The following is a 144,179-nucleotide window of genomic DNA, read 5'->3' as shown; positions in this document are numbered from 1 at the left end:
ATAAAAGTATATAATTTTTTTTTTTTAGAAAATGAATGATCATTTCGCTAGACAAGAACTTTATTCCTCGTCTGGAATCATGTAGAGCTCTTTGAAGTTGCACTGAAACTGCAATTTGCACCTTCCACCCGTTGTACCCCACTGAAGTCCACTAAAAATCCTGGAATGTTTTCCTCAAAAACCTTAATTTCTTTTCGAATGAAGAAAGAAAGACATGAACATCTTGGATGACGTGGGGGTGAGTAAATTATCAAGAAATTTTAATTCTGAAGTGAGCTAATCCTTTAATATATTGTTGAAAATGTATTAATATGGTATACTGATGAAAATTTGACCTAGTTCACTACCTTTGAACCTGTTTCCAGAACAGGGCCTACTTCAGACAGCAGAATAATGGACTGCATTCCTGAAGACTACTGAGAGCAGGTAAGGACGCATGCTACATGCTACGTTCACTGCGCATTATATTTTTGGGTATAGGGTTTTATGTGCTCTGTATGAATATGTCTGCAAATACATGCATTCATACCTTTGTCCTTCATATAGCCGGTGCATCTACAAGCCCCAAATGTCAGTAGTATTATCAGGTGCCTGTTTTGGTCAAATTTGCATCTGGCAGCATCAGTGTGGGCCCATTTCTAAAGAGCAGAGGTTCAGAGCAGTCACAGCTTAGCATTCATATTGATAAGGGTGTACTCAAAGGAGGGCTAAGAAATGCATTTGCCATGTCAAAGCTGGACAAATTCCCTGCTGCCTGCTATGAGGTTGTGCTCCTCTGAGGTTCAAAGAGAGAATGACAAAGAGGAAGATTGTCAGGTGCAATGACTGAGAATAAAACCAGCGCAGATAGAGGGAGCTGGCACAGGTGCTGAGCTGTAATTATGACCAGGGTGACCATAGTCTCAGCCTCAGACAGACCGACCGACCGCCCACAGTCTGTTCACTGACCGGCTGATGCATATAGCACACAAAACACTGTGAAAAGCAACTAAGAGCACCCAGGGTTTTTATCAGTCAGCCTGAAACAAAGTTGTTTTTACAAGGAACCAGCACTGATACAAGTGTAGCAAGTTAACTAGATATGCATATGCAGAACTGTAGGCTTATATTCTTATATCTTCAGAATGACTTGAGCACCACGACAAACAAATAATATTTTACCTGAGTGAATGTGACTGAATGTGATGTTTATAGCAAAATAGTTTCACACACAAACCTTTTTTAATCATTCCAATGACACCTTCACTTAATGAACTAACCAAACCATTTACTGAATCAATATGTGACTTTAAGGCTTTTCACACTGCGCTTAACCCCGGGTTATCATCGTTCTAAACACCGCTTTTAACCCCGGGTAAAGAAACGTTTCACACGTTTCATGTATTTGAAAAACCCTTTATTAAACTGCAGGATTTTAAATATTTATTTACAGATAAAGTTTGCTAACACTTTACAATATGGTTTGATTAGCTGACTTTAGTTAACATAAATTAAGAATGAATAATACTCTACAGCATTTATTATTCTAAATTAATGTTAATTTCAACTAATACATTATTAAAATCAATAGTCGTGTTGTTAAAAGTTGGTAACATTAGTTAATGCACTGTGAACTAATAAGAACAAACAATGAACGACTTAATTTTTATTGACTAACATTAACAAAATGAATAAATACTGTAAAAAATGTTTTGTTCATTGTTAGTTCATGTTAATTAATACATTAACCAATGTTAACTAATGAAAACTTATTGTTTTGTTTTGTTGTTTTTTTAATTACAATATACATCACAGTTTTAATAATAAAACAATGAATTGCCATTGGTCTACGAATTATTTTGGAAATAATTTATTTCAGTTCTTATTTCATTTTTTTTTTTTTTTTAATCATTTTGATGTATATTGTTAGTGACCAAACGATAAAAATATTGTGATATAATTTTTCCAGATTCCTTTTATTATTATTATTAATTTGGCCTATATCATGATATATATTGCTACTGACCAAAACAATAAAGAATATTTGGATTTAATTTTGCTGACAAAAATGATACAGCGGACAATTCTTTATTCATAATTCCTTTACATTTACATTTATCAGACTCTTTTATCCAAGGTGACTTAAATGAGAAGAAAACAAGCATGAGTAATTATTCAAAGAGATAAACAATACAAGTTATGCTAGCAAAACCCTGACAGGCTATACTTTGACAAACATACCTAAATTTCTCAGTTGATGAATATACAATTGTCTTTCACAAAGCAGAAATACATTATATTGTCACTGTGATTAACTCCCCCGTTTTTTACATAGTGTTTGAATTTATTATGCATGCACATGGAGAATCATACAAGGCAGACCATAAATGTTCAATATGTAATGATGGAGGTAACAGCTATATGTTATAGAGTCCACAGCTGTGCATTGTTCCACACAGGCAGGGTGGCTGCAAACACACAGCATGTGAAGTAAAATGAACACACATTCTTATCAGATGCAGATTTTTCTGCTGCAGCATGTGGCAGTGTAGTTGGCTGGCAGTAGCGATGGAGGGGCCGCTGGCCTGCGCCGGGGGGCATGCTAAGGATAATTGGAGGGCCGGCATATTGAGAATGAGGCCAGGCAGCCCAGTCTACTCAGGGGGGTCAGCGCTCTGCACTCACAGCTGGTCATTAGTGACCCACGCAGAAAGGAATATGGAGCTATGCTAAAAAACCTATTAAAATTTTAGCTCAGTGGCTGTGACAACATTACAGGAGAAAGGTGAGGGAGGGAGATTAATCTTTATTGGGCGATTAGCGAATACGGCCTCTATCCGCTGAAACGGGACACACTGGGGGTTGCCAAGTACAGAGCTGACACACACAGACTAAGGCCGAAATCTAATCGAAAATAGATGTCGCACTCTGTCTGAAGGGCGGAACTCTTGTAGCGAGCATTCACATGTCTTTAAATTGTGTACTGTCTCTGTACTTACGGTTTTTCTCGATTGGTTAAACATATTTCTTGAAATTATGCCTCCTTTTCTCAAAACTCTAAACACAAATCCATAACTTCTCACTCAATTCCCCATACTTCCTATTTTCAGGTCAAAATGAAGCTTTGAAAATGAAGAAAAAACAAACTCATGCCCTCAAACATAACACACAAGCCCTTAAAAACACACACACTACAACATAGTCTTACACACATGGTGAGATAAATTCAAAACACCGTTACAAAATCAAGAAACATTTTACAGCTCAATGTCTATTACAGTATACAACAAAAATAGAGCAGATATATGTTAAATATAGCAGATACAGTGAAATTTAACAATAAGCTTTAAGAAAAGTTTTTTTTTCATTACACTAACTGTAAAGAGATCGTGCAGTAGATGAAATGCTCTAGAAAAGAAAAGTTGAAATACCAATGAATTGAACATGAACTTGGAATTGCAATACAATACTGTATACTGTCAATTAAAAATATAGTAAATAAATAGCATACTCGCCCAAATTGCATTGCAGTACTGATAATGACCATATTTGCCATAATAGAGAAGTTTTTTTTGTCTTCTGACAAAAGACTTTCTCTCCCTCCCTAGGCAGTTGTCTCTCAGTTCTGCAAAAATACAAAATGTAAGAAGTACTTGGCTGCAAATCAGTTTGACAATTAAGAGTTTGTGGGTGTACAAAATGTGCTACAGAATTTGCTGTACATAGAATAGTGAAAGTTCTCTCATCTAAAGTAATGCTACTGTGTATGTATATGTATGTGTAAGTAGTAAAAACCCTGTAGATGAGCCTGTAAACCAACTTCTCTCATGGTCAATCCTGCACAAGAACAGGGTCAACTATAGTGCTTTGTATTTCATCAGGAACAAATATCCTTTGACCCCATCCCCTTCTTTTTTCTTTTCCTCTCCTCTTCCTCTTTGTCTCCCACCACTAGGATTCAATTTCCAAAGCACATAATCACCTGTGGATTCTGATTGGTGTGTCATCAGTTTTGCTACTTAATGTTTACACATGGATAAATGTCTGCTATTTGAGTTCACAGTGTGACACTTGAATTATATTGTGTTATGTTTTCTGAATGAGAACAAGGTCAAACCTGTGCAAAATGATGGCATTTTTGTGTAGAGTTTTGTAGAAAACATTGAGAAAATTGCACCATGTGTGAAAACAGGTGAAATGTGTTAAATGTTTTGAGAAACGTGTCTTTGTTTCTAGAACTGAATGAATGGTTTGGGAAATTGGGCCAACTGAACCAGTTATAGTGTGTTAGCAATCGAGAAAAACTGTAATATTTGATTGTCTTTGGGTGCTTGATGGGTTTAAATACTAGGTAAGATGTCAAATAAATCATAATTTTTTGAAGTGACCATTGAACATACCTTTCACTATTAGCTTTAAGGAAGGACCCTTCATGAAGCGATTCAATTGTTTACTTCTATTTGGAACAACCCATTGAGTAGCACGCCCTTCAAAAATGCTGTTCGAAATTCACCTTAAAAGTGAACATTTGTGTCCTTCACATCAGTTTTGTAATGAGGTTCAGTCATTCTTACCATAGTCCCACAGGGTAAGCCAAAAGCTAGAGGCATGTTCAAAGGTTCAAAAGCTCCAAAAGTGACTTCAACTTGATTGTATCACATATAACTGAAGATGCTAGCTTAATATTCCAAACAAATGATATTATATTTCAAATCGGTAGCAGTGTCAGGGGTCAAAAAAACATGCGTTAATGAGATTTTGAATTATGTGGAAAACAAACACAGATTTCAGGATGCTCTCCAAAATAAAGGTACACCTTGAGGAAAAAAAGTGCTCGACAAAACACTGTAAAATGACCAACAACCTCGTCCAACCTCGAAACAAAAGAATCCAGGATCTGAAGGTAGATAATAAAGACAAAAAAAAAGAAGAAAAAACATGGCCTCAGCATCTCCTTTTATCACCCGCATTAATTTGTTCTCCCAGAACAACAAATGATTTTTCCAGCTCTTGTGAGGATTTTGTTTTTCTTTTATGTGCTTCTCAGACATTAATTATATATTTTTATATAGAATATGCAAAAAGAAATCTGAATGTTGGAAGGCAAGGTGATTAAATATTAAACAATGCAGAAATCATTCTGTTACCTAAAGGGATGCTATTTCTTTTTCTTCTTTTCCCCCTTCCTCTTTTTTGTCATCTTTGTGTGTCGAAAATTCCTTTAATGTATCGCATACTCTGAAGGCATGCACGGCAGAACCGGGCGAAGTTTGTTTCAGACCCCAGCTATTTATTATGGAGTGTGAGGCGGCCGGGTCACTTCACTAAACTAATGTGTCATTACTCGCCGGCTGCAGCACTGACCAAAGCGCTTGCAATATGCATTGAGTTTGAATTATTTCTTTGCCCTCTGGCAGCAACAGTGAGGAAGGAGGCAAACGAAAGAGAAAGACTAGAAGAGAGAGTGAGAGAGAGAGAGAAATGAGCAAAAAAAGGAGGAGAGAGGACATTCTGCGCAGTTTGGGTCTGATCCTAAGGGAAGCATTAGCAAACCTTTGAAGGGGGAAAAAGGCATCTGCACCATAACTGAGACTAACACTGGAGGGTGAGGGGGTCACAGTCCATTCCACCATGAAGCTATTTTTGGTAGCCGGGCCTGAGGAAGAGGAGGGGCCGAGGGAGACTCGCAGCATTCTGCACTCAGTCTGAAAGGAAACTTCACGGCAGGTCTTCGTCGGTGTTAAGCGGATGCTCTCATCCAGTAGTGGCGGTAAACAAACGCAATCGTTAGGGTGGGTTCAGGGCTTGTGGCCTCCTGGTGCAGTAGACCTGGGGCTGGGAAGATCAAGGAGACTCTGGCAAAGGAGGGCTGTTCTCTTTGTGCAGGCTGTAAGCCTGCAGGGCTCTGACTCACATACAGTACCTGAATCAATCCACTGCATCATCTCATACTCTCTCAGAGACTTTCAGCTCTGTTCAACATGTTTCACCCGAGGAATGGCTGGATACAGAAGCATCATGCCCATTCAAACTGCTCAGATTTTTGAGCCAAGTGGATTTTGAATGTATCTTCCAAAAATATATATATTTGTATTTTTGAAAAAGTAAGTGAAACCAGTGTTAGTAGAACCACTGAGCTGTTAAAGTTGTTCTTTTTCTTCAGGGAATCAAGTAAGCCAGGACTAGGGATGTTAAACTGGAAGAATTGACCAATTTCGGTGGATCTGAATCCTAGCAATACCAGTTCTGATTCCTTAATGGTTTCATAAGCAATTCTTTTAGTACTTTAAAGGAATAAATATTTGGGAGAAAAAAAAAACTGCAAACTAATTGCCAAATGATGAGATATTAAAAAATAAATAAATAAATAAATATATATATATATACTGTATATATATACAGTTAAACTCAAAAGTTTACATACCGCTTGCAGAATCTGTAAAAATGGTAATCATTTTAACAAAATAAGAAGGATTATGAAAATTGCGTGTTATTTTTTATTTAGTACTGTCCTGAATAAACTATTTCACATAACAGTTGTTTACATAAAGTCCACAAGACAAAAAAATAGCAGAATTTATAAAAATGACCCCATTCAAAAGTTTACATACCCTTGATTTTTAATACTGTGTGTCATTACCTGGATGATCCACGGCTGTTTTTTTGTTTTGTGATGGTTGTTCATGAGTCCCTTGTTTGTTCTGAGCAGTTAAACTGAGCTCTGTTCTTCAGAAAAATCCTTCAGGTCCTGTAGATTCTTCAGTTTTCCAGCATCTTCTGCATATTTGAACCCTTTCCAGCAGAGACTAAAAGATTTTGAGATCCATCTTTTCACACTGAGGACAACTGAGGGACTCAAACAAAACTATTAAAAAAGCTGCAAACATTCACTGATGCTCCAGAAGGAAACACGATGCGTTAAGAGTCAGGGGTGAAAACTTTTGAACAAGAAGTTGATGTGCAAGTTTTTTTTATTTTGTTTAAAGAACATATTTTTTCATTTAGTTCTGCCCTTTGGAAGCTACAAAAGATACTTACATGTTTCCCAGAAGACAAAAAAAGTACAATTTATATTTATATACATTTATATACATATATATATATGTGTGTGTGTGTGTGTTTGTGAATAAAAGCCTAAATTCAATCTGATTTCACCAACATTCCAATCAACCAATCAGGTTTGAGGGACAAGTTTACAGTTTATGTCAAGTTTAGGCTAACAACCGGAATAGGTGCATCTACATCAGAGTTATTCACCTATCATTTCCCTCTAATTTTAGGGAGAAGTTATGGGTAGGATTAGGTTTAGGGGTAGCCTTTCGGACAGGAATGTTGTTCCAGGATTAACAAAATATGTTGATCCAGAAACATGTCTTACTTGCAAAATAAGTGACCTGTACAGCACAGGCATTTAACTAACTGAAAAGAACCAACTTATTCTTGTTCAAGACTACATTGGTTAAGCTGTTTTGCCATGTTTTTGAGTTAGCAGTGACGTGACTCTGTGTTGAATAAGTATTACTGAAAACTTTCTGCGCTCCTCCATCAGTGGAAGAATGCATGTTTAAACAATGGAACCGGTCCGGTTCTGAATAATACCCGAGATACGCTAAAAACATTTTGTTTTTAATTTTGACCACTTCAGAAGTTGATCTGTTCTCTTCTTAATACTTAAAATGGATTCTGTTTGGAATAACTGAGATGGGCGGTCCAGCAGAGAAAGGGTTTTGGACACATTGGTTCCTTTGTCAGCTAGCTAATCTGTGAGAGCAGTCTTGCAAAACAAACCATCACCTCCACAAAGGACCTGCCACCTGGCTCTGATTTCCCTCAACAACCGTGTGCACCATCACTGAAAACACACACAGATTTTGTGGTCTCCGTAGGTCAATGCAGAGTCTAACAAAAACTTGCTGGAAAAGCAAATGATGACAAAACAACCTCATAAGTGGTAAATAAACAACTTTTAAAAGAAGTCTTCACCAAGCAGAATAGCCTCCATATCATATTAAAATGCATCAGTTTTCGTCAGACAGGAATAAACAAATCTGCGGAGGAGAGCCAAAGTGGTGTTGCTAATGCTTCCCCTTTGGAAAGGCCTGCGTTTGGCCCCGTGGGCAGAGGAATGATTGGCAGGCAGAGGAAAGTAGGAGCGAGACCCGGAGGGGAATGAGCGCGGCAGGGATTTGGCTTCACCAGCCCTCCCTCCATGTTTTGAAATCTAAGAATAAACAGCGATAAGGCTCCAAACTCTTCCCGCCGTTTAATCTTGCCCCCCTCCACCCTGTCTCACTGGGCAGCCTACCTCAAATGGACTGGGAGGGAAAGAGTGGGCATGCATGGCTGCTCTCACCTGCGCAGGCTGGCTGTGCGGGCAGGAAGAGCCCCCTGACTGCTGCGCTAATCGCCTTTAACAGGAAGCTCCAGTGTCTCTGCTTATGATTCTTCCCCATCTGTCTTTCTCTTCAGCGATGAAGGCATCCGTCGAGATTTCTTCCCCTTCTACTGTATCCCATTATGTTGTCTTTCATGCTGCTTTCTTAGTTTGTCTTTCAAAGCATCCATGGATGTCCTCTTTTAGCCAATGCCATATTGTAGATCGTTGATTCTCTAACTTTTCAGGTAAAGTATCACCTTTAATCAAATCAGACCTTCCAAGTACCACCCAAACACACTAGTTTCTGAAAATCTGTGAACATAATTCTATCAAAGCCGCATATAAAAAAAAAAACCACACACACATAACAATAGTAAGATTAATACAATTTTACAATTGCACATATTTATATACTGATTTTACATACAGTATATTATGGAATTTGGGTCAGTGTAGCCAATTCAAATTTTTTCATGTATGAGCAAGTAAACATATATATATATATATATATATATATATGTGTGTGTGTGTATATATATATATATATATATATATATATATATATATATATATATATATATATATATATATATATATATATATATGGTCACACTTTAGATTAGGATCCAATTATCACTAATAACTTACTTTTACCTCAATAAACTCTTAATTGCTTATTAATAGTTAGTAGGGTACTTGTTAAGTTTAGGTATTGGGTCATGGTCATGCAGAACAAGGCATTATATATGTGCTTTATAAGTACTAATAAACAGCCAATATTCTGGTATGCATGCTAATAAGCAACTAGTTAACAGTTGAGAAGCAAGAATTGGACCCTAAACTGAGGTGTTACCATATATAATAATATAACTTGAAATATATGTTCAATTTTTATTTTTTATTTTTTTTGAACAAAGTAAAAAAAAAAACAGCATTTATTTGAAATTTTTTGGAGGGTTGTGGTTGTTTCCTACACAAAGACGGCTACCAGTATATTTACACCCCAAAGAAAGATTCATATAGTGGCCTTGCTTACTCTGAGTGTTTTTGTAAGAGTGTGTATTTATCTATATTTTACTTCACACTGTGCAGATTACAGACCCCTGTGAACTGTGTCTTGATGACCAGGAAGCTGCAGCAACATTATTGCTATTATTCACTTACATTTGTCACACAGAAAGACAAATTATGAATGAAAAATGTGGCAGGGCGAGTGAGAGAAAGCTGATGAATAGAAAGTCAGAAACAGAGTGAAAGAGTGTGACAGAGAAAGAGAGAGCGAGAGAGAGAGAGAGAGAGAGAGAGAGAGAGAGAGAGAGAGAGAGAGAGAGAGAGCAGTCGGGGTGGCTCGGTGTCAGCTGACATATATAATTACAGGAATGGTTCTCTCTCCCTAAACCATTATTTATTTTAGCAGTTCTGACCCACTGCTGTGGCTCTACCACCCCCACTCCTGCCAAAAAGTGGCTTTTTTAACTGAAAGCTTTCCAAACAAGCCTCACTAGTACTTGGCTTCACTCCAAGAAACTGTGTATTTTGGTGAATCTGGCCTGTATTACTATGAGTCTGTGCTGGATCGGAACTACTCAAGTAGCTAATTTGTGTGTGTTTGTGTGTGTATTAGCTTGTAATGCTTTGTGTGTGTGCGCGTGTGTGTGTGTGACTGTACGCAAATGGTGTGAAAGTGAAAAGTTTTAGCCTCACTAAAAAGTGCTGTAAAAAAAAAAAAAGAAAAGCCAAAGAGAAGGACAGAAATTTAAACAATCATATTTTACAGTGTGATTGCAGATTAGAACAGGAGGTTGCAGTGGGTTTTTTTTTTCTTCTGTTTAAGCAATCTGGTCCAGTCCTCTCCACACCAAGAGTTTTAATATTGTAGATAGGTAGAAGAACCCCAGATAAGGACTCCGAATGAGAGGTTAAAATAACTAACTAAAGGTGTGAATGAGCTGAAGAGGCACTGTCAGAAGTACAGGAAAATGTCACTCATTGCATGATTAAAGTTCAGCCCTGTACTGGCTGCTTTCCTCTGTTCTGAAAAGAGTCGATTTGAATTTGACAGTATCTGTGCTTTTCTTGGTGATTACAAGAAGTGTTAGGAATGCTACTTTAAAGCTAGCTTGTCAAGATACAAGCCACACATGATTTAAGAGAGTTAAACCTTAGTCAAGCTACTCTTTTGAAATAAGTAGTTAGCTACATCACAGGCTACTAACAAAAAGAAGCTAACTACAAACTACTTAAGGGGACAATGAGTATGTTTACAAGCACACTTATTATGGATTATGGATTAAAACAAACAGCAATAATGTAAGTTGTAGATAAGAGGTGAGCACATTTATTGTAGAAAAGTCCATGTCTTTTTAAGATTTTATTAATTTCAATTACTTTTTAGATGCCTGGAAAGCACATTCTACCCCATTGCTTGCATATGGATGATAATAGAAGTGTTTTACATTATAGTACAGTGAAGCACTTTACTCTTTCACATTCCACTCTTTATTCTTTCCAAAGGTGATGAGTTGATTGTGACCTTTGGCCCCTGTTAGCTCTGACAGCTTGTTACCACAGAGGCATGTGAGACTGCTAAAACACACCCTGGTGGACAAATTCCTACACTACAGGCTCAGGATCAGAGAGGAACAGCACAGTAAGACTGTAAACAAAAAAGACATACAATAGAGTCATAATTTGCTGAGAAAGAGATTTACTTGTGTGTGTATATGTCCATGCGGTTTGTAGTTTATTGGTTTTAAAAGCTGGTAGCAGTATTGTTAGGCTTAAAAGAAGAGCTGAAACGCTTTAATAAAAGGGTATGTGTGTGAGAGTTTGTTTGAGGTGCATGTGTGTGTGTGATAAATGAGCCAAAACAATAAAAGGTGGCCCATAACTGAAAGATGCACACTGTCAAAGAAAATAAATAACTTCAAGCCTCATCACCTTCTTAGGGAAAAAAAGTTTCACCACATGAATATGCAAATATATCAGTGAGTTTACGTTTGTTTACAAAGCTGCTGCTTTTGTGTCGAGCAATTAAAAGCGCAAACAATTCTTTCTTCTCGCTCTCGTCCCATGAATACGCATATCTGTAGAGATGATATGTAAAAGCTGGCAAATGCATGCAGATTATTAATGCAAATGCAATGCAACTTTTTCATTTGTTGACATGAAAGGAATGAATGCCGGATTCAGCATTATCCTGTGGGCTGTGGGTTGCGGCCAGGCCGGGCCACATACTGTACTAACACTCGTGATTTTCTCTTACCCTGACCACATCATCTCAGCAGCAGTGGCAGAATCGAGCCGATCGGATCCAGGGCCGGACACAGGGGACAGGCATTGTCACAACGCATGATAAGAGTCGCTTGCATCAACGCACCCCCTCTGCCTCCATCTGAGATATTTATAATTCTAATTAGGATGATGATGACCAGGGCAAAGCGGCCTGCACAAGCAGCCCCATCCGCAGGCTTATCGGAATAACCTCCTGCTCCCTGCATCTTCCGTCCGAATACACATACACATACATTTGGACATAACCATGCAAATCAGTTTCGGATGCGCCCTGCGGAGAGGCAGCGGTCGATCCCCCACGGACAGAACGCTGTCCTTCTTCATGACCTGTGTCACCCGGAATCAGCAGTCGCTCCTCAGCCTTCCCCCTGACCCACGCATTAGCATCCATGTGCTGTGCATTGTTTGCTCGTTTTTTAATGCAGTGTTTTATATGCTGAATATGCAGTAAAAGGCCTTGGCGGAAGGAATGTCCTATGGGTAGGAAATGCTAATTGCTGTAATAGTATAACTCATTTGGGCATTTTTAAAGGAATAGTTCACCCAAAAATATAAAATTCTGTCATTTGTTACACACTCATGTCTTTTGAAATCTAAATGAGTTATTTATGTCCGATTGTTCAAGCCTCTTGTTTCCACTCAGTGAAAGTCAATGGTGGCAAAGGCTTCAAGCAAGATTTTTAATAAATAATGGGTTAAATTTCAGTCGGTTCCTACACAAAACTACCATATGGCTTCAGAAAACTACTACTACTTTTGTTATGCTTTTATGGTGCTTTTTTTCTTTATTGAGCTTGACATTCTGCTCACCATCTACTTTCATTGTATGGAAGAGAGCAGCTCGGACATTCTGTTATAGATTTCATTTTATGTTCAGAAGAAAGAAAGTCATACAGGTTAGGAACGACAGAAGGGTGAGTAAATGATGACAGAATTTTAATTTTTAGGTGAACTATCCCTTTAAGGGGTCTCTGTTGGCATCCTGTTGAATTTTTTGCATGGGTTAGAGACAAAGAGTTAATGTCATCTTGACTGTGTGTGTGTGTGTGTGCACAAGTCAATAGCTAGAAAAGTGCCATTGCTCATCCTGAGAGGAATTTCTCTCATCCTTTTAAGATGTTTTCATGTGACTCAAGATCAATGCCTTTTTATTTCTTTGAACAGCGTAGGATCAATAGTTGGCCACTGTGAAGAGTGTGACCACCGAAAGACGAGACATGTGAAGAATATGACCATCAACGCACCAGAGCCTGTCCTGTTTCCCTCTCTCCTGTTCTCTATACTCTTTCTTAAGATGTATTTTCTTGAGAAGCAAAATTGCATATATATATACACACACACACAGATCAGGCATACATTATGACCACTGACAGGTGAAGTGAATAAGACTGATTATCTCTTCATCACGGCACCTGTTAGTGGGTAGGATTAGAAGTTAATGCTGGTTCTGATAGAAAGGTGTCAGAATACACATCGCAGTTTGTTGCGTATGAATGCTGTCCACCGCCAAAAGCTGACCCTTGTCTACCGCCGAAAGCGCCAACAGTGGGCATGTGTGCATTAAAACTGGACCTTGGAGCAATGGAAGAAGGTGGCCTTGCCTGATGAATTACGTTTTCTTTAACAACACGTAGATGGCCAGGTGTGTGTGCGACGCTTATCTGGGGAACACATGGCACCAGGATGCACTATGGGAAGAAGGCAAGCCGGCGGAGGCAGTGCGATGCTTTGGGCAATGTTCTGCTGGACAACCTTGGGTCCTGCCATCCATGTGGATGTTACTTTGACACATACCACCTACCTAAGCATTGTTGCAGACCATGTATATCCTTTCATGGAAACGGTATTCCCTGGTGGCTGTGGCCTCTTTTAGCAGGATAATGCGCCCTGCCACAAAGCAAAAATTGGGTTAGGAATGGTTTGAGAAGCACAAGTTTGAGGTGTTGACATGGCCTCCAAATTCCCTAGATCTCAATCCAATCGAGCATCTGTGGGATGTGCTGAACAAACAAGTCCGATCCATGAAGGCCCCACCTCGCAACTTACAGGATTTAAAGGATCTGCTGCTAACATCTTGGTGCCAGATACCACAGCACACCTTCAGGGGTCTAGTGGAGTCCATGCTTCGACAGGTCAGGGCTGCAAAGTGGGACCAACACAATATTAGGAAGGTGGTCATAATGTTATGCCTGATCAGTGTGTATATATACAGTATATATGTGAAAGTCTTTAGTCACGTTTGATCAGTTTAATGTGTCCTTGTCCTTGATGAATAAAAGTATTCATTTCTTACAAAAAAAATCTAACTTTTGATTTTTTTTTTTTTTTTTAGCTGTTCCTGGTCTTTATTCACTTTCATTGTATGCAGCTTGAACATTTAGCTAAATATTTCCTTTAGCGGCCCACACAAGAAAGTGTCATATAGGTTTAGAACAGCATGTGGGTGAGTAAATGATGACAGAATTTTCATTCTTGAGTGAACTGTTCCTTTCAAGGGATGTTTCTCTCTCTCTCTCTCTCTCTCTCTCTCTCTCTCTCAAAGATTGGCTATGGAATAGATTAGTGCTCTGCAACATCACTTCAACTCCCAGGCCAGCCAGTGTGTGTGCCCCCACTCCACATTTGTGTTTAATCTTATTTAAATGAAAGGGACTTTGGCAAGAAGGCGGCAGGGAGTGCCAGCCTGCACTCCGGAGCTGGGGAGAAGGATAATGCCCAGCTCTGTGGCAGTGAGAGCAGGGTTGGGGGGAGGGAGGCCGGAGGGTGGAGAGTCCGATCCAGCCCAGCAGGAAGCTCCAGATGTGAGGCCACGGAGCTGACAGTGCTCGTTCCCTCCGGGAAAGAGTGTGGCTAACGTAGCTCAGAGAAAATGAAGAACAGAGAAAGAAAGACAAAGAGAGAGAGAGGAAAGACCGACAGGCTGCTGTAATTTATTCTTGTGAAATGGACACAGTTTGGAGTAAACTATAGGTGCAGAGGAACAGAGAGTCCTGTGAACTGTGAAAGTGTGAAGCCTATTCTTAATGTGCAGAGGAAGTGATGATAGTCTCTTTGCCCATTTTTGGCCCTATGTATGAATTTAATTAAAAATACATACCTCTTCTTTGGTGAGTATGTTTTCCATTTTTTTGTATTGAAATATTTTTACGCCTTTAGAGGGGGGTATGGATTAAAAATGAGATGCTGATGCAACTGTTCTGATTTCATAATCACAAAAAAAAAGCCTCATTAAAAATAATTTGGCATAGTAAAACACAACTGCTTCACTGCTTTTGATAACTGAAAAACGTTAGACAACTAAACAAAAGTCCAAAAAACTCATTCATTCATTCATTTATGAACTGTTGTACTATATCATAACATCCCATAAATATCAACTTCACGTAAATATCAACTTCCACCCAAAAATGAAAATTCAAACAACAGTTTCGGGTCGCATCGTATGGTCAAAATATATAATGGAAGTCAACGGGAACTGAAACAGTTTGGTTACCGACATTCTTCAAAATTTCCTTTTTGGTTTTCCTCACAAGAAAGGAGGTTTCGAATGACATGAAGGTAAGTAAATGGAACAGAATTTTTATTTTTTGGATGGCTATATCCCTTTAATGCAATTAACATCAAAATCCAGAGTACTAAAATGTTCTAGAAATAGTGTAAAGTAAAACAAAACTTTCTCTTTCACTCATACACTATCCGCATGTGGCCATAAACCACCAGACTTCTCATAACTCAACCAGAAAATCTGAAACTTGTCGTTTCAAATTTTTGTAACCTCATATGGTCTAAAATGAGTTTTATTTTTTCCCCGTGTTTTCCTCTGCCACTGAGCCAATCCAGTAAGTGTCTTAAAATGATCGAATATGTTTAAGCTCTCCATCCCTGAGTGTGTGTTTGTGAGCTGGGGGTCAGTTTGAGATATGTAGCTACAGTACGTGTCACATATCTTATCGTTCTGTTGTTACTTGTGAGTCAACAGTGCACACATACAAATACACACATTTGCACTCACACACACTCATGTAGTGCTGCGTCAATGTGGCCAGGGGCTAAGAGTGTGGTGGTGGGCCAGATAAGGGGCCGGTGGAGCAGGCGTAGTGTTCTGAGGACAGTCTGAGGACCGATAAGAGCAGATAAGATTCAGCCTGCGAGTGCTTATAGGAACATATAAGCTGAGAGACCCTGCCACCAGCCCCAAAGACTGTGTGTGACACTTCAGACGCCCGAGAGAAGAAACCTCACACACATTTACACACCACCCCAGTGCCTGAATGCTCAATTGCTTTTGCCTGAAGCCTTACAGCGAGGAATCTGACATTTACATACTGCCATAACAATAAATACATTTAATATTTATTTAATTAGGCACTTTAAATGCAATCAAACTCGTATAAGTGTTTTGCAATGCAAAGCGATTCAGTAAAACTCTGTGAAAGGTCTGAAATGACACTGTTCGCTTTAAGACCTTATCTGGAGGTTTATTTCCAGACCACGCATGAAATACGTCAATGTCAAAGGAGACATTTTGAAGTTCTAGAGGTGGATATTAAGGCCACGCATTTCTCATAAAACATGACCTTCATTTTCTAGGAGGAAGCCGCCACAAGGTTCAGGAACTGTTTTGCATTTGATACTGGCTGATGGGCCTGAGGTTTATTTTGAGACATTTATTGTAACACAGGTGTTCTCTTTTCTGAGAATCAGGAACTAGATGGGTCTGCACGGACCACCATGCTCAGCCAAGTGTCGAAAGGACAGCTTAAATGAAACTGGCCCCAGAGGAGGTGCTGGTAGTGGGGGATAGATCGAGAAGAAGAGCCAATATGACCGTGCAAGCTGCCCTGAAAGGGAAGGAAGGAAACAGGGGCCAGTGGTTCCATCAAACAGACAGCCTCTCGGCTAAAGTCTCTCATGGTTGTGACCACACCATCCCCCTCAGAGTGAGAGCAGTCTCCTGACTCTCTCACAGGCCCGAGAGTGAAAATAAACACCACATGCAGCGACCAGACTCTATAGTATTTAATGAGGGGAGAGTGTTTTAAGAGGCTGCTGAAAAGTATGGGGCATGAAAAAAGAAAATATAAGTCATTCTTTGTATTCCGCCAGTTCAATCATTTTTTTTTTTTTTTTCTATTGAGATGTCCTGAGGACATGCTTTACTTAGTGAACATTACTCTGTAAGTGAAACATCTCAAAAAAACCTATGTAGACAAATTATTTCAATGTATTTCAAGAAAATATACAGTGAAACTTTGAACAAGAATTACATTTTAACAATGCTTTGTTTTGTGTTTTGTTTTTTTTTTGTTTTTTTGTTTTGTTTTGTTTTGTGTTTTGCTCTTCTTTGCTTTGTTTTGGTTTTGTTGTTTTTTGTTATGTTATGTTATGTTATGTTATATGTTATGTTTTGTTTTACAATAACTTTACAATAAGGTTACATTTTTTAACAATAGTTAACTACATTAGTTAAGGTTAACAATGAAAAGTACCGATGAAAAGCATTTATTCATTTTAGTTCATGTTGTTTAACATATACTAATACATTATTAAATCAAAAAGTTAACTAATGTTACTAATGCTAAGAAACTAATGTTAAGAAAATAATAAATACTGTAACAAATGTAATGTTGTTAATATTCGTTAAAGCACTAACTGACATTAGCTAATGGGACCTTATTGTAAAGGACATGCTTATATTTTCTTTGTTTAAGGAATGAAAACTGTTACTACGACTTGGAAACAGTACTGTTGTTCTTATTTGTTTTAATCAAAACACTCTGTTGAAAGCCATCAATTGTTGCTTCTTCTACCTGGAAACCCCCCGACAGCTAGAGAGAAACCTTGTGCAAATCTCCATGCATCCAACCATGACTTTGAATCAACTGTGGGCAATAATGAATAGATATATTAATTTTTAATATCTGGGACCTTTGTAAGACTTGTCAAGCTGTCGCGAGGCTCTTTTGATATGTGAGTTTTAACATTCATAAAAGGGCTTGAAAGCCTGCCAATGAGCAGCATCTGCTCCCAGTGCAGTGAGACGGGGCTCCTCAATGAACTAACACGCATTCTGCTCCTCCCCACAATGAGACAAAGTCAAAGACAAGTTCCTTGTTGATGCCTGTCAATGGCAAAGGTGTCACCACTGCAATTAATCTCTTTAACAGAGAGCAGGGCACTGCTTTGTTTATTCTGCTGGCTTCTCTCCTCCCCGACTGTACTCCCCATGGCCTCCGCACACATACGTTTATCAGACCCCTTATTTCCTTATCGGTCTGTCATAGCTGACCATGGCCTCTTGAGTAACTACGCTGAAGGAAATGATGAAAAAAAGGGAAAGAAGCAACAAACGGCTAACCCCTTCAGATTTCCACGAACTGCCTTATCAGAGGAGACCGGCCGACCTCTCTCTACCAACCACATAACCAAAGAATGACCAGACCTTCCTCTATACTTTTCCCTCTTTAGTTTATTCTCACACATTTAAGTCTCTGAGCACTTTCTACCTTTACGGCACCCTTGTCACAACCATGTATTCATGAAGCCTCCACATTTTAACACATATTTTTTTACTAAAACTTACTTGCTGTCTTTCTTAAAGGGACAGTGTGTACACTTTTGTAGCATTTTTTCCCTAAAATCCAATTATAATTTTAGTAAAGAATACAGCAAGTCGTAATTTATTACGAGTATTTTCCACCCTCTTTGACACTTTTTGAGAATTAAATTAGTCAAAGGGAATATTAAATCCAAAAATTACTACGTATATATTGTCTTGAAGCACAAAAATATTTTGAAAAATGTTTTTTGTGTGGTTTTTTTTTTTTTTCATACAACAAAAGTCCCAACGTTGTGGGATATACAAACTCAAACATGGCAATATCCGAAATCCTCGCCCTTGTCGGGACAATTTTTGGTCCCCATGAGGATAACAGCTTATTAATCATAACTAAGTGATGTTTTTTTTTTGTTGTTGTTTTTTTAAATCTAAAAATGCAGAAAGATTTTTTTTAAGGTTGTGTTTAGGAGCTAGAATTTACAGTTTATACAGTATAAAAACCATTATGTCTATGGAAAGTCCCCATAAAACATGGAAACTGAAAATGTGAGTGTGTGTTCCTCAGAAGAAAGTCAGTCATACAGGTTTGGAACAACATGAGGGTGAGTACATGATGACAGAATTTTCATTTTTGCGTGAACTTTTGCTTTAAGTCTGCCCTTCAAAAAAGCAAAGCAGTCGCGTGGCTTAAGTCTGTCATGTGGAAATAAGACGTCATGTGCACTACTTTTATTATTTTCATGTAAGCATTGGCACCTGATGATGGCCTTTAATTATATGGAATGTAATTGTATGGAAAAGAGTACTGTCAAATCACAGGGGTTTTGAACAAAATGATTTTTACTGAATTTGCATATTTTTTGGTGATCTGTTCTTTTAAGACTATGCTATGATTGGCATAGTTTATAGTATTGTTCATTAAAATAAACCTAGTTTGGGGATATTGAATAGACATTTATGTGTAAGCATGGGTGGTTGTTTATTGTACTCATAAGGTACAATGAAATTTTCTGAATGAACCATTTTTGCAGCTTTGTTTTCATAAATGGGTTGGGCGGACATGATCTTTGCATGAACATTACACTATGTCTACATAGAACATCAGACTCTTTTATTTAAAAAAAAAAAAAAGCAATGAAAATGATGTTTCCAAGTCCCCTTTAAACCAACTCAACCGGACAGAGCTGTGTCTGCAAGCGCAGGTGACATTCACAGCTGTAGGATCAGTGTGAACAGTGAAAGAGCAGAATGTTCCAGAGACGGCAAGCGTTCTTCTTTCAGCTCTTGGATAAAGGTATGGAAATGAAGGGCAAGTTGACTGAGCTGTAAGTACAGCCAACCGAGCACAGATCAGGAGAAATCCCTCGCTTCAATTAGTCATTCTTTTCCTTTTCTTTCTTTCTTTCTCCTTCTTTTTTTCTGACATCTGATTAGAAATGTATTCCTGAATCTCACCAGCAAAATGAAAGAGAAAGAGAACCGGAGAGAAAGTGCAGGATAAAGATAATCCAACAGCTTAGGAGATACACCATAAAGTCAAACCAGGGCACAGAGGATGTTTAAAAAAAAAAAAAAAAGCATCAAGACAGTGGTTAAAGAACAGGCCGTCTTTAATGAGTCAGTGTCCAAAAAAAAGAGGAAAGAGGAGAAAGAAAAGCTGGCTTTAAAGTATCCCTCATTAGCTCCGCAACTGATGTCACATGCTGGCAATCTCACAGCCATGAAGACAATAAAGCAACAGCAGCCATGTAGCGATTACGACTACCCCGACTATAGACACTGTGGAGTAGTATGAAAAAGAGTACATACGAGTGTATTAATTAGCATGGTTTCCAATGAGAAAAATGTTGCGTACACATACAAGCTTACACAAGCATTGAACAATATCTATCCGCTTACTGCATGCTAACGCATGATAACAGACACACACAAGCAAGTTTAATTAAAGAGATGCTTGTATATAAATATATTGTAGCATCTCAGTATAACTAGATAGTTGTGCTGCTTAAAGGGTTAGTTCACCCAAAAATGAAACTTCTGTCATTAGTTACTCAGCCTCATGTCGTTCCACACCTGTAACCGTGCGTTCCCACCGGCGCCGGCGAGAGCGTCAAAATTCGCTCTGGCTGCCCTGCCGCCGATGCTGTACTGTGCATTCAGACCGCCGCCGGCGGGAGCGTCGAAGTAACGGTCAACCAAACGGATGTAAAAGTCCTCTGCTTGAGAGGATTCCAGAGAACGCAGAGAACAAATTGCTTAGCGGGAGAAATAATGATAAATGGCATTAGGCTTAAATATATAGTGCATACATATTTATATAGTAGCCTAATAATTAATATTTATATAGTAAATGTATAGCAGCTATGCAATTTCAGATATGGCATGCAAACAATGTCAGACACCTTGGTCAACGCATCATTTGTCTTATTTATGCCCCTGTATGCAAACAGGGACATAGGTCGTATATTATTGGGAAACCCACCACGGCAGTTATCCACCTCTTCTCCATTTTGCTTGGGAACTAATATTTGGTCGGAACCAAAGTTTACACGACTGCGTTCTCTGGAATCCTCTCAAGCGAAGGACCTCTACATTCCGATTGGTTGCCGCCGAACCGCGTCATAGCTCATTACCATAAAGTTGACCTGACTTCAACTCTCCTCGACACCCACACCGTCCAAAGGCTCACAATGAAAATTAATGACTTCCTGTCACTTTGACGCTTTTGCCGGCGGCGGTCTGAACGGTAAGACCTTCGTTCATCTTTGGAACACAAATTAAGATATTTTTGATGAAATCTGAGGTTTTTTTATCCTCCATTGAAAGCAATGAAATTACCACATTCAAGGTCCAGAATAGTAGTAAAAACATAGTTAAAATAGTCAACGTGACTACAGTGGTTTAAACTTCATGTTAAGAAGCGACGAGGATATTTTTTGTGCTCAAAAACAAAACAAAAATAACATTTTTTGTAAAAATAACAACTTTATTCAACAATTTCGTCTCTCCCGTGTCATTCTGCTACACTATTTATGTTGCAGCGCTTTCAGGTTCTACGTCAGAACTCAGTATTGGCCAGCTCCTGTGTCAGCATCACACGCATGCGTCGTGCTGCTCATGTGACCAGAGCCGACCAATACTGAGCCGGTGTTCTGACGTAAACACAGAAGCTCTGCAATGTAAATACAGTAGCAGAATGACACAAGAGAGACTAATTTGTTGAATAGCCGTTTTGTTTTTGCGCAAAAAAAGTATTCTCGTTGCTTCATAACATTAAGGTTGAACCGCTGTAGTCACATGGACTATTTTAATGATGTTTTTACTACTTTTCTGGACCTTGAATGTGGTAATTTCATTGCTTTCAATGGAGGATAAAAAAAAACTCTCAGATTTCATCAAAAATATCTTAATTTGTGTTCTGAAGATGAACGAAGGTCTTATGGGTGTGGAACGAAATGAGGGTGAGTAATAAATGACATAGTTTTCATTTTTGGGTGAACTAACCCTTTAAGGCTAACATATTCATACTAAAAGCTAAAAAACTTAAATTTTAAGACCAAAGAAATTTAACCCTTTAATGTTTTTGTGGAAACCATGATACACTTTTATTCAGGATTCTTTAATGAATAGAATGTACAAAGGAACAGCATTTATTTGAAATAGAAATCTTTTGTTACATTATAACTGTTTTTACTGTCACTTTTGATTAAATACATCATTACTGGAAAAAAAAAAAATCTTTCAAAAAAAGAAATCTTACCGCCCCCAAAGTTTTAAATGGTAGTGTACATATCTGGTTGTGTTGGTTTTTGTATATGAATTTGTAATATGTGCTTAATTTTGAAGAGGATCATACTTTTGTTGTGCAGGTGTGTAAATACATTCCAAAACATGCTACATCTGCCATCTTGGTTTTGTCCTTGGTAAAGGGTCTAAGGTCACAGGTTTCTCCCCCTCTCTTAGGTAGTGAGCCGGCCCTGGCCGTTTGCCGAAGACCCTGTCCTACAACGACAAGGCCACTCATTAGACTCCCAAAGAGCAGGAGGAAACTGGCTAGACAGGGTCTCACAAGGGGACAGATATTGATCAAGGATCAAACACACCCACACACACACACTCATACATTCTTACACACAAGCACACTCATACACAGCAACTCGAATCAAGGGTGTAAATTGGGGGATGCGAAGAGGAGAGCGAGGGGATGCTTGATGAAATAGAGGCCAATATGTGATCAATACAGCCTGAGATTTTCTCCTCTCTCCATTTCAATTGTCATGCTGCAAGCAATTAGACGAGGTGGAGATAGTGGGCCAGATTTACCCCCATTACCAGATAGGCCCTGGGAGAAAAAAAAAAAAGTTACTGTTATTATTTTTCTTAGTCGATATGCTTTGATTTTTTTAAATAAAACTGTGCATGGGGTGGAGAGACGTCCTTGAGTTGACAGCAGGCCAATAATGGCAGGTCACTTCTCAGAGAGAGAGAAAAAGAGAGAGAGGTGATGATAAAGAGGAGGACACATATATTTGTTCCCATAATGTTCCTATATGGTTTGGGAACCAAATAATAATGTTCACAGAAATGTTCATTCTCTTTCTTTTCTTTTTCAACCAAAAATTAACCTTCCTAAAGAGGTTTTTGTGAGAACCTAAAGAGACAACGTTCATTTACACTTAATTTCGATAGTCTACTTTAGACATTCTACATGTCAATTAATTAAAACTACATGTAAACTAACTCTCTTTAGAGTATTAGTAGACTGTTAGGTTATGGTTAGGGTTAGTAGAATAAGTTGACATGTACTTGACATGTCAGTAGAATGTTTGTAAGGGGACCATCAAATTAAAGTGTTAGCAGATATTAAGCAGACAGTCTACTAATGACTAGTTACTCATAGTTAGTAGTATGTCTAAAGTGGACTATAGAAATAAAGTGTTACCGAACGTTCTGTAATGGTTATTTTTAGGTTTTATTTTATAACTAAAAACTAAACTTCACTGAACACCGCAGGGAGGTTTTTGGAGACAACTTAAAGAGAACCTAAACAGAATGTTCTATAATGGATATTTTTAGGTTTTGTTTTTATAGCAATATTTTTATAACCATAAACGAATCTTCCTTATCTATTCTTGTGACATTTCTAATGGTTATTTTTAGGCTTTAATATATAGCCATAAACTAACCATCCCAGAATGTGCAGTCAGATGAAAGGAAACACATACACACTGTACCAGTTGACCAAGGTCAGTGGAATCTCGTGCATACTGTATAGTATGAAATAAAGTGTCAAAGACCCTTGTACCATATCAAGTACATACTGTACTACAGAGCACACCTGTGCAGACATGAATCAAGAACAAAGAAATACCAGCTGTCATGTATTTAACATATCATACATGTCATATACACTAGAATGTGCAAGACACGACCACAAGAATTATTTTATTATCTTATAATAACCCAGAGGAAACTGTATTTCTTTGGGTTGCTCTTATAGAGCTAAATTATACAAATAAAAATCACAAATGTCAAAATTGTTGACATAAAATAAGAGTATAGCACTATAAAAACGAATGTGGATGTCATCAGCTCAACTCATTTAGTGTTAGAAGATTTTGATGAGGACCTCATGAGTTGAAATTTCAGATGTTTGATTGTTGAGAACTTGTGAAATGCTCTAAGAAACATGAGATTACTGAGGTCTTTTTCTCAAGAGAAAAATCTAAGAGGCAATTCAGTAAAAGTATCTCCATTTCTTTTAATTGGTGTTTGGGAGACACAAATGAGACGTTCAAGAGATATCATTTGTTTCCTTTCCCATGAAAACTGTTCTACAGTTGGTCTTAAAGTCCCCCTGAAATCAAAATTTACGTTTTTTAGCTTTTAGTATGAATATGTTAGACTTAAGTTTATGTATAAGCTAGTGTGTTCCAAAGCAATGACAAAATTCACATTTAGGAGATATAAGCATTTAAAACTGGATCATGAATTTTCATGACATCACTGCACACTTCAGCTTCTCATCAAATCTTCTGTCCAATCAAATGCTCTATAGAATCTGAAGTCCCGCCCCCTCCTACACTATAAACAGACGCTGAAGCTGCGGCTGAAATTGGTCATTTGTTCACACATTTACTAGTTTCTATATATGGTGAATGGCACATAGTGCACTATATAGAGGAACGATTCAGACAGTGTAAATATGTTTTCCATTGACGTGAATGAAGTTCGTTTTCATATTAGTGTCACGTGAACCGCCGCAACGTGAACACAGTCTGCTCAAGTCCAGAGGGCACAGAGCGGATCATATGCGCGAGTCAGCACAGACCACAAAACGTACGGACACATTTGAATTATACAAACAATGCTATATTTTAAAGCAATATGGAGGAAAAAAAGAGCTAGAGATTATGAGGAAAATTGGGTTTTACAAACTCAACAGCTCTGGCCGAGCTGTGATCTAGGTGAAACGCTATTGGCTATTTTGAAAAAATGGGAGGAGCTTCTAGATATATCCCGCCCTGTCTTCCTGTTTCATTGAAAATTACGTAAACGCAGTGAATAAAGCTGCATGTTCCAAGGCATTTCAGTGGGTCTTTAATGGTTTTGCCCTTACTCGACTTTTGAATGGAACCATCATGACATTCACCAGCAATGACAATATAGATAACAGATAAAGAACAAAAGCAAAAAATGATATATATTCAATGACAAAGATGCAAAAAAATTACACTGTAAATGGTAAATAAAGTATTGCTTAGGTCAGAGCTAACAAGATGGTTCTTGGCGCTCATATGCATGCCATTGTTCCTAAGCGCTGATATGTGAGGAGAGAAAACCACGCAAGATCCTTCACATGACCTTCAGCGTCTGCGTCGTCTGAAGGAGCTTACCTCTTTTTCTAGGAGGGAATGTCACGCAGACCCAAGGCTTTATCTCCAACCCAGTTTTTCATGGGCATCTTAAAGGGCTGTTTGAGCTAGCTGAAGTGTTTGGACAATAGGTATTCATTAAGGGCCAGTGTACAGTGTACAGGGCTGTTTTGTCTGAGAGAGGAAGATAACAAAAGGACATGGCAACCCACTTCAGCATTTTCGAAATGAATGGCTGGGGCGGAGTGACAGTTTAGCATTCAGTGTCAGGTGTCGCCCGCGACGTACTTTTTCTCTTGTTTATTTTTCATGGGCCGGGGATGTCTTGAAACAAAGAGGGGTTCAAATTTGGCACCGTCTCTCTTGTGCGTCTTTGCTCTTGTTTGGTGTAATCCTTTAGCGTTGTCTGAAATGACACAAGTGTCAAAGCCAGTGATGTCAGAGAGCGCGGGCTGCATTCTTCGTCCTGCCTCTGAACTCGTCTTCACAGAGAAATTGATTAGCAAGGGTTCAGGCCCGGCAGCTCAGGCCTCAGCATGCAGAACACTCCCTGAACACAATAAAAAAGAGGGGGGAAAGAGGAGGGGATAAGAGAGATCCCTGGCAGAGTGAAACACACAACAGGACAGCGGGGACTAGCCAGTTCAAAGTCCACAGTCTGAAACCCTAGAGAACCCCCACCCCCCCTCTGAACCCTGCCCCCTGCCCCCTCCTTTCTTGGCCCTCGTCTGGTTTGAAAGGTCAGTGCGTGTCTGGGAAAGAAGTCTGGGGATCCCCTTCTTTATTAAAGGTCACTATTATTCAATAGCTCTTAACACACAGCCGCTCTTGCTTGGTCCAGCGAGCCTGGGCAGGAGGGGGTGCTGGAGGATGCAGGATGGGGTGCAGACAAGGCTTGGAGATGAGGTTTAGCAAGTTTTTTGGGGAGTCCCTGCACAGTCATCCTCTCTTAAAACGTATCTGTTTCGTAAACATGATGATTTCAGTCTGGATGTCATTTAACTTAATTTTATTTAACACATTTTTTTTTTTAATTAATACCTTTATTCAGCAAGGACACATTACATTTATCAAAAGTGACAGCAAACATATTTATAATGTTACAAAAGTATCCTGAAAAAAATGTATTAAGCAGCACAAAAATATTAAGCAGCACAAATATTTCTTAAGCACCAAATCATCATATCTGAATGATTTCTGAAGGATCATGTGACACTGAATACTGGAGTAATGGCTGCTGAAAATTCAGCTTTGCCATCACAGGAATAAATTACATTTTATAATATATAAAAACAGAAAACAGCTATTTTACATTGTAATAATATTTCACAATATTACTCTATAGTAATAATAATAAATTCTAAGAAGTTTAAGTTTTACTGCTAATGTGATAAACAAACTTGAGCTACAATGAAGCTTACAAAACAGTGTTGTGTTTTCATTATACTGCAGTCCAGTAGAGTTCAGGGTTAAAATGTGTGTTGAATTTGGTTATCTGAAGAAAGTGCGATGATGGGCAGTTGAATTTGGCGGTAAATTGAGTTGGGGGGAGGGGGTGTTCGGGAACGCTGCTAGTTCCCACATTGCATTTGGTTCACCCCAGCCAAACTACTTCCCGATTTCTTATGGAGAGAGGGAGAGAGGGAACTGACACACTCATTCTCATGTAAAACACTCTTCGCACAAGCATCCCCCAATCTGCGAGTCCTCATTAGGTATGCCTAGTTTAGCGCTGACTCTTTTTCATCAAGTGGCTCTATTATTACAATAATCATCACCACTACCTCAATCATGTTTGCAGTAATTTCATAAATCAAGGGCCCTTTAGGAGGCCACAGGAGCTCTGGATTCTCTCAGGCCATTTGTTCACAGTTACAGAGAAGAGGTGAGCCAACGGGGGGAGACTGATCAGTCTAGGCCTTTCACACAAGAGGGACAGTAATTACAACCCTGTGCAATGGGTGACAGGGGAGAATTATCACTCTGATTCAAGACTAAAAGCCGCTTTCTGGCTCCAATGCTAAATTCTCCATCAGTGAACATTGTTCTTGATTTTTTTTTTTTTGTGATATTTCAGGACCAGATGTTTAAGGTCTTGTATGGAGATGAACACAAACGGATATTTGAGCAGTGGGGGTTCCCACTGACTTTGAAACGAGATGATTTTCAACACCTGGTTTTGATAATGCTCCTTTGGACATGACCCTTAAAGCACAAGGCACGATTTCATATGTCATAAAGAGTATGTATTTGGTAACAGGATAGTAAACTTTATACGATCTGAAGTCTTTCAGATCGTATAATTTTTTTAAAATCACAAAAAAAAAAAAAAAAAAAAAAAGTCTACAGAGAAGGTTTGGCTTAGCATCAGACAGCCATGAAGAAAAAGTAAGCGAGTAAGCAGTATTTATTTTGATGCTGGTGTCCCTACCATGACTATACTGCCCCAGCATAAACGAGTCTGGACCACCACTGAAATTCATCTTTTTAGCAGGGAGTTGACTTGAATAAAAGAAATGAATGGTTTCGTGAACTTGTTTTCTTAGGTTTTCGATGTGCTTTTTTAAACAGTACTGATCATGCGTACAGTCCATTAGCTTCTGAGTCACAACTGAAGGACATTTCTACTTTCCCACTTGAGGATTCATCAGGGAACGGGTGATGGTTCTCTGTGTGGCTTTGCATGCCGGCAGTAGCAGATGGCTTCAAATTGAATTAGATTGCAGTGTTAATAAGAGTAACTTTTTGTTTCTGTCCTTGAGAAACAGAAGTTTTCATATCATCCTGGATTCCAGACTAAAACACTGAAGCAATGCAGACACATTCCACGAATATGGTTCTTTGGTTTACTGTTTTTCTAAGCATTGAATGCACAAATCAACTACTTAGATATGTTAGATGAGCTATTATCTAATGTTAAATTTACCTGTTAAAAGCATAACACGTTATGTATCAATGCAAAATGATAAAGTGAGTAGAACAGCTTTCTTCATAACAGCTTACATGACGCCATCTAACTTTGCATTGTTATATTATATGTCCTCAACTATTATTAGTATTATCTTTCTCTCAGTCTCTCTCTTCTCATTCTCTCTTTCACTCTTTACATTTAAACATACGAGTAAATGTTTATTAACATGGGTGTGGGGTTTGTCTGTAGCGTATGTGTGTCACATGTCTGTGTGTGCACGATTGCATGTGAGGGTGCGCCCTGGTGTGTGTCCATGTGATTGTATGGCGGGGTGTGTCTGGGTCTCACCCCGGGTCGTGATGAAGTGTCTGGTCTCTCAGGCACAGTGTCTGAATTTGGGGCTCCAGTTGGAGGGGGCCACTTCACAGAATGAACACTCAGCTCAACCAGGTCATCACGCACTTCTATAACATCTACAACTAATATGTCCACTATCCAGTGCCATCATGACCGTTACATTGCAGCCACAGAAAACTATATTCAGAGGAGACTGTTTGGACCTGGATGCTATGAAAGACATATTTATGTCTAATCCTCAAACACACACCCCTCCACCCCCCAACCAAAAAACAGCTTCCAGTCCCAACCGTCGCTTCAGCCCCCTTTCCCAATCCTGCTAAGGATTATTTTGTATAATGATGAATAATTTATGAAAATCTACCCCCTGGCCCTCAACAGTGTCTCTCAATTGGCCTTGGCATTAAGCCATTCATTCCTCTGTCTGGGGTGGGAGTCGCTCATAAGCAACCGCATAATAAAATCTCATTTTCCCTAAAAGCGAATGATGCCATGACTTAAAATCTTATGAATAATTTCTAAACCTAAATTTGGACACACTCTCCCCTTTGTGAGTGCTAAACAAGGATGGTGCCACTTTTTGGTATACCTTTTTACTTTGCATCACCCCGACAATGCACTTTTTCTTCATTCCTAGGTATAAAGGAATTACTTTCATTATTAGGAATGGGTTCTGATGATTTTCCGGTTTTGGTTTCTTCTTACCAATACCTTAAAAGTTTCGCTGAAAATTCTTTTAGTTTTTTTATGGAATAAATACCAAAAAAGATTGTCAATTGATCAAATTGTTAAATAATTAATAAGTGTTAAATACATTTAAATGATTTATCTCATTCTTTTTAGAAGCAGCATAAATCCAACACTGTTATTAGGCTCATATATTAAACAACAATTCTACAAAAAAATGTGGAAAGATATTTTATTTATTAATATTTATAAAATACTGCTGACAAAACTCATAATGTATATCTTTAGATACAAGTTGTCATTTGAATAACCATTAAGATAAGCTTATTCAACACTCTAGAAAAATGCTTTGTTAAAAACCACCCAAGTTGGGTTAAATATGGACAAACCCAGCGGTTGGGTTAAAGGGGACCTATTATGCCCCTTTTCACAAGATGTAATATAAGTCTCTGGTGTCCCCAGAATGTGTCTGTGAAGTTTCAGCTAAAAATACCCCACAAATTTACCCCTATTTAGGTGTGAGCAAAAACATGCCATTTTTGTGTGTGTCCCTTTAAATGCAAATGAGCTGCCACTCTCAGCGCGCTTTTCAAAAGAGGGTGGAGCTTTAACAGCTCGCGCTCCAGTTGCTCAACAACAACAAAGCTGGAGAATCTCACGCAGCCAAAATTTCCATCGTCAGTAAAGGTTTAACAATGTCAGCTTTACATTGTTCAAACCGGAGTCGGACACTGATGAAGAGACTCAGGAAGAAGTTAGAACTTTTAGAATGCATCTGGACTTTTCTGAACGGTTAGTGAATAAATTTATGTAGTTACTGTGGAGCTGATTCAACTCATCGACTAGCATGTGCCGTCATGTGCAAATTTTGTGCAGATCCAGCGTTGAACTTACCCTCATTTGTGAAGCAGTTTACTGATTAAAAATTACTATATGGCTGGCTTAAAATGAACCCAAAATTGGTTGGAAAAAAAATTACTGGGTGAAAACAACCCAATCACTGGGTTTGTCCATATTTAACCAAGCATTTTTTTTTATAGTGAAGACTTACAATTAGTGGCAAGGTATGTGTTCAATTCACTAAACAGAACTAGCTCATAAGACTCATCTTGCTTGCGGTCTTTTGTTGATTCACTAAAAAGAACCTGCTGATAAGAGTCAATTGTTTGGGAATCGAACTACTCTGGTTGTGCTGTATGTTGTTGATTCACTAAAAAGAACTCATAAGAGTCATTTGTTAGGGAATCAGACTGTATGACTACATCTGTATATGCAAACTTCCCAATATAGCAGACAAAAAAAAGAGTATGTCAGAATTCACAGTATTCATAAAAACAGTAGGTAAAAAGTATATGAATGACACTACTACCAGCAAGATTCTGAAGTGTGCACTTTACTATCCCATGAGGCCATGAGAGAAGATTTGTGAATGGCAGTGAAGTGATGCAACTGATGCTGTAGGTCATGATAATGACAATGTGGCAGACATAGTACATCCAGATTAAAACCTTTATATATTAAATAACAATAAACAAAAATATAGAGAAAAAAGATATTCCATTTATGTGATATGAACAACCAGTCAGACAATTCAAGCCCTACAATTAGTTGTAGGCCTGTATTTGATTATATGTATTTGATTCACTAAAAAAATGGCTCATAAAAGTAAGAAAAATGTTAGTAAAAAAAAAATCAGTAACTTGCATGTTCTTGATTCACTCAAAAGAATCAGCTAACAAGTATTATTTGTTCATGAATTGGACACCCCTGGTTATGCTGTTGTTGATTCACTAAAAAGAACTTGTTCATAAGAGTCATTGTCTGTTTCGTGTTGTAGATTCAGTAGAGTTGTTGCAGCGCCATTAAATAAGTATTGCGAATTCCATCTGCATTGATGGAAGAATGCACTAACGATAACTATTAACAGAAATGGACAGCGTTCAATAAAATGTTTAAGGTAGCAGCATGTTTTTCTCTTTTAAGGTTAACAGACTGGTCTTTCAATGTATAATTCACTTACAGCTATTAACAAACTTGCACTTGAGAAAAATGACTGTGTTAATGTGACCCCAGGGTGGCCAGTCCCTAAGGCCAAGCTAATAAAACTAAACACTGGACAAGACACATCATGTAAACTGAGAGAAGTTAGAGACAGAAATCTGAGGCAACTGTGACATGTTTTTTTTTCTGTGTGTGTGTGTGTGTGTGTGTGTGTGTGTGTGTGTGTGTGTGTGTGTGTGTGTGTGTGTGTGTGTGTGACAGAGAGAGAGATTTAAAGAAGAAAGACAGAGTGTTATCTGAAGCAGCAAAGCCGTCTCTGGCTGCAGGGATCTTTGATGGTGGAAATCAATAGATACTCACTGCATAGTGGCGTAACCTTGTCAGGCCAGAGCAAGGGTACTCTGGTTAAAAATGTGGGTGGAGGAAAGAGAGAAGGAGAAGGGGAGGGAGAGGAGGATGGTGAGAGTGTCATGTGGCTGCCCTCAGCGGATTAGTATGTGAGTGTCCGGTAATCAGGTCATGGCCTTGAAGGCCTTTTAAAAGCCTTCCGCTGAAGCAGATCATCTAAATGTGACCATGGCTGAGTGGACTGCACAGTGACACACATATACTACCTAACATAGTTACTATAGGGGTGAGAAACAAGCAAACATCCAATAAATCCTCAGCTTGTGCAGTCAGTGATGTTATACACAGGATTGATTCACACAGACATAGTCATTTCCAACGAACAGAGTTGGCGTAAAGGTTGTGCAGCGTACCAGTAATGAATGCCCTGTGTGGAGGCTGGTGGGGGGGTGATGAAGCGGGTGGTGGTTGGGTCAGGACAGGGTTAACTTGGCTAAAGCTACCAGTGTCACTCTGGCCTTGATGGTTTTACAGGCCACTGCAGGTAAACCAACAAAATCCTTGTGTCTGTTCTCACACTTAGGTGCTCAGTCATTTTTCCCTCATTGAAAATAGGAGTGCACAACAAATCAGTACTATATTAGTTATCGGCGAATATTAGAGATATTTTAATTTATCGGTATTCATCAAAATGTGATATTTTATTATACTCTTTATATTTATTTATTAAACTTTTTTAGTTAATACTTATTATATTTTTAACCTAATTCTTACTTAAAGGGTTAGTTCACCCAAAAATGAAAATTCTGTCATTAACGGGGTAGTTCATTGCAATTTCACTTTTTTAACTTTAGTTAGTGTGTAATGTTGCTGCTTGAGCATAAACAGTATCTGCAAAGTTACAGCGCTGAAAGTTCAATGCAAACAGAGATATTGTCTTTTAAAGTATTCTCTGTTTAAGGACTACAACAAACGACTGGTAGGGACTACAATGAGCTTCTTCCAGGGTTGGTGACATCACTAACCCTAGAATTTACATAAACCCCGCCCCCGAGAACACAAGGGGGTGAGGCCATGTTACTGCATTACAGTACGTAACACAAATGCAATAGCATGTCATAAAAGCAAGATGAAAAAATGACAAGTTATAACCGTAATTAAACTAAACTATACCTGTTCTATCTTCATGCAGCATATATTCTTTGGCTCTGTAAGCATGTTACAATGAGCCATCTATAGATTATCATGACAGAATATGCTAATCAATGACTTTAAGATAGTTAACTCCACATCAGCTACATAAATTCATCAACTAACCGTTCAGAAGTGTCCTGTTGCATTCAAAATGTTGTCACTTCTTCTTGAGTCTCTCCATCATTTTCACACTCCGTTTTGAACATAAAAGGCTGAACAGTTTCTTACATTTTCAGGGAGTCTGCGTGAGGTAATGTGAGGCACTGCTAAGTGCTAACACAAACTCCTGAAACTCCGCCCCCTTTTGAGAGCAGCAGCTCATTTGCATTTAAAGGGACACACATGAAAACGGAGCGTTTTTCCTCACCCTCAAAAAGTGATAAATTTAACATGCTATAAAAAATGATCTGTAGGGTATTTTGAGCTAAAACTTCACATACACACTCTGGAGTGTGTATGTGAGACTTATTTTACATCTTGTAAAAGTGGCATTAAACCACCCCTTTAATTACTCACGCTCATGTTGTTCCAAACCCGTAAGACCTTTGTTCATCTTCAAATTAAGATATTTTTGATGAAATCCGTGAGCTATCTGGCCTCCGATAGACTACAACACAACAACCACTTTCAAGGCCCAGAAAGGTAGTAAAGACATTGTTAAAGTAGCTGTTAAAAAGAAATTGTCGAATAAAGTCATTATTTTTGTTTGTTTTTTGCACACAAATGTATTCTCATCACTTCATAACATTAAGGTTGAGCCACTGTTGTCACATTATTAGTGGTATGGGACAGAATTAATACCAGTATATATATATTAATCAGACAAGATCAGAGTTGAATGCCCATGAACATGACATCTATACCTAAAAGCTTTTTTTTTTTTTTTCCATCTGCTTTTTCTAGGTGTTGGTTTTGGTAAGTCCAAGACGTGTGATAGCGGCCAGCACAACATAAAAAAAAAAAAGAGTGCACCTCAAAGAAACAGACAAAGAGCCCAGTGGCCACATCAATGGGCGAGAGTTTTGTATGCGTGTATGTGAGAGACAGACAGATTGAGAAAGATAAAGCCAGCTCTTTGAATGGGTAGGGGTACGGACAGGCCTACAAGCAGTGCCAGGGGGCACAGCCATTGTGCCAGTGTGGGCTCTGTCTTTGAATCCCAGCTGAAACAACAGCGCTGCAATTACACCTGCCCATCTCCCTGCTCCCTGAATCTCCCTCTGTTCGCTCGCTGTCTGTGGTGCCCCTGTTGTTTCTGTTTGTTTATATCATTTAGCTTTTTTACTTTCATTTGTTTTGCTTTCCTTTTTTTTTTTTTTTTTTGGTATCTCATGCTTTTTGTGACAGGGCATGGGGGCTGCCATTGCCTCCAGGAAATAGCAGACAATTTGCAGCAGCTGTGATGCGCAATAATACAACAAATTCACTTACTGAATGACAACGGCTTTGTTGACAAGCCAATTCAATTAGCCAGTGAAACCAACGGGAGTAGCAAGCGGGCAGCCAGTCAGACCCCGGGTCTCTCTCTCTTCCGTTCTCTCTCTCTCCTTAATTCCCTACATCTCTTTCTATCTGTCCAAATGAGAGGATGGCTGTGTGCCTGTGTTTGGCACTGAGAGAGAAGGCCAGAGTTCTGGCCGGTCTGTAGTCAATGAGAGCTGAATGAGTAGTGTGTGTGTGTGAAGCTGTGTAATGCTAATTAATGGTAGTTTTTCACACAGACTGCCTGGTAATGGCAGCAGAGCTATTATAGCATGGCTCTGACCTATGCCCAGACAAACTGGCCTGCCAGCTTGACCCAGCTAATGGCGGAAGAGGAGTGGGGCCTGCTATTATGCCTTGATCAATCATTTTCCCAGGGCCCCATGTAAAATGTATTGCGCTTGTCTAAGCTAATGTATCGATATCGGACCTTAGGAGACAGCTTAGTCAGACTTGCTCACTTGTTAGCTTAATTATTTCACCTCTTTAATATCCTGTTATTAACGTGTGTGTGTGTGTGTGTGTGTGTGTGTGTGTGTGTGTGTGTGTGTGTGTGTGTGTGTGTGTGTTAAGAGGTGGGGACTCTGCTACCACTCTTTTTCAGTTCTTCTTTCTTCCCTTATCTCTTTTTGGTCATTTTTCTTCTTGGGAAAAAATTGCAAATGTAGTCTTTAATGTGAAGTGGGCATTTTCTACGCTTCCTTCCGTTTAGAGTTATTAAAAACTCCCTCAATCAAAATATAGTAAAGTTTTTTTTTAATTATAAGGAGAGAGTGACAAAAGCCATTTGCAAATACTTCAAATTCATACTTTGTGCTAATAAATCTGTCAGACCTTTATACATTTTTCTCAAAAGACTAAAACCAGTCTTTAAATACATGTTCTATAAACTAGTTACCTCTGAATTGCTGCTCATACTTTTTTCTCTGCCGTCTTAATGCTATCTAAATAGTCAAAAGTGTAGCAGTCTACTGTGCATGTAAATAAAAAAGAACTTAAGTATAATTAAAATAGCTAAAATAGCTCATTTCTAAATTATCATTAGAAAGCAGAAACATTTGGTGAAAAATGTCTCAAATTGGCAAAACTGGCTTTTAGTGTTTGTTAGCTAGTCTATTTTATAATTAAGATGTGTTCAACCTATACTCTCACTCTATTCCCCACATTAGTCCTCTAATATAGTCCAGTTTAAGGAGTGAATGAAAACGAGTGAGCGAATTTGTACACTGAGTGCTGCCTTTGCATAGTTTGTGCTTGCTGTTCACTAATCATTTGAAACTTAGCAAAATGGCAGCTCTAGTAGTAATGAAAAGATTTATCTTGAACTCTCATGGAAACTTGCATGTATAGACCTTGATTAAATAATTTAATAATCAATTAAGAAGAAATATATATCTGTATGATATTACGTTTTACCGATATTCGTCAAGCGGTTTGAAAAATGGAAGGATGGACGATTCAGCCACGGGAGTCATCTTCTGGCGAGACGTGGGAATTCGGCACGAACCTCACAGTGAATTATGGGTATTCTCTAGGCGCTGAGTGAACATCGGTTGTACACTCGTTATTGCGAGGCATTATGGGATTAAATGAGTGCAATCGATAACATCCACTGTGGTTTCGGACACAACAACAAATGGCTGTCCCCTAAAATTGTGCCCTATTTAAGGGTATAGGGGGCGATTTCGGACACAGTCATAGTCCATTAGCATCTACTGCTAGCATATGACAATTGATAAAAACATATTTAAAATGTATCTCACAAGAGTTCTCAATGAACTTCCAACAGCCAGCAGCAGCAATACTCATTCATTAAGGGTGTTTTCAGTTTGCGTGTCTTGCACACCATCTTGGCTCAATATGGAACAGGTCCCTGGAGGTTGTCCACCCCCTCCCTGCAGCTACCACCCCCAATCACACCTCTGCCCTCCTACCGTGACCTTGGGCAGAGCACTTGACCCACCCTGTGGGTCATTGCTGGTGGTTGTAACTGGAGAGCAGAGCTGTTTCTGACAGAGCTGGCCGTGTTTAGTCCAGTGGAGAAATGCTAAGGGCCAAAGCTATCCAAAGAGGCCCTGAAAACTAGAGACCCACTGTTCCACTGAGTCCCAGAGGCTTCAGATGAGCACTAATGGATGCTAATAAAGCTGATGTGTCACCTGATACTTTTAATTTTAGAGAAGGAATACACAGCCACCACAATCACAGACCCCAATTATACAAGAGCAGTTAGTGCTGTAGGTGCTATGCTGATTGCATCACTGAACTGAATCTGCTCTGCATTTTCACACTGATTTTACAGGAAAGTCTGAGAAATTCTGCAAGATTTAAACGTGTTAAAGTCAGAATGTAACGGTAGTAGCAACAGCTCATTTCTTCAGTATTGAAACGTACATCCAAGTGAAACGGATTATCAAAAATTTAGGATGGGGACTTGGTTAAATCCATTGGTTGTTTATTAGATGGAGGTAGATCTGAATGTGAGCTCTTGGTTGACTGTAAGAAAGGGACGGTGTTTAAGTGGACTAAATTATTGGAGAAATCCACCATACGTCACCAGAGAAAAGTCTGTAGTTCTACCAGTAGATTGAGTTATGACATTTTAATTAAAAAGGTAAAAAATAAATAAATAAATAAATAAACCATAGCATGAATGAATCATTCACAATTAGATCATTAAGATGCATTAAAAATAGATAGGGTGAATTTACATTTAATGCCAACTTTAAAATGTTATGTTTTTAATATGTCTTAACACTCTTATTCATAGCTGAAAGCAATATTAAATTATCTGAAATACAATATGTCAAATTACATTATTGCATTTGTCAGACTGCATTGTGAAGCATTCAGAATTGATGAAAATTCTTTTTATATTCCAATTTAAATTTGAACAGAATTTTAAATTGAGGTAGCAAACATGATGCAGAACTGCAAATGGAATTTCAATACAAGTAGAATTAAATGAATAGATATTCAAAGAAATTCATGTTTTGTTTACTAGAAAATCTCAAGTTGTTGAGATTGATGGAGCCTTTTTGGTATGTTGGTGCCAGTTAGAAAGCCTGGAAAAAAACTGAGCCAAGCTAACAAAATATCAAAGAGGAAATCGATGGAAAATGGCCCGAAGTTGTTTATGACATATTTAGCTAAAGCAATTTTCAGCAAATAATATCACTGCATAATATCAGTATATATGCCAAAAGCTGTTACTTGTCCATGGTTGTGCAGCAACCACTGAAGCTCTGCAGACTCCGCGTGGGCCTAGCCGTGGCTGATTTGGTATTCACAGGATGTTCTTGCTTTTATTTTGCAGAGATTTAGTGGCAATGGTGTGAGTAGGAAGTCCTCTCTCAGGTGCTGTGGAAGTCAGAGAGAGGGTACAGAGAGAGGAGAGTGTAATAAAGCGCTGATGGTAATTTAAAAAGCAGGCATGCATATCTGAGACTGGCCATGACACCCCTCTGTCCTCCACCCCTCTCCCTCTCTTTGCTTACCGGCCTTCCATTTTTCTTTTTCTCTTCATTTCCTTTCCCCCTGCCAGACAATCAATTTCCGCCCCTGGCATAGCGTTCATCTCTCTTTTTCTCTCCCACTCTTTTTCCCTCACTCTCTCTCTCTCTCTCCATTCTCATGGTCAGATGACTGGAGCTGACCTTTTCACTATAACCCGTTATTAGAGAAACTGACATTCAATCCCTGAGCCCGGAGGACACGGAGAGCCAGCGTCAGTCACTCAGGCCCCCACTACTGCCCCTGGCTTGCCCCTGACCCTCCCCTTCACACCGCACAACCTGTCAATCAACCCGCTATCCTCAGGCATCCGCCATACCGCTACAGCCTCTGAGAGAAAGGTGCTCTCCGAGAAGGATGGTCTTCAGGGTCATGTGACCGTCACACCTGTGAGCTGGGCTGTTGTCAGTCGGGGTCACAATGGTAAAATAACGACTGAAAGGTGTGATGGAAAGAGAAGGTGAAGCTTCTCCTGAAAAAAGAGACTGAGAGTGTGAGGGTTATCTTCACACACATTACTACTACCAAGTTTACACCTGATATTAAAGGGTTAGTTCACCCAAAAATGAAAATTCTGTCATTAATTACTCACCCTCGTGCCGTTTTACACCCGTAAGACCTTCGTTGATCTTCGGAACACAAATTAAGATATTTTTGTTTAAATCCGATTGCTCCGTGAGGCCTACATAGGGAGCAATGACATTTCCTCTCTCAAGATCCATAAAGGTACTAAAAACATATTTAAATCAGTTCATGTGAGTACAATGGTTCAATATTAATATTATAAAGCGACGAGAATATTTTGGTGCGCCAAAAAAAACAAAATAACGAATTATTTAGTGATGGCCGATTTCAAAACACTACTTCAGGAAGATTCGGAGCATCAGGAATCAGTGTATCGAATCATGATTCGGATCGCGTGTCAAACCGCCAAACTGCTGAAATCACGTGACTTTGGCGCTCCGAACTGCGGATTCGACACGCTGATTCATAATGCTCCGAAGCTTCCTGAAGCAGTGTTTTGATACTAGAAAAGGCAGTATCATCACAGCTATGTTCCTTTTTAGAAAGAAATGGTATCTGTGAGGATTTCCAGTCAGGATTTAGACCGTACCATAGTACTGAGACTGCTCTCATTAGAGTTACTAATGATTTGCTCTTATCATCAGATCGTGGTTGTATCTCTAGTGGAATTGCATTGTCATGGTTCAAATCATACTTATCTGACCGTTATCAGTTTGTAGTAGTAAACGAAGACATGTCATATCGATCACAAGTTCAATATGGAGTACCACAAGGCTCAGTACTAGGACCGTTACTGTTCACTCTGTACATGCTACCCTTGGGAGATATCATTAGGAAGCATGGCGTTAGTTTTCACTGTTACGCTGATGATACTCAGCTCTATATTTCTTCGCGCCCTGACGAAACTTACCAATTCACAAAATTAAAGAGTGCATAGCTGATATAAAAAATTGGATGACCAGTAATTTCCTACTACTAAATTCAGAAAAAACAGAGATTCTAATTTTTGGACCAAAAACTTCTTCACGTAATAACCTAGAATACTGTCTAACACTTGATGGCTGCTCTGTTAAGTCTTCGTCGTCAGTTAGGAACCTGGGTGTGCTCTTTGATACCAATCTTTCATTTGAAGGCCATGTTACTAGCATCTGTAAAACCGCATTCTTCCATCTTAAAAATATATCTAAACTACGACATATGCTCTCAATGAAAAATGCAGAACAGTTAGTTCATGCGTTCATGACCTCAAGGCTAGATTACTGTAACGCTCTACTGGGTGGTTGTTCTGCTCGCCTGATAAATAAACTACAGCTCGTACAAAATGCAGCAGCTAGAGTTCTTACTAGAACCAGGAAGTATGACCATATTAGCCCAGTTCTGTCAACACTGCATTGGCTTCCTGTTAAACATCGTATAGATTTTAAAATCTTGCTAATTACTTACAAAGCACTAAATGGTTTAGCTCCCCAGTACCTGAGCGAGCTCCTAATTCATTATAGTCCTTCACGTCTATTGCGATCTCAGAATTCAGGCCAGCTGATAATATCTAGAATATCAAAATCAACTGCAGGTGGTAGATCCTTCTCCTATTTGGCACCTAAACTCTGGAACAATCTTCCTAGCATTGTTCGGGAAGCAGACACACTCTGTCAGTTTAAATCTAGACTAAAAACGCATCTCTTTAACCTGGCATACACATAACACATTACCAATTTATATTTCCAAATCCGTTAAAGGATTATTAGGCTGCATAAATTAGGTCAGCCGGAACAGGGAACACTTCCTATAACACCTGATGTACTCGTTACATCAGAAGAAGAATGGCATCTACGCTAATATTAGTCTTTCTGTTTATCCCGAGGTTCACCGTAGTCAACCGGATCCGGGCCGTATCCAGGTGAGACCAAGGACCTGCACCTTGACACGACCACAACGCAGCCCTGAAGTATCAGCAGAGATTGAGTCAACTAGATCATCCCCTGTGAGGGCCTCATCGACACGACAGCCACGACACAGTTCCTCAACAACCGTCCATACCGCCGTGATGAATACGATCCTCAATTGGATGGAACTGAAATAAATACTTTTAATGTTGCGATCCTATTGGACTTATGATAGCAACCTGAATTGTAACAAAGCATTGTTGGCCAGAGGAGAACTGGCACCCCGACTAAGCCTGGTTTCTCCCAAGGTTTTTTTCTCCATTTTAACACCAATTTGCCACTTGTCTGCCACCTGATGTCACCTGATGGAGTTTGGGTTCCTTGCCGCTGTCGCCTCTGGCTTGCTTAGTTGGGGACACTTGACTTGACATTTTGATATTCAACAGTGCTTTGATCTGCCTGCATTGACACTATTCTTTAAGAGCTGCTGTGCAGCCAAACAATGTACCAGTTATCAATGTAAAGCTGCTTTGACACAATCTACATTGTAAAAAGCGCTATATAAATAAAGGTGACTTGACTTGACTTGAAATCGGCCATCACTAAATAAGTCGTTATTTTGGGGTTTTTTTTGGTGCACCAAAAATATTCTCGTCGCTTTATAATATTAATATTGAACCACTGTACTCATATGAACTGATTTAAATATGTTTTTAGTACTTTTATGGATCTTGAGAGAGGAAATGTTATTGCTCCCTATGTAGGCCTCACGGAGCCATCGGATTTAAACAAAAAATATCTCAATTTGCGTTCCGAAGATTAACAAAGGTCTTACGGGTCTGGAATGGCATGATCGTGAGTAATAAATGACTGAATTTTCATTTTTGGGTGAACTAACCCTTTAAGATTCATTCTGGGTGACCATTTTTATTTTATTTTATTTTATTTTATTTTATTTTATTTTATTTTATTTTATTTTATTATTTTATTTTATTTTATTTTATTTTATTTTATTTTATATTTTATTTTATTTTATTTTATTTTATTTTATATTATATTTTATTTTATTTTATTTTATTTTTTATTTTATTTATTTTACTTTATTTCATTTTTATTTTATGTTATTATTTTAATTTATTTTATTTTAATTTATTTATTTTATTTTATTATTTTATTTATTTTATATTTTATATTATTTTATTTTTTATTTATTATTATTTTTATATTTTATTTAATTTTATGTTGTTTTATATTTTAGTAATATACTATTTACTTTTTATTTTTAGTATTTATTTTGTGCTTAATCACAATACATAATTTATGTAAAAATGTTTTTTTTTTTTTTTTTTTTTTTTAAAGAAATTAATACTTTTATTCAGCATGGACACATTATATTGATCAAAAGTGACAGTAAAGACATTTATAATGATTTTTCTATTCATCAAAGACTGAAAAAAAATATCATGATCATGATCCACAACAATATTAAGCAGCACAACTGTTTTCAATATTGATAATAATAAGAAATGTTTCTTGAGCACCAAATCAGCACATTAGAATGATTTCTGAAGGATCATGTGACACTGAAGACTGGAGTAATGATGCTGAAAATTACAATTTAAAATATATTAAAACAGAAAACAATTATTTTAAACTGTAATATATTTCACAACATTATAGTTTTTACTATAATGTAGACCTTGTTGAACATAAGACACTTCTTTCAAAAACATTTTTTTAAATCTTACCAAAAATCTGAGACCCTCCCATCGAAATTTGACACATCTAAGGTCAGTGTTACTATCAGCTGTAAACAATAATGTTCCTCGGCTGACTACTTGTGATTGGATCACCCGAGACAGATCTTAATACCAAGTTTAAATAGAGGCTAAAATGTTTAGAATCAAGGAAGGGAATAAAAATAAATAAAATCAGGTTTGCTTTAGGTTTAAAGAGTTCTCATTAAATCTTCATTACCATTGGAGTTTAATGAGCGTTTGAAGAAAAGATTAAATAGTAGGCGATGGTGGAAAATTTGATACGGAAAAACAGAGGCATAATTTGCTAGGGAAGCATTTCAGCCTCTCTTTTTTTTTTTTTTTACAGCAAAGTTTATTGACTGACCAGATGAGACACAGACACTGGCAATTTGGACCGACTGCATGTGTGCTTTACACAATGAAAACACACTTTCTCACACTAATTATTTGCCCTTTGCCTTGGCAGAGAGGGGCTCAGGTTATGATAATTTTGTTATTTTTAGGTAATTGTTTCCAGTGTGCAAGTTCATGAACATTAAAGGGCTTGCCGCGTTTTAATCTAGCGGATGAAGGTTTAACAGCAACGGCGATGTGCTCTAATGACAGAGGAGCCAATCATCGGCTCTTCTCACAAACACACGGCAGAGCAAATAAACGGCCACTGGGCTGGGCTGCCTGCTCTCTCAAACTTTCAGTTCCTGCAGAGGCTTGCATGCAGCTGCACATGTGTGCGTGTGTACTTACAAAAGTGTCACTCAGAACAGTGCAGGTGAGGAGCAGGTATGTAGGACGGGGTGTGGTCCAGGCCAGTCAAGCAGGTCAAGCATGTGACCATCGCCGGCGGGCAAAGGGTGCGGAGCAACCCGGAGAGATAAGCGGAAGAAGGGCCAATCGGGACCGATTCAGCTTCAGGTACAAAGTGTGCCTGCGGGAAGAGGAGGAGAACTAAAATTTCACACACACATACATAAGCCTTCGGGCATTTTCCACTGTTTCACAAACAAAAATTGATATAGATGAGTCAGTCTCTCATGTTCAGGTTAACCTTTTAGTGCCCACAAGAACCAGAGACAAAAGAACACTTGTACACTGTAAAAAAAGAATTGTTGGTTTAACTTAAAAAGGTAAGTTACCTGGTTGCCTTAAAATTTTGAGTTAATTGAAATTAAAAATTTGAGTTAGTACAATAAGGCGATTGATTTAATCAACAGAAACTCAAAATATTATGTAATCTGAACTACATTAATTATCTAAGTTGATTTGACAAAAGAAAACATGTTGTGATGACAAATCAGGAAAATATTTTTTTACAGTGTACAGTAAACACACAAAACACACATAAAATAGGCCTCAATATATGATACACATCTTCAGATGACCTTAGTATGACGGCTTTTATGAAAATGAAGTGTGCTAAAGTGTATTGAATGTACTTGCAGATAATATATTAATGAAATAAAAGGCACATGAAGTGTACTTAAGTATGTTAAGAAATCACATGGAGTATGTTAAGACAAGTACACAAAGTGTACTTACATTTCTTAACATACTTACAGTAAGTACACTTTTATAAAGTGCTCTTTGTAATATCTTTTGTAATAATCTTTTGTCGTGCTTTCAAGAAGTACACTTATTTTGATGTGTTGACTAACATACTAAAGCATGTGTAAAGTAGCTTCATCATTACAAATGTATAGTTACGAATATGTTTAAATACAGTATAACATACACGTTTCAATAGATTACAGTACATTTTAGTTTGACGTAAATGTTTGTCAGTATATCCGGCTGTACACTTTAACCATATTTCAAAAACAACAGAATTATGAAATTAGATGTAAAGTAAAATGTACTACAGTCTTACTTTAGTTGGTCCAAAAAGAACTCTAAAGTTCAGCTAATTGCATTTAATATAATTTTAAACTATAATACATTTTCATTGATTTAATGCAATTAACATGCAGTTCATTGTCTGAAAACATTACATGCAGTTCACAGTTATATTCTTTGAAACAATATTATTTCCATAATAAGTACCCTTTTTTAAAGTATGCTAAAATGTACTTTTGCACAAGGATGACCTTTCACTGAGCCATAAAATGTTACTGTTGCCATCTGCCATTTTCTCAAACAAGCTTTTGCTCTTCTTAATGTGTTCTATGAGAGATCTGTATGTTTAAACAGCTTGGAAACTTATGGAAATTATCCAATAATATGGACAAATGTATTTTTTTATTCACGTTACTGTATAATTTAGCCGTTTCTATAAAGAAAATGGTGGGGAAAAATGCTTTGTAATGTCACTGTTGTTTTACCACTATGAGCACGTTTCAGTTAAAATCACACAGTTCATGGAAATCCTATACATTCTGAAAAGCTTGTCTTTGTTAGCAACAGTAGCAAAGAAGGCGGAGCTTAGCAAAGGCTCAGTTGTGTGAATAGATATTTGTATCATTTACATAAAGCTGAGCTATCAGAAATACAGTCAGTAATGGGGTACAGAAGAGCTTTAAAGTAGTACAGCTCATCTCAAGGGTCCAGAATCTGGGCCTGGTCTCAATAACAGAGTCGGCTTGATAATGTGAGAGAAAGAGTGAGAAGAAAGAAAGAAAGAAAAAAAGAAGAAATTCTCCAAACACATCCTGAAAATAATTAGAACATGTAACCCACCAAAAAAGGTTCAAATTTACAGGAGTAGATGACCCAAAAGGCTTACCTCAGTTTAACAAGCCTTCAAAAGCACCAAGTGCTGAACTGGGCAACTGAGACTCCATGTGCACTACTGGGAAATGGAGGACCACTGCGCTAATTCCACTTGCTGGATGTGTAAGTGGCAGACAGACATTAGTGGGCCTTGCAGGAGCAGTGCATCAGAATCTACTTGAATCTGCTGATCATAAACATCCATTATTTTAATACTGAAACTCAGTTCCTTATATATGAAGGTCCTTTTTGGCAGGAGAGATTAAGAGGGGGATCTTCCCCCCTTTTCCAAAGTGGTCTTGTCTCAGAGAGTTCCGGAATGTTGACTGAGCTGACCCGAATCATTTAGCATGATAAGTAATGGGCACCTGTGGCCATCCACAGCATTCCAAGAAGACAAGACCACTGATATGATCAGCTTCTCCAAATACTGATTTCTGGGGCTGAGTATAGAGGTCAGCAAGTACACACTTACACACACACACACACACACACAAACCCAAGTATAGGCCTAATATATGCGCCAGAGAAACAAGCGCGCAGCCATCTTTAGAATTTTGTTTTTGAACTTCCATTTTGCGGTAGCTCTGTATATTTCTATGGCATCGCTGGTAAAGAGTAATTAGATGGTAAAGTGGATTTACTTATTGTAGAGTTAACAAAAGTTCTCATGAGCATTGTAATGTTTGAAGCAGATCTTATAACAAATGTCAGTAGGCAGAGGAGATTTTAAAACGAGCGGTTTATTCATAAATCCATAAGATCCTATTTTTATGCTGTGGAAACACAATCATATCACATATGATTATATTTTATATAAATACTTCTGTATTTATTTTGCCAATATGCCACCTCGTAATACTTGAAACATTGTCAACATATTTTTACAGTGAATTTCTGGCAATGACAACTGCTGTAAATTTAACAGGATATTTTTGTCTTTCCAGTGTGTCTTTCCAAATCTGTATGAATTTTTTCTTCTGTGGAACACACACACATAAAGACATTTTGAATGTTTCAACTGTTTTGCTCCATACAATGTAAGAAAAATAGGTCTAAAACATGTGAAAGGAATTTCATTGTACTGTACTGTACAAAAAAAAAACAGACATTTTTCCAATTATTTTCTTTTATGTTCCACAGAAGACAGAAAGTCATACAGGTTTGGAACGACATGAGGGTATTTTGGTATACTGGAGTTTAAAAAAAAGTCTCGGACAGTATAAACTTTGTGTGTGTTTGTTTGTGTGAGAATGGTGAATTAGAGGCTATAGGAAAGGGTCTTCACTGAAATAAATATCTCTCTGACCTTGGCCGTGTCATCGCTGTTCAAACACAAATACACTGGTCACTATAACAAGACACCACAACTAATGGGCCCCCACCGTTCCAGCAGGAAATAAAAATGTTGATGAAGAAGGTATCGATCGCTCAAATTAATTCGGCCCTGATGGCCCAATAGTCACGGTGTGGGTGTGTAAACAGAAAATCCCTAATGCAGGAGGGCGAGACAGAAACAGAGAGCAAACCTCATCCACTCACTTCATAAACTGAAGTCTACAGATTCAGGTTTCAGACATTGAGATTCAATGATTGTTTAGTCATTAGCAGACAGGTTAATGTAAGGGCTTTTCACGAGTTCACATGTTAATGTAAAAGGGCAGGAAGGTTTGACGCTGTTTGTAATGAAGGTGTTGAGCATAAGGATGGTGGGACGGTTAGAGGAAGTGAGGTAAGCAGCTGTTTATGTTGGGGTTTTTTTTTGTGATGGACAGGATCAGGATCAAACTTCATTAGGAATTGACTGATTCTTTTATACTTGAGTTTGATCTGTATGTTCACAGAAATTTTTCTCTTGGCAAAAAATGCAGGATTCTTTGATGAATAGAAAGCTCAAAAGAACAGCATATATTTTAAATTAATTTTTTTGTAACATGTAAAAGTCATTACTGTCAATTTGATTAATAAAATGCATCCGTGCTCAAAAGAGTGTTCATTTCTTGTCTCCTTTTTTTAAAAAATCTTCCTGACCCCAAACTTTTGAATGGTAATGTATGTTTAACCACAGAATGCAGATAACTTAACTCCTAATTGTTAAACTACTTTTTATCATTAAAACTAAATGAATAAAATGCTAATGCTAACATGCTAAAAAGAATAATGCTAATTTGGTTGCTCCAGATGGACTGTCACTTTTATAAGAATACTGTAAGTCACTTTGAATGAGATCATCTCCTAAATCAGGAGTGTCCAACCCTAATTAAACACACCTGAACCAGCTAATCAAGGTCTTCAGGATTACTAGAAACTTTCAAGCAGGTGTTTTGGAGCTGGTTGAAGCTACACTCTGCAGGACAGTGGCTCTCAATGACATGTGTCCTTAATGAAAGCATTTACTTTTAACTAAATATTAATATGAGCATAATATGTAACATATCACATATGTTAATAACAGATAAAAATTAAATAAAATAAAAATGGCAGATAAAAAAAACACCAGTTTGTGTAAAATATATAACAAAATAACTGATGTCTGATTGGCTGAACATGCCTTCAATCTCAAGTGCAACCTTTTGCTGGCTCTCCCCTTCCATTCAGCAGCATGTGTCAGGCCAGACATATTGTAGTTCATGAAAGGGTCTGAGACACTGCAGATCAACCAGATTGTGTAGCATGCAGAGTTCAAAACACCCCCCTCGGACGAGCAAACATGCTCAGTGAGGCTAGGGGGTGAGGGGGGGCATGCTGCGAAGGTGGCCAATCTCAGCGCAGGACTCAGAGGGAGGAGCTGCATGATCCTTCTCTTGGACTCAGACATGCAAGACACTTCCTTTCTAGTGGACCGCCCCAACAAAGGTGCTCAGTCATGTGAAACTTAATCTGCAGCCTTGCCATGCTGACCTCTCACCCCCACCACCTTAAGACTGAGAGAAAGAGCGAGAGCTGTGCTTAGACAGAGTGAAACGGCATGGAGAACATACCAGAGAGACCATGAAGTTGTAAAATGAAGATGGAATGGCCTTTTGAAATCGCTTACAACACATGAAAAATGGTTACTGTGTTCCTGCCGCATTTCTCTGTGTGCTTGTTCACGCCTGTGTGTGTATGTGCATGACTCTGGGGAAACAAATGTAAGCGAGTGTCAAAACGGTCTTAAGCGGTAGACAGAGTGCACTGGGGTCACTTTAACACAAAACAGTAGGACCACTAGACAAAACACAGCCTCAATCCTGGCCACAGTGTTCTTCTCCAGCCCATGTTATCCAACCACAAGTGATCAAGCAAGATACATTGATATTGACACACAGGGCCAGATTTACTAAACAGGGCAAATTAGCGTGAGAGCGCAATTCCACAAATGCACCAATGGGAGTGGCAAGTTTTGCGCGTGATCTACTGCTGACGCGCAAATTAAAAAAAACAGACGCAGTCAAATCATTTACATAATGACCAACGCAATCTACCAAGAGCACTGCAAATTAGCGTAGGGTTAGCGACGGATAACGTCTTCCTCTGATATTCCAAAGAAATTAATACGAGTGGAAAATATTTTCTCCCTTCTACCAAGCGCTCTCTGTTTTCTGCGGTGTCTCCTCCTAGAAGCAACAAATGCAGCCATGTCGCAAAAGACATTAAAGCGTTAAATAATGGTGCAAATACCAGTAAATTGAGTAGCACAAACATTAGTAAATCGCGTGGTTGATTTATTTAAATACTCTCCTCCCATAAATTTTGCGTCTAAAAGGGAAACTCCTACAAATGCATGTGCAATAAGGTCAGCCGCAAAAACAACCTTTTCAGCGCTAATTTTGCACTGCGTGTCTTTAGTAAATCCCGACAGTAGTTTTTAACGCCAAAAGAGGGTTTGTGCTAGCACAAGCTATTAGTAAATCTGGCCCATGGTATTGTATCTGCTATAAAGTCGACATGAAACAGAAGTTGCGATCCTCTTTTCTTCCCTATTGTGATGTATATCCAAGTGAAACGGCTTATCGAACAAGAAAAAAAATTAGAGGCGGGACTTGATTTTGTCCATCAGGAATTGATTGGATCACTGTGCTTTGTTATTGCTGTGAACTCATGTGAGTTACAGCCCTTGTAATTTTTAATCAAAAACGCAGCAATTAGCAAATGACAAAAATCCAATCAAATCCCGATGGACAAAAATCAAGTCCCACCCTAGTTTTTTCTCATTCAACAAGCCGTTTCACTCCTGTGGTTTTGGACTCCGTTTACACCTGCATTTAGCACTGACCACTTTTAATCGGATCACCTAATGCTAGTTAATACCAGGTGTAAGCGATGCCTCCCTTTCACACCTGTCCCGTCCTCTCCCCTCCAAAGCCCTCTACCAACCATTAGGAACTGTCCTGAAAAAATCTCTGTGATTCAACTTCAGCCGTCCTCTATGATTACCTCATTTTTCCCCCCGTCTCTTTCGTAGAGAAGGTGACCCAGGCTGTTCATCTCTGCAGCTGCAATTAACCCAGGTCACCCTGCACAGCTCCCAGAGTTGAGCAGGAACGAGACGTGTTAACAGCAAGCACGGACAGGCTTTTTTTTCTCCAGCAGATTAGCTCCAGTCTGCCTGGACGCACTGCCTCGCTCTCAACCATCAGGCTACGCTGGGATTAAGGCCCAAATGCCCTGAGGAGAGGAGAAGAGAGGTGAAGGCTGTTGTATATGTGAATGTGAGAAAAACTACAGACTATCACCACAGACAAGCACTTGGATACTGGAAAACAGATTACTGGCAGGTTAATATAGATACATCTTCAGTACACACACTTACAAACCATAAATGTTTTTCCTTAGGGAGTGAACTTGACTCTCTGACCTTTACACTCCAGACCATCCATTCACACACACACACACACAGACACACACACACACCCTGTCCTTCAGTCCACACAGTCTTAACTTTATCTCAGTTGTCCACACCTTGCATTCCAAGTCTCTTGTCTATCTATAGACTTTAGCCTTCCCAGCTCAGCAAACAGCCAGGGTGAGAACAAGGCCAGCCATTAGTCCAACATGCCCCAGGGTGCTAAAAGAGGACAAGAGACACACACACACACACACACAGGAAGACACTGATAGATTTATGGTAATGACACACTCACTCTGTTGACCATGCAAGGGCAGGAGACTCGGATAAGTCACCAAACACTAAAGTCCAACATCTGATGTCTGAGGTTCAAGGCTTGAGGAGTGTGTGTGTGTTATGGTAAAGTGTTCTTTTATTACTTTGGTCAATAGATGACCAGGACCACTATCTGTGCCCACGTATTTCCACAAAACTGTAAACACCCATTATTCAAAATGTTTTTACACATCTACCACAACTAGATTTACAGCATTGTTTGTTTGCTAAATATGTTAGCTAATTTGATATACTACAATTTTATTTTATTTTTTTCCCAGTTTAAAACCATAACATCCTAAAAACACAATAAATTTACTTGGAAAGCAAGTTGCCATTTAAGATGTATAACATATATATACATATATCTAAATATAAAGTAAAGTTATATCTAAATGTATCAAAAGTGATTAAAGGATTAGTTCACTTTAAAATAAAATTACACCAAGATTTACTCACCCTCAAGCCATCCTAGGTGTATATGACTTTCTTCTTTCTGATGAACACAATCTGAGTTAAATTAATAAATATCCTGACACATCCAAGCTTTAGAATGGCAGTGAACGGGACCAACGAGTATGAATAAAATAAAACGAGTATGACTAAAGTAAAATATCTAGCTTCCGCCAGAACGCCTTCCATATTCAACTTGTGAAAAAAGCGTAACTGACGTCGTGTCATGGTGTAGGACGTAGCGTAAGCGTTTTAAACTGCGAGAGGCGTAACACTTTCTTCGTAAGTTGAAAACGAAAGGCAGTCTGGCGAAAGCTAGATATTTTACTTTATAGCTTGCTAAATATAGATATTTTTCTTACACAAACACATAGCTTCTTTTCAGAAGGCCTTTATTAACCCCCCGGAGCCGTGTGGAGTACGTTTATGATGGATAGATGCACTTTCTTGAGCTTCAAACTTGTTGTTCCTGTACACTGTCATTATAAAGCTTGGATGCATCAGGATATTTAATAATATCACTCCGATTGTGTTCATCAGAAAGAAGAAAGTCATACACACCTAGGATGGCTTGAGGGCAAGAAAATCTTGGGGTAATTCATTTTAAAATGAACTAATCCTTTAAAGAAATTATTGTTTTCATTGCAATTCCTCCTCTACCAAAAAAAGTGTAGTACTCTCAGGTCAGATTAACACATTTTACCATGTCTGAATCCATTCTGCAGAAATCCATTGGTGTTTTCCCAAAAATCTGCACAGAAAATGCAAGAAAAATCCTGCATTCGGTTTGCACAAGCAGGTGACTAACCTCTTGACCTCTTTAAAAGTATTATCTGACTGACAGGTTTTATTGGGCTTAGTGACAACTTAATAAAAGTCATTTCTCATTTGTCTTTAAATATGTGAACATATAACTGTTCATTAATGCACACAGAAGGTATCCGACTGTATATACAGTATGTTCTAAAAATGATACATCTCTCCTGGGCCTCACACCACTGGCGAGAAAAAAAATAGTCCATATGTGACATAGTTACAGACCGTTCAAGTGACACACCTTCTAAGAATTCAACACGCCTCATTCAAACAGGCTGTTATCTCCAAACAGGGCTCAGTGTGGGCTGCGGGCTCTGTTTATTCAAACCTAAAGGGCATTGCAATCTCCACAACAAAGTGTTCACCTGGGATCAATCAGTTAGCTTATTAAAGCACTAACAATATTCAAATGATGCTGCTGCTGCTGTTTAAGAGTGTGTGTGTGTGTGAGTGTGTGTATTTCTCTCCCCTGCACCATTTGTGATTAATTATCCCTCACAAATCTAATCATAGAACACACATGGTTGCTTCTAACTATCTATCTGTTGTCCTGTGCTTGAGGGGGAAAAACAACAATGAAGAGACTGATTCCACCTTTAATGAGATTGGAGTCAGCATACAAGTTCTTGTGGCATTGCTCGACCCCCATTCAGCAAGCAGGTGTCCATTTCTAATAACTCCGGGAGCCTGACAGCCTGCCGTTAAAGAAAGTGAGACAGAGAGAGAGAGAGTGAGAGAAGAATAACATGTTAGATATGGCTCACTGGAATGAGGATAAAATGACACTTGACCAATTGACCCCACAAACCTTTGAGCAGGCCTGTCAGGGTCAAAGGTTGAGCTTGGTGTGATGTCTGAGTGCTAATCTAGTCCCCATAACCTCTTAACCAACCCCATTTGACCAAGGGTAAGGAATTGTCTCCATTGTTTTGTGTCTGTGTCTCCTTGAAATCAAATTGGTGTGGAGGTTGTATAAATTGCAGCATGAGGCCATTCTGTAAGAGCCGAGTAGTTTGCGTTCAGATGATGTGCTGTAAATTTAAGCTTGGTGAACATTCACATACTTTGAAAGCAGGGCGAGGTGGTCATTGTCCATTAAGGTGCATTTACTTTGTGCTTACTCACCTCTGCACACCGCACAATTAATAGAGCAAAGCCAAGCTGGGGTAAAGGAAGTGATGCAAAGCTAGTTCAACACACAAGGCGGGCGTTGGCGATGAGGCATTCGTGTCTAGTGGTACCGCAAACTCACAAACCGATGAGAAAGTTGACAACGTGTAACGTTTAAACAACCGAGTCAACCTCTGTTTAGACAGCGGTACAATCCGCTTTGGCAACCTTGTGCTGAATAGCCCAGAGCAGAATGCCTGCCAGCGGGCCATAAACACAAGGAACTTTTGATCAGGAGACCAATTTGCACGGCCAAGTCCACAAAGACACAAAACTAAAACAAACCATGCACCTCAAGGTTTTGAGACTCATATTTTCCAAGTCGCTGGAGAATTCTGAACTACAAAACGCTGGGAAATGGGAAAAGAAGGATATCTGGGGATACAGAGTGAGTAATGCCCATATGGATTTTTATAACAGTGAGAACATAATAACAGCGCCAGTGTTCCGATCTTGTTGTCTTTTGTTATTTGTGTATATATATGTATTGTTGTATTAGTTGCTAGCTTGATTTTTGACAGGCCATGACAGGGACAGTTCATCTAAAAAGGAAAATTCTTGAAAATGTGCTCACCCTCATGTTGTTCCAAACCCGTATGACTTTCTTTTTTTTCTGGGAACACAAAAGGAGAAGTTTAGTAGAATGTTCAAGCTGCTTCCATACAATGAAAGGGGATGGAGACCAGGAGCTGCCAAGCTGCTAAAAGAAAAAAAAAGGCAGCATGAAAGTAGTCCATACAACTTTCAAAATTATATATAGCTTTTTTATATATATATATATATATATATATATATATATATACACACACACACCAGACTGAATATGTTGTCATCAATGGAAATCTTACCTTGAAAATATTGCTGAACAGCAATGGTCACCATTCACTTCCATTGTAAGAGCAGCCTGGACATTTAGACCTTTTCTGTTCCACATAAGAAAGTTACAGAGGACTTGAAAGACAGAGTAGATGACAGAATTATCATAAATACAGCATTAAAGTCTGTAAAACTTTGGAGGGAACTTAAGCACATGGGTTTATGTGAGCAGTGGTTTATCAGGTGTAGAGAAAAGTCAGTGATTTGTTCTATTTGTCTGTCTGTAGTGTAGCATTTTTTGAGTAGAGTGACATGTCCTTAAGAGCGAGATGAATAAAATGGGAATGATTGGGTAGGGAGGGGTTGAAGTTTTGCGTCTTTCCCACCTGCCAAAACAATAGGCCTCTCTAAACACAAGTGGCTGAAGAGGAATCTTAAAGAAACACATCTCTGACTGGTTTTATGGATTTGTGACAAAGGAGAAAATTTGAGAGTGCATCACTATTAAAAAAAAACACACTTGGCTTGTGGTCAAGGCTTTATTCCACTACAAAACTAACTTTTTGTTGATTTTTTAGCATATTGAACATAAAAGATGTATACAAAATAAAGGCGGATTCGGTAGTGAACTTGCATATAAGAGTAGCTGTGTGTATGTGGTAAAACTGCTAAGCTGCTCTTCTGACCTAAAGAACTGGTAAGGTAACACTTTTCAAGTCACTTGGTCACATGACCCCAGATATCTGCAGAGCAGCCTGAAGGCCCTCCTACGCCCAGGGGCTGAACACACCAAACACACAGTAGCGGGCAAGGAACAGGGGGAGGGGAGAGGTGCCACGAATGCAGAGCTGCTTAAGACGACCGTCCTAATTATTTGACATGCACACACCCAGCGGAGTTCCAGCAACTGAGAGTTAAACACCATCATGGCTTTAGTACAATATTCAGCTGTGTAGTGTGTGTGTGTGTGTGTGTGTCCTCTACAAAAAAAAATTCAAAGACAAAAATGCAGAGAGAAATCTTTGTCACCAGACACGGATATACTTTAATTTTTTTATTAATTGTTTTCAATAAAGGGACAAAATTGGTTGGTGAACAGGATAATGTAGACAACTGCCAGAAAACACAGACAGTGGTTTCTCCAATAAAACTTAACATAGACCAGAAACAAAAACAACAAAAAGCAAGTCTGTCAATGACCTTTGGTCATTCTTTTCTTTTAAAAATAAAAAATAAAAATGAAAACAAATGAACAAAAAAGGATCCATTCTATGTCTCCGTTTTGAACAGAGTATTTAAGCAATAATAAATAGTGACTCCCATTGAAAAAGATAAAGTTCAAGTTCAAGTTACAACAAACAGCTCTCATAACAGGAATAGAAAAGGCTGATAACAAAATATTCCGCATTGCCATTTACAAAAGAGTATGAACTTAAGTGGGCTGCTCCTTTAGTTCCATTTCATTTTTAAATATGCTTTGCATATGAAAGTCATCCCAATCTAAATATAAAGCACCATTTAATATTTGGCAATGAAAAAAAAAAAAAAAAAAAACACCTGCAAAACATTGATTATTTGAATTCATTTATTTGAATGATTTTTTTGTTTGTTTGTTTATTTACTGGTATTTTACTGCATATGAAGTTAGCTTTTTTTTCAAGATGCTGGAATGTATTCAGGTGAGACAGGTGAAAAGACAGAAGCACACTACAGAACAACCCAACATTAGCTTGCTGTACTGCATACAGAATGGCAGCAGAGGAGATTTTAAAAAAGAAGAACAGAAAAAAGATATGTACAACCACCTGTTTTAGCTAGTGTGGACATTCTCAAAAGACTCCTCAGGGGAAACCATTGAATGGCCTCCTTTGTTCAATGCCACATACTTTAATTTTTTAATTTGATTTTTTTCCGTTTCCTTTTTTTAAACATACAAATAATTCGCACTATATTATCCTGCCAAATTAAAAAAATATACCGTGGCAGCTTGTTGTTTTTTTCCACTACCAAAAAAGGTACAATAATACCTTTTGAGAGAACAAGCAACAGTTAAAAATACAAGCCTCAATATAAATACTGTAGTACCTACACTAGGTGAACATTTAATTCAAATACCATTCTAGAAATACAGAAGAAAGTAGACCATAAATGTGTTTTAGCATAGGAACTGACATGATGTGCATTTTCCTATATTTAAGTTTCTCTATTATATATTTTATATATAATCTTAAACCTTTCCCCAATGCAAGTTTGACCTGAAGAGCTGTGAAGAGCCAAGATGAAAAAAAGAAAAAGCAGAAAAAAATCACATATTTTTTCCCATTTTATATATAATGTGATCAAGTCTTGAACACCACCAAGACAAAGAGGAAAAGAGAAACAACAAACTTAAATACAGTTTCCCCTAAGATAATGAAATGTTACTTTTTAAAAAAGTCATTTTATTTTCATACTTAAAAAAAGATTTGTACAAAAAAAAGTTCTTGCAGTGAAAGCAGCAAGTTTCAATTGTCCGTACTTTGTCAAGCACTGTGTGCTTTGACACAATAGTATTATATCGGAGTTGGGCTTTATCTTCGTGAGGTGAGAGGAGGAGTTGGCTTTTTTACATTAAATAATGACACCATGTTTGATTCTTTTGGAAGTTTTCCCTCTCGTGAATACCTGTAAACTGGGAAACTTTAACAGTGCACTTCGTTGTCCAACAAGCAAGCAAGCGTAATTTATACTCAACTACTATACCTCCAATTAGCATGTCTAATATAAAAAGAAGGGCAGAGTGGCAGGTGCCGTCTAAACACCAAAAACGTTGTCTAAAGTCATTGATGTCATAATGCAACAATGAAAAAGAGTCTCCTTGAATGTCAACTTATACCACACTTTGTGTGAAACTCATATAAAACAAAGGAACAAAAGTGACGTGTATGGTTTTCCCTCTCTCTGTGTCTCTCTCTCTCTCGCTCGGTCGGTCTTTCAGGTTCATTTATTCTTTTAGGGAGCTCAGACATAGGCAATAATAAAGAAATAAGATTTTGACTCAGACCTGTAGGCAATTCATAGTTAATCATCACTGACAGCTGCAAATATTTCAGTGCTTTGTTAATAACCAATTCTCAAGTGTACATTACATTAGTTCGGTCCAAATGCCCTCAAGTATTCCTTCACAATGGACGTTCACACTAACAATGGTCATCAAAGAAACGTCAAAATGTTGTGCTACTGAAGATAAGACTTGAACAAACACAGAAAAGTCAAATGATTGTGGATTGAAAACTAGTACCGCCAAGTACAGTACCTTCAGATAGAAGAAGTAAACGAGACTGAATCCCACACCATATACTGCTTGTGCCATGCCCAGGACATAAATCACAATGGAAGGATACATTTTACATAGGTACCTAATGATGATTAACTAGAAATTTCCTTAGCTTTTTGCTTACTACTATTTCTCTCTAAAGTCACAGTTGACTGTAGCGGTCAGGTGCTTGATGCAAGAACCTTTTGAGGATCCATTTGATCCTTACGTAGTATCTAGCTGAGACTCCAGAATTACAGCAGATGAGATTAACCAATGCAATTTCAAGATATCCAAGGCACTCTTTTTGTTTGTTTTACCAAATGATAGTACAAATTTAAATCTTAATGCTGTTTCCTTTTCAAGAAATTCAAAGGCTGTCATTACTTTTATTCCGTAATAGGGGCCAATTAATATTTTAACCCTATGTGGACAGAACATCTTTTTGAAAGATTAGTTTAAGTGCGATATCCAGCCCGTCCAAAGAGGGTTAAGCAATAGCCTGTAGTCCTCCATGTTACAACACAAAACTGTACATGATATGTATTACAGAATGTATGCAGCATGGTTGTTTTTTCTTTTCTTTTTCTTAGATCTTAAAATAAAAAAATAAAGAAAAAACATTTTAAAATAATGAACGTTAAAACAGCAACACATTTACTAAACAACTAACCAACCAGGGACAATTTATTTTTAAAATTAGCCAAAATATATCATGCATGCTGTCAAATTCTCCAAAATGGGAAAGAAAAAAGAAAAAGTACACAACATGTAAATTATTGCACAAGAGAAAGGCTCCAAGTTTGCGTCAATGCAATAGTATTGCCCCGATACAGATCATGCATTCAACGGTAAATGAAAAGGATGTGCTGGTGGTGCCAAGCACGTTGTCTTAGCCGCCACTGGACTAGCGAAACAGGGAAATCTACAAGGATGAGGGTGGGAGTGGGGTAAGGTGTTATTCGCTGTTAACAGGCAAGTGAGTCACCACACTTCACCGCTACTCAGTTTTAATTTCGTTGTTCAATGCGCGGTCACTGTGCCATTTTTTCATGTGTTTCTCAAGGGTGCTGTACACACTAAAAGGCATCTGACAGATTTCACATTTGTAAACGTCCTTGCCCACTTGCCCGTGTGTTTTCATGTGCCGTGTTAGCTTGCTGCTCTGAGCACAGGCATAATTGCAGAGCTCACACTTATAAGGCCTCTCGCCTGTGTGGCTGCGCCGGTGCACTGTCAGATTGCTGCAGTTTTTAAATACTTTGCCGCAGAACTCACAGGTGTCACTGCGTCGGCCATCTTTCGAGCTGGGCCGACCGGGACCCCCAAGGTGTGGCGTGCTGCCGCCACTGCCAGTCCCGCTGCGTCCCGAGACGCCACCATCCAGGTCCCCTGGTGGCGTAGAGAAGCGCAGGCTTCCGTTCTCTGAGGAGTGCTCTGAAGATGAGGCGAAAGGCGATTGTCTGGAATCCCCAAAATTCAGAAAGGGGTCCTTGAGCTGCCGAGAGGCAGCGTAGCCAGCCAACCACTGAGAATAGACATTCTCAGTGTTGGGGATTGTAGGGGTAGAGAGGTCAAAGTCTTTCTCCAGCTTGATTCGTTTGGAGAAAGGACTAAGTGAGCTGGGACTGCCCAGTAAGAGCTTCTTGGACAAACCAACGGATGCAGACTCGCTGGGTGATGAGCCTCGGCCATTGATAGCTGAGCCACAGCCCTCGTCCACTCTGTCTGATTCCAGAGCCGAGTCCTCATCACACATGTCCCTATGTGCATCATTGTCAGAGTTTAGGGCTCCTCGCTTGTGTTGATGAAACGCCTCACTGTAGTGCTGCATGCTGGCAGCCAAGCCCATGCCCTGCATAACCTCAGGCAGCGAGCGCGGGATCCCATCCTCACCCGCGCCCAGACGCCCGCCGTTGTTTTCGTGGTGCCGTGCAGCCTCAAGGTTGAGGCTGAAGTGGTAGTTGTTTCTACCTCCCTGCCTCTCCAGCTCCTCCTCCTCTCCTTCCTCCTCTTCCTCTTCCTCCTCTTCTTCCTCCTCCTCCTCCTCTTCCTCTTCCTCTTCTTCCTCTCCGTTCTCTGGAATCAAATGATCATTTTCACTCTTGAATTTGGCTACCACGGACTTGAGGGCATTACTGGCACTACCCACCAAGTCGCTGGTTCCCGGTTCAGGGGAGCTGGCTGTGGACAAGCCATCGTCGGATTTGACCGTCATGGGTGAAGATTTGTTCATGTGTGTCTTCATGTGCCGCTTCAGCTTGCTGGCCTGCGTACAGGCGTGGTCGCACAGATGGCACTTGTACGGTTTCTCACCCGTGTGACTGCGTCGATGCACTATTAAATTACTCTGGAACTTGAAGGTCTTCCCACAGAACTCACAAGACTTGGTCTTCATGGGCGTGTTGGGCTGTTGGGTAAGAGGGGTTGGGGTGGACTGGGAGCCAGAGGGGGACTGCATGGAAGGTAGGGGAGGGGTAGAGAGAAAGGGCGGCTTGGTTCCTGACTGGAATGGTTGTAGTAGCCGTTGCATAGGGCTGGGCCGGTTGGGTGAGAGAGGAGGAGTTGACCCTGAGGTGTTACCAGCCAGCTCCCTCAACCTACGAGAGAAGTCCATAGCTGGGGGATCCATGGGTATGGGGTTGAGGCGCAGCACCCTGTCGAAGGCACTCGGGTGGTGGGTGGCCAAAGCCAGCTCCTCCGGGCTCAGGTGCTCCATGCGATGAGGGTCCAAGTGATGGCGGGGTGGAGGGCTAAAGAGAGGCGGCGTAGGGGGAAACCGACCCTCTCGGAGAGGGGGTCCGTCGCGTCCAGAGTTGGGTATCCGTAGCAGGTTGAATGGGCTTCCCTCTGGGAGATGGATGCCATGCAAGGGGGGTTGAGAGGAGCAATCTGCGCCCATTCCTGAAGGAGCTCCCACACGGGGCGTGAGCGGACTTCCGCGCTCGCTCTCAAGGTAGATACGGAAGCCATGAGTGTTCTGGGCATGTTGCAGCAGAAACCAGGCACTGCTGAACGGCTGTTTACAGGTTGTGCAAGTGTAGCTGCTGGGCTCATCTTTACCTGCAAAACACATAAGAGAAGAATTAATTCTCTAACTGTACTAAAGACATTAACTGCAACTCATTTAAAGGAAAACCATTTGGTTAATAGGTCTCTAGATCTGTTACATGTGTTTGTTCACACTCATTCCCTTTCTCAGCTGCTCCCTGGTGTATTTTGGACATACAAAAACCCTACAGATTGGGCCTTAATCATTTATGAACCTGCCTAGACCCCGGGCCTTTGCAGCCCCCCATACTAACAGTCTTTCAACAGCTTTAGCCCCTCAGCAGGCTAAAGTAAGTATCACATAACAGTAAACACAGCTCTTATTATAAACATGCTCCCAAACAGCACTACAGGCCAGAACCCAGTGGAGCAGAGCTTTTCACAACACAAGACCAGACAAAGCACTGATATTCCAGCAGAGAAAGACTGTGTTGGGGTTTAGCTCAGGTCTTTGCATGGGGTGATACACTTCTGCTTTGCAGTTGTCAGCCGGGCTATAAAAGCAAACAATAGTGCTCTCTCAAGCTGAATGTTTTCATCCATGTACAAAAACAGATGAACAGGAAGCATGCAATAAACAAAATTTGGAAGAACTAAAGTAATATAGATCCTGTAAAGGGGGCAACAGAGGAAGCACACACATTGTTAGAATGTGTTAAAGGATACATTACTCAACGTTCAGGTATTGTATACCAGTGCAAAGCTAGAGGAGAATAGGGGCATTTGTTGTAAACACCTCACACAACACTTTGTTGTTTTGAAATTAGAATTCTATTTAATAAATTGTCTGCTCTTCAAATGCAATCTCACAAAAGATGTGTTCAAACAAAAATAGCTTCAAATGGAAATAAGGGAAGCTACGAGTAGAATAAAAAAAGAAAAATAAGAGACTATGTCCTCCCTTACAACTGAAATGAAGTATGTGGACAATTGTCACAGCAAAGGAACATTTAAAACAATAATTGACTTTCAACAGCACTTTGACAATGACCCGTGATTTTCCTCCCATTGCGTTTGTAATCTCATTTAATGTTTCTGACTCCTACGCCACCTTATTTAAGAGATTAAATAATAAAGGAGGCTGGAAAAAAGAGCCTTTCAACATTAAATACACTGTGCTGAAGCCTGATGCAATGTTACCCATTTATGTAATATTTTTGTTTCTGCATTTTGGAGGAACTGATATAGCAGTATATTCTCATGCAAATGCCTTGTTATTTTTGATTATCTGGTCTCTGTAAACAAAATAACACCAAATGATGACCGGCTTTTATAACTTAAAAAAGAAAAAAGAAAAAAAAAACATCTTCATTAACATACACCTCTCTCATAAATATGATAAGTCTAAATGTTTTATCTAGTCCAGATGGAAAGCTGTCAAAGCTACAGAACCATTTTTGATAATTACACTGATTTAATTTCTAAAAAAAAAAAAAAAAAAAAAACGTGATGCAAATGGCATTTGCACCATCAACAGGTAAACAAGCAGCGAGTTCAGGATGCCTATAGTTAAAAACACACGATTAACTCACAAATGGCAATGAAATGGATATTTTCATGAAGTAATGAGTGACAGTTTGAACTTTGAAAATTACCAGCGCTAAAAGGGATGTTACATGCAAGGTACAGATATCTACCTACGCTCCCAAAAACGCAAGGTCAAGCGGTCAGGAAAAGAGCCATCATCCACACAGGAACCACAACAACAAACAGCGAAAATGGACAGGGGAGATGGATTTAACTCCCCCCACAAGCCAGAGGTCTCTAAACTGCTATCATGTACTGTTTACAACCATCCCGAGAGAAAGAGGGGAAGAGGGAAAAAAAGCGAAAAATGGAGAGATGGCGGGAAGAAAGGCTGAAAGAGGTGCTGAACGGTGCCGAACAGGCAGCATGCACTCTTTCATCTCGTTTGTTTTCCTCAGAGGGGCTTTCTCTGAAGTCTTCAATAGCCAGCAAAGCATGTAACGAGGCAAGGCCTTTCTGCTGCTCAGAGGAGGAAAGGCAGGCCAGAGCCACTGTGGGTTTTCTCAGATAATCCTGTTAATGCACACAAATGGGGGTGGTTCTGGAAGGCTCTGTGGCGGGCAGACAGCCACCTCCGGACATCGCTGCACCCTTTTGTGCCGTCATCATCTTGTCTCTGCCTTGGCACTTCTTAAACATGGCCGACGAAAACACACACGCACTCTACATGAGCAAGGTGTGCAACAAATAAATGATAATGTTTAGGAATGACATGAGTGAAGCTAAAAATAATATAAAACATGGTGATGTATACCAGTGTTTCCCAAAACTTTGTCAACTTGAGCCCTATCAGTAACACCACATCATAAATGTGTTCTCTTTTACCTGAAAATATACTGAATATCATTTAGCATTAGCATTATTCTAATTAAAGGGTAAATATTGAAAATTATCCACTGTTAAACAAAATACAGATTCAACTAGAAGCTTACTCTCTATTTAATAAGATAATTGAACTTGCTTGTATCTCACTGAGAATTGAGAGTATATATATATATATATATATATATATACACACACACACACACACACACACACACACACACACATACACTCAAAACATAAGTACTCTTTAACAAAATTTGCACTTGTTAATTTAAATACCATTTAAACACTATTAAATATACACTATAATTAGTACATTTGTCTATTTTGAGAAGTTATGAATTAAAGATAACAAACCATACACATTTAAAAGATCAAAATCTTAAAAAAAAAAAAAAAAAAAATTCTTTCCAAATACCACTGGAACCTGCACATAGGCCTGGTATGTCCTTAAGACAAAGCCATTCAGACTTCAAAATTAAATGTGAATCAGATTTGACAGACATTTAAAATATATATAATAATCTAAGGTCCCAGAACAAGAGATCAGTGGTGACGATATCACATGCCAGCTTTCAGCTGAGAGAGATGGGCAGTGAAGGAGGTGACGGTTGGTGTAAATAGAGAGAAAAATAACAGCACATTGCTGATCTGTGGCCCTGCCACCCACGAGCACCTCCTGACAAGCTCACTCATGACCAACAGCTGAAAGCCCTGCACCAAATCAAGACTGCGCACTACTTTATATCAGGGGGGTTGATGCAAAGGCCAGCTAAATTATGGATCATTACAATCTGCAGAAATTACATTTAATTGCTGCCACCTGCAGAGGGTTTAACCTAGTATACATTTTTGTATTATCATGCAAAGGGTATTTTTCACTCCTGTCACACAGCTACAACCATAATGGCTATCTGTTGTTGTCGAGTTGGAGAGAGAGTTTTAATTTGCCTCATGTCGAACACAAAAACCAACTCGCTTTGAAAACTGGGTCTACGGAAGGTTTGAGTCTTTAAATAGACTTTGAGGGTCCGCCATCTCCTCACCAGCCATGGGGATCTCTGAAGGACAGGTTACCTCATCTCCATGTTTAACAAGGGCCCGCTTCATTTCATTACACATGGCAACGCTCAGCGGAATATGTAATCATCTTTTTCACATGACATTTTGAATATCCAACTAGACAAATAATTGCGGCAATAATTGATAGCTTCACGCAGGCTGCAGTATTATTGACTGGCGTGCCTCTCACAGGCACCGCCGTGTGCCATGCGGACATCGTGCTTGGCACGCTCACAGCCAGGTTCTTCTTCTGACAAAACTGTCACAATCTGTTCCGATGACGGGAGTCGGCAAGCCACCGACAGGTGCTCCAATAATCTGCTATTAGACTCTGAAGATTTTACTGGGTGGAATTAAAAGCAGCAGCTTGCCAAAGAAATTAGCCTCCCCCTCCTTTCGGTCTAATTTTAATTTTCTCAAGAGAGTTGAAAGAGTATTCTTTGTGTCATTGACTGTCTTTTTGAGACGAGAAGTCGAGAGCTGAGCATTTGAGACGGATGAGCAATAAAAGCAGACGAGGGACTTGTGGGTTCTCAGCTGTTTAATGTGTGCAACTTACGTGGGCCACCGCTTGGTGCGCAAGTTTGAAATGTAATGATAATCTGTGCCTTGACACTCTAAACATTTAAGAGAAGTCGGAAAAGCGGCCTTGCTCTAATTTTCACCGATTCCTCAGTTAATTAGAAAGCTCTCCAATTTGCAGCGAAAGCGGGTCAGTCCGGACAAGCTGGCAAGCCATGGTGTTTGAGGCAGAGACTGCCGGTGACAGTTGTTGGACTGGTCTGCGGGAGCTGGCAGCGGCACGGCTACTTACAGACGGATGCGAGCGCTCAGTGCATTGCTGGCAGTTTTTACACAGGGAAATGTCAGAGCAATGTTACAGCACAGAGCCACGGGAAAACAAGAACACCCCCCCCCCCCCCCAAACTGCCAACCACATCCTCACAGGACCGACTAATCCAGCTAAATCGGCACACACACACACATACACACACACACGCATTAAACTGCAGTTAGATAAAGCCACATTAAATGATCTTGACAAAAAGTAAGGCTGTATTACAGAGCAGTGATGGCTTGGCAGAGAGTGACTGGTGCCCATGGTGAAACCAGAGACATGGAGGAAGGAAATATGTTGTGAGCCCCCCATCCACCCAATCCCCCCCTTGCTGAGTCCTGCATCTTGCTCAGGAAAACTGTAGCACACCGAACAGATAGCTTTACAGTGCAAAAATAACCAAAAAGTGTCAAGTTATGACTCTCGCAAATTTCAGACAGCTCGTCTGGGGTACAGAATGTATAAAATCCGCCTAGGGGACAGGTCAGTTGAATAATATTGCAGAAGTGCACTCAAACAAACACACACACACACACACACACACACACACATAACCTGTTTGTTGGTATTCATAAGGCATTGTGTTAGTTACACAAGCGCATTTACAAATGAATTCTTTTTTTACCGTCATACCAATTCCATTACAGTTAAATACAGCTAAGTGCATGAAACGAGCATTACGAATGGATTTATCTTGACTGACACACATGGATGACTGACATGTATAGATGGAGAGTGTGTATATTTGGAGTAATGTCTACAGTTGGCTTTGTTAAGAGAGCGGAGTGAATTTCTATGTGTGCCGTCTGGATCGATGGCGCTGGCAGACTAAGATGAATGCCAGATTAAAACAGCTCGGGCAGCCCAATATCCCCGACATGCAGATTCATCCATTGTTCTTCCTCCCACCACTAAAAACCACCCCCCCCCCCCACTCTCTCACACACACACAAACGGCGTCCACGGCAAACAAAAGCACCGGATATGAACGCACTTGCGTAGAGCAATTCAAAACCTCCTACATGCGAAAGCGCAGGTCATTTGGACAGTTGCTGGCATTTTGCGAGCTGTACTCTCAGCCTTCCATCTCGACAGCTTCACTGCTGTCACTAGCCGAGACTACGGCTCCTTTTGTTTTGTCCTTGACGATTGTGTTAAGACAGCTCTCAGAGATAATGGTAATTGAAGTAATGCAACAATGCAGTAACAGGATTACTGAATGCAGGGGGGGAAAGGACAATGCCATGTAATATCATTTTTGAATTTTATCAGCGGCTTATGCTTTCAAGAGCCTCTGCATATATTTGTGTTTGAGGTGTCCCTTCACCTCTGCACCTGCTCAAGTCTCAAAATTATGAAATTACAATTTTCATATTACATTTTCATAAAGTAAACTAAGCACAATGCATTTGAATCTTGTTAACAACAAATAAAATACATTTTATATATCAATCAATGTCACACTTTTTAATAAATATTTTGGGTTAAAATTCATGTACGCTACCATCGTTTAAAAGTTTGGGGTTGGTAAGGTTTTTAAATGTTTTTAAAAAGAAGTCTCTTATATTGCTCACCAAGGCTGCAAACATTTGATCAAAAATACAGTTAAAAAAAAGTAATATTGTGAAATATTATTAAAATTCAAAATAACTGTTTTGAATTTTAATATATGTTAAAATGTAATTTACTTCTGTGAAGGTAAAGCTGAATTATCAGCAGCCATTACTCCAGTCTTCTGTCACATGATCCTTCAGAAATCATTCTAATATACTGATTAAAAACAGTTGTACTAAGTAATATTTTTGTAAAAATTGATACTTTTTCAGGATTATTTGATGAGAATAAAGTTTAAAAGAACAGCATTTATTTCAAACAAAACATTTTTGATCAATTTAACACTTTTGATCAATTTAATGTGTCCTTGTTGAACAAAAAATATCTTGAACCCAAACTTTTGAATGGAAGTGTGCATCTAAAATTAACTGGTCCCCATTAATTTTAAGTTTTTCACAACATTTTGCATTTGCTAGATAATTTTAATTGTCCTGCAGTGTAACAAATTCATTTTTAAAAGTACAAATATTATACACACACATTTATAAATAATAGCAAAATACTGTTTAAAATACTTTTTACAAGTTCACACTGCAGGACATGTTGAATACTTACCAAAAAATGAACATCATTTGGATTAAATTTGATGAAAATATCTAAAAACATAATAATGTTTGCTAAATCTGACCAGAGTGAAGCTTCTAATGAGTGTCTGTGTTCAGGTCATGTGTGTCTTGTATCAGTATTCCTCCAAGCAGTCTGGCTGGGTCGACCCAGCACCGCTCTCACACACAGTTCTTTGTCCGGTTCCAGACTCTTTGTGGTGTGCCGAGTGACTGGCCACAAACAAAGGCCTGTTTGACCAACACTTGTTCACTGACAAAGCTGGACAGAGGAAGTGCCATAAAAATCCGGCAAAAGACTCTGAGACACTTCTCACACTGTGTGTCCTCCAAACCCAAACATTATGCATTTCTCTCCGCCTTGCCAAAAGGACAGAAAGTAATATCCAAACAATGAGATGTAATGCGCCCATTAACTGCACTTTCCAAATAGACAGAGAGAGGGGGAAAATACTGTGATGACACTAATAACACAGAAACTATTATTTATGTATGTGTGGAGTTAATAAATAAATAAATAGCATTTATAAGGGAAGGTGTAAAAGAGTGTACATCAACAATTTGTGATGGTCAATCATCCTGAGGGGATAAAAATATGGGTTAAAATTAAAAAATCCTGCTGGAATTCCCTTTTCCACATTATGCGAGTAATCCCAGCATCAACTCATTCCGATGTACACCATCATGTCTCCCGTCTGCCTGCCTGCCTGCCGGACAGCAAGCGCAATTATGAGCAGAAGAGATTTCCACACACCTGACTCCCCTCTCCTTATCATTATTACAGCGAGGAGAGACGTGTCCCCTCCAATCAGAAATACACACGGCTAAATAGGGCCTGCCCAGCTAATGATAACTGCAGAGAGTGGCATACGTTTCCCTCTCAAGCCAGTCAAATCAAACCCGGCTGCTCGGGTCCGAGCGTAACGTGTGTGCGTAATGTGTTATTGCTGAATACAAGAAGTTGATTTCAGTATTTAAGAGCAACAATGAGAATAATTTCACAATCCTCTCGGTGTGTCATTAGGCACTGCTCTACAATCTGCCACACAAGAACGAAGACAAAACACAATTACCCCCCAATGCTTATAAAGAAATGGGATATGAAAGCGTTATTGTTTTGGCAAGGAGGCCAATCAGGACTTTATATGTGTGTATAAATGTATATTTGCGCATGTGAGACACGTGCACGTGTCGTAGTTGGTTTGACTTTTGCTGGGGAGAAATATAAATATATGAGCGCCAGAGAGTTCGACTTCCCCGCTGTGACACTGTGCTTCTCTGCTTGTCATACACACATATTCACTATACAATATAACATTTATTTTTTAGCATTTATTTTAATAACATACAGCGCAAAGCAGTTTATGTTTTAAAGGTTAAACATACATTATTCAAAAGTTTGGGGTCAGCAAGTTTTTTTTAAATATTTCATTTTTAAAACTTTTATTCATCAAGGACACATTAAATGAATTAAAAAAAGTGACAGTAAAGACATTTATAATGTTATTTATAATTATTTATATTTCAAATAAATGCCGTCCTTTTGAACTATTCATCAAACAATCCTAAAAAAAGATCTTATGGTTTCCACAAAAATATTAAGCAGCACAACTGTTTTCAACACTGAAGATATTCATGATAAGAAATTATTCTCGAGCAGCAAATCAGCATATTAGAATGACTTCTGAAGGATCATGTGACACTGAAGACTGGAGTAATGGCTGCTGAAAAGTCAGCTTTGCCATCACAGGAATAAATTTTAAAGTATATTCAAATACAAAACATTTTAAATTGTAATAATATTTCACAACCTTATTCTTTTAATGTATTTTGATCAAATATATGCAGCATAAGACTTTTGAACTGTAAAATTGAGTACATTTAACAAGACAAAATTCAAAGTCAAAAAGTCAGTTCTTCTCCTTTAGAATCATGTCTTTAAAAAGTTTTTTTTATCTATGTGTTTGCAGGTGCCACTTGGTTTGTTTTCTCTAATACATTGACATTCATACACCTGACTTAAGTGACCAAAAGTGTTGAAATACTGCATATACATGCAGACTTAACAACCCCAGTGAAACCTGTTCTTTAAAAAGCACTAACCCAGCAGTCAAACATCCTCTGCTTATGGATGTGAATGTAGGGAAAGTGTAGGGAGAGTGATGACTTCATGTAGAAGCAGCCCAGGAGATGTGCTGGGGATCCGCTTTACCACTGGGGAACATGCCTGGAGAGCAGAAGCCCCAGAGGGACAGATGGAGAACTCTTGGCAGAGACACCCATGAACAATGAACAAAAACGTTGTTCCGTCACCCGGATTATTGTAACTGCTGCTCCGACCGTTCCTGCACTTTGGATGTGCGAATCAGGCTTCCTGACACTGGAATGGATTGTTTAAAAATGAATTCCTGCATAACCTCATAAACATAATTTTAATAATACAGTCAGAGCCTCTTAAACTGTGTTTATGATTGTAATTAAATGGCCAAACCTTTATATAACCGTCAGAGCGTAAAACCATGCGCGCATCCTCTCTCTCGCTCTCTCTCTCTCTCTCTCTCTGTCTCTTGTGAGGAGAGAACCTCACTGCTGATGGTAGCAACTGTAGACTACTCTTAACCCAAAACCAAAATGTCAAAATTATAGAGAGCACAAATTACAGCATAGGAGGGTTGTGTGCTTTGCTCTTTTTCTTTTTTTAAGCCAAGAAGGAAAAAATGCTCAGAAAAATACCAGGCTAACCTGCATCCAGATGTACACACACACACATATCTGGAACCCTAGAAAGAATAACAAGACTTGTCATAAATAGCCTAATTAATCACTGTGCAAACTACTACACCGCTCCAAATGCATCAATTAATTAAACCCAGATTCATTTAATCCTGTTGAGGAACACAGGCTTTGTGCCCAAAATAATTACTGCAGAAAAAGTCATTATTATTGGAATTATTGTTATAAAATAGATTTCAGTCTGAGGTATCCCCAAAGAAATGTATTTTTTGAAATATACTTTTCAATATGGCTGAGTACTAATTAAGCCTTGGCACTCATTTAACCCGCACAAACACCAAAAAGGCATCAGTGTTGCTCAAACACACAGATCATTCCTATAACAATGCAGCAAACGGGCGCACGGCCGAGGCTTCAGCTGCAGCCTCTGAAGCACAGATCATGGAGACCTCTTTTCTTCATTGTCTCTCTCAGAGCCAGAGAGAACGAGGGAATGAAATAGAGGGGAGGAGGTGGGGGTGAGTGAGATATTCACAGCACGTTCTGCATAAATGTATCGCTGCATCTGTAAGGAAGAGAAATTGGAGCTGCGCAGAGCTGGGGCCCGGGGCATGGCTTCAGACACTGTCAAAACATTTTCAGCCATTTTAATTAGAGGACCAAAGCCAGTTCTGAGGCTCCATAACATTTGCTTTCACATAATTGCACTTCGCTCAGCGTTTTCGCCCTTTCTGTCCCCCATCGTATTCAACTTGGGCAATTCATATTTCCATTAAGGCTTTTTTGTGCTTTTTCAATTTGAATATATTTTCTTATAGGACATTCAAACATTCATGAATAGCGTGTCCCACGGTGGCTGAACAGCTGGAAGTCTGTTCGCTTGTACTTCATTAATTATTCAGCTACCTTCGGCTCTGTCACTGTGGTATAGTGTATATGAAGTACAGTATCCGAAAAGCTTCCATTCGGGTTTTTTAAGGTTCTTATTCAGCATTTTGTCTGCATTTATACCCTTTGAATCCCTATGCTCAGATAAACATGCAACCACACAAATGCTGACACTTGTGATTGGAGGTGTTCGAATAAATTCACAGAAGTAATTTTTTCCTGTTCTTTCACACGCAATAGGTCAGCGGTCACCTGTATGCAAAACATACACACACACACACACACACACACATATATGCACAGAGAGAACAGGGATGTGCAGGGACATGCAGACCAGGGCAGTCAGCAGCAGCAGCAGCTGTCGGCCACAGAAGATCACTCATCAGCCTTAAACCATCATAAAGCTTAGCAAACACCAGGTACTGGCCTCACGCCCTTGGAAAGACACACATGCGTAAAACACAAACACTTCGCCTCTAACAAGCCACTATTTTCTATGTTACCAATAGGCTGGATTATGTTTCAATATTTCAATTGAGCAATAAAATTTTTAGCTTCTTTTGCTTAAACTGTTTTTTTAAGGATGGCTCATGTAAGGGTGTCACAACATAACGGTGTTATTGTAGTAATATTTAAAAAATGAAATATTGATACTGTGTTAATACTACACATCCAATAATATCATAAATAATCCAGTGCCAGAACTCATATAGTTGACTTAGTAGTAGGTGGCAGTATTGCACCATAACGCTGGTTGCCATCTGTCATAAAACATTAAAAAAGAAGAAGATGATAATGTTGATGCAGTGTGTAGCTACTACTGTTGCACAAAAAAATGTCATCAGAGATGACAAACGAAAGTGAGACACTCTACGCACTCAAAAAACATGAAGTTAAAGATTAATTTGACTGATCGCATTATTTATTATTATTTTTTATAGTGAAAATCTGACAGCCCTAGTTCAGGTAATTTGCATGTGCACTCCACAGGCAATTCTACAAACAGACTGGCCTTTTTAACCAAAACGCAGGACTCTCATTCCTACATCTGCCATATTAAACATTGTAATTTCTCTCGTACATCTCCTCTCCTTTATACTGTCTCTGGTATCTCTCTCTTTTGCTCTTATTCATTTGTCCATCGGCACCAGGGGGCTGTTCAGGTGTTTGTTTTTCCCAGCCCAGACTATCTTTGGAAAAAAAATTTTTTCTTTTTTTCTCCACTATCTGGCTGCAGGTCTGCACTGACTCAACCTTAGGGGTTCAGAAAAGGGGAGGAGGGAGTTGATGATGGAGAAAGAGAGAAAAAAGAACAAAAGGAAAAGTTAAACCTGTAAGTCAGAGCCCTTTTTGCTCTGCAGTCTCTCGAGAAGAAACCTCAGCAAGACTGACCCTCTCTCATAAGCACACACATACACAATCTAACACACACCTCACCTCACCAAGAGGCTGCTTTCTGCCTCACAGATGCCCAGAGCTCTTGAAACAACAAGGAAAGATGAAGAGAGAAAGAGCAAGTAAGAGAAAAGGAAATGGGGCATATGGGACTTTGAGTCTGATTCTGATATAAAACAGAATATCGAGAATATTAGAATAGAAAATTAGTCTCAAGAGTTACATTTATTGCACTTTTGTGAGAATTGATTTAATTCATGTACAAAAATCAGCATTAAATAACAGCAACAGAAATAAAAGAATATTCAATAACTGTATTTTTCAGAATAAAGAATTAATCAGAATATGTAAAATTATGCGCACATAAAAGTGGTGACTGAAAACACACAGAAACTAGATAGGCTTTAGCCACTTACAACTTTATCTCATCATTTCATCTCAACATTTTCTCTCCCTCTTTTTCCCTCTGTATTAGAAAATAGTCTTCAAATATATTCAAACGAGAGCAATAATCAATAAAAGGACATTTTTAATGAAGATATGTACTGTAACTGCTGCCTCGTCAACAGTAAAACCCCCTCAATGATTGTGGTGACAGTAAGGGGATTGCGAGAGCCATAAAAAGTTTATTCACATAACTGCCTCTTACTGCCTCCTGGAGCCACTGACCCTTGCACTACAAGAGCTGACAGACATTCAGAGAGAGGTGTGAGGAGCCTGTGTGTGTGTTCATGAGTAACACATGGGTAAACCCCTGAGATCTGACTGCAGCTAGCTGGTACGCTAACACAAGCTAATGCTCAAATCAATAGCGGAGAAAATCTCCCCATGCAGCATCCACATGGCAACACTGAAATACACATAAAAATCACATCCATAACTTATTTTATTTAAATTTTTTTTGTTAGACCAATTAACCAAAGCAAACTGGGCTGTTTTGGGGAATAATTGCTAAAGTGCCTTTGTACTAAATTCCAAATCAACTTCTAAGGGGAAAAAAGGGGGGAAAAATGTCAAAAAAATAAATTAATACATAATAAAATAAGATATAGTTCATTAAACAGTTTCATTAAATTTACAATGTATTTGCTTTTGTGTAAATACACAAAAACATGAAATGCAATAAAAAGTGTAACCAAAAGAAAAGAAAAAACATTTGACACTTTGTTAGAACACAGTGAGAAGGCTGCGTTGGTGAGGCTTGGTGAAAATGAAAAGCGATGAGAGAAGGTCCAAACAGATAGATCACTCACTCTGCCTCACGGCTCAGGCCTGTGTCTGACAAGAGGACAAAAATTTCTCTAAATTATTCAGAGTGGACAAGCACACATCTACTGGGCACTGCCCTAAAAAGAACATATCCAGAGAGCGGGAAAGTAAGCGAGAGGCTAGCAGGGGTTGGGAGGGAGAAAACGGGAAAGGGAGAGAGAGAAGTAGCAGTTTGATGAACGTCAGAAGAAAGGCAGTATTGCAGCAGCAGGCCGCCTGGGGCTAGTTGTGTAGGAGAACACAGAGGCACACAGCCGTTACAGAGCAGTCAATAACGACACAGCCTCTGACATTTACACAAACACCAAGGCCCCGCCACTAGCGCCAAACAAACACCCCCAAAACACATACACACCGCCTTTAAAGGAAGCCCACAGTAGCTCCTCACACGCCAAAGCAGAGTGGGAAAGAAAAAGAGGAAGCTACGGACAAGAGTATGTAGCAGCTCTTTGCGCAGGAGTTAATTTAAAGACGGGGCATGTAAGGAGATTGAGAGGTGTTGAAGAACCCTTTGCTTTACCGCTTTCTCTTATCATCAATCTCGTCCAGAGAAATTACAGACCGCCCTGGTTTCATTTTTTATCTTACTTAAGAGGCAAGGGAGAGGGCAGCTGGCAAATTACAGAAATATATAAATCACACATTAAAAAGTTCCAGAAAACTATTTGCAATCCTTTTTTTAGTGGTGTGTGCGTGCTCGAGTGTGAGTGCTCCATTAGGGCATTTTGAGAGCAGTCTAATGTGGCTAATGTTCCCATCAGAGATACTCTAAGTGCTGTGCCATTCATTTCCCTTCCACCCCCTTGAGCGCAGCGGTCACAAGCCCTCCAAATGCTTCCCTTCGAGGAGTGGCCAGCGCCTTTTAGCCAGGCCCAAAAGATCGGCCGGCCGCGCGGGAAGAGCCAGTGCCCGACCACCGACGCCCTCTCCCAAAGCTATGGGTCTACTAATTACCCCCATCTCGACACCAACAAACAACTTTTAAGACCTATTAGAGGACAGTTGTCCGGGAAGGGGTTTTATATCCCATTAAAACCAGAAGATTAAATTGCTATTCACATAAATTCACCCAGCCTCAGATACCGGTAGGACTCGGATGCTAATAGCGTGTGGCCTATCACTGCTAAACAGGCTACAGCAGGATGGCACCCTCTTGGAAAATAGCCTCGAGTGTGATCGCATAAATAACCTCGGCTTTTCCGTTGAAGCCATTTCAGGTTTCAGAGGAATTCCTGTTCTCATGTCTCTCCCGACCTGTTTTTGTCTTTGCTCTCCACTCCCAGAATCCCCTCAGCATTCGCTATCTGGGTTTCTTTGTTGATCCTACCTTTCTCAGCTTTCGGTACGGCCTGGAGGAGGGGGGAGGGCAGGACGAACGGGCTGGATCTGCCGGGGCAAGAACTAGAGGTAATGTCAGCCAAGGCCAGAGAGAGCGAAACCCAGCAACCATGTCAAAGCCAACAAACACTCCCTATCTCATTCCCAAAGGAACTCTGTGACTCACTCTCCAGCAAGCCCCCGATTCGCTCCAAAACCTCTCAGCGTAGCCATAACATACATGCCTCAAATTTGGCGTAGAAACCACAGCGACTAATACCAGAGACTTGTGTGTTGGGGTGAAAACGGGTGAAGATGTAAAACTCAACAAAACTTCTCTGAGCGCGAGGACACCGAACCCTACAGAACTCCGGCTGACCCGATACATCACACCACCCTGCTGACTGCCGCCCTAAGCTGTGTGACATGTCCACCGGGTCTGGGGAGAACATGTGACATTCATGCCTTTAAGAAGGAGCTCTCAGCACATCTATCGAGCTCAGCAGGGACACGAGGCCACACACAAACAGAGCACTGTTTCAAGAGCGGCCAAGGCAGAGCTGTTGCATTCCTCCCAACTGGCGCATGGCCGGCTGGTGAGAGTGCGGTCGGCCTCCAAAGCTGCCCCTCGTCTCAATCGCTCATACGCACTGGGTCTGTTCTCTCTCACTCACTCTCTCTCTCTCTCCCTGGAGACGTATGTTTTTGCCGGCCTGGGCCGTAATACTGGAGCGTATACCAGGAAATTACATGTTCATTTAAAGCTTCTCATAAATACAGCTGAATTTATAATAAATCAATGACTCATCTGAAGCCAAATAGGAATTCCCTGCAAACTGAAGTACTTAAAGGGATAGTTCACCCAAAAATTACAATTCTGTCACAATTCTATCACCCTCATGTTGTTCCAAACTTGTTGAAGTATCTCTTATTGTTTTTTGATTGTCAATGGGGTCCAACGTTGGACAAAGACAGTTCTTTAAAGTATCTTTTAAGTTCTACAAAAGATACAAAGTCATACAGGTTAGGACAACATGAGGGTGAGTAAATTATGACAAAATTTTCAGGTATGCCTTTAAATAGAGTTATTTAAAATTACCAGTGTCCAGAGGGCAATGAAGTAGACCAGTATCTCAAAGAGTTCAATAAAGTATAAATGAATGACCCTGGTGGAAAGATTGCCTGTCTATCTCATTTCACATTAACCTTTGGGCTTGAAATCTGCTGCTTGGACTCATTTTCAGTATCTTCGTTTACAGTAAATGTTGGTGCTAGAGAGGTGGAATGTCCATCAGGGCCAAGGGCCAAGGCTATAGAGGTATATAAAAGTAACGAAGCAAAATTGAGATGGGGGAGGGTGGGGGTGTGAAAATGATAATGAGACAGACATCAAAGATCAGACCAGAAAACAAACCGCTTCCACAGGGTCATAAAACAATTTGAGCCATGAGTCAATACACTGATAAGGCACATCAGATGCCCGTGGTGAGGCAGCCAGGCAGAGGTGAATGGACAAGCACTTGTCTGTGTGTAGTTGTGTGTGTGTGTGTGTGTGTGTGTGTGTGTGTGTGTGTGTGTGTGTGTGTGTGTGTGTGTGTGTGTGTGTGTGTGTGTGCTTTATTCATGCGGGACAGAGCGCATGACTCAAAGCCACTCGGCCCTGCACTTTATCGGGATAAAAAATTCAGACTGACCCTTCTACTGCCCCCGTTTGCAGGCCACAGCCATTAGCAGAAAGAGAGAGAGAGAGAGAGAGAGAGAGAGAGAGAGAGAGAGAGAGAGAGAGAGAAGAGAAGGAAGGAAGGAAGGAAGGAAGGAGGGAAGGAAGGAAGAGAGACCTTTAGGTTTGGTGACACCAGAGCACTTCCCCCATGTCTGATATAGCAGTGATGGTACTTTGAAACTAGCATCCAAAGTTTAAAAGCTATTCAAAAACTCAATTCAAGCTACTCTCTTAAAAAAAAAAGTAGTCAGCTTCACTTAAAGCTACTAACAAATATCTAAATAAAATTAAATAATATAAAAAGCATTATAAAATACATTATTATAATATAAAATACATTATAAAAGTATACAATTAATGATAAAATATAATGAAACATAATTATATAAAATATTATGTACTATAAATATATAATAAGGATAATACTATATAACACTGCAACAAAACAATGACGAATACACTGAAAAGATACATTTACACAACTAACACAACTACTACAGCTAGAAAACACTAGTTTCTTTAAATGCTGCAGTTCATCATGTTTTCGATTCAGATACTGTAGCTACAAAAAGACTTTATTAACACTGACATGAACTATCCAAATTATCCTATGAATCAGACTGCCCACATTTACACATAAGAGAAGGCAGTGTGACTATTTCTTTAACTTTCTTGGCTGCAAAATTGCAAAAAAAATATGCAATTTTAGCATTTATCATGAGTATTATTATTTTGAGTATTGTCAAAAGTAGGAGCTACTGTGACACTACTAGAAAGTGTAAAGTAGAATTGCTGCTTTTAGTTAGTTACTCCACAATGCTGTATGACAGTCTGAAAAAACGCTGCAAATACTTAATTGCATCTCTCTGTGTGTGTTTGAAGGGTGGGGGGACAGGCATTAGTACGGTGTGGAAAGAAGACGTTAATACTACAGTATAACATTCACCATTTATAACGGGGTGGTAAGATGGATGCCATGCATGCAGGGCTGTGGCTTTTGCTGCTCAGTCTAATTCTTCATGGCAGCACTTCTACCCACATTTACTCCCAGTCCCACAGATAATTCAATACAAGCGTTCTAATCCATATCATCCCATCGTACGTTACCGCTGACAGCTCAGCATTGGGGCTGCAAACACTCCGCCTCTAACAACCAGTCAGTACGGCCACAGTCCGAGCCCTCCTCTGCAAAAGCGAACATAGTACCATTTGTTTCATCTCCGTCCATTTTTCTGCTCGGAGACAGAGTTAGTGGTATGAGTTGGACACAAAGCAAACGCTCTGAGCTCAGCATGAAGGACTTTTTATGTATGAAGACCAAGAAAACCAGCCATTCATAAGCAAAAATGTGACCCGTTCCAACTCGGGAAGCTTACACAACTGATATAAAAATCTTAATTACCGCAGATGTACCTGCAAGCTCTCTTCAACGGCTAAAGTCAATAAATCAGGTTTTAACACGGCAAGGAGCCACAACTCAAAGCATGCTGGAACATTACCTGCACGCTCTGCCAAAAATGTGTCTGGGGTCCTATAGATCAGAGATCTCATAGGGGTGGCGTGAAGCAGGGTACAAGGAAGTGAGGAGAACGGAGGGGGGGAAGAGCTTTCTGTAAGGTCGCTCAGGTTGACGCTACATATCTCAGATGCTTATCTCAAGTGCCTGGACTTCCCAAAAACAGCCTTGAGAAAAGAGAGAGGTGTGTGTCTCTGACATTTATTATGATGCAGTGTGTTTACCGTTTCTAGAAAATTGACTCACCAAACCCGTTTGAGCCCTCGACTTCAGTTTTTTTCCAGTAGTTGAGATGAGCAAAGGACACCGGTCTCTCTCTATCTGAGTATGTGTAGGCGAGACTTCACTATGTGCATATGATCCTGTTTCAGCTTCTAATTTTTGACCCCAACCTTGCCCTCCTGAGCTCGGTCCTCGACCCCACGTTGCATTACAGAACACAAAGTTATATAAAGCGACGTAAGTAGAGCAAAGCGCAAGCTGCGCCATTTCTGCCCTCTGTGGCTCCCAGCCAAACAGATAATGTATATTCAGCCTGCGGTGCAAACTAGGTCTGTATTTGTAAATACCACAACTCTGTACAGTATCAGACTGTTTTTAGAAGCCCGTCTGAACAGAGCAAAATGATGTCTTTTCACAGTGGACAAGTGGAACTAATCCATTTCATTAAAAACAGACAATCAGATTCCAGTCACAGAACAGAGCACTTAGCGCAGACTGGCTTCAAACGGCAACTGACATCAATACTCTCTGCCCCGCAGTAGCGTGAGGAAGCGGGCGGGCTAAAATTGATGCCGTTCACAGTTCATACCCCCTCTACTTTCTGCGCTCGTTTACAACTGTCTTTTTTCACGCGCTTCATCGGGGCTGGAACAGGCCAGAGAGTGGCCTCTAACAAACTCCAGATCCCTGTGCACACACACACATATATATATATATATATATATATATATATACATATACATATACACATACACATAACAGTGTTCGGTATACTTTGTATATGAACACAAAAATTACATGTTAAAGACAGGAACAAAGGGTCATGTATAGGGGTGTTATCTCAAAATTCTCAAAAAGTCATCTCCTAAATCAGAGATGGAACCTACAATTAAAGAAAGAATTAAAGAAATTACTGTTAATAGAGGACTCAGGGAAGCATTGCATACAATGAACCAAAATAACACAAAGAGCAAACTATAAAAAATGAAGCAAGCTCAACAAAATCAGCTGCAGGAGCATATATATATATATATATATATATATATATATATATATATATATATATATATGTTCATTGCAAAGTGCAAATACAGTGAAAATGAGTTAACATATAAGACAGCAAGCTACATTATGATCATCCATGAGACTCCCATATAGCATGTAGGTCTGCTCAGCTGAAATCTCAATGTCGCTGAACAGTGTGACAGTTCTCAACCCTTCTGACTCAAAGTACCCCTCATTGTCCAAAACAATACTCAGAGGCCTCTCATATTGAGTAAGATGTTTCCCCTGTTATTTCTGCTGCTTATTTTTAACAGAAAACCTAACCTTTTCTATTAACAGAAACTGACAGTGTAGATATATTACATCACTTTACCACGATTCATTTTGTTATTCCAGAAGGTTCAAGATTCGGTATGTTCTTCAACAAAAAAACAATAGTTATTAAATATTTTACATATTTTAAGTCACCCCTTGGAAGTTTGGTGAGGTCCACCCCATTGGGCCCCGGCCCTCTGATTGAGAACAACTGTTGTTGTGCTATAACACATAACACGCTATAATTTTTAAAAGCCCATTTCTACATTGAAGAAAGTATAAATAATTTTTTTTTCTCTCTCTCTCTCTCTCTCTCTCTCTCTCTCTCTCTCTCTCAGGTGGAATCTGAAAAAAAAAAAAATTTGGAGAAAAATATGTTTGTTTGTTTTTTAATTCATTGAGTAAGTAATAAGTATTAAGTAATTAGTTGACAAACATGATTGAATAAATTAATTAATTAATTAATTGAGGAAAATATTTAATTTAGTTAATTTATTTAATTTAGTATATTTATTACAAATTAAAATTACATTTAAAAATGCACATTATTTGAAGCCTGTTATAAACTTAAATGGTTAATTTAAATCAGGGAATCACCCCTTCAAGTGTCCTATAGTGGCCACTCTAGTCAAAGATGTCTGGACACTCCTCTAGAGTGAAAAGACACAGAAAGAGGTAGAAGTACAAGGCCGCAAGAAACTTTGCCATGTCACTTGATAAGCAACACTGGGCAGGGCGTGGTGACATTGTAAGAGTCACGGTACAGTAAAGCAGACCAGGAAATCCCCTCTGACCTACAGAATACACACAAACACACATTCACAAAGGCTCCTTCAGCTGTCTGGAGCTTCTTACTCAGACATAAAAGCATCAATCTGAGGAAAATCACATGAACCTTGACAAAACTGAGTGTAACTATGAGTATATGAAACTGTTGAGAAGGAAATGGAAAAATAAGATGTGTTTTGACAGTCTCACTCATCAGCAGGGTGTGGAGAGTAACTCACAATACATACAACTCTGAGAGGACAGTGGAGAAACGATGTCAACTTTTTAAATCAATGCGCTCCGTGTGCTTAATGAGGATGGAACGGGACTTTTTGCCTCTGTTGGAAATAAGGCGGCGGATAGATCGAAGGAGAGTCGGTGGACAGCGTCAGTCGTGGCACCCTTTTCCCGGTGGTGCCAGATTACATTTCCAACAACAGCTGCCTCCTTTGTCCGCTCGCAGCCAAGCCAAACTGCGCCTAAAATTTCATTTAATCTGCTGCAAAACCTGAGTGTCAGCCACTTAAATGGCAGCTAAAAGCACTACTCTCAGATAACTGACTGACACTTGCTAATAATAGACCCTGGCAACAGGGGAGCCACGGCGGACATTTTGTGTAACCGTAGAGAGACGCCCGGGTGCCTGGGAAACAGGGGAGTGGACGGTCCCAGCTCCCCTAATGGGAGGGATCCTCTCACAGGCCGCCTGCACCGTAGCCCCCTCAAGCTCCACCCTTCCCCTTGCCCTGATTAGCCAATCCTAAACCAATGACCCAGGTTCTCTCTTTCAGCCCTCAGCCGCCATGCAACAATGGGCCTACATGCTTTTGTCTCCAAGTCTGGGGGCAAGTAGGAGGCAAGGAGGTTCAATCCAAAAGAAAGAGTGAGGATTTATAGATGATATAAAAATGTCCCCTTTTCAACTTAAGCCCCAATATGTCTGAATAAAGACTCGGCTCTCCGGTCACAGGTCCGTCAAGCTGTGACGGTTTGGACCCGGTCAAGGAGCAGAAGATTAGCGCATGGAAGAATGGGGGAAATTGGAGGAGGAGAAGGGGGGGACAGGTTGAGCAGCTTCTGTGGTACTGTGTCATTACACAAGGTCTCAACACGCCCTATACGTGGGAATCTGAGACAGAGCCTGGCAGGTCAGGGCTGAGCTCAAAGCAATAGAGCACCACGCTAAAACCACTGCTTGTGTGTTTAAGAGCCAAAAGCCCAACGGACACATCATCGTGCGTTCTTTCTCTCATACGCACAGGAGAGAGAGTATTTATAGAGAGAAGGAAACACCCTTCGACTGAAAAATAAACAGATTCACTGTACATCGTTGAGGCGACAACATAAAAAACGTTCCGCTTCAATGGGTTCACAGATGCTGCTCTCTCGGTTTTGTTTTTCACTACCTGTTTTCTGCTTTTCTTTTCTCAGGTGTCGAGAGGTGAAGCCGTCTGGAGTGGACACATGTGGCAGGAAAACCTCAGTGAGAAACAGCACGAGAGGGACAAAGGGACAAAGGAGGAGTGAGACACTATTGGGTTTGACAAACTTTCACATTAGTGAGGTTTCAATGTCTGTATATACATACATATATTTTTGCAATGTTCCAGAACTGAAAGTCACCGTTAAGATGCGATCATATAAATGAAACTTGCAGATTAGTGAAATTTTGGAGGTCCACCGTTCACTCTTACTCAGAGATCACTTCCAAACGAAGCCACTTTATCTTGGTCAACACGAAACTTTTGACATGTTCAAAGTTTAACACACTTTAAAATGATGCGAAATGCTTGCAGGGAAATGTTGTGACTCAAGCACCCCTTATGTTACATTCCAGGCCGCACAGATTCCTATTACTACGGTAAATGACGTGTTATAGTTGTGTGCCACTATGACAATCAGATCCCAAAATGTCACCATTACACATCACAAAAGTTTGTGTAATAGCTACGAATGAATAACAATCAGCGATTAGTGTATTTTCATGATCAGTCATTGTTGTCACTTCCAAGTACTCATGCCCTATCTCTAACATATCTGCTCAAAAGCAGGCTGGAAACAGAGAGATGGACAGAAAGAGTAAGACAGGAGGAAGAGGGCGGGCAGGGGGCCTCTCACAGCCTCTGATGAAGATATAAAGGGGAGTGAATGGAGGGGGTGATTTAGTCTGCTGTAGGAGATTTTCACTTCTGCATTCTTGTCATGTCCAGATGTTCTCCTCCAAACACACACACACACCAAACAATGTCCACATGTACTCAGACTATACAAACACAGTAAACATCAGCGCAGTGACTACTGCATCAATACTAGTGGTCCAAAGATGGACTTTACCTAGAGAGCAAGACCGATGGCTAATATAATGCCAATATATACAGTACATAATACAATTCAAATATTGCAAATGATATGCACACAAATAGCTGAAATTAAAAATAATCAGTTAATCACTTATTTTACAAAATATTCACTTATATAAATGCACTAAAATTATTTTTTTCTTTTCATTACATTTTTTTTTTTCTTTTTAATGACTGTTTTAATATTTTTTCTGAATTTGTTTTATCTTTTTGCATTTGTTGGAAATAAGGGAGCATATACAGTACGAATCAAAATGTTGGGGTCAGTAATATGTTTTTATTCTTTATTCAGGAAGGATTATGAAAATGATCAAATGTGACAGTAAAGATTTTTACATTGTCACAAAAGTGTATATTTCAAATAAATTCTGTTCTTTCAAACTTTTTTTATTCATCAAAAAACCCTGAAAAAAGTATGTTTCCACAAAAATATTGTTTCAATAACTGTTTCAATTGTGATCATAATGCGAAATGCTTCTTGAGCACCAAATCTGCATATTAGAGTGATTTCTGAAGGATCATGTGACACTGAAGACTAGAGTAACGGATGTTGAAAATTCAGCTTTGCCATCACAGGAATAGACTCTTGGTTTAAAATATATTAAAATAGAAAACATTATTATATTGTAATAATATTTCACAACATTTCTGTTTTTGCTGTTTTTTAATCAAATAAATGCAGCTTTAGTGAGCATGAGAACTTATTTAAAAACATTTTAAAAATCCTACCAACCCCAAAATGTAGTACAGTTGGTGGGCAGCATCAACTATAAATCTGAAAACAGAAAATGTTTATTATCCATTGACAAGGCTGTCAACAGTTAGAAGTACGATATCACTAATTAATGCTGCTCTTTTTATATTGCAAAACTTCTACAAATTTCTCTCACAGACTAATCTCAGAGTCAAGTTTAAATATAGTACATTAGAAGTGAGTTAACACTTGTACAGGAAGCACGGTGGTGAACCTGTTAAGCAAAACAACCTCTGTCATCTCCACCGAGAGCGACGCATTTCGGACTAGGCCGTGACAGCGGCGGGCCGCTCGGCGCACGCTGACGAGCGAGGGGAATTGTGCGCTGATTACTGGCAGCTTGCCTTTCTGACTTGGCAGCTAGTGGTCACTGGGGGAGGAGGACATGATAGAGGCAGGATTTAGCCTCCGCTACACACACAGGGTAATGAGAGCCAGCCAGCGTGGATTTATGTGCATTAGGAGGCACTGGGCTACCCGGTCTGTGATACATTTATTTGGCTTTATTAGCCTTGTGGCATATACGTATTGGAGGTAATTTGGTTAAGGCTGTTAGGTCCATTATGCAGCGAGCATCGTCGGAGGAGGGAGAGGGCTGTTATTAGTGGTTATCAGATGAGAATTATGAATGATAACGGAGGCCCATCTCTAATTTGTGTGGCTAAGGTCTCCATTTAAATTATGCATACAGTGCAGAGCCGATAAACAGCGGGGCATCTGTGCAGGGATGCGGCCGTTCCTGTGGTCAGGAGAATACACTGGTCCATGCTTTAAAATAAACACACGCACTTACAAACGCACACAAATACCCACAGAAAATCAATCCTGAACTGTGCTCGCCCTTTAGTCTATAACAGCTCTATGTGTGTTCCTGTTGGCAGTGGCCTGGGCTGTATCTGCAGCCTGCTGGTCAGATCTGTGTGTGACTGAGTTGTGACGCTGGGGTCACCCCATTCTGAAGGTCAGTGGGGACATGGATCAGTTTATTGACCGCTAGCTGAATGCAGAGCTCACCCCGGCGGACTGCTCTTACAGTGTACTCTCTCTTCCTGTGACACGCTCACCTTTACCAGGGCCTGTGAGCACTCAGTGTCACAGAGTAAAGCTCTTTTGTTCATTTCTGTGTAAAAGATAAATAAATAAAGCACAAGGGCATGTAAGACATATGAAGAGTGTTACAGTCCTTTAGTCTGCAGGGCACAAGGGTCACCTGAGAATTCAGCTCTCGGTCGCTAACAGGTCTCGCACAGCACTGCCTGGTCAAGCAGAAACAGACATCTGTGTCTGGTCACAGGGACCATGAGAGAAAAACACGAAGACAAAACAGGAGAGGGGATGAGAAAAAAGACAAAGAGGGCAAAAGTTTGCTGCACACAGTATGAGAGAATGGTCACCATCAATCAAACAGGCTAGAAAATAAATAAAATAAAATAAAAATTTATTTAAAAAAATAAATAAATAAATAAATAAATAAAATAAATAAATAAAAAATAAAAATATAAAATAAAATAAAATAAAATAAAATAAAATAAAATAAAATAAAATAAAATAAAATATATGTGCCAAGAAACCTAAAATTGAAATATGATGGTTTAATAAAAAAGGCTAAATTAATTAAAATGAAATGCAAATTAATGAAACTGAGTGCTCAAATATATAATATGTATATTTAAAATACATATTATATAGAAATACATATTTGTATATTTAAACAGAATTGGAACAGGAGTGTAATAGTTACAATTAGAATTTCCAGATATTTTTATCCAAAACAACAAAATATTATTATAAAATTATACTTTTATATATATATATATATATATAAATATATACATATATATTATACAACCACTATAATGTCAACTATACAACTACAGATATTTTGTAATGAATTTTAAGAAGCTGACTCAGCACATTATAATTTCACTTTATCATAATTAACTGAATATGGGTTTATTAGTTAAGTAAAAATTCCATAAAAATAGATAAAACACATTTTCTGTTCTGTAACTAGTTGCATGTTATATTGTGCCAACATTTCATTCTTGTTTCTAAACATTGGTTTTTTTTTTTTTTGTTTGTTTGTTTTTTTTGTCAACCTTCAAAACACATTAAAAATCTTCTGGTTCAGCCACACTCATCCTCAACATAAGCATCCAGCCAGGTACAAATGGGCAAAAGGAACCAAACGTATGAGGACTGCACAATGCTAAATGAACCTGTCTCATCATAGTAGCGTAAAACTGCGCTTTTTACAGTATGGCTCCCCCCATCCTGTGCAAGAACTACTGTACTGTTAAAAATAACTGAAGAGCGAGTAACTCTCTGGCTATTGATACAACCTCAACTCCAGCAGTGAGGTCACACACAGTCTCCTCCCCCACGGCCCGTCCACGCACGCTCCCTCGCACATGCAGTCGACCCGCAACTTATCAAAGGCATTAACAACTTTTCGTTAAAAGGCTATAAAGTCTGGCAGAGGTCAGAGTTCACAGCGTCAGCTCTCCAGAGCAGAACAGCACGGCTTATGGAATCAGTGTAATGTGTTTAACAGCGCAGAGTTATAAAAATGGAATGTTTAAAAAAAGAGAGAGAGAGAGAGACAGAGATACACTCCTACACAAGCCCCTGTGTGTGTCGGAAAGGCAGAGCAGTACAACACTGAACAAAGAGCAGCCAGGCTGGCATGATGTGTGTGTGTATGTGTGTACGCAAAAGAGAGAGAGAGGGTAAGAGTTTGCCCGCGGCATGCCGAGATGTCAAAACTGTCTCTCAGTAGCTGCAGAGAGACGCAGACAAAGGCAGAGAGTCAGCCACTGCTGCTATTGATTACTTCTCACTAGAGAGCACTGTGTGAAGAGGGAAGACAATGGAGCAGATCAAACTCACACGCTCACCTCTCCACCCCACACAGAGTGCCACCGGCCTCTGCTCTCATGCAAACCACAAAGCCTGTGCTGCGCTCGCCAAAAATTCAGCCACATATCAGAATTAAAGGAATAGCTCAGTCAAAAATGAAAATGACATCATTCACTCACCCTCATGTCATTCCAAACCTGTATGACTCTATTTCTTCTGTGGAACACTAAAGGAGAATTTCTGAAGAATTTACCGGCTGCTCTTTTCAGTATAATGAAAGTGAATGTGGACTGTAGCTTTCAAGCTTCTAAAAACGCAAAAGTATCATAAAAGGGGGTCCTGCAACTCATTCAGTGTATTCCATATCTTCTAAAGTCATAAAAAAGATTTGTGTGATGAACAGACTCAAGTTATTATTCCTAGCGCTTCTTGTTAACCGTTTCATTGGTCATATTTTTGATCTGTTGATCTAATTTATTTGATAAATTGTGAACGAATCATTCAGATGATTTGGGTTTATGAACTTACGAAACAATTTATTGAAAAGATCTGATTCAAAAGACAAAAAGACTGAAATTTAAGTTGAGAATCAACCAAATGTCTCACTGATCACAATGATTAACATCCAACAGAGAAGATTTTCAGAATTAGACGAGCTTTATTCGCCAAGTGTGTACAAACACAAAGAATTTGTTGTGGTTTCCAGGAGCTTTGGGTACATGCATACAACTTTTATCTTACTTTTTGCATCCTATTTTGGGCCAAACAGCCCCAATCCTGATTTACTTTCACTACATGGAAAAGAGTGATCAGGATATTCTTAAAAAATTCCCTTATGCTTTCTACAGCAGAAATTCATATAGGTTTGGAACCACATGAGAGTAATAATAAATAGTGACCTAAATTTTCCTTTTTGGTGAACTATTCCTTTAAAAATCTGCATTTTACAGCTGTACATATTAATTTCTCTATATATTCCATGTTCTATATCCTAATGAATTGCACACATAAAGCTGTCGGTATATTTTAGTATTCAGGATTATAGTTTTGTTGGACACATTGAAGCTATCAGTTGTGGACTGGGCCCCATTAAGGGCACTGATGTGGCTTTTGATGGTCCTTCTGCAGGAGTAATAGCTGTGGAAAACGGCTCTCTCTCCCTCTTTTTTTCACTCTCACTCTATGCCTCAGTGCCAAAGAGCTCTTGTCCAGGCAAACTGTTAATAAAAAGCACTTTAACAAGACTTCACACAGCCCAAAAGCAAACATCACAGATACTCTGGCCCCTGTAAGCAGAACAACTACACGTTTACATAACTAAACAGAAACATCTAACAGTGGGTGAACCTGTATCTAAGATAAACATGACTATATCGTTTCATGGCACGGACAGTAAACAACAGAAATGGGTTATATAAACATAATTATATATTTATATAGACATAAAATAAGAAAAAAGATGCAGCCTCTTTGTCTCTGCACTTTTTTTTTAATTCAAGCCAATTATAACCCCATAAATGGAGGTGCACCAGGGGTGTGAGGGGGCAGTTTTGGCTGCTGTGTTCAGGATGGAGGGAAAGGAAGGGTGCGCAGGTGCTGATGTGAATCTGGAGGGCATGTCCATTCATCAAACGGCCCAATCTTACGGCCCCCGCACACAAACAAAATATGCCACGGTAAACATAATCCATACATCAAACTCCAACACAGCGCACATATTACCTTGTTCTCTCTCCACTGACGTGAACAGCAGCAGTTGAAGGGACAGGCTGGTTTAAGGCCTGGAAAGATCATTCACTTCCCTGTGTTTCTATGGCATCCCAGAACCCTCTGCTTTCGTTTTAAAAGAATGATAACAGAAAAATACTGCGGCTGTCTTCTAAAGCAGCATTATAAACATCATGGAACCTCATAAGTGACATGATTCTACATAGGCAGCAACACAGAGCGCCAAACCAAGAGCGCTCCATATGAGAGATTTGAATCTCAAATGAGTACAACAGAGTTTGATGTTAGCATGTTGCTAAGCTAATAACCAATTTCTTGTCATCTTCCGACATTTGTAATGAGAAGTGCTTCTAAACTGGCTGTCAAGCTTCGTCTGGGGATTTCTGTCAAAATAAAAGCTTGGTGGTTTAACATTTGAAAATGAAATTAAGAAATTACAGTAGCCATAAATATTAGTATTGTAATTTTACATTTGTACTGTAATACTAATTATTATTATTATTAAAAATTAAAAACTACATTTTTTGTTTTCCAGTGAAATATTATAATAGCAATATTTCTTTTTAAAAATATTTTTATTTATTATTATTATTACAATTTTTGGGTTAAATTGTGCAGTACTACAAGCAAGGACAACAAGAAAAATTTATTCAATTAATTTCCCCCAAACATATTATAAATCACTTAAAAATACATATTTTACACACAAATTCTAGAAATAATAATCAATTTTAAATACACTGAACTATTTTATTTAATATTTTTCATACTGTATAAAAAAAAAATAAATAAATAAAAAATATTTCTATCAATAATCAACATTTCTCTCACTTAATTGTGGGTTTATTTTTTTCCACAGAGCTTGTCACAGTGGGTTATGGGACACCACAAAAGGATGCTACTGTAAAATTTGACCAAATTGAGGTAAAATGAGAAAAGGCCTTTGAAGAGAGCGTATATGATGCCTTAAAAACACAGCTCACAAGGTTTTAAAGAGAGCAACTGAAGTGTGAAGGGAGACAGTTGAAAAGAGGAGGAAGTAAAGGACTTTATTTTTTCAGTTGGTGTCGTGGGATTTTGCTTTTGAAAGTTCCTGTTTGTGTAGGGAGTGTAATGCTAATATCAAATAAAACACATTACGAGACGCGTTTTTGCAGTTTCTTGGACATCGTGTGTACAGCATGTCCAGGAATAGCCTGTTGGCCAAAGTTGCGAGAAATAGTATCAAGTTTGCTCTGTGCTATTTAATACACGCATAGCCAGATCACATCTATCCTTAGAAATCCAAGCCAGCTAAGACGGTGGGCAGGGTGTAATGAATTCCATGTTCTCTATGTTGAGCCTGTCCTCCTGTACGTACCACTCTGGCCTCTCTATGTCCGGCCAGCCTGTCAGTCTGGCCCGGGCTGAGCCGTATCTGGCCTGTGGTTACATCAGGGGTTCAGATCTCTGACCCCAATCGGGTTACATGTACCACAGTCCGTTCTTCCACACACATACATGAGCGGCAACATGAACACACTCTGAAATGCCAGCCGTCTCATGTAGCACACACACTGTGACCTGTGTATCTGCCACCAAAACACTGTACTGGGTGCCGAACTTGTACATACGTACCCTGGTTTGCTTAAAGGGATAGTTCAACAACATGTATTGGTCCATACAATGAAAGTCAATGGAATCCATTGGTTTTTTTGACCCCATTGACTTTCATTATATGGACAAAAAACATTTGAAATGTTTCTCAAAATATCTTCTTTAGTGTTTCACATGCAGATGTCTTAAAATGCCATGAGGGTGAGTAAATGATGACAGAATTTTCATTTTTGAGTGAACTATCCCTTTAATAACAGACACATGGTATTCAGGAAGACTGATAATACACACACACACATATACGAAGCTAACATTTGACCGAAGACTCACACTTGCTGGTCTGTCCTCGTGAATTCAGGGGAAGAGCTGGAGATATACACAACCGGTTCCCTAAAGAGTACTTGGAGAAAACTTCTAGACTGACTATTCAGGTCAGCCACACACACTCACTCACATACAAATAAATGTGACTTCCCTCCGGCAAACACATATTTGAGGAAAAATAAAACTCAACAGGAAATCATCCCACTAAAACTGGTGCAGGTTAATAAAAATGCATAAACATAACTGTGATTATGTCATAAACATCTGGTGACATACTGAATGCTTTGAGAAGCATAGCAGAATGTACATAAAAACACACACCCCACATTCTCACACACAAATACAGCTATATATAAAAGAAAAATACATATTTTAGCCTGGAAAAATCTAAATGACAACATCATCTGTCATTCAAAGCATTAGGGACAGAGTCGCCCCTCACACCCCCAGCCTGTGACTGACAGTTGGTGGCCAATACCATGATCAACTGGATAACTGTTGCAGCTGTGCTGGTCTATAAGGCAGGTGTGTGTGCATGTGTGTGTGTGTCTGTGTGTGTGTGGCAAGGCTGATTAACTGCAGAGCAGACCACTGCTGACCTCTGTTCCCTGTGGCCAAGCTCACCTTTGATACGGCACCTAGCATGAGATGGGGAAGTGGGCCGTGCCTCAGATAAGACAGAATGCTTTTATGATACATTGCTCCAGAAGGAAGCAGCCTACCCTTGCCCTCATAAGCTCATTCTAGTGTAGAATATATATAAGATGTTCATGTATCAGATAACCCCCCACCTTCAAAAAAAAAAAAAATGGCCAATATTATAAATTTACACTAATTGTAAAAAATCTAAAATAAATAATTTGTATGCTACAAGTAAATTTGATTAATGAATGAGCATTATGAAAGATGACAAATACATTTTCCATTTAAAATATGCTATAGATAAGAGTAAACTGTTTGAATTAGTGAAAAAAGTGTTCATATTAAAAAAAAACAATAACATAAAAAAAATAAAAATGCAATTAATATTCAATATCAATATTCTGTTCAAAAGTTTGAGGTCAGTAAGTTTTTTACTGCTTCAGGAAGTCTCTTATGCTCACCAAGGCTATGAATTTTTGATAAAAAATACAGAAAAAAAAACAGTAATACTGTAAAATATTACAATTTAAAATAACTGTTTTTCTATTTGAATATATTTTAAAATGTCATTTATTCCTGTGATGGCAAAGCTGAATTTTCAGCAGCCATTACTCCAGTCTTTAGTGTCACATGATCCCTCAAAAGCATTCTAATATGCTCAGGATTCTTTTATGAACAGAAAGTTCAGAAGAACAGCATTTATTTGAAATAATTTTTGTAACATTGTAAATGTCAGTCACTTTTGATCAATTTCATGTATGCTTGCTCAAGTATTAATTTCTGCAAAAAAAAAAAAAAAATTAGCCAATATACTGTTAATATATTTTACATCCAATATATATTATAATATAATATAATATAATATAATATAATATAATATCCATTGTAATTTTTAAAGGCCTAAAATTCCCTGCTATTTCCAGGTTTAATGCCTGTGGGAACCCAGTAGACTCATGTCTAAATCAAACGACCTAGCCCAAGTTTCAGATCACACTAGGGCTGAATTATGAAGCACAGTCACAACTGATGAATCACTGTTGCTGGGTCAGTGCCGGCCCAGGGTTCACTGACCATCCCTCAGAGAAGAGGGAGAAATCGATGGTGTCCTCTGTTGGCCGAGGGTAAGTGGGTCATACATCAGGGGTCCCGGGTTCAGTGAGCTGCTTAGCAAGTGGCGATCAGGCACTGGGCGGACAGTGACAGACTCCACAGAGGAAATGCCCTTGCTATGGCTCACTCGATAAGTGACCCTATCCAGCCAAACGCACAAAAAGGCCTTCATGTCCCGTTCAATGCCCTGCTATAGCCTGAGCTCAGCATAATGGACAAAACTGTCATAAAAAGACCCCTCAAACACATTGATTTCCTCAAAGTCGGTTTTTCTCAACCTAACTGTGCCTTTTCTTGTTAATTTGAACTCCTTCTTTCCTTTAAATCACCAACGGGGACCCGCAGGTCATGAGCATTATCAGAATTGTGCTTTCATTTTCTTTTGGTGTTTTGTTTTTGTTCTCGAAAGTCCTCCAAGCTAAAGAAGATGATGACGGAGCCCAGGCTACAAGGCCAGCTAACCGGTCTAAACTGGTTCTGACATTGGAGGGTGTGCAGCTGGTGGAGAGAAAAGTAGCGTTGTTTTTGCTTTTAGCAAAAAGGAACCTGGAAGCATTTGAGGAATCGGCTGCAGGTACAGTAAAAGAGAGAGAGAGAGAGAAATCAAGAAAGAGAGGAGAATGAAAATGAGAGGTAGGAAAAAAGACAAGCAGACAGCACGACTGATGAGCGAGAGAGGAGGGTGAGAGGAATTGTAAAGGCTAGAGTGAGTGCGGGCTATGACACTGTCTCATCAAACAGCTGGACCTCGGCCAAGTTCATCTGTTAATGGACAACCACCATAGGGCCCCCAGCACTCCCCCTTCAACCAGCGCCTCCCTCACCCCCTCAAACCCTCACCGCTCGCTCTTTCTCCGAAAAAGAAACAGACGTAGATTATTCTAAAGCCTTTTCTTTTTGTTGGAGATAAACAAAGTACTTCAGGTTCAGGGCTCACCCTGGGACTCTGACAAAGCAATCTATCATCCTGTCTGGCTCAGCCAGTTTGACCACACTGAGCCCAAGGAGGCTAATGGACCCACTGGACAATTTTGTCTTTGTGTGGATGCCCCCTCCATTCTGCCACCCCCGTTCCAATGCCCCCTCACAGGCACAGATGTGCTTGACCAGGCCCTCTCCAACCTGGATCCATCTCTTCCTCTGTTTTTTTACATACCTAAAAAATGAAAATGCTTCTAGTTTGCATTTTTGTAAGTTATTGAAATATTTTAAATTACAAATTATATTATCATCTGACAACCTGAGTGAATTATTGAATAAAAAAATGAACATTTCTGAATGTATTAGTCATGCTGCATGAACTCTACATGCTTTAACTCCAGCATGATCCAAAGAGCATTTTGTGCTTCAATGGAAAAAGAATATCTATACAAAGAATCGCACGATCAATGTGACAAATTTGCTTATTTAATAGTGCGGAATCTGAAATATTTCTTATTTTTAGAATTTTCAAAATACAAAAACATTAATTATTCCCAGGTTTAAAATGGATTTTGAAAGTCAGATTTTCACTAAGTGTGACTTTAATACAGAGTGGTATCAAAATAAGGAAAATAAGAATTAAAGATGAAAATGAGAGTTTGTGAGAGAAAGAGCAGGGGAGATGAGAGATAAAAAGAATGGTTAGCATTAGCCTCAGACGTGTCGAGACACATACGCCTCCTGGATTTTCCCTGGAATGACATGCAACGGAATGAAACTCATGAGAGGGAAAAATATAAAAGAACAAGGGGAGGGAGAGGGAGAGGGAGAGGGAGAGAAAGTGCAGGAGAAAGGGGGGAAAAGAAGTGGACTTAAGAGTATTTTAGTCCTTGCTTGCAGGGATTTTCAAACAGAGGTGATTTTACTGCAGTTTTTGTCTCTCAATCAAAAGAAGCATTATATATTCTTTTCATACTTTTCCTCGGTCAGGTATTACATTTATCATATTGCCCAATACTCTATGCAGCTGATAAATCATGTGGTATATTATAAGACATGTCACCTACACTATCAGAAATGTTTACAAAGTTCTTCACCCACTTTTTGGGATATATTTGATTAAAAAAAAAACAAATGCTAATTTAATAATAAATGTAATGAACGTAAAACAACAAAGAACCAATAAAAAAGTGACATTTTATTAATTTATATAAAATACAACTGGAAAAAAAACATAATGTTTATCTTTAACCACACATTGTCATATGAACAACCAATCAGAAACTACAGTGATTTTGATCTCCTGAGCCTTAAACACAACACAGCACTCTATCAATTCTTGGTTCATGAAGTTAGACAAGGTAAAATTACTTGCAATTCAGTAACTGAGCCAAATTAAATTAGAAACTGCTCCAGTGGATTCAAAAAAGGTTTGTTTTTCACTAAAAAAGAACCCACTTACAAGAGTTATTCACTTGGGAATGAGACTTCACTGGTTGCACAGTGTGTTTTTGATTGACTAAAAAGTCCCGTCACATAAGAGTCATTTCGCTTGAGAATCAGACTTTGCTAGGTTTCAAGATTTAAAAAAAAAAGTGGAAAGTGGTAATTTATTCGATACTACACTGAACGAACGTACTTTACAGCATGAACTACCAGACAAATGTTAGGTAAACTAATTCATATTCATAAACCTGATGAAGTTTATATTATATCCCCTCCCACTTTTCAGATTGCTCATGGTTTCTGCTGAAAACTGATACAAGGATTATGGTAGACACAACATGAGCAGGTCGTCTGTATATCATGCATGGTCCAAATACACAGGTAAAGCCCCACTGCGCGTTTATGCATGCATGTGTGTGTGTGTGTGTGTGTTGTATGAGCTCAGGCAACAGACTAGAGACAGCAGCACCCATCAGGGATAGGTTCCTGTTCAGAGCACAAACAGACACGGTTCACAACCCCCACTGTGAAACAAACAGTCCAGAGCCTCTGCCAGGATCTCATCTCACACTTACACACACACACACACACACACACACACGAGCGAATGCATGCAGCATACAACAGATCACACAAGCTGACTGCAAGCGGTCCAGAGCAAGACGTCTCAATCAAACAACAAACATAATTCCCAAAGGATGACAACACATTCTCTGCTGTACAGGTGCAAAGAGATGGTGACAAAGAGAGAAAAGAGCTTAAAGCAGAATTCAAGGCGGAATTAGACACAGATGGCCGAAGAGAAGACCTCAGGATGGAGAGACTGATAAAGTATTTGCTTTTTAAGTCCGCTAATCAAGGAGAAAAGAGAACTAATCAACCCGTATTACAGAGATCAGATGTACCGCCCGGGACGAAGTCAAACGGACAGCCAACGCTCTTCCCCTAAACATGCACAGCCGTTTCGTTCTTTCTTTACCCATTTTGAGACGATAAATTATCCATTAGATTTCATCATATCTTACTAAGGCAATTACATCAAGAAAATGATAGCGCGTGTGGAATCAATTATGCATGCCCTTGGCCGGAGACCAGAGGCTGGGAAGTCGGAAAGGGCAGATCCACTCCGCACATGCACACAAACACACACACACGCATACATGCAAAGAAACCCATACTACACCGCGCTACACACACACACACACAAATAAAAAAAGACCCTGGATCTCACAGATGTGCCCCATCAGTTCATCTTACTGCCTAAAAAGTTCATGCACTTAATAATTTATTTGTGTTCTGGATACGGTTTCCCAGCTGAATATTAACAACTTTGAAGCGTGCTCACAGCCAGGGTAGGGCTAAAGGAGTCCGGAGGAAACAGTGCCTGCCGAGTCCCACCGGCCCGAGTCCATTCTCCTCCCCCTCCTCTCCCGAAACCAGCGTGTCCGTCCGAGGAATGAACCGTGCAGCCGTACGCAAGTTACTTTTTCTCTGATTAAGAATTCTTTTTCATTGCAATGTAGGTTTCAGTGCTCCCTCGAAGCATTTTTGGCAAAAACCAACAAGGAGAGAAAGGAAAGGGAACGTAATATGCAAAATATATTTAAAAAAAAAAATCCCTTTGGGTTTTTTTTTTTTTTTTTTTGCATTTTTTTTTTTTTATTATTATTATTATATACTTTAAATTTTATTTATTTCATCTCTCTTCATCTAATTGCTCATTATAATATACAGTCAAACCAAAATTTATTCAGACATCTTGAACATTTCATTTTTTATTTCAAAGTTTATTCACTATAGTTTAAAAAAATGGTAATATGACAAGATCTCAGAGTTAAACTGTGTCAGAAAAAAATAATCTTAATTATGTCAGATAACACTTAAGCAAAACATGGTCAGGTCAAAGTGTCTGAATAATTTTTGGTTCTAAATTTTTATCAATTTTACTGGTAGTCCACTGTATGAAGAATTATTGGATATATTAAGTCACAGTTTAATTCATTTTACTATCCTCACTTACATAAATGAACTATAGTGCCTTGCACCCACTAGTAAAAATATATCAAAAATATCAAAAATGTCTGAATAATTTTTGGTTTGACTGTATGCATTATAATATGCATTTATTTGATTGACTTTTTTTTTTTGTCCACAAGCCCACTCTCAGTCTCTTCCTGGTTCAATTACACATGACAGTCTCTCTTTTGGGAAATGCATACACTGAGATATGTGTGCGTCCCTACGTGTGTATTTCCATATGGGCTCCGACTGTACGAATGCATGTTTAAGATCTGGAACCATTACAGCCACATGTCCACATGTGGAGGGACACACGCAACGTGCTGAAAGATTTAATTAATTTCCCTCAGCATGTTAACAGAGAGCCTCACTTAGTAAGACAAATCACTCTCCGAAAATGGCACTAGCATTTGAATCCCAGCAAGTGTGTGTATGAGTGTGTTCGGGGGGGAGGAGGTGCTCAACATCTGCTTCCTCGTTGGGAAGGGGGTTTACGGTGGGTTTGGAGCAGAAAAAATGTGTGAATGTTGTCATATGCAGAAGGTAGAATCGTCCTCGTGTGAGTGTGTAATTTGAGTGGTTAGACGAGGCTCTCAGTGCTATCTCTGCAGTGTGTTACAGCGGCGGGCTGAGCCGGGTCTGATCAGCAGTGATTAAGTGCGCCGCTGTATGCAAAGTGCATTAATGAGGGTGTGCAGAGTCATCAAGTAAATTAAATATGTCAAATCTCCCGGTGAACTTTCAATCTTCACATACAAAATGCTGCTTTCATTTACATCCTCTATTTCTCGCTCAAAATCCGGGATGAAAAAAAGCAAAGCGCAGAGGCAATTTATACCTTTGCTTCTTTTCTTTTTTTTTCCAGTGCACCCCCTCCCCTGTGTAAGCATGCACACACACACACACTTACAAACACACGCATGCTTTCTCATACACAGCTCCCTGCAGAAGGTCTGACAGGCCGTGCTGATGTGTTCAGAATGCGTATGGTAATAGGCCAATCAAAAATGCAAAACAATTGGCAATTACTGAGAAGACCTAATGGTCATTAGAATTTACAACTAGGTAATGAACTAAAGTCTGCCCACACCATGCATATTCATAAAGCAATTTAGGCTTTGAAGATTAAAGAAGTGCTTAAAATTCAAATGAGCCTGAGCAAATTATCAGTAAGATTCAGTCAGGAAGTAGCGGTGTGTGTGTGTGTGTGTTTCTGTGTGTGTCGCCAGCACATGTTTTTACGAGTGGATGTTGCACCATTTTCCTCAAGTTTGTTAACAGGAAAAGCTGCCCAGCGTGTGTGTGTCTAAGCGAGTATGTGAGCCCCGTGGGCCTGACGGAGGCTAGTGTGGGTCTAGGTGTGAGCTCAGAGACCAATCAACACAATAATGGCTGCTTAACAAAGCTGGCTCTCAGCTTTACTCGACTCTTCGAAATCTTTATTTGTCTATGTCCTCTCTCGTTCAGATCGGTTAATTCATAAAGAGGAAAAGCTTTTCTGGCAATTGCCGGTTTATTGAGTAAATGATCATTTGAAAAGCAGTTCAATATTTGTGTCTGAGGAGGTAGAGCGGTAATAAAAGAACTAGCTTTAATGTGGATATAATAATTTGTTAAAATAGACCCATAATAATTTTCCATTCGTTATGCAGATTGCAGTGCTGACATTATACTTACAATGAAAGCGATTAAATTAAATCAAAATAGTACCAAAATAAATACAAATACATTGTATTCTATATCAAAAAGACAATTTTGCACAAAAAAAAGGTCATATTTTCATTGTTTTGTACTATTAAAAAAAAAAACGAGCCATATCGCTGAGAAATAAACTCAATTCTCCTTATATATACTAAGAGGATAAGGTTTTCAGATCAGAGCGCCGATAGAACAACAAATCCTTGCCTTCATCAATGAAATGAAAGGTTGATATCTGTGTCTAACTGTACATGGATCAAATATTAGAGCCTCTGTGGTCACAGGTAGGTTGAGTCTATGTAGGCTACAGCTGGGCTCTGGGTGGCTTCAGCCCACTCAAATCTAAAAATAAAGCAATTAACTTATTGGCAGGCAGGAGGGGAAAGAGTATGACAGGCCGTCCTGCTCTAGGTGAGGGGTTGTGACCCATATGGGTCTCCAGGACGGTAAAGAAGAGATTCAGAGCATAGTCACCACTGGAACTGACAGAACAGAACATTTCTGAGCATTTGTATGGATCTATATACAGTATACACACATATAAGCGCACACACACACGCATACAAAGCTAGAGCGAGCTTATTGTACTATGTAAATAACCAGAAGTCCAATATCAAACACAATAAGAATCATATAAACATAATCAATCAATGTATTGTTAAGCTGTTGCAAAAAAAAAAAAAAGCAAAACAAAGTAAGCACACTGTTGCTCCCACACACACACACACACAAAAAGCTCACCAGAATACTATAATGTGACATTTCAAGCATATCAGCTTATCAGTCCAATAAAGAGCTGATTTGCTCAAAAACATCACATTATGTACTTTTTTGGTCATGCATTTTTGGATGTGCTGGCTTTTCATGTTCCTTTGATATCATATGATTAATTTTACATATATATCTACAAATTTTAAACCAAAAAATTAATCGTTATTAATCTCTGAAAGATCTGAGCCCTCGTCACGCAATGCGTCTGCATACCGTCACCGCGGCGGAGTTTAAAACCACATACACACACGCAAATACGTGCGCACACACATACACAAACACTACAACCCACTAAAACTAGGCAGGCACCCAATACCAACATGAGCAGAGCAGGCAACCACCCAAATTACACACAAACACGGAGAGGGAGATATGGACAGCAGCTCCAGTCGTGGCACGCACGTTCTGGAGGACCTCACATGGGTGAGAGGTGTGGAGTGGCTTCAAGTAAAAGTCTGAGTGAAAGGATTTGACGGCGATCCACCAGCCTGCAAGAGACGGCCTGTCCTGCCTAACACTGTCTTTTACATAACCAGATCAGAAAGTAGGTATAACAACCTGTTTTCACCTGTGTGAGAAATCTGAGGGCACTTCCCTGAGGAACATGTCCGAGATTGCTCTTTTATAGCTCAGGTGATGACTTTCAGAGGGGGAAAAAAAGAATTGTAGGATAAATTAAAATCAAATAAATATTACAGCTCAGATAATTCAGTTATAATGAGATCTCATTTGATTGCAAACCTCGGTATCTTGGCAAATCTGAGCACAGTTTGAGACATCAGCACAAGATTTCAGCAAAAATCTCATGCTCTTTTATAGCTCAGTTTCAAGTAACAAGTAACAACAAAGGGGGGGGTAAACAAATTTTAGGAGGAACATCTGAGACAAAGTTGACCTTTTCTCAGATGTTTTGCTAAAATTATTTAGGAAAAATAAAAAGTAAACACAAATGAGAGAATTGTTTACATACAAGAAAATGAATGTGAATAAATTAAAATCAAATTAAAACTATAGCTCAGATAATTCAGTTCTTGATTTTTTATCGAATCTGAGCACAATCTGAAATCTCTTCTATGAGATTCCTTGGGTCTTTTTCTGTAAAGAAAAATCTGAGAAACACAAATTCAGCAAAAATCTAAATTTAATCTCACTGTCATTTGGAGCAACTTTTGAGATACTAAAGCAATCTCATTTGTGAGTTTTCTTCCCTACAGGTGGAAAGCGGACCCCCTTAAGAGATTAGGAGAGACAGAATGATAGAAGGAGCGACAAAACAGACAGGAAGGGAGAAGAAAGAAAAAAACACTGAGCGCTCAAGGTGTCTGTAGAGACTCAAGTCCTGCCATCTGTAACCATTAGAGCCCAGATGAATTGATCGTATTGAGCGACCCGGCTGGCGCGGGGGCATAGCTGGTCAAGGTGACCTCATAGTGGAGTTGTGTCCGCCCGGTGATACCAGGAGGGATAGAGCAAAAGGAGAGAAGACAGAAGTAAAAAATGAACTAGCCTAGCACTGGAGCAGTGACGAGGCCATCGCATGTGTCTGACAGCGTGTGTGTGTAAAAGGTAAACAGAGTAGTGGAGGACACCCCTTCTGAAGCCCACCCGATGCCTCCAGCCCTGCTCTGTGCCAATTTCTCTTTGGCATTGGCCACTGAGGGATGTCCTGCAGTACTAGTGCCAACTCACACACACACACACACACACCTCGCATGCACGGCTGCAGAAAACCACAAACAAACTCACAGACCTCTCGCAGCCACACACACACACGGCCTAGTAATTCTGCACCATTCCTATCTGTGTTTATAGAAGCTGTCTGTAATCCGCAGAGATTTATAAATATGCTTTGTAGTACATAAACATTTTTATGGACACGTTCCTCTAAAACATCTGACACAATTTGAGAGCTGCAACATGACAGGACCCAGTGGGTCTGTGCGTGTCCACCCACATACAAAACACGCATACATGTTGGCACAAATAAAACGAGGAGATCAGACCAGAGGGGAGCTTGAATATCAGCAAAATGATTACAAAATCTCTCCATAGAGGCATAATCACACTTCTCACGAACCTCGAATCAAACCCTACACCTTCTAGACCTGCACGTACCTGTGAACAACAACAGATACTGAGCGTTTTTACATCGAGCAGACGATCGCTTTTATTTTTCATCTAACATCCGGCGGAAAGACAAAGCGATCGCTCGAGGTAGTCCAGGAAAGACGGCGTGATCAGGTGGCATTATGGAGATGAGCACAGACAGAAAGGAGAGAGCTGGTTATTTCTCCTCTTGTGATGGAGGAGGCGATGCCATTGTCTGCAGGAGGGAGGGACGGGGTGGGGGGGGGATGAGAGCGTCATTGGGTGCTAAGAGCGTATGAAGGGGTGCGGGGGTGGGAGAACTGAGACGGAGCGGGTGGCACCGTGCCAGGCAGTGCCCGTCTGGCTGCTAAATACCTTTGTTTCCTTGCACGCCAGCTTTGGCGCAAAAAACAGGTAAAACGGAAATGATTTTTCGGGTTTTAAGACTTAAAATATACATTTTTCATTTTAATATCTCTCAATTTCAATCAAATATAAAAAAAGGTATTGCACAAATAACAAAAAATATATATTCTCCTTTCTCATTTTTTTTCCAGGCAACACAAAATTCCCAACCCAACAAAAAATGTGTGCTGTAGCCCATTAGATGAGAATGGCGAATGAAAGGAAGCCGTCCACCCCCACAGCACCGAGCCGACTGTATCATGCAAATCAAGCCTGAGGATGCAGAATATCACAATGTTTCTGCGAGGGACGCTGCGAGCCACATCTCCACATGCAGCAAAACAGCTCCAAGAGAATTAAACATCATTCTGTGCTATTATTACACCTCATCCCTCTGGAAAAGCTGCACACCTCTCACACACACAGATTCAGTAATGCTATTTTTCCAAGATCAGACAGGAGATGGTACACATATGCGGGGACTAGATACAAACACACATGGGCATACAACAGCACGGTATTCTTTGAAAGGGATGACGGGTCTTGTGTGTGAAGAAATCCTGTCGGTGAAAGGAAATAAAAAGGTTTGGAAAATTAGACCCCCCCCTCCCCTAATTCGAATACATATTCATAAAGAGCCGCTTCCAAGGCACCTTCGCCGCTCGGGTAAGACATGTCTCTTTGTCGCTTCCTGATAATTCATTTTCCTGATTGTAAAAAAAAAAGGACACGAAAGGTTTGGGTGTTGCCCCATATTAAGCCGTGACAGCGCACACACTCACACCTGCACAAATAAAATGATCTTGTGACACCGTATACATGCATATTTCCACATACCGTCTATTACGTCTGTCAGAAACACACACTACCATGCTGCACGGGGCGGTTTAGAAAATAAAAGCAACTGTCATGGTAGCCTCAGCTCTCACTGATGACCGAACGTCAGCTAACGCTGCTCCTCACAAGTCCTCTTAAAAAACGATCAGTGTCAGCACACTCGCAGCTGAACTCCAGAAGGGCGCTTTGATGATAATTATGATCATGACAGATCGTCAAGCTCCAGATAATATGTGATTTAAAAAAGGAGGAAGAAAAAAAACAATAAGGAAAAAAAAAAGCTTAAATTGCTGGGGTCTTTGTTAAGCCACTCATTTGGGTCACATTTTGGCACAGAAAATTGCAGGCAGCTCACATGCCAGACAATCGCACACAGTGTAATTGATTCAATATTAATTGGATGCCCCTGATTTACATTGACTGCTACAGCCATATGCATAGCAGAGAGGGAGAGAGTGACAAAATGGGCGAGCGAGTGAGCGGGAGAGTTAGAGGCATTAAAAACCCACCCAGCAAAGGCCATTTAAAAAACAATTATCTGTATTGAGGTCCGTTCTGCATGGCGGCAGTGTTAGTCCGATCTAATCTGCCGATTTATTGGAGAGCAGTCATAATTTCTGAAGGGCTGCCATAGCGAAAGACAGAGTCTTGAAAAGCGTTTGATAAAAAAAAAAAGTTCAGAGCTCCAAATGGCCCCATATCGTGAGCCAAAGCGAATTCAATCTGTTCCATCGACATGTTTTTGGACAACGCGTTATGAAACAGAAGATCATAGGATGTTACTCTGCATAATTTTTACATTTCATCAGACGTCTTACATTGTGAAGCAAAGGACACGATGCAGATTATATCAACAGAGCGTATTCAAAGCTCTGAGAGCAGCATTAATTCAACTAGACACTTTTGTGACAACCGGTCTAATTTTTTGCCATTTTCAGGGAATACGAGACTCCAAAATCTCATTTAGGGATTAAAAATTAAATAAATACATTATGTCTGTATCAGATTACAGCATGAGAGAGAAGAAGGTCTCAGTCTTCTCTTCTAAGGCCCTCTCACCGGGATGCATTGTCCTATTTGGGGTAATACACAACCACACACGTGTGTATTGCCACTTTCTATGCTCACACAGCAAGTCCATTCCTTTGTGGCAGGTACTGCTTTTCCTCACACTGAGCTGCTCTGTATGGAAATGGAGTTGTTACATCACACATAACAATTTCCTTATTTGGTCATCTGAACTACAGCATAATGATCCCTCTTAAAATAGATCAAATGAATAATAAAATATGTAAAAATAAACATTAAAAATAAAAATAATAAATAAAATAAAAATAATATATAAACAAATAAAAGTTAAGAATAAAAAGAATATAAAAATAAATATTAAATATAAAATATATTAAAATAATTAATAGAAAGAAAGAATATATATAAAAATGTTTTTTTCTTGAAAAAATACATAAAAACAAAATAAATAATAGAGAATTTAAAAAAATACATACATAAATAACAAAATATGTAAAAAAATAAATAAATAAATTGAAAAAAAAAAAGTGTTGAACTATCACCTTTCCTTCACACATTCAAATTAAATTTTGTGATGTTCTAGCCCACCTCTAACCCAGGTACAGAAACACGCACACTCTCACAAAGTATTCTAGTTTACATATTCACAGTAAGCTGCAGTCATAACTAACCTTGAATGTGTTATGTCTGAAATCGTCTATAATATGGCTAATTAATATCTCTTCCCTGTCTGACCTGCCATGGCAGCAGATTCAGTAACATGCTGAGAAGCTGTTATGGTCCTTCCCACAAAATTGTTTAAAAAAAATAATAATAACAAGCACACATAATACCAGTGACCCAACGCTATCAGCTGAACCCTGATACATTATGATGTAAATGAGTTTAATAACCCAGTTTAGCGGCTGACAGAAACAAGAGACGTGTGCGATAGCCGGCTCGCATAAAGGTTGTATAATTTGTGCTGAAACTGCATCAACATGCTTAAAACAAAGAGGGCAAGCAGACACAAATGACCCCATTCAGCCTCCATATCTGATCATAATTTAAACGTTCTATAGCACAGCACTGTGTTCCACAGCAGATTATTGTACACATTTTATACGCACACAAACTATACCGATGCATTTTCTCTATCTCAAAATATGCAAGTGGGAACTGTTGGAAAACAACTTGATACTTGAACTCAGCCGCCGATAATTAGCCCAGAGCAAAGGGTCAAGTCCAAATGACTGTTGATGGGGCTAACCGGACCCAGACGCTTCCTGGAACCTGATCTTTGAGGCAGACCAGAGAATGGCCAAACGTAAAGCCAGGCCAGAAAAACAGACTGGAAAGTCTCACTCTCACATTTTCTACATTTAAAAAACAGCCACTCAAAATCACCCCACCAGCCCAAGACACTCACGGACACATAATAGCACGCCGACAACTTAATTTCACTTAACGCTCAGCTTAAGGAAGATTAGACTTATGCTGCTATAAGATTCCAGAGTTTTCTTTTTTAAGTTGTTTACAGTGGAAATTAGGAGCTATCTTGTTTGCTGTTTTTTATGACTATACTTTCTGTGTTTTATATAGTGCAAGTCAACCTCTAATTAAAATGCACATCCACAAAACTAAAACAAATAATTAGAGTTGTATTATTGTTCCCTGACAAACCAAAATAACCAAACGGCCTTCCATTTCCTTTCCTTTTTTGACAGAAAGTGAAAATGTGCAGGCGTGCATTTATACGGATAAGATGTGGCTGTGCAAGAACCCACAACGAAATCAAGATACATCTGTCGAGACCACATGAGAGAAGCTGTGCAGCACAGAGAGGCATTTCCCATGAGCCTGTGGACACACACCGAGGGGGATGGCCTCTCCTGTCACAGCAAGGACTCTTCGAACCGCCCCTCCAGTGCCAAAATCTCCCCCTCTCAATCCCTCTTGTAGGGATGAGCGGCCCGTCCAGCCCTTTGCACCCTACTTTGGCGGCCGGTAACAAAACTGCAACTTTTAAGTCAAAGTCTGCCACTATGGGCCTCGTGGGGAGTGAACGACAAGTTACCAGAGAAAAAGGATTTAAAAAACACAAAGTGCAAATGTGCTAAACCGAAGCATACAGAAGGTGGTGGGAATGTGTGATCTACAGTTCGAATCTGAGCTTAATTATCCAAATCCCACAGAGTCCAACTGAAGGAGATCCTTGATTCCAAGCAGAGATGATCTTGAGATAATAAATCAGATTTTAAATGTGTTTTTTTTTTATCTTTGTACTCTATGAAGTAATGCCGGTTCCTCTTTTGGTCTTCGTAATGGCTTCTCACTCTGAGGTTTGATTGAATATACCCCCTTCCCCTTCCTGCCCCACAGCTTTTAAATATTCAGCACTCTGATACGTCTCCAGAGCTGCGAACGAGACGCCCCACGGAGGAAGGACATGTGTCTACGATATGTGGCCCACACAACAACTCGGCTCCACCACAAATTTTCCTCACACAGACTCAAAAAAAAAAAAAAAAATCACATAAGATGAGGTTACCTGTAACGTTTTCCTGTTTGGGACAGATTCCTCGAGAAGACGTCGATAAGCAGTCATCATCCTCCGGCGTAACCTGGACGCCCACCTCCACGGGGTTGGACGCTCTCCTAAGCTCAGCGTTCGAGGGCGAGGGGGGCTTATCCACTGCTTTGTCCATGCACAAAGTGCCATTGCACTGCTTCCTTTTGTGCTCAATGAAAATAAGGATGTCTCCCAAAGGGAAGTTCATCTGACACTGGCCACAGGTGAGCAGGTCCTGGTCTCCCTCTGGAGATACCTGTACCAGCCCGCGCTGTTCCTGCCTCTCCTCCGAGACCACGGCTGACAGGGGCTCGGCTGCACACAGGAAGAATCCATATGCGACACAGAGGGAAGGAAAAGCAGAGGGAATATTAGAGACTGGGTGCTGTAATGAACGCAGTCAAGAAGAGGGAGCACATATATATCAGGACAAAAAAGAAAAAAAATACACATTTTATGCTCCACATCAAACTCCCACCATTTTAGTTTAGTTTCTAATTTCAGATCCATAAATGTAATTACCTCACAAGTTATAAAAATAATAATAATAATAATAATAATAATAATAAACTTACAAAAAAAATCTATTAGTCATTGTCAGTTAAACTTCAATGAACAAGCACAAAAACATAAAATTCCCATAACTAATAGCAAGGGCATGACACCTTATTAACATTTGATTTTTTTATGATATAATGGTAAAAGCAATATACTTGTGTTATATCTGTTTTAGTGCATTAACATATGTGTCTATAACTACAGAAAATTCATCTCAGTCTGACTCTTTGTTTCACTCAACCATACACACATCTGGATCGTGAAAAGACTGCATGGACAACACGTGTAGACATCCAGCAAACCCAACACAGTCAGAGCTGCAGCAATACATGGTTCACACGATAAAGTTAGCTATAAGGTTCACACACACACACGCGCAGGTATTTTATAATGATTGTTTAGTGAAATCTTTTGCGCAGAGGTTACACTAGCTTCCTAACGGTTAAGAATCTTGACCTTCTTTATAAGCTGCCAATTTCATGCTTTAATGAACCTAAAACCACAGAGAATCAAAAAATAGATTTTAATTTTAGTGGGTGATGATTGGTACAGATTTTGATAAAAAGGTGATGGGATCATGTGCAGGTCGGATAAATTTACTTCAGCCCTGTCTGGGGCAGCTATTGAGGGGCAGATGTGGAGTACCTCCCAGACGTACTTATGAGGAAAATATCCGACACATTTGCACATGAAATAACAAAGACGAAGTGTGATAATTCAACCTTCTATATGGAGCAATGCTTTCGCCATTTTTTTTTTTTTTTTCTAAGTTTAAATGCTCACCGTAGAAATAAATAAAAGCCTAAGCGAATAAAAGTGAACTCAAACTATTTTAATTATCATTCCTAGATACAGAGTGATATTGATTCGTAATAAATTCGTAATGATAGCAGCTGTAGAACTAGTCCAGTTATGTGTGATTGTGATAAAACAGAGATAATCGATATATGCAAAACTTCAGTCATGACTTAATAATACCGAGCGAGTAGTAGCCTATAAAGTTACAAAATATATATTTCAGTTCAAATGCCTCACAATAAAACAGCATAATATATTCAACACTTCGTTTGGCTATGACAAGTATATACTTGTTTTACTATCGCAGCTGCAATCTAAAGATATTTCCGTATACATATGCATATTTTTGAATTATATTAAAGAAACTTTATACGACTGGCCTTGTATAAATAAACAAAGATGATGTAAATATGTTACAAAGGAACATTCGACAATCGAGACAATTAAAAAAAATAATAATAATAAGTTGGCTCAGAAAGTGTGGAAACTGTGGAAAGTGAATCACATTGAGTTTTCCCAACTGTTTTAAATTCCACAACACTCAGCGCTGGCGATAAAAACGATATTAAATTTTAAACTGTTTTTAAAACTAAGAATATATTTGTATATTTCAAATCAATTCAAATGTCTAAAATCAAAAGAAGCTTAAAGCCACAAATTGGTAATATTTTCAAATAGTTCTCTGAAAAGTAGGCTATCTCTGCGTGTATGAACGTGGACATTTAAAGCTGGTTTTGAATAAAAGAATAAAAAGGATTGTAATAACAGCTCCTTCGTTATAGTGTCTCTTTCACTTTAAAAATAACTGCCATCTGTGTAATTATGAATTAGATGGCAAAGTTTATCGTGATTGACATTTGGTCTATTTGTAGGCTACTGCCTGATCCTTCTTTGTTAGTTTACTTGATCTATTAAAAAATACAAGGTATAAAAATTCTACATGTCATGCCAGGTCAGGACGGGGTAAAAAAAAAAAACTGTTACCAGTTCATATACAATACGTTTCGCTCTTGCTAACATATGGTCAAATATAGATAAAGATAGCGGTGAAACTGATCGGGTTCGAGTCTAGTTTATGATCGTCGTCTGCCCCCTAGCGGTGGATTTCTGACACGTCCAGCAGCAAGCACACGGAGTAACCCGCGCTGAGATCCCACAGCCTGTGTGTGGAAACCCAATAATGTCACACGATACTTTACAATGTTACAACAACTCGGGATTTATGTCAAACATGTTTATCTAATAAAACGCGGACTAATGCTTTTGTAGCTGTACATTTGCTATATGAAAAGGTAAATATCTAAAAGACTGGAGCTAAAACGTTTTCGTTTCGTGGTCTTCCTGACAGCATTTTCAGGTCTATAAAATACGAAGTAGGCTACACTTTATTTACAAAAATGTAACTTACCACAGAACTTCAAGACATGTTTAGAGTAAAATAAATAATTCTAAAGATAATTCTAAGAATAGTAGCCTAGCAGTAGGCTACAAATGTAGCCAATGCATAAATAGAGCAAAACTGACTGGTTTTCTCGATACACTTGTATCTTAAATAGTTGCATTACATTCAGGTTTCGTCTTACCTTTGCCACCGACATTTAAGACAAAATCAGGCCTACGTGAAATTGAATTTATCCTTGTAAATGCACTCAGAACGGCAAAGAGCGTAGCGTAAAATCGTCTCCTACTGCTTTTAAGCGAAAGCCCAAACGAGTAGATCAGAATCGCGTTTTCCTTCAAATGTAAGAAAAGCTTAAGTTTAGAATTCAAACAGATTTTATATGTAGACGGGTTTCTCCGCGATGTTAGTCTCACACAGGCGACTATGCGTGCTCTATTTGCTGGCAGTGGGTAGTACGCGCACGCGGCGCTTGTAAACAGTCGGACACGAGATTTTTCCCAATCAAAATTCACTTCCACTCTTTGAAAATCTTCCAAAAATAGCGCGAGAGGGGGGAAATCCTGCCCAGAATCACAGACAGACAGCGTTACGGGACATTCCACGAGATGTGAGCGTAAATAAGCGAGCGAAAGCAAGCGTGCATATACCCACCACAGTCCGGTATATGTGAGCGCTTGCTCTTAAGTGGTCAAAGCGACTAGGGCACGAGAGCCAAGACATATGCGCCTAAACACAGAGTCGGCACGAACTTCTCCAAGTATAGCGATGGAAAGCAAACTTTTCTGGCATTTCGGCGGACGAAGGTGCGCGTAAAGGCATTTCAGAGATGGGAGCGCTCTCTTCTCTAAAGTCCACTTGATCTGCGCTGTCCAGTGTCCAGTGTGTCTTCGCTGAGAATTACGCTCCTCTCCAGCAACTCAACACTACAGAACGGAGCCAAAAACAGGTAAACGGAACGGGCACAACATATATTTGTCTTTACTTACGCGAAAAATCCCGTTTGCTTAAGTGCTGGGGTTTGCCTTGCTTGCGGCGAGACATGGTGGTTGGTGGTGGCTTTCAGCTCGGTTCACATCGGGAGAGCCGGGTTAGAAGGGAGACTCCAGAGAAAATATCTTCATCAATGCCTTTGACATCCAAAATAAATTAGAAATAATACAAAGATGGCGCAGGGAAGATGGATTGTGGGATAGCCGTCATGGCTTTTTTGAAAAGAGAGAGAGAGAGATGAAAAAATGGCAAAAGCCCCCCTGAGCTGCAAGTTCAAGTGCGGACGTGACGTCCCTGCGAACTTGAACGTCAGGAGATGGATGGACATAGACATACAGAACATGGGCAGGGCAAAGCCGTGGAGTGGGAGGAGGGAGTGGAAATAACAAAACCAATGGACACTCATTAGGGGCTGGACATGAAAAATAGACCCGAAGAAGCCAATGGACAGAAAGATCAGGGGGCCGGACAAGAGGCGAGAGAGAGAGAGAGCGAGAGACACGCACACACATAAAGAGAGAGAGAGGGGGGAGATATGCTTAATGAAAGCAATGTGCGCTGCGGCGTGTGTGTGTGTGTGTGTGTGTGTGTGTGTGTGTGTGTGTGCGCGCGCGCGCGCGCGCTGGGGGTGGACGCAGGAAAACAGAGCACGAAAAGCCAATGGACAGGAGATTCAAGGGGGCCGGACATGCTATATATACAAAGAGAGGGGAGAGGGACCTCGCATATAAGGTTTCCTAGTGGACACTGATGGTGCTTCAAACACAGTCACTCAACTCCTGGTCAAACAGTCAGAGGTAGCGCGCAAGCTGCTTTTCGGCGAGACACGATCGGGTTGCATGAACAGGACAGACAGGTTCCGAGTCGGGGCATGTGGGTTCAACCGCCGCGTGCGCTGCCACATTCCTCCAGAACAGAAGCCCAGAGAAACTTAAGGGACATCATCACATAGAGCGGGATAGGATACTAGCTCGCGCGCTTTGCGAGCGATGTAGGTGGGACTTAAATACTACAAGAGTGTAATTGTAAAAATATAACAACACACTGACGAATAGATTGTGGGAGCAGCCCACTAGAAAGAAAGGGGACGGGGTAATAACTTTCAGATGTGTTCAGATTATAGAGAATGGCGACTGGGAGGAGGAGGGGGGTGTCAGTAAACCGCCGCGTGGATTTAGAAATATAAAGATGCTGTAAACAGCGCCGATGCATCTGAAATTAAAGAGACATGAAGCGTATAAGCGAACGCGATGACAAGCTAGTTCAATGCATGAGGTGGGAGGAAGAGAGAGACACCCCTGCGAACTAGTAGAAGTACGACTAGACTATAGCGACTGCTCCAGAGACTCAAAGCAGAGGCTGCGTGAACAAGTGACAGTCTGCGGGGAAAAGGCACAATTCAATAGGGAACCGATCGGAACTGAATTCGAATGCTGGAGATAATACGTGACCCGTGAGCGAGCGAGTGAGTCAAACTGCTTTGCAGGCTTATGCGCTGACATCTTTGTTTCTGGACCAAGACTGATCGCTGTGTTCGGTGCGTGTGTGTGGGTTTTTTTTTTCTCTCTCTCTCTCTCTTCGGCGCGAGGTGTCAGATCTTTACGCGAAAGTTGAGTCAGGTTTGCGCTGGGTAAAAAGGTCAACTCTGCGCGAGGGCTATCTGGGAATGCCAATGGATCCGATGCTTTTCAGGTCATTGTTCTCAACAAGTGCATATGATTAAAAGCACAGTATCGATCTGAATTTTGTATATAAAGCCTTTGATTTAGTTTCAGCGCAGCGCACTATTCTCCAGCATGCACAAAGAGAGCTAGCTACATTTACAGCAATTAAAAAAAAAAAACCCAGCAATTATAAAAAAAGCAAAGAACTATATAGGCTATTTAAAGAAACATGGCTTCTTGGGTTGGCTATATGATTATTTGCATATTATAAAAGTTAAGCATATTATTGCATTTGTTTAAAACACCAGCATAGACGGGTTTATGGGTAATAAAAAATAACATAACTTAAACGTAAAACACTTTTTTGTCTCTAACTAGGACCTTTATTTTTAAGTGTCTAATATTTCTGCGATCGTGCAGCGTGTGACTGACAGAAATGCACCACGGATTCCTTTAGGACCTCTCCTTTAGGGATTGAGTTCTGTATTTCATGCGTCCCACAGAAGGATTGCATTGTTAAACCTCGCTCGAAATATTTCGTTAAAAATTACTTTGTCGAAATGAACTTAAAAGTTGTGGGAAATAGCCTGAGGTTTGCTGAAACCGTGATTATATTATGAAAACTTAGTTTGCATGCAAATTTCCTCACAAAATCAAAGGGAATATTTCCCCGCGCGTGAATAGTAAATATTGGTCTGGAAACAGCGTTTACTTTTGACTGATCGATCGTTGTGTAGCTTTTGGTGCTGCTGGACAAATTTGAGGACGTTCGTGCACTTCAGTAACACTAACCATGGCACCTGCCCACTCAGGCCATTGGCTAATGGACCGCCTTTTTTTTTTTTTTTTTTTTTTTACTTTTTTACTTTTCTTGAAAGTCTGTCCCTGCTCCCAGGCGGACATTGATCAGCGCAAACGGAGCGTTTACACCTCCTTCAGGAATGGAAGCTATCAGACAGCAACAAAACGCCGCGTACAAACAGAATCTCAATATGTAAATGACAATGCGACTGATCCCATCATAAATCAGCCAGACGTTAAATGCATTGCAACATCCATCTCTCCAATGCACGGTCAGGCGCGTACAGAAAAAGTGCTTTTGTGTGAGAGAGTGACAGAGGAAGCGATTGGAAATGAGAGTGAGAGGAAAGTGCGATGACAGATTCATGCTTAAAATAACGTTTCAGCTCAATGCGCGAGGCCCTGTGGATGACACAAAAAACAGATTACCAAACCTATGACTGTTGCTATAAGATCACTTTATTAAAATGCTACCTTCTTTCACTATTTAAGACCACAGAAGAAGAAAAAAAAAAAGAATATTGGTCTATAGGTCAGAGAAGGAAAAACCAAGACAGTTAAATTTCTTTTGGCCATGTGCTTGCCTTCCACGGGTAGTGGCTCAAGGAAATTGACTGACTGGCCCCTTGGGCACATTTTAATATATGGAAATGACCGAGGGCTTATGCGATAAATCAACGCCCAACGCCCTGTTCATGCTTCACTCCTCTCATTTTCCCACTAGCTCTGGCAATTCATCAGCAGATCTGTTTTCCTGCAACTGTTGTCCAGCGCTGATGTCATGTTGAAAGAGGGGCTTTATTGGCATCTATGGTTTACCAGAGAGATTAGCACTGAGTAAAAACCGTCGCGTGCAGTTTGTGTGCGCATGAGAGAGAGAGTGTGTGTGCGCTAGTGTTTTTATTTATCTTTGCTTAACTTTATCTGTAAAGACCTTTCAGGATAGATATGCTCATTATTTGTCTTTCTGGATGTAATTTATTAAGGAGGTTTTCCGCATGTATTCCAATTGCAAACGTGACAGATTTCAGGCAATATTCCAATACATTATCTTGCCAAATTTATTAAAACTTCTCGATTTTAATACTCAAAGAGCAGCTGTCACTCATTATTGAGCATTTTATAGATAAACAAAGTGTCTGGTAAACACGACTAGTACTTGTTCTAACACTAATTCGTGTTATTTAGTGTTAAACAAACTAATATGTAAAAGAAAAAGAAAATGTGTGCATCCTTCTGGATTAGATGACGTTTTGTGAATTACGTACTCGATACAATTTTGTTTATTTATTAATTTTTTCATTGTTATTTTTGTATCGATTGCAATTTTTTTATTATTATTACTGCACAATGTCTTTTCTGATTAAAAAAGTGTACATTTACTCTTATGGAAACTTTCTTAAGTCACTAAAGTGCAAATATGTTACTGAGAATTGAGCCACGTTTTGCTGCTTTAATCCAAATACAAAGCCAATGACAAATTAAAATAAAAAAGTAAACAAAACAAAAAAATGTTTGCCATATTATTTATTTGCTTCTTTATCTGCCCGTTTTGTTTGCCAAATATGCTAAGATCTCTCCATATTCTCTGGTTCAAACAGATTTTTGTGGATGCCATAAGTAGAGTTTGGACTGATGTACATACAGATAAAGAGTGAAGGCCCACTGACCCACCTGGATGGAAATAAATCGGTTTTCTTGCCTTGTTGATAGTTCTAAATTAAATGGCACGTATCTCTCAGATATGGATGTAATCGTGATATTATCCTCTTACGCGTTCCTCTGGGACAGGCTCTGCGAATCGCTGTTGAGTAATTAACCATGTAAAATGTCACTAGGAAAAGCGAGTATTATTAACGAAATTATTTTGTCTCCGTCCATTCTCTTCCAAAGCATATTTAATTTGCACAAAAGACCCTCAAATTAAGCACAGAAACCTCCATAAAAGACATCGGTGCAAACGACATTTCTTCATTTGTCCAGTGTCGCAAATTTGACACAAGAAATCAGACTGACCGTAAGATGAATTATAGGCCTTGTCGTGTCGACTGTGAAAGGCTTTGACCACCTTAAGTCTACATATCCCACTGAATATAAGTTTTACCTCAAAGGACGGAGAGAGGCGAAATGGGAATGCTCTTAAAATCCCTGGTAAGTCAAGCCTTGCCTTCTTTAAGGAATTTTAAGCTTCAGCAGTTCAGGCACATTCGCAGACTGAAAATTAATATTAATGGCTAGATTTCACAATGTGGCATTATCACACCGAGCGATGGGTGGGCATGCCATCTGGGTTTTGGCAGGTATTAGATATAATCAAAGGGATTACGTCTCTGTGGGCGAAATTATAAACGTGAGTACTGGTTCTTCTGCAAAAAGCAACGGCGTGTGAGTGAAAGACAGAAAATCTGATTACCCCTAAGAGTTGACTACATGTGGACACATGCTGTAACATATAAAGACTACAATTATTGTATTAAAAAGCGCTTTAATAGAACAAAAGACAAAGTAAAACACATCCTTGAAATATTATTGCGTAATCGTTGTTATTTCAAGGTGACGGCGCTTCACAAGTTTATGCCAGTCGGTGTTTATATTGTAGCAGTTGTTAATCTTACATTAATATGATGATGAATGGAAGCACACTATAGTCGTTTATCTGTTGAGTTAAGACTTTCGTTTATTTTCATGTTCAAGTTCTTCCTCACATAAGAGATGTTGCTTAAGTTAAAATGTGTGAAACAGTAAGGCAGTGGGGATATTCAACACATCTACACACAGGCCTATGCGTTGATACGACAAACAAATGAACAACAGCTCACATCTCCTTTTGCATCACAGTAAGCCAGTGTCCAATCCGCAAGGATAAATTGCTGCCATATTTCCTTTCATGCTAAACTTAGGTTTAACGCGATTAGTTATCAATGACATCGAAGTAATAAAAGTTTTTACAATAACACGTGTTGTTAACACTGGTACATTACATAAAATATAGACTATAGGCTTAAATAAGTTAAATGGCGTTGTCTGTAATGTGCAAAATGCAACAAAATAAACAGGATAAGCATGCCATTATTAATAATAAAAGTGAATTATATAAGCGGGATGAAAGGGTAAACATTAAAGTCATTAAAGAGGTTTCTGATGGTCGACATGATTCGCGGAGCTTGGGAGATGCAGAGCTTAAAGCAATGTGTCGTGTTCCAGGCTCCCTCTGGTGTTCAGAATTATAAGGACATGGAATTTCTCTCGTCTTGACATAAAGAAATTAACGTACTGAGAGAAGTGAATGAAACAACTTGATTTTATGACATGATAGAACTGAGTAAAAAAAAATATAAACAACTTTTTACAGCGATATAGCCTACGTTTGGGATTTAAAACTGAAATCTGGTACTTCATTAAACTGTGAAGCTTCTTTTCCTCATATTTGAAATACGTTTTTAGGTGAGTTAATTATAAAGAATGGTTTGCTATTTAATTGCACGGTTGACCAATTTTATTTATTATTTTACTAGGCTATTTGTTAAAGCTAAACGCACTGCAGTGTGACGGTATATTGTGGAGACAAGGACGTGAAGGTTTAGGCTACTTTAATACAATTATTATTGTTTTTGTTCTTGACAAAGAGGAGGATGTTCATCTAATAAGACATTATGAAAATTAAAAGGTCCCAGTTCTAACATTTTCGTATGACAGATAAGTAAGATGTAGATTTCTTAAAGCATTTTTATAATTGCATAAGACATCAATTCTGCATGTAGTCCAAAAACAAGGTAAACATTAAAGAATATTTCCTATATTTTAGTTTTTTTTTAACGCGTCTTGTATTAAGCATTCATTGCACTGCATTATTTTTTCATGCCTCCAACGACAGCCTTAAAATGAAGAATCTCGACCACAGCTACTAAACATTATCAGTCACTTTAGTTTTGATATACAAAGAACGAAATTTCAAATATCATTATGCAGTGTGTTATAATAGATGCAGTATAGTATAACTTGGTCCGAATATCTTCGCTTACAACATCCAGCAATAATTTGGCAAGTTGATTGAACTGATTCCACTTTAATCAGACTGAGGAATTCTGGTCGTTATAATTGCTTCAGAACCATGGACAGCGACTACACGAAATCAACTCTTGCAAATACTTCTCACAGCCACACAAACTCTGCCATTAAATAAGCTAAACACGGGAGACATGCTCAGGAAACACATTGGTTTCACGGCTCACGATACTGCTTTTACTGCTTTTTTCTACTGAATTTACTCAATAACCTTTATAGTATAGCGGGATGACCAGCTAAAAATAACAATATGTTTCTATCTGATAACTGATTCTGATTAATAAATGCTTTAATGCAGACTCTACACTAAGGCTATGTTGCATCGGTAGCCCATGCCTTGGATAAGAGAATGAGGAACACGCTCAGCTGTTTATGTTGCAAAGAAAAGAAAAGAAAAGAGGAATCACAACAGGTTTCACTCCGAGAGTAAAGAAGTGTTGTGTTGCCATGTTGAAATACAGAATTAAAGACAGTGGTTCATAATGTTGTCTTGTATTGTATTGCATTTATCTCAATCATGTTCATGTACTTCACAAAAGTAATTTTGTGTTAATGTGTCATTTATTCAGTGTCATTGTTCATTTATTTTCTTTGTAAATGCAGTTTCGCCCATTTAAAGTAGAGTGTTCTTGAAATGTTTTTGAAAATAAATATGATAAATGAAATTTGAAATGGTGTTTAAAATATTAAAGACATAATTAATAAAGAAAATGTCGTTGTGCGGGTCGTTTCTTGGTCTTAAATTAGCCAATAACATACATAGCCATAAAAACGCATTAAAGTCAGAATTTATACAATCGACTGCAACATTGGAGGACAACATTACACTGTAAGAATGTTGAAATGTTGACCAACGTGGTTTTGAGGGAAAAGTGTGTCAAAACAGTGAAATAACGATTTGAGAATGTCAATGAGAGCACAGCAGAAAGATTGATTAACAAGCTGTGCGGCTTTTCTACACCTTTAATACAAGATCCAGTATAAACATCATCTGGAGCGTTATGTCGTGACTCAACAACTAATTTTTAACGACTGAGTGTAAAAATTGAGTGGGGGGGGGGGGGGGGGGGGGCAATCTATCTATCTAATCTGTCGTCAAGTTGTGAATGGTATAAAAAAAAACACTATAAAATGAAATAGAATACAGCAAAAGTGTCCTTCAATGTAAAAATAGGCTTATGCATCCATACACTCAGTATGCAGGCTGATATATTATGGTGACAACGTACAAAACATAACACTATATACCACAACAAAACAGTACTGGGTATAGTAAAATAATTCAAAAAGCAACATTTCCTGTTCTGGGTTTTATTAGAGAGCTGCTGGACGTCATTACGCCATACCATGGCATTGAGCCACTAGATGGTGCTGTGGATAAGCGATTACGCACGGCACACTAATTCTTTGGAGCAATCCTGCCAAAGCCTGGCTTGTGTCTAATCGATTCAATCACAACATATGCCAAAGCTCGTCTCTAACTAGAACTATTACTACATCAAATGGAGTAGATACAGCATATAAACCTTAATGAATATCCAAATTGGTCGTAAATAAATGTATTCCCTTTACCAGGGGTTTTCCAACTGGGGTAAGGGGACCCCCAAGAGAACTCAAGGGAGTGGTAGGGAGTCTGTGAAAAAGTTTAGAGAAAACAAAGTAAATAAATAAATAAATAAAGTACAAATTAATAAATAATAGAAATAAGATCAAAATAAATAACGTTAAATAACGTTAAATAAAATAATAAAGTAGATGAAGTAAAATATATAAAAAAAATAATGCAAATTAAATTATTCAAATAAATAAATGACTAATTTTTATTTTTTAAATTATTAAATTAATAAATATGAAAATAAATTAGACTGAAAAATAAACAAATAAATAAATGCAACCTAATAAACACTTAATATTTTACACATATATTTATTTATACTATTAAATTATTTATCACTGTATAAACTGGATGTTTATACAACAAAAAATATAAAGCTGCCTTTTAAATTTTAGGATGGGGGTGCCAAACACAAGCATATTTGGGGGTCTGGGAAGCCTGAGCCCCTCAGAAGGAAGGTTGTTGAGTCTGAAAGGGAATTTAAAGCCACTTTTTTTAAATTTTTCACTTCACAGGTAGGCCTACATAAAAAATGAAGCAGGCCACAGGCCGTACATGCCTCCAAAATTACATATATCTGATTTATAACATAGACAAAAATGTATCCCAGTCAGTAGGCCTATAAGAGACTGACAATATTATAAACAATAAGAACTTATTTCTGCCAAAGGGGATAATACCTACTAAATACAGGGGAGTAGACCCTATGTAGGCCCATCTCATTTTTGTTAAATTAAATATTAGTCAAATGTCAGTTAGGCTATTTGTCTATTTTAGACTGTCACTTTCAACATATTGTACAAATAAAGTTTCAGTATCGATAATCCCACATTATTTTGAAAAAGGACAAAACTTTTCATGGAGTCTGTTGTACTATGTAGGCCTACTTCCGCAACGTTGGTCACGTGATTCTGCCAGCTAGCGAGGGGCATGTTGTCACAAATTTTCATCGTGTGTTTAAAGAATTGTTTGTGCAGGCCAGTGACAGTGGAAATGTTCAGTAGCTTTTTGGTAACAAAAACCTTAAAATAAATGTCTATACAGGATTTTGGATATTTAAAAAAAAATAATAAACCCACTGTGATATAATATCCAGCCGAATAACAACAAGCCCCTCAAGATTCCTACTTTTTACCAGAGAGTGCAGATTTTCTTCTCTAATATAAAAAATGACAGTGTTTGATAGTCATATCGTATGCTGCTCAGTTCGCTCTAGTCCAATAAAATCGTGATTGATATTTGAAAACATTCATCTGCTTGTGTCAGGGCGCAGAGCATGTCGGGAGATGTCTGTCCGGTGGGCGCCATATTGGAGCAACAACTATTGTTATAAATTGAGACGGGGCTGCTGCTGGCTGAGTTTACATGTTTTCTGCGCGTTTGTTCTGAAAATATTTGGATATTTCTACGCAGGGTCATGAAAGAGATGTCAACGTAAGTGTCCCACGCCTCACAGTGATATTAGTAGGGTAAACGGGTTAGTTGTTGATGAAAAATGCCATGCTAGGCTAGTTTAGCCAGTTTATTAAGATAACGGTTAGAGAATGCAGACTGTAGCTGATAAACGGCCTGAATGTGTGTTTTTAATTTTATAAATGCATGCATTGCAGTGGTTAAATACACGTCGGTTGCAGTTAAACAAAGTATTTTGGTGGTGTTAGCCAAGTAACGTTAATCTTCTCTTTGTTTACACAAACATTGGGCAATGCACGGTTCTTCTAGCGCTTGTTTACGTTTCATGAAATGAAGCGCATTTGAACATTTTGAATGTACAATATGATCTGACATTGTTTATATTAAGTATGTGTGTGTGTGTGTGTGTGTATGTGTATATATATATATATATATATATATATATATATATATTAGCATGTGTTAGTTTGCATTTGTCGTGCAGTCATTTCGATCTTTATACTCAGTACTTATTATATATTGTATTTTGAGCTGTCATATGTCATGATTAGAGCACATTGTTTTTATTATTATTATTATTATTATTATTATTATTATATTATTATTATTATTGTCGTCATCATCATGTTTTCATTTAAAGGACTGGTGACAGTACGCTTGGCGGGCAGCAGCCTCGGAAACATTATGGCATCACATCTTCAATCAGCCTGGCCTTTCCCAGAGAGATAGACCATATTTACACTCAGAAGCTCACTGAGGCTATGAAACCATTTGGGGTGTTTGAGGGTGAAGATGAACTCAATCACAGGTGAGGGATTACATATATGTAATTTTCCATTGGTTAGAGACAGGGGTTTCTGCATTGCAGACTGACACATTTGTTGCTGTCTGTTGCTACCCTTTTTGTTGCTATCACTATAGTGTCTTTGATGAAAGTACAAACATAAACCTTTGAAGCAACTTTACAGTCAACATATCTGGAGTTATCTGTATATGCAAAATGTTCTTTATTGGTTACTCTCTTTGAGATTGTGATGTCAGCTTTTTTTTTTTTATTACTTTTGACATTAGAAACTCTGACTGTTTGGACACAATGCAACAATCAACCCAATCTAGTCCTTAAATGACTCTTTCTCCATGTTACTTGCATCCAGATATCCCTGTTTATTTGTCAGCTAAATTTCGTCGGATGACGCAAAAAATGTTGTTAAAACTATGGATCGTACTTCTGCATTTTTGTGTCCCTGACCGCAGGCAGTTGGATCGACACAAAGAGGCCTTGAATGGCAACAACCCATGCATTATAGGTGTTAGTTTCCCTACCCTTTTGGCAAAATGCATAGTCATGTAGCAAATACCTTTTGTACCTCATAGGCAGCCAAGTTTTATTAAAATCCCATCTTACCAGCATTGAATTGCTTCTTTATGGTTGTCATTTTTGATGTTTCACCCTCTGACATTGTCACTCCTGTAGTGTGAACTTGTGAGCCAGGCTACCACAGATGTAAACCACAGATTTGTTTGAAATTTTGCTGACAAGTTTTCGAGTGCCCTGGAATTGATTCACAAGTTCACACAGGGTGGTGGCAGCCTCCAGTTCTGTAGTGTGTGCTTGGCTAAGGTGTCACTGAGACATAGCAGTAACCTCTTGATAATCATGGGACCAACACTGACCCTGAAAATATTCTCCAAGACATAATTCATTTCTGAGTGTCTTGGAGATTTGTTCCTTGGTGGAACATACCATTTTAAAATATACATAATTGCTGACTATATATAATTGTTGTTTTTAATAACTGAAATATTTGGACATCTTACATAATTACATCCAAAGATGTATACAGGGTAAGTGCTAATGCATAGTGTTTAAGCTAAGCTATCAGGCTAATTGTGTATCTGTATGCTATGCTAGTATGTCAAGTTAACTAAACAGACATTCATTGTCATTAAAATGTAGTTCAAACAACATATAACATGATTTTTTAGGAATTGTAAGCAGGCTCTAAAAAGAGTACCTATTAAAGGAACACTCCACTTTTTTTGAAAATAGGCGCATTTTCCAACTCCCCTAGAGTTAAACAGTTGAGGTTTACCGTTTTCGAATCCATTCGGCCGATCTCCGGGTCTGGCGGTACCACTTTTAGCATAGCTTAGCATAGTTCATTGAATCTGATTAGACCGTTAGCATCTCGTTAATATGCGTAATATAATTGCGCCTGCTGCAGCCATGGTACGGCAGCAAAGTTCCTTGATTATTACGCCGGAATGAGAGTATAGTTCCTAGCCATATCAGCCTAGAAAATCACAACTTTTCATTTTCCGTCGGTCTCAGTACACGATGTAACTACAGAAGAGTCAAGTTTTAAATAGGGAAAAATATTGAAACTCTTTGGTCATTTTTTAACGAGATGCTAACTGTCTAATCAGATTCAATGAACTATGCTAAGCTATGCTAAAAGTGGTACCGCCAGACCCGGAGATCGGCTGAATGGATTCGAAAACGGTAAAACTCAACTGTTTACCTCTAGGGGAGTTGGAAAATGAGCCTATTTTCAAAAAAAGTGGAGTGTTCCTTTAAAAGTTATTTACGCCAATGCGTCGTTTGGAGTCCTAATGGAGACCTGATTTCAAGAGAAGACTCGATTTCTCACGACAGTGGTGCTTTATCTTACATAAAAGCATAAAACTAGATAAAATATTGCTATCTTGCCATGCCCAGGGTCACTTTATTTACTTTACTTAAAACATGAGATAATAAGAAATTGTGCAAATTGTTCATGTTACAGATTTTTGCATGCGCAAAATTTTAAGTTACTGATCCCATATTTAACTAAAGGTGAACTTAGAACTTTGAAGATGAACTTTTATCGATTTTTACATTGTTTGATTTGTTGCTGGTTAAGTGAAAAATCCTTTGGCTTGTATTAAAATATTAGTTATATAATTGGCCTTCTACAAACTAGTTTTTTCACATTGTCTTGTATGTTTGTGATGACTAAGAGAGATGTTTGTGTCTCTATAGGCTTGCTGTTCTTGGGAAGCTGAATTCATTTGTGAAGGAGTGGATTGCAGAAATCAGTGAATCAAAGGTAATTAATACTACAGGTCTCTTGGCCTATTACATCACATTACTTGTTGGCTCAAGAAGTTACATGATGAGTTGCTTTTTTAAATCCTCTTTTGCCTCACAGAACCTTCCACCGTCAGCAGTAGCGAATGTTGGTGGCAAAATCTTTACTTTTGGGTCATATAGGTTGGGAGTGCACACAAAAGGTACATTTGATATGCTTACTTGTACTGTAAAGAAACAGAATGACCTTAAAAGGCTTTCTCAACTTAAGGTTGCAGATATTTTAAGTTTGCATATCAAAATATTGTTGTTGTTTTTTCTTTAGGTGCTGATATAGATGCTTTGTGTGTTGCCCCACGTCATGTGGAAAGAACTGACTTTTTTTCATCTTTCTTTGAAAAACTAAAACGGCATGATGAGATTAAGGATCTACGGGTGAGTACCCTTTTTCCATTAGTCATAATTTCTACTTCTGCTGCTGCTTTGTTTTAAGAGTGACTTTTTATCTTTTGTATGATTCCTGTTTAGGCTGTGGAGGATGCATTTGTGCCAGTGATCAAATTTAAGTTTGATGGCATTGAGGTAAAGCATTTGGTCATTTGTTTGATTAGAGATGCAAAGGCCGATTTAACAAACCAATGGTTTATTAATTAACTGCGTGAACGCACTGAGCTGTATAATGTCTGTTGCGTAATCCAACGTTTTTCTCTGGGTGTTGGCCAAAAAAGCCTATCGGTGCATCCCTATTTATGATATAAGACTGGTTGATATTTTATATTGTAACCTTTTTTTTTTTTTTTTTTCCCTCCCCTCCCCCCAGATTGATCTTCTGTTTGCCAGGCTCGCTCTACAGTCTATTCCTGATAACCTGGACCTGAGAGGAGACTCTCTCCTCAGAAACTTGGACATCAGATGCATTCGCAGTCTAAATGGTAATACTTTCCAAGATTTTATGATGATTTAATTGTCACATGTACAATCTAATTTGTCTGTTATTTCATAGATTTTTGATTTTACTTTTTGTTTTGCAGGTTGCCGTGTTACAGATGAGATCCTGTATTTGGTGCCTAATAAAGAGAATTTCAGATTAACATTGAGAGCAATTAAATTGTGGGCCAAACGTAAGTGTGTGATTTGAAAGCTTGCCTTTTGAGACTTTTTTTTTTTATTTAAATTGATAGAGTAGAGGAGGACAGAAGAAGGTGAAATGGGACAGGGAAAGAAATTGCTTCACACTCATGAGCACCACAGCTCAGTGTGTCCTAGCATGTGTTAACCACTAGTTTCTGATGTCTGGTTTGAAATTGAAACTTCTGTTCTCTTTTGTTCTAAATCTTGACTTTTATGGAAGCTTGTTTCCGCCATGAAATAAAAAAAAAAAAGGTATTTGCAACATTTTATCTCACAATTTTTTTTTCCTCGCAATTGCAAGTTTATATTTCACGATTCTGACTTTTTTCCTCATAATTGCAAATTATAAAGTCAGAATTGCATAATATAAAATTGCAATTGTGAGGGATTAAAAGTCAGAATTTAGTTTTTACCTCACAATTCTGACTTTTTTTTTTTTTTTTTTTTTTTTTTTTTTTTTTTTTTTTTTTTTTTTCAGAATTGAGAAACTCGCAATTGCGTGTTATGTCCAATTGTAAGGGGGAAAAAATACTTTTCTCAGATTTACAAGTTTACATCACACAATTCGGCAAAACTCACAATTGCATGTTATAAACTCGCAATTCTGAGTTTCTTTCTTGTGAGTTTATATCTCTCAATTTTGAGAAGTTGTGTTTTTTTTTGTTTTTTTTTAGTGGAGGAAATAAGCTTCCTTATGACTTGGCATGCTAAGAGCATGTTAAGAATGCAATTCGCTGACCTGTGTGATGGTTTTTTCTTTTTTTTTTTTTCTTTTTCTTTTTGGTAATCTTTTTCATTTAGGCCGTGGAATCTATTCCAACATGCTAGGCTTTCTGGGTGGAGTGTCCTGGGCTATGCTGGTGGCCAGAACATGTCAGCTCTACCCAAATGCTGTTGCCGCCACACTTGTGCACAAGTTCTTTCTGGTCTTCTCTAAATGGTGAGGTCACAGCTCATGTGGTTCATATGGTGGAACTGAAACCTCACGTATTGTGTGCTGTTAATTTTTAGTTAATATCCTGTAGTAATGGAATGTCCATTGCTTCCCCGCTCCCCCATCATCTCTTCACTGCATATTCTTTCTTTTTTTCTTTTTACTTCATCAGGGAATGGCCAAACCCAGTGCTTTTAAAACAACCTGAAGACAGCAATTTGAATCTGCCAGTCTGGGATCCACGGGTTAGTATTATGTTCATTCTATACAGTTTTTCTAGGCTTTGTGAGTGTTTTCTGATTTCATTATACCATCTGTTATTGTTTTACTTTCAGGTGAATCCATCAGATAGGTATCACCTGATGCCAATCATCACACCTGCATACCCACAACAGAACTCTACCTACAATGTGTCTACTTCCACACGCACCATCATGAGTGAAGAGTTCAAGAATGGTATGTAATGTAAATCAAAGCAGGTCTTTATTGGCCATCTCCCTTGACCATTGCTCATGTTTCCAATTTTTCTGTTTTAAGGTCTCACTGTTACAGATGAAATTCTTCAGGGTAAAGCCGACTGGTCCAAGTTGTTTGAACCTCCCAACTTTTTCCAGAAGTACAAGTAAGTGGATATCCATCATGTCATATCAGAGATCAATTCCAGTTAAGATACAACTTAATGTTGGTTTGTTTGTTGCAGGCATTACATTGTCCTTACTGCCAGTGCATCCACTGAGGAAAACCATCTAGAGTGGTAAAAGCTCAGGAAAAATTATTTCTTGTTTTTCTTGTGTATGCAAAAATTGTTCTAATTTTAATTGGTCATAGTAAAAAGGACTATAGTTCGGCTTGCTTATGGGTTTGTACTGAAATGTTTTCATTCCACTTAAACAGCGTTATAATAATAATAATAGAAAAGGCTACACTCAAACATTCAACCTTTTGCAAATTCACGATCTACATTCTGAAATCAGTTCGTTGGGTTCTGTTTCTGGAACCACAGACTCTTCAAGTAATGATGTTCTGGCCTCCACAGGATTGGACTGGTGGAATCAAAGATAAGAGTGTTGGTTGGAAATTTGGAGCGCAACGAGTACATCACTCTTGCCCATGTCAACCCACAGTCTTTTCCTGGGTCAAAAGAGAACCGCAATGAGTAAGTAACCGATAGGTGGGTGGCAGGAGCAAAAAATTGTCTAGATATGAGTAATTTAATAACAGTAATGGTATTTCATGAAATAGCGTTTGTTTTTGTTTTCTTTGTAGGGTTTAAGTTTTATATTCATTCATAGTGAAAATGGTCTGCATTTCAAATAAACATGTGGTACCACTTCTGCATAACCTAAAAAATTTAATATTTTACAAATTACAAGTAAAAGGTATTTAATGTCATTTTTCCTTTTTAATTTGGAATTTGTTGGACGCAAATCAAAATATAGGATTTTATCATCATAAGTGCCTCTGGTAAAAGACCAAATCTCTTTGAACATAAGATAATGATTCCTGTAAATGCAAAGCAGTCCTGCACAGATTTATATCTATCACGGTTAAGACAGTATTGCAAAATCTCTACCAGTTGACACATTTCTTTTGTTGTACTTGATAGATATTGTATTGTCATCCTGCTATAATAACTAAATGTGAGGCTAATGTTTTGTTCATTAAGGCCTGAGCACAGATGGAGCAATTCCAGAGGACCCTATTGGAATTGCTCAGTTTATTATTTTAATTTTATAATTGTACTCAGGGTTTCAGCTTCTGCTTCTTAGAACCAGCTTTAATCACCATTTGATAATGCCCATATTTATTTTCCCGATATCTAATGGACTCTAGATACAGACAACTTTAATAGAAATTTAAAAAACTGTTTATAAATTTGCACAATACTTTTTCACAGGAATGAATTTGTTTCCATGTGGTTTATTGGAATCAGCTTCAAAAAACTGGACAATTCTGATTGTGTGAATATTGACTTGACCTACGACATCCAGTCCTTCACGGATACTGGTAAGCTGCTCGGCCTCTGTATTCTGTTTTCCTCCATTGTCATGTCCTGTTAAAGTTACTGTTGTTTTTTTTGTTTTTTTTGCTTTGTTTGTTTTATATGTAACTGAGTACACTTGGGGTCTTTTAATGTCTAAAAGCTGGATTTCATTGTAGTTTATAGGCAGGCTAGCAACATCAACATGCTGAAGGATGGCATGACTATTGAGGCCACACATGTGAAGAAGAAACAGTTGCATCATTACCTGCCTCCTGAACTTGTGCAGAGAAAGAAGAAGGTAAAACAACATAGTCTTATAGTGTTTACAGTAATGATCAATGCTACTGGTCTCTGAAGAAGCTATATCTGTATCCTATCTCTCTTTTTGGCAGAGTTTGGGAGATATAAACCGGAGCTCAAACGGTGGTGGGTCGAAGCGTTGCTCACTGGATAGCAGTCAGCTGGACAGCTCCAGGGACACAGATATCGGCACCCCGTTCAGCTCGCCAACACCAGTCAGCAATCCATGCCCGCCTGTCTCCACACCTGAAGACAGGTAGTGTCACTGATTGGGATGGAAATATTTGTGATTTTACTGTACCGGATTTAGCTTGTATACACCAAAGGATTCTAGGGGATTTCTGAAAGATTGTGAGATTTTTAAGTGAATCTCAAATATCTGCCCAAGGGACTGGAATGGCATTTTCAATTTTAAGGTATCACACTTTACTGCCAGCGGGCTTTTAAGAGGTCTAGATGTTGGAAGAGAAAACAAGAATTAGATGTTACTCTTCTCTTGGTTCAGCGCACAAATTTTAAATGTCACAAATTGCAGGTTGTTGTTTTTTGTGGTCAAGCAAATTTTATAACCTCATTCTCAAGCACAAGAAATGCAAAAATATGAGTTAGCTGTAGTGTCAAAATGCTGTTATTTAAATTAACTTATTTACAATTACCTAATTTTTGACTTTTTTTCTTTTTTTTTTTTTTTTTTACCCTTCTGCTTCTTCTGAATTAACATTTTTCTTTTATCTCCTTTTTTTTTTTTTTTTTTTTTTTTCCCCCGTAGTATCAGTCCACCCAGTCATCCAGTCCTTGTATTCATGGACAGCCCACCAACATCAGAATTGTCGCCTCCAAAACCAGAACAGGGAATGTCCATACCAGTCATCGGCTCCAGTAAGTTAGCTTGTTCCTGTTTTTCTATTGGGGGAAACACATTTGTTGGTGTTTTTGTAAGATGCATTTATTCTGATTCCACTCATTTAGTACTTTCTCTTTTCAGAGCCCATCACTACTCCAGTTGCCAAGCCTCCAACACCTCCCACTGGCAACACCATTCCTACAGTGGTGGGCCGCAGTGTGATACCACGCATTACCTCTTCCTCCCCTAGCCCAACTGACCTGCCCAACAGTGTCAATGGAGCACCAAAGAGACCTCACTCTCCATCTCTGGAGGATCCACCTAAGAGGCACAAAGACACAGAGGTCTCACAAAGCTCTTTATTTGCATTTGTTATACCATTCACAAGCACAAAAAAAAAAAATAAAATACACAGGTAAAGTTTTACAAAAATTCAAGCATGCCTTAATGTGAATGTCAACTCTTTTGCTTCAGGTGTTTTCTGATGACTCTGCGTTTAAAGAACCGTATCCTCCAGCTAGCAATGGCGTGGATGGTGAAGATGGGCAAACAGTGGTGAGTTCTTTTTCTTGTTTATTGCATTAGCCACAGGTATAAACCACAATTGGATCATTTCACTGAAACTGAAACTGTTTTCTTGCATCAACAAAATAAGACCTCACGCAATGTTTGAGCAAAAACAAATTTGCTGAAAAATAAAAAAAAAACTCCTCTTTGACACAGGAGGGTCTTGCAGCAACCAAACCTATGCCAATACCAACAATTGATACATCAAGATCACAGGTAATTGACATGCAATAATTATCATAATTTGATGTTGAAATTGAAATTATTTTTGATAGTCTTTTGTGTTTTCAGAGATTACCCAGTAAAGAGCTTCCGGATGCATCTTCCCCGATCCCCACAAGCAACCTCCGTGTGATTAAAAATTCAATCAGGCTCACTCTTAACCGATAACAGTGAGCTATCTACAGGTGACATGAATTGTTACTGTTGCTGCCACTCTTGGGTTTGCCCTTTAATCTGTTTTTTTTCCCTTTTTCTTGAGCATTTGTCTACACAGGTTTTCCCTTAAAGAGTTGGAACCACACTTGTGTGACAGCAGTGCTGCTTTTAAACTGCTACTGATATTTGGCTGGTCTTCCTGCTTGTTACAGAGTTAGTGTAAAGTATTGATTTTTTTTTTTTTTTTTTTTCCCTCCTTTTTTTTTTTTTTTATGCCTTACTGTGTCAGAATGCTTGCTTAGACACCTATTTGAGCTTTTGAAACAACTTGTACAGTAGATGTAGTTTGTAAATAACTTTAAAAATCATTGTTAGTCTTTCTATGCCACCTTAATGTAGTTTTTATTAACAAAAAAATTTGAAAAAAAATTGTCCTGTTTGTCACTGTAAATGAGATTCTTTGTTTGTCCAAAGGTTTTCCTTGCAGTCTTTTTGTAATCGCTGTATTGGTTCTTGTACAGTTTCTGGGAGGACCTTTTTGTGTGGGGTGTGTATGTGTGCGAGTGTGTAGATGGACCAGCATTACTAAAAACCATGACTCCCATTACCGGTCCCAAACACTGCTGCCACTCCATAGTTTCATTATCAGCTCAGAACAAAAGAACAGTATTAGATCTGAGGTTTGTTGGGCCAACATTTCAAAGCAGGTTTGGTTTTACGGTGAGTTTGCGATGTTTGCTAAATGATAAACAAGTCAGTGTTGGTTTTGCGTGTGCATGTGCATGATTGTAATTCCCTGTGTCTAGGGTGTCACCCCCTGCGCCTCCCATGGAGGTCTGAATGGCAGTGTCTCCTGAACTTTAAGAACAGAGACTAATGAGATTTCTGCCCACTTTCCATAATTTTCCTCCTTTTTTTTTTCCTTCTCCACTCTCTTTTCCACAACTTACTGTCCTGCCCTGTTCGGGTGTACAGAGAGCATGGGCTTACTATTCATTTTGGGGTTTCTTAACATTTTATTTATTTGTACCATTATAATTTTTTTTTTTTTTTTTTTTTTTTTTTTTTTTTTTTTTTATATCACAGGTATTGCAGTTTAACATCTTTTTCTTCTAGAAATTCATTTCATCACTCAGTTTGAATCTTCCTGTTACCTTTAGGACAATTCCAAAAAAAAATCTTCTTGTCATATTCTTTTTGTAGGGCAAAAGTTGTATTTGAAAGGGTATTTTTGTATGTAATGTAAACTGCCTTCTTTACATTGAGAACATAAAAATCACAAAACCCCAAGTGGCTCTTGTCGTCTTTTCTTTTCTTTTTTTTTTTTTTTTCTTTTTTTTTCCCAGAACGATCTTGTTCATGACAGCGATTATTTTAAAGAGAAAACGGGACATATATTCTTTACATGCAGTGTAGGTTATCAGGTTGTAAGTAATGGTGTCATTGCTTAAGATGACATCACCGCCTATGGGCGATCCCTGTGACGTACATCTTACTTGTGAAGTTGTAAACACTTATGTTGCGTTGACCACTATACCTCCTATAGGATATTAACTAATAAGCTACGAATAACTATATGGGTAAGTGTTTTTGTTATTGACAGTTTAGAGTAAAAGCGTAAATTCTCTCGAAGTTTTTCTTTCTCTGTTGTTGGAAATAAACTTCCTTGTTCGTGGGAGATTCCCACTGCGTGCAGGGGATTACCCTTAGTGAGTTGATCAGTTGCGTGAACTTTAGTAAATACAAGCGGCGTCCATTTTAATGAATATGATCATAATACTTGTCATTCAATCTCTTTAAAAATGGCCACTGAGCTAATTTATCAGAATAAGTGTTTTTTTTTTTTTTTTTTTCAAAAGTAAGTCCTTTGTTCTTAAAGGGATAGAAACTGCTATAACGTTACTCAATTCAAAATGAAGGAGAACCTAAAGAGCGGAGAAACTCCCAAGTGTCTGTCTTACTGAAGTGAAACTTACTGTATGAAATTAAATTTTTCGTGGGATTTCAAAAAGTATGTCTTTACTTTCCATTTCAAACAAGAAAAAGTAAACGTATTAATTATTACAAGCACCTTGACATCTCAATTCATTTCTAGCTAATTTGAATTTGTTGTCGCACTATGCACTTCCCTTGTTGGATTGGCTGTGCGTACGCTGAAGAGTATGGCAAGCCGTATTAACATTTAACTATTAACTGTTCTTAGCTGCTAGATGTTTTCTATTTAATATGTAATCCAATAGTGATTTATATATTCCATTAGTTAGTTATTTATTCATTCATTCTTTATTTTGCTTCTAGTCACTATCTCATAGTCTGGTCCATATGTAGTCTGTTTACATATGGCAGAGTATGGCAATTGCCATACCTTGGCATTCAGACAAAACAGGGGAAATAAACAGCTCATGATGTTGCTTGTTAGTTATGTTGCTTGAGTTGACCTTTGGCAGAAATTGCAGCTTTGAAAAGGAAATTTAAACAGCCTTACACCATGTCCTAACCAGACGTGATGTGATAAGATTTCCAGCAGCAAGCTGTCCGAACCAGACTGTCCGACTCGACTCGACTCGACTCGAGATGCGCTGCAGAAATAGAAACTGTAAAACAGATTTGTCGTGTATCACCGTTGCAGCTGGTTAGTACAAAAAAACTCTGATTAACACGGAAAAGATATATTTTCTTGTGTGTTGCGTCGTGTCTGTTTGGGACGCGGTTTAGGCTTAGGGCTGTTTTAGAATTTTCATTGATTTCAGATTGTTGTTAAGTCTGTGTTTGTCCATGGACTCCATCCATTCTTTTAGTATGGTGGATTTTTGTCCACATTTTGTTTAGATATAATATTATTTGGCAATATCGTTGTTGTATGGCCAGAAGGAATCATACCATACCCTAGGTTTTTGTGAAACGCCGCCACTGGTCTGGTCTAGTCTTTGGAAGTCCGTGTAATGATGTTTTGCCCTTGCAGTGAAAAAGTATTTCCATAGTGATAAACTTTTCCTGGCCTTACAACTACTTTTGTTTGAGGGCAAGCCAAAAAAGCCAGCATTACGAAGCTACATTAGCTACATTATGAAATCGCACAGTTCCCTGCTATATAGTATGCGAAAAACAGTTTGTGACAAAATAACTATGTCCAAATTAACAGTACTTCTAAAAGAGTAGGCAAAAAGTACCCCAAACCTACTTCCTGCAAGATTCTGAAGTGCACGTGCGATGGACACTTTACTATCCCATGAGGCCACGGGAGAGGATTTGTGAATGGCAGTGAAGCGACGCAACTGATGCTGGTAGGTCACATGATAATAACATGGCGAATATAGTATGTCCAGATTATATTCATAATACACACATTCATACTATATAGAACATACTTTTTTAGTGGTTGCAAAGTTACTTATTCAAAATATGTACCTACTTGAGAGTATGCAATTTAGGACGCAGCCACTGCATTTGAGGCTGATGTTTTTGGTTGAAGAGTTTAACTCCCATTGATGTGGTCCTTTTCTGCTTTGTAACTTTGCAAATTGTTTACATGCACAAGAAAAGAAAAGAAAATGGGGACCTAAAAAATATAAATATATAAATATATATATATATATATATATATATATATATATGTATATATATAGGTCCCCATTAAATGATGAGAACACTAGCAATATGTTGGTTATTCAGTTTTTCATAGTATTTAATTTGAAGTATCTAATATTTGATCTCTATCTTTCTTTCTTGCACTAATACTGTTTTGGAAAAACACTTTATTTTGATGTCTGAAGGACAAACATTATGACAATGACATATGTAGTACAAGGTCGAAAATGGTGATTGGGTTCCATGAAAACGTTCCATCAAAAAGTTTTTGCTTTTGTTGTTGCACTTACTGGGTATTTCTTAGTTACTAGTAACTATCCACCTAGTGTCTATTACAGTATTTACTAAGATATTAGTAGTACATATTTATGAGAACAAATCTATCCCAATTGTTACTACAAATATTTTTAATTTATTATTTCATTAAAAGCAATTTCTTTTTTACTCTTTATAAGTACTGACTAATCAGAATGGCTACTTTATAGTTCATTAAAAATCTAGTTACTAGCTAGTGACAAATGAAATAAACTAGTGTCTAATAAATAGAAACTAGTGCCTATTCAATGAGTACTAGGAAAACTGGACAAACTATTTGAGTAGGGTAACACTTTATTTTAGTGTCCTTGTTACATGTACTTACTGCCGTAATAACTTGTTACATGACCTTACTGCAGTAATAACAGCAAATTATACATAATTACATGCAACTAACCCCATATTAAGTACATGTTGTTAATTAATATTAGCTACTCAATAGCCCTGCTTAATTTTATAATTAAATATTACATTCTTGAACCTTATGAATAGTTATTAGCAAAACTGCAAATAGTATCAGCAGCAGATAAATACATAAAATTCAAAGGCAAAATGTGAAATTTGTTACTAGTAACAATGGAATAATTACTTGTCACTTGGAATAGTGAGTGGTAGCAAAGGAATACACATCTAATAAATAGCATCTAATACATAGTTATTAGTGAAAAGGAATGACAAACAATCATTGTATTGTACGTTATTACTAAGTTTGGATTAATGTTAAACCGGCTTGCCATAGAGAAGAGGAGGGGCTTATATCTGGTCTGTGGGAGGGCATATTGTATATAGTGGGGAATTCCCAATACTCCTCTGTGTTGAAGTGTTACTGTATATCTGTTCAGCACTTTAGAGCTCGGACGTAAGACAAACCTAAGACAAGGGTGTTCGCATAATATGGCTGGTGAGTACCTGTTTTATTAAGTTAATCAAGTAACTGTCTTTTTATGTTCCCTTTCTTGCTCTTTGCGGTTTAATTAAATTATGCTACCAATTCATACCTGTGATAGATGGTCGAATCGGAACAGCACCGTGGTTATGTTTAATGAGTTGTTAAGGTAGCCAATTAAAGATGCTTAATCTGCCAACTTATAATTTTATTATATAGAATCCGTCACAATAATAATGACTGTTTTATGCCGTCTTCTGTTGTCTTGAGATGGTAAATCTTCACTATGTAATTTGTAATCCTTACAATGTAACTTGTTCTGTATTTTTTTTAATCTAAATTCAATTTAAGAAAACATACAGGCTTGCAGTTTTATATTTTATAGGGAATGAAAAACAGAGTTATCTTTGTGCAAGTGTACAATTACAGAAATCTCTTGCGAAAGAAATGCAGTATGATTCTCATTACCTGAAAACAAAATTGTAAAGTTGAGGCTTCTAATCTTTAGAAAAATCCCATGTAAACTAAACAAATCAAATGAGTTATCAGTACATGAATACATGAAGGACAAAGTAATACCAGGAAATAAAAATGAGGAACTTTTAAAAGCTGTTTCAGCTCTCTTATTCTCACTTGTACTTTATTTAATCTTGTACGATATAAATGCATTGTTTTCCCATATTGATTTATGTTCTTCTATCCATGCTTTCCAGTGCATCCCCTCTCAATGCACAGGGACCCCAATCTAAGTAAGTAGCCTACATTATAATATCCAATTATATGTGCCAAGTGTAAAACACATTCTGTTGTTACTAGTAACATGTTTAGAGTTAAGTTTAGGGTGGATCATAGTCTCTGACTAATCACTCATTAAATATGTTCAAACGTCACCCAGTTACCCTCATAAAACCGATGTAATGTTCAGATTTCTTTACATTACTTCCTCTTTTGTTTGATGAAGATATGACTTCCTGTAAGTGACATGAACAGGCAGTAGTGAGTGACATCTGCACACTACGCTATCATACATTGGATCTATTTCATGCATAATAACCATATTTATATATTTAATATCTTCCCCAGCTTTTTTTTAAATTATATTTCATAGTGTAAGAATGCATATGCGAATAGATCTCATCTATTTGTGTCAGTGTCAGAAGCAAGCGTGTTAAAAACCAAATATATTGCATGGCAAATCCAGCTGTGTGTGCAGGTGTTTGACGAAATTATGATTAGTATACATGCTTATTGGCATTATGGCACCTGGGAGAGCACGTAAAGTGTCTGTGCTGACAGGTGCAGAGAGCGGGAAATTATTTACCAGCAGGCTGCGTTGTTTGTGGTCAGATTATGGTCAGGTTCTGTGAAAGACACAAGATGTTGTTTCTGCAGGTGTTTCGAGCCCTTTGTCATGTTCTTATGCATCTTCTGTGTTGCCATATTAATAAACAGTAGATATAAGAACATAAGTGAGCACATTAGCCACAGAGCTAATTTAAGTTTTTAACATGCTTTTAGTCTGTCAAATCATTTTGAATGAATGAAATTCAGATCTCTGAGACTGATGTTATTTTGCCGGTTTCTGTACAGTGGGAGAGCCCTGTGCTCAGATCTTCGAGCAGCCAAAACAGAGAGGCATGCGCTTCAGGTACAAATGTGAGGGTCGTTCAGCGGGCAGCATACCGGGAGAAAGAAGCTCTGACAATAACAGAACCTACCCAAGCATTCAGGTACCTGCTTTTAAAGGCTGAAGAAAAAATGTATAATTAAACTTAGCCTACTTACTTAGTAAGAAATTATGTCTCTATTCCTATGGCTTTCTTTTAGATACTAAATGTTAACGTGAAAGGAAAAGTACGTGTTACCTTGGTGACCAAAAGCGACCCATACAAACCCCATCCCCATGACCTAGTGGGTAAGGACTGCAAGGATGGTTATTACGAGGCGGAGTTTGGACCTGAACGTAGGGTCATTGCGTAAGTTGATGCTTTTAATGTTAAAATGTATTTTTTATGTCACATGGATACAGAAGGTTAAAAACCTTTTGATTTAATATATATCATCTGCATGTTTTGCTCTAATCTCGTTTGGTTCTGTTACTATTTTCCTCTTAATGAAATGAAACATCTCTATGCCCCACATCAAAGCCATTCCAGTGTGCTTTCCGTATTACTCCAGCCCACACACTACCACATTTCTCTTCCGAAGGGCTGTCCATTCTTCTTCTTTTTTTTTTATTTTTTTTTTTTTTTTAAAGAAGCATGTTGTTTCAGAGTAGGGAGCCATGCAGGGGATTCCCCCAGTATGCAAAATGAGAGCCTTAGAGCTCCAGTCTGCCCTCAATTTTAAACAGTATGTCAGTATGGTTAGTTCTTAACCTCACTCTTCCTGTAAACTTTAGTCTTTGGGATCAGAGTTCAACGCGGATAATACATTGAACCAATCAATTCTGGGCGCTCGAAATCAGACTACACAATTTAACAGATTGTATATTTGTTTTTTTTTTCATAGTTTCCAGAACCTGGGCATCCAGTGTGTACGGAGAAGAGAAGTGAGAGATGCCATACTGCAGAGGGTTTCACGAGGAATCAACCCCTTCAATGGTGAGATCCAACCCCACGTTTTCTCTTCAGGCCCAACTATATTCTGCATATCCAGAAAATTACGCAAATTTTCCCTAAATTGGGGGGAAATTAAAGGTGCAGTCCGTAACTTCATGAATCCATTTCCCAAACCGTGTTTTTGTCTTATCCTGAATCACTATGGTTGGCCAACACCAATATAAGTGTTATAAGAATATAAGTGTTTATATTCGGACTATTTTAGAACGGTCAGTTCGCCACCACTGTGGAGCAGCCCAGTTTATAGACATAAACGGAGAAAAGTAGCTCCGACTACAATGTTCTTTCGCAATACGCATGCAGATTTGTTTATTAACCGCTAGAGCGCCAAAAGTTACAGACTGCAGCTTTAATAAAAAATGCAGATTCCATCTCGGCCTTCTAATCGCCCTCTCTTATGTCTAATCATTATTACCGAACAGTTTCTTTTGCTTTCACTCTCGTTATCAGACACACAGTGTTTAGATGACAGGCGACAACATCACGCTGTTAAAAACACAAATGCTTACACATTTCTGTCTTTCCTGCCTTCGATACTGAATGACACAAACTATCATCTGACAATGCAGGTAGAATAGAGAAAGAACCACTTCTCTTTATTTAGTGAAGATGTTGCAAAACTGGCTGTGGTATTGAGTGGCATATGATCATGGGGAATTTATTCAGAGAGGGAGGAATGTCAAGAGGAACTGTAAACTATACGTTTTTGTGTAACAGATAACTTTGGCTTATTCTACCTTGAATATGCAAACAGCCAAATACTTCAGGAATTCCATGCAAACTATTGTGTGGGAGGAAATTATAACAGGGTGGAGATATTTAAAGCAACTTCTCTAGGTAATTTTCTTTTTTTTTGCGCAATCAGCAATGTTTTTGTGATACGGAAATCTAGAATGAAGTGACATTATTTGTGCTTTGTCAGTACTTGGTGTAACGGTAAGCGCAAAAGCAGCGTAATGATGCTGGAAGTACATAGTAGTTGAGTAGCTATTGGAAATGCTGCAGTGTTAACTTGACACTCGGTTGATTTGCTTGCGCTTTGAAATGAGGCTTTCTTTATGATGATATTATTTGTAGTTTTTAAATATAAATTGATTCAACAAGCATGTGAGCAGTTGGTATAGAATCAGTATGTAGTTTAATTCCACTGCCTAGCCAAACGATATTTGAGAAATTATGAAAGTGTTTCAACAGGTCGACACACAATATGGTTAGTGAACGTAGGGAATATCAGATTGTGACTTCGGATCTGTGTTTGCTTCCGCATGCTTGTTCTTCTGCTCTCTGTGGTAACGGGCTGTTTGAGGCACTGCTCTCACTTCTGCCGTGATAACCAAATAAAGATCTACTTCTTTGGCTACATAACACTAACAGTCCCCTGAAATTATGTAGATTAGTCATGGTGACAGTCGTAGTGAGATTAGTTTTGATATTACTTTTGAAGTTTGGTCGTGTGTTGAAGGGATGACCTGCCAGTGATGACCTCATTTGCACTGACGTTATCCCACAATGATTTCAATGATGACGCATGCAAATACAGTATATACTGTCATTCATTTCAATTATTGACTAGGTAATAGTGTTTTTGCTACGAGGTATTCATTTCGCGGTTAGGGCTGTCATGAACATGAAAGTGTAGCTGATCATGAATTGTCATAACAGTCATTTGGATTAATGATGTAATTGTTTCATGTTCTGTTTAATACTCATATACTGAAAAACATTTGGTGTATGATTTCATTTGATACAGTTTTTACTCAGAAATTGCTAGTAAATTTCACAATTGCAAATAAACGACAAGTGTCACATTAAATTTAACCGTTACATTTTGACGTAGAAAGACTGAAATAGTCATTTCTTTTTATTTACAACTTTGAAAAATCTTTTTTTTTTGCAATGTATTAAGACATAATTTATTCACATTGGATTTGAAATCATTCTTTAAAATATCAAGGCTTTAAAGACATGAAGAATAATATTTTGATTATTAAAATATTTACAAATGTACTAAAAATGAAGAAAATATTATTATATAAATATATATTTATATGTAATATATATTATATATAAATAAAAATATTTCTCCTATTTGTACTTAATTAATTAATAACGGTATAATATAAGTATTATATTTACGTTAGTGTTCACATGTTATAACCTTTGGTCTGAGCGTTCAAATTCTAAATCAACACAGTATGTGCATTTGAACGTTTACTTACAATTCCCTTATTTGGTTGGTAATATGTGACTTAAATTTAAAGATCACAGTAATCTCAATTAGTAGGCATACGTGTCATGTTGTGAAAAAGTATGTTTGAGGTTGCCCATAGCTGAGTTTGCCGTGATGGGTGCTGAGTGGGTGTTCTGCTCATTATGGTGTTAGATGTCACAGATGGTGGGTTCAGGTGACGAGAGATGAGTGTGAGGCTTGGGAATGGTGGTATGCCCACAGAATGGAGAATCTTTACCTGCCTGCCCCCATTTCTCTCTCTCTCTCTCTCTCTCTCTAGCTCTCACCCTCTTCTTCACCTTCCAAAAGCCCACGCTAACCTAAATCATCCCCCACCGGCAACTGCTGTCCACTGGTTCCTCTTGCTCTCTGCCTTCATTAAATGCAGAACCAGAGGCGCACATATACGCAAATAAACATGACCACACCACTGCTCGCAGTTGCCTTTCTCACACTCCGCCTCTTGCTATCTTCCGCACCCACTCATCTCCTCCCACTTTATCTCTGTTCCTCTGTTACCTCGCTATACATCTTGTCTGTTTTACATCTGTCTGCTGTGCTCCTCACTTGCTCGGCTTCCATCTCCATCTTTCTATCCCACTTCTGGGCTTGTGGTGTGGACAGAGGTGTCTCTTCACGTCAGGAGGTCAGCCCCCTCACTGCAGAGTCGTCAGTGATACTCTGTCACTCGAACTCTCTTTCTAACCCGCTGTGATATTTCCACCTGCTGTGACCTCAGAGCGCTCAAAGCTCGTCACGGCTGTGGGCGGGATAGCCGTGGGGTGTAAAGAGACAGACTCCTGAGAGTATGAGTGGGCGGAGACGCACACACTGAGAAATGTCTACACCAACACCGTGTGGGTGGTTGTGTGATTGTAGGCTGATGTGTCAGTGGCATTTCTGGTGATGCTGCCGAGTAGAATCAGCAAGAGCACTACTTGCCGCTTGCTTTTCCATTTATGCTTTGTATTAAGATTCGTTGCGGTCGGTCCGAGGTGGATGCCACTAAACATAGAGGCCCTTGCAAGTGGCCACAACCCTTGTATTGTCTCTCCTAATGCACATAATGCCTCAGATTGTCATCTCAGAGTGGGTGCAGAAGATAGAGAGATTACACACTTTGTTTTTTACTGTGACATGACTATATAAAAGACTTATTTTTTTTATTATAAATAAATATGCATATATTTTGCATAAATTAATATAATTTATTATTAAAAAAAATTACAAAAAATGACTGTTACTTTTTTTTATTTATTTAAATCATCAAACTAAAGGCAATGCAAAACAGCACAATAAACAAACTTTACTATGTTCAAATAATATATCATTTTATTTATTTTGGTGCATTACAGTACTATATTTAGTTCACTATATTTAGTGGACAGAAATAAATATACATCAAAATCTGAGCAGAAGTGGTCACAATGTGTTTTTTCTCTCCTGGTGCACGTTTTATTATAAATATGTATGTACATATTTTGCATAAATTACTACAAAATACTGTAAAAATGATAAAATACCATAATATATTTTTTAGTTTATTTAAATCTTCAAACTGATGGCAATGCAAAAAGCGCCATTATATATATATATATATATATATATATATATATATAATGGAGCTTTTTGCATTGCCAGACTGGAATTTATAACTTCGATACGATACCATGAAAAGTATCAAATATCGAAACTTTTCATATATATATATATATATATATATATGTATATATATGTGTGTATATATATATATATATATATATATAATGCCGCTTTTTGCATTGCCATCAGTTTAAAGATTTAAATAAACTAAAAAATATATTACAGTATTTATGTATTTTAGTTTATTTAAATCTTCAAACTGATGGCAATGCAAAAAGCAGCATTATATATATATATATATATTTTTTTTTTTTTTATATATATATATAAACTTTACTATTTATTTTGTATTTTTTTTTATTATTTTATTTTTGCATTATGGTAATGAGAACTATGGTAAGCGTGCTTTATTATCATGAAAATAATCTTAAAAACATATCACAAGTTGTTCAAGTGTGTCATTTAGTTTTAAACATACTGACCTGGTTTTCATTCTCATGCCTGTTTCATTTTCTTCTCCCTCTTCCCCTTTTACCTCGTTCACATGACTTTCTGTATATCTCCTGTTCTGTTTTGACACAAATTACACCTGTGATTAATGTGTTGATATAGTTTTTTGCACACACTGCAGTGCTGAACGTGTGTTTTGTGTCCACAGTTCCCCGGGAACAGCTGCTACAGACTGAGGAATATGACCTGAACGTGGTGCGTCTATGCTTCCAGATTTACCTGCAAGATGAAACTGGGATGTACAGCACCATGCTGCCTCCCATCGTCTCCAACCCCATCTATGACAACAGTGAGTTGGCACAAATAAGAAGCACACAGCATTAAATGTGAAGTGTGTCATTTCTGCATAGCAACAAACTTCAAAACTGTTTGTTTGACAACATAACTTTGACTCAGCCACTGATGTGAATTTGGGGTGGGGCAACCTAATTTTGTTCAGCGGCAGACCTGGGTTGTGTTTGGTGTCACTAGTCACACTTCACTAGGGATGAGGGGGTCTTAAAATAATGATATTGATTTCCATGTTGTATTAAGAGGAAGTGGGTTTTTTTTTTTTTTATTCAGATGATTTTCGTATTTATTTAGCTTAAACATATTTTATTTTTATTACTATTTTATATAATATCTTTACAACATATTTAAAAAAAAACAATGTGGGAAAAGATTTTGTTAGCAAATATGTGTATATGGGAATAGCTATTTCTTTTTTAATATTTTATTTATATATTTATTACTGTGCCTTTTTGAATTGGCTTTAGTTTGTTGATTTAAATAAATAAAAAAAATACAGTATTATTTATTTACTATAATGTAATAATGATAGTATTTTTTTGTAATTTAAATTTTACCCCACTCCAAGCTAGATGTGACATTTATTATAAGCTAAAAGTTTTTTTGTGGAGTTTTATATGGTTGTTAAATGATTGTTCTATATCATTGATGTAAATTAATTATAATTCAAAAACAAGTGAGTCTAATTTGAAGCTTTTAATATTAATAATTCAATTTTATACAGAGAAAACACTAAACCTTTGTTTTAAATACAGGTATTGGATTTCAGTATCTGCTATATTAGCTAGATTTTAGATTTAGAAGAAAGTGGTTTGGCAAAACCCTTCAGAATGCAACAGTTTTGCATCAGTTTTGACTAATTTACTGTTTGGCATGATGCAAGTCACTACTGCCACAGAGCATGAAGATAGAGCTGTGGCAATGCATTGCTTAGGTGACAGGGCTGTCAGTGGCCACATCCCACTCTACAGGAAGTCAGCACGGTCCATTTCAACACTTCCTCACGTGATAGAGTTGTACAGCGCGAGCAGAACAGCAGTGCTTGCAGAGTGTTTTTTTGTGGTTGTGCGATGCTAAATAAGTTAGAGCGGATAAAAAAAGCTCATGCCATGACTTGGTTAATGGGTTAAAACTCTTTCATCTGCTTGTAGAGGCTGATTCTCAAGTCTTTCATGTTTTTCTCCTGACAATACAGCAAAGTAGGCTTATTGTTTAGAAAATGTGAGCTTGAAAACATGTAGATGTTTCAAAAAAAGCATATGTAGGTATGTTTGACCTGAAATATTTGCAGCCAGTGTTAATATGGTTAGCTGTTAAATCTAACCATAAATATGAAATCAACCTCGACAACCCAGAAAAAGAGGAAGCAATAAACAACCTCGCCCTCACTGTCTAAATCATGACAGGTTTGACTGCTTTTTTTTAGTCTCAGGACATAATGTTTGCAAGTGTGGCTGTGCCTGCAGATACTAAGATAAAGTCAAAGAAAGCGAGAGATTATTTCCTACTGCTAATAGCAATGCGTGTCTGTGTTTCAAGATTGTTAAACCTGACTTTCGAATCCTTATTCTCAATGGCCTGTGCTTTTTTCAGGGGCCCCGAACACAGCTGAACTGCGAATCTGCCGGGTGAACAAGAACAGTGGCAGTGTGAAGGGAGGTGATGAGATTTTCCTCCTTTGCGACAAAGTGCAGAAAGGTACAGAACCTTTTAAATCTTTAGAAACCTTCAAGGTGCTTTAAGCAATTTCAGCTGTTTTGCTAACTAGAATGAGAACACCCCTATCCCTGAAACCAAAATTTCACCCCCAAAGCTATGTCAGCAAAACCAAAAAGTCAGAATGATTCAAAAAACAAAAATAGCTTATAGCACCTTTATTAAAGAAAATAAAAAGCTAAAGCTACAGAGCTGTAATTAATTTTGGTATTTATGTGATTCATTCAATCATTTTCATATGTCCTTTTCTTTTATTCATCATCCTGTTATTATTTTATTTTATTGAAACTTATCTATCCATTTCCATTGCCAGTTTTTTTTTTTTATGCCATTCTTTCGGTTAACTCATTTCTCACACCATAACATCACCTCATTCTAGATGACATTGAGGTGAGGTTCTTCACTCAGACTTGGGAGGCCAAAGGCTCTTTCTCTCAGGCGGACGTACACAGGCAAGTGGCCATAGTGTTCAAGACTCCCGCCTACTGTGACACCAACATCACAGCCCCGGTCACAGTGCGCATGCAGCTGCGCCGTCCCACAGACCAGGAGGTCAGTGAACCCATGGAGTTCAGATACCTCCCCGACGACAAAGGTAAAAAATGTGATTTTGGCCAATGTCTTCTTTGTTGTTACAAGTGGGTCAATGACTAATAAGAGTATCTACGATAAAGAGATGGGAAAATATTTTTTAAAATCTGGTTTAAAACACATGCGCCAACTTCCTAGAAATGTACTTTTTGTATTCATGTAGGTTTCATTTAGTTTTCAACAACTTTATACTATTTTCAAGAAAGGTTTAAATCTTGTGGTAGTAAAAAGTAATGTGAGTGTACACATCTTACTCATTATTTTCAAAAATGTTTTTAAAAATATTCTTTAATGGAAAATGTATTTTTTAACAAATATCAAATTATTAATTGAAAAAAAATATCACAAGTTTTTGGATAGTTACACCCCATGACTTTTTTTTTTATTTATTTTTTATAAATCTTACATCATAATTAACTTTTTTAAAAAGTTATTTTTGGTTATTTAAGGTTAAATTATTTTTATTTTATTTATTTTTTACAAATATCATGAATTATGAATTCACAAATACCATTTTTGAGGAGTTGCCCCACATGACATTTTACAACCTGAACTAACCTTGCCTTGTCATAAATAGGTCAAATGATCATGATATAATTTCCTGTTTTTTTTTTTTTTTTTTTTTTTTTTTTCCTGCATGTTGATTGCATCACATGATTTTAATGGTCGATTTGGCAGACAAAAAATGAGCATCATTTTTTTTTTTCAGATCCATATGGCTGTGACATGAAGAAACGTAAAATTGAAAGCCAGATGAAGTCGTTCTCTAGCTTCTCTCAAGGAGCCATGAGCTTCATGAACAGACCAAAAGCTGTGCCTTCAACCAACATCATGAATCAGAGAATCAAAATCGGTGAGACGCATGTCATTTTCCATGTAGCCCATACTAAATAATACATGAAAATATTCTTTACACAGGCAAAATAATTATATAACACAACATACTCTTTTTACAGAGCCAACAAGTTATTATCATTCTCCCAACCATGGGGCGGGGCGCCCAAATCAATATTACAAAACCCCTCCGTCCTGCCCCATGATGCCACCGCTATCAGAAACCCCAACACCAGGAACACTCAGTCAAGCATGGGCCGGTCAAGTCAGCAGCAACGGAGCTAGTAATGGGGTGGGCCTACAGCAGGTCAACCCAAGTCCCAACATGGCCACCACAGGGGAAAGTGGAAACAGCCTCCCTGTATTGACCTCTTCGGATCTGGAGTTTCTTCAACCCAATGGCCCAACCAACAGCCAGTCTCGACAGGACCAACCGAACCAGCAGGTTCAGCAATCCCAGCAGCCATCTCAAAGACAAGGACTGGAAGGAGCACATACCTGGTTTAACTATGGCTCCCAACAGTCTCAAAACACACAGAATGGAGCAACAGGCACCGGTGGGTCACTGGGAACGGGGTACTCGTATGCATCCAACATAGATGAAGACTTCCTTCAAAACCTCATGGGAAACCACCACTTGAAGCAGGAAACTCAAGGGCCGAGCAACATGGCTGTGCTGGGGCCCGCCTGCACCTCTTCTTCAGACTGTGTGCAGTCCTTCACCGCCCTCCTGAACTGCACCAACCCCAATGTAAGTACTCCGGAGAGCATGAGGCCAATGGAGTCAGGTGGGCCCAATCAGATGGTCTCACAGTTACCGTATCCTTCCAGCAGCATGGGGCAGGACAGCCATCTTGATTCTTACACCTGGCAGTACTTCCAGGAATAGCGCTGAATTCCATCAACAAGTGTTCTAAACGGTCATGATTTTGTTTTTTTTAAACAAAGGCTCTGATTCATGTTCACTGAATGTATTTTTCTAAAGAACAGGAGGGTTTGTTGTCCTGGAAATACTGTAAGATGCTGCCACCAATTTGGTAAGGCAGTGAGATTTTATGAAACATTTATATATAACCGTCTGATGGTCATATTGGAAATGTTTGGGACCATTTGTCCACAAACACTTAAGTATGGCAGGAGAATTGTGTTCCTTAAGGTTGGAACTAGCAGGGAATTGTCCCTGGGTAATGGCTATGTCATTTTACAACATGCTTCTTATCCAAGGTTCTCAAACTGTTCAAACAAGGTCTTTCATTGGTAACTCGAAAGTAATATTATGGCTTTAGAAAACTACTACCAATGTCTCATTCTGTTTTTACTTTATTCATCATACACTTGTGCTAATTGTAAAATTTGCTTTTACATCACAGTTTTTGTGGGTGAATTTTTGTATTTTTATAAAATGAAAGTTTATACTACTGAGCATGGTTTTTGTGATTTTGTTATGTAGTATTTGCTACATTCTGAGCTGATTTGTGGCTACATTACTGTTATGTGTAGGTGACAAATGTTTGTTTTATTTCATACTGGTCATTTGATTGCATAATATGTTTCTGTTTCACATTCCAAAGTTCAGGTAAATAAAATAATAAACTCTCTAATTTGGGTCTACATATTTCTTTTCTTATTTTATTTTTGTTTTTACAACATTCAGTTATAAGAATAAAGAGGGTTTTTTTAAGTCCGGCTTGGAGTTTTGTGATGTGCAGTGGTGATGCAACTGACATATGCTCTTATTGAGAATATGAAAACCAATGAAGCAGTCGTTGTCATTCAAGAGGTTTCGACTCCCAACAGGGCTATATATATATATATATATATATATATATGCATAGAAACACATTGTTATTTTGATGAGTTACTCAATTGATTTTGAAACTTGGGAATTTTTTACTTCCTAGTCTAATTTTTGATTCACTTTTTTCCACAATTTGGAAATATACTCTTACTTTTTGTTTCTCTTTTATGTCATTTCAGTACTGTAGGATTACAAAATAATGATATTGATTGCATATATAACAGGGGATATTGCATATACAGGGCATAACCCGAACACCATCAGTTAAACAATTTGAATTACTGAATTGATAATAAATTACAAATGAGCTACAGGGGTAAAATTCATAAATAACCACCACCCTCCTGAGGTGATAGAAGTTGTAATACTGTAAAAATATTGAACTACCATTCAAACATTTGGGGTTGGCGCATTTGTTTCTGAAAGAAGTTTCCTATGATCAAAAACAGAGTAAAATCAGTAATACTGAGAAATATTATTACAATTTATAATAACTGTTTGCTATTTTAATATACTTTAAAATTCAATTTATTCCTGTGATTCAATTTATTCCTGTGAATTTTCAGCATCATTACGCCGGTCTTCAGAGTCACATGATCCTTCAGAAATCATTCTAATATGATGATTTGGTGTGCAAGAAACATTTCTTTTTATTATCAATATTGAAAACAGTTGTGCTCTTTAATATTTTGGTGAAAGCCGAGTAGAGTAAGAAAAATTAAGGTAATAAAGTAACAGCTAGTTAATAATTTATGTTGGAATGGATGTCATAT

At 38.6% G+C, this 144,179-nt stretch overlaps 3 protein-coding genes and 2 long non-coding RNA genes across 7 annotated transcripts; 3 read left to right on the top strand and 2 right to left on the bottom strand.

Annotated features, from left to right (window-relative positions):
• Nucleotides 1-23,499: 23,499 nt before the first annotated feature.
• Nucleotides 23,500-50,039, bottom strand: LOC127525476 (uncharacterized). Its single transcript, XR_007933350.1, has 6 exons — nucleotides 49,390-50,039; nucleotides 48,865-49,095; nucleotides 44,462-47,372; nucleotides 42,490-42,670; nucleotides 32,706-37,424; nucleotides 23,500-25,634 (listed from the first exon to the last, which is right to left on the bottom strand). It is a non-coding gene; the product is annotated as an uncharacterized LOC127525476 (long non-coding RNA).
• A 3,846-nt stretch (nucleotides 50,040-53,885) lies between these two features.
• On the bottom strand, nucleotides 53,886-114,491 carry bcl11aa (BCL11 transcription factor A a). Of its 3 annotated transcripts, none has more exons than XM_051917207.1 (3): nucleotides 107,655-114,491; nucleotides 103,890-104,225; nucleotides 53,886-59,204 (listed from the first exon to the last, which is right to left on the bottom strand). In XM_051917207.1, exons 1-3 carry the CDS (start codon nucleotides 107,707-107,709, stop codon nucleotides 57,142-57,144), a joined length of 2,454 nt encoding a protein of 817 aa, XP_051773167.1. In that variant the 5' UTR covers nucleotides 107,710-114,491; the 3' UTR covers nucleotides 53,886-57,141. The 3 variants fall into 3 exon arrangements, with proteins under 3 accessions (XP_051773167.1, XP_051773168.1, XP_051773169.1); XM_051917208.1 differs by lacking the exon at nucleotides 107,655-114,491 and adding an exon at nucleotides 107,320-107,453; XM_051917209.1 differs by lacking the exon at nucleotides 107,655-114,491 and adding an exon at nucleotides 106,850-107,257.
• On the top strand, nucleotides 107,477-114,899 carry LOC127525027 (uncharacterized). Its single transcript, XR_007933230.1, has 2 exons — nucleotides 107,477-107,614; nucleotides 114,487-114,899. It is a non-coding gene; the product is annotated as an uncharacterized LOC127525027 (long non-coding RNA).
• Nucleotides 114,900-117,047: 2,148 nt separating this feature from the next.
• papolg (poly(A) polymerase gamma) lies at nucleotides 117,048-127,714 on the top strand. Its single transcript, XM_051916861.1, has 22 exons — nucleotides 117,048-117,237; nucleotides 117,857-118,024; nucleotides 120,239-120,305; nucleotides 120,408-120,489; nucleotides 120,612-120,721; nucleotides 120,815-120,868; nucleotides 121,107-121,218; nucleotides 121,318-121,407; nucleotides 122,219-122,357; nucleotides 122,524-122,596; nucleotides 122,687-122,807; nucleotides 122,889-122,973; nucleotides 123,052-123,105; nucleotides 123,388-123,507; nucleotides 124,249-124,358; nucleotides 124,512-124,633; nucleotides 124,728-124,891; nucleotides 125,405-125,514; nucleotides 125,621-125,823; nucleotides 125,954-126,034; nucleotides 126,203-126,262; nucleotides 126,338-127,714. The coding sequence occupies exons 1-22, from the start codon at nucleotides 117,221-117,223 to the stop codon at nucleotides 126,434-126,436; spliced, it is 2,241 nt and encodes a 746-aa protein (XP_051772821.1). The 5' UTR covers nucleotides 117,048-117,220; the 3' UTR covers nucleotides 126,437-127,714.
• Nucleotides 127,715-131,098: 3,384 nt separating this feature from the next.
• Nucleotides 131,099-143,209, top strand: rel (v-rel avian reticuloendotheliosis viral oncogene homolog). The gene is made up of 10 exons (XM_051916862.1): nucleotides 131,099-131,228; nucleotides 131,927-131,962; nucleotides 132,804-132,943; nucleotides 133,041-133,189; nucleotides 133,725-133,816; nucleotides 138,325-138,465; nucleotides 140,061-140,165; nucleotides 140,563-140,778; nucleotides 141,484-141,627; nucleotides 141,731-143,209. The coding sequence occupies exons 1-10, from the start codon at nucleotides 131,222-131,224 to the stop codon at nucleotides 142,495-142,497; spliced, it is 1,797 nt and encodes a 598-aa protein (XP_051772822.1). The 5' UTR covers nucleotides 131,099-131,221; the 3' UTR covers nucleotides 142,498-143,209.
• The last annotated feature ends 970 nt before the right edge of the window (nucleotides 143,210-144,179 follow it).

The sequence above is a fragment of the Ctenopharyngodon idella genome, chromosome 13, assembly GCF_019924925.1.
Source record: "Ctenopharyngodon idella isolate HZGC_01 chromosome 13, HZGC01, whole genome shotgun sequence".
Taxonomy (NCBI): domain Eukaryota; kingdom Metazoa; phylum Chordata; class Actinopteri; order Cypriniformes; family Xenocyprididae; genus Ctenopharyngodon; species Ctenopharyngodon idella.
Note: the sequence above shows the minus strand (reverse complement) of the source record. Positions and strands in the feature narration are given on the sequence as shown.

Coding starts and splice junctions, on each gene's coding strand:
- bcl11aa (XM_051917207.1), bottom strand. CDS start 107,709: ATGTCTCGCCGCAAGCAAGGCAAACCCCAGCACTTAAGCAAACGGGAT. Junction 104,226..107,654: donor AAGCAAACGGGATTTTTCGC/GTAAGTAAAGAC, acceptor TCCTGTGTGCAG/CCGAGCCCCTGTCAGCCGTG. Junction 59,205..103,889: donor CAAACAGGAAAACGTTACAG/GTAACCTCATCT, acceptor TGTGTTTTGCAG/GTAAAGATGAGCCCAGCAGC.
- papolg (XM_051916861.1), top strand. Junction 120,722..120,814: donor ATGAGATTAAGGATCTACGG/GTGAGTACCCTT, acceptor ATTCCTGTTTAG/GCTGTGGAGGATGCATTTGT. Junction 122,358..122,523: donor TTTCTGGTCTTCTCTAAATG/GTGAGGTCACAG, acceptor TTACTTCATCAG/GGAATGGCCAAACCCAGTGC.
- rel (XM_051916862.1), top strand. Junction 140,779..141,483: donor ATACCTCCCCGACGACAAAG/GTAAAAAATGTG, acceptor TTTTTTTTTCAG/ATCCATATGGCTGTGACATG. Junction 141,628..141,730: donor GAATCAGAGAATCAAAATCG/GTGAGACGCATG, acceptor CTCTTTTTACAG/AGCCAACAAGTTATTATCAT.